This window comes from Gymnogyps californianus, chromosome 8, assembly GCF_018139145.2.
Source record: "Gymnogyps californianus isolate 813 chromosome 8, ASM1813914v2, whole genome shotgun sequence".
Taxonomy (NCBI): Eukaryota; Metazoa; Chordata; class Aves; order Accipitriformes; family Cathartidae; genus Gymnogyps; species Gymnogyps californianus.
In genome coordinates this window covers 12,317,565-12,461,743 of record NC_059478.1, presented here as the reverse complement: position 1 = coordinate 12,461,743, position 144,179 = coordinate 12,317,565, and the positions used below count along the sequence as shown (strand labels likewise).

At 38.3% G+C, this 144,179-nt stretch overlaps 6 protein-coding genes across 11 annotated transcripts; 3 read left to right on the top strand and 3 right to left on the bottom strand.

Moving 5' to 3' along the window:
* Positions 1–10,156: 10,156 nt before the first annotated feature.
* Positions 10,157–33,624, bottom strand: SLC25A24 (solute carrier family 25 member 24). The gene is made up of 10 exons (XM_050900616.1): positions 33,396–33,624; positions 22,355–22,481; positions 21,746–21,833; positions 21,141–21,252; positions 18,269–18,427; positions 17,772–17,924; positions 16,502–16,609; positions 14,644–14,811; positions 13,336–13,486; positions 10,157–12,652 (listed from the first exon to the last, which is right to left on the bottom strand). Exons 1-10 carry the CDS (start codon positions 33,579–33,581, stop codon positions 12,474–12,476), a joined length of 1,431 nt encoding a protein of 476 aa, XP_050756573.1. The 5' UTR covers positions 33,582–33,624; the 3' UTR covers positions 10,157–12,473.
* A 6,361-nt stretch (positions 33,625–39,985) lies between these two features.
* On the top strand, positions 39,986–86,876 carry EEIG2 (EEIG family member 2). Of its 5 annotated transcripts, XM_050900572.1 has the most exons (12): positions 39,986–40,016; positions 40,662–40,738; positions 57,316–57,436; positions 58,057–58,086; positions 58,416–58,532; positions 59,747–59,793; positions 63,811–63,917; positions 64,889–64,984; positions 65,550–65,736; positions 65,827–65,954; positions 66,353–66,422; positions 68,008–70,592. In XM_050900572.1, the coding sequence occupies exons 2-12, from the start codon at positions 40,722–40,724 to the stop codon at positions 68,048–68,050; spliced, it is 963 nt and encodes a 320-aa protein (XP_050756529.1). In that variant the 5' UTR covers positions 39,986–40,016; positions 40,662–40,721; the 3' UTR covers positions 68,051–70,592. The 5 variants fall into 5 exon arrangements, with proteins under 5 accessions (XP_050756529.1, XP_050756524.1, XP_050756528.1 ...); XM_050900567.1 differs by lacking the exons at positions 39,986–40,016; positions 40,662–40,738 and adding an exon at positions 41,891–42,077; XM_050900571.1 differs by lacking the exons at positions 39,986–40,016; positions 40,662–40,738; positions 68,008–70,592 and adding exons at positions 41,913–42,077; positions 86,674–86,876.
* HENMT1 (HEN methyltransferase 1) lies at positions 74,387–84,472 on the bottom strand. Its single transcript, XM_050900573.1, has 7 exons — positions 84,436–84,472; positions 82,892–83,143; positions 81,234–81,346; positions 80,565–80,699; positions 79,989–80,171; positions 78,154–78,331; positions 74,387–76,216 (listed from the first exon to the last, which is right to left on the bottom strand). The coding sequence occupies exons 2-7, from the start codon at positions 83,006–83,008 to the stop codon at positions 75,806–75,808; spliced, it is 1,137 nt and encodes a 378-aa protein (XP_050756530.1). The 5' UTR covers positions 83,009–83,143; positions 84,436–84,472; the 3' UTR covers positions 74,387–75,805.
* A 3,139-nt stretch (positions 86,877–90,015) lies between the features above and the next one.
* PRPF38B (pre-mRNA processing factor 38B) lies at positions 90,016–99,541 on the top strand. The gene is made up of 6 exons (XM_050901126.1): positions 90,016–90,339; positions 93,742–93,810; positions 94,107–94,258; positions 94,342–94,402; positions 96,977–97,200; positions 97,467–99,541. The coding sequence occupies exons 1-6, from the start codon at positions 90,055–90,057 to the stop codon at positions 98,317–98,319; spliced, it is 1,644 nt and encodes a 547-aa protein (XP_050757083.1). The 5' UTR covers positions 90,016–90,054; the 3' UTR covers positions 98,320–99,541.
* Positions 99,542–104,980: 5,439 nt separating this feature from the next.
* On the bottom strand, positions 104,981–117,316 carry FNDC7 (fibronectin type III domain containing 7). The gene is made up of 13 exons (XM_050901208.1): positions 117,254–117,316; positions 116,775–116,793; positions 115,449–115,706; positions 113,352–113,606; positions 112,362–112,622; positions 111,596–111,853; positions 109,898–110,152; positions 108,933–109,190; positions 108,255–108,509; positions 107,068–107,322; positions 106,213–106,473; positions 105,576–105,605; positions 104,981–105,044 (listed from the first exon to the last, which is right to left on the bottom strand). The coding sequence occupies exons 1-13, from the start codon at positions 117,314–117,316 to the stop codon at positions 105,004–105,006; spliced, it is 2,469 nt and encodes an 822-aa protein (XP_050757165.1). The 3' UTR covers positions 104,981–105,003.
* Positions 117,317–118,463: 1,147 nt separating this feature from the next.
* On the top strand, positions 118,464–143,868 carry STXBP3 (syntaxin binding protein 3). 2 transcript variants are annotated; one of them, XM_050900903.1, is made up of 19 exons: positions 118,464–118,506; positions 123,167–123,216; positions 123,975–124,056; positions 126,258–126,334; positions 126,975–127,053; positions 128,476–128,576; positions 130,571–130,725; positions 131,617–131,707; positions 132,675–132,799; positions 134,285–134,389; positions 134,913–134,970; positions 135,186–135,251; positions 135,756–135,836; positions 136,464–136,602; positions 137,211–137,317; positions 137,769–137,867; positions 138,758–138,843; positions 140,467–140,615; positions 142,770–143,868. In XM_050900903.1, exons 1-19 carry the CDS (start codon positions 118,464–118,466, stop codon positions 142,859–142,861), a joined length of 1,785 nt encoding a protein of 594 aa, XP_050756860.1. In that variant the 3' UTR covers positions 142,862–143,868. The 2 variants fall into 2 exon arrangements, with proteins under 2 accessions (XP_050756860.1, XP_050756861.1); XM_050900904.1 differs by lacking the exon at positions 118,464–118,506 and adding an exon at positions 118,675–118,713.
* The last annotated feature ends 311 nt before the right edge of the window (positions 143,869–144,179 follow it).

Genomic DNA, 144,179 nt, shown 5'->3' with positions numbered 1-144,179 from the left:
CTCGTTAGTACTGTCCTGAGGGAAACACTTTGTTCTAACTCTTCATTCTCCGTTTTTATCATTTGAGAAACTTCCCAGTAAACGTCATAGACTCCTGCTGTTTACTGATGAAATGAATTATCAAAGAAAGTATTTAAAGTGTGATCGAATGGAGGTTGTTCAAGCTCTTCTTCTTTACCTCACCACTACAGCGAGTAAAACCCTACAAATTAGAAACCAGGAACTCAATTATTGTGAACAGAAGTGGACAAAAAATTTTCCCTACTCTACATCCAGCTAAGCAAAACTAAAAGCAAAAAGTTCCCCCATTACAAATGTACGGTACAGTTGTGGGCATATAGCAAAGAAGGAGAAAGGGGTTTTGGCCAGACACTTATAAGGAGTGTGGCTGAATAATTAGATGTAAGGAGTACATCTGAATACTGAGAACCTTGTGATTTTTGGCTTGAAGTTCTCAAAAACTAGGAATTGCATTAATTAACACCTGAGGGAATATTCATGCATTTTTCATACGCAAAACCAATCTGCACGCAGAAGCCATCCAGACTTTCCCAAAGTGACTCAATCTGAGTAGACCTAGTCTGTAAAGAAAGCACTTTTCAGCCCAGGGACTTGTCCCCAGAGAGGGCACCCCATAGACACTGGGGAAAAGGAGTTTTAGTTGGCTCAGGTTAAGTTGCTTCATAAGGCCAGTGCCTACTGGAGGACAAATAAGGTGCTGAACACATTCCGCTTTAGTGCTTGAAATCTTTTCCAAAGGTCCCTAATAAGTTTTAAAACACAGTAAGTGAAGATTGCCTTTTTCACTAGAAAGGGAAAACATCTGACATGTTCTTAGGAAACAAGCTATTAGAAACTAACAGGAGATAAGCAGTCTAAAGACAAATATTGAAATGTCTGTATGTACACAGATACAAGAGAAAGGCTGCTTCAGTCTCTCAGCTTTGATATCTGCTGGCACATGTTCATTTTCTATCTCTTAAAATGAGCACTTTTTAAAGGAGATTGCCTATAGAACCATATAAAAAATAAGCATAGGATCTTATTCAAAATGCCTCAAATTTTTACATCTTTTCCTTATGTCTCCATTGCAGGTTTTAAGTTTTTCCACTAGGAGCTTAAGACCTTAAACTTTATTATTTATATTTAGGTACTGATACACAACTGCAAACTGAGGTTCAACAACATGAACTACAAGTTTAACCCTGAACACTGCAAATTTCCTCACTTTGTCAGTTTAAGACAATTTAATGAAATATTTATTACTGATTTAAGCTCTTGAAACCTCTTTGAAGCTGAACTACACTTATGTCTTAATTCTATAATCAGATGGTGATGCATCAAAACATGCAATCCCCAAAAATGGAAAAAAACCCACTCTCTGGCAGATCAATAGCTTTAAAAGTATAACTAACAAAAAGTAAAATCCCCTTACAAATTGTTTCTTTTATTTTGTACTGGATTGATCACTGTACAGGTACCATATGCACCGACCTCTGCTGTTAAGTACCAAATACAAACAGAACACTTCAATCCCATATAAGCAACCTCACATACGGCTCAAGAAACTGGGAGAGCAGGCAGCTGCCTAATGTAGCAGCCTGCAATGGGGGATAAACTGCTTTGAGAATACAGGTTAGTAACCCATGCTGGCTACTCATGCTGTAAGTCTTCGTGAACCCTCTAAGCAGGTTCTTGAACTTCAGCCTAGAGAAAAAGTCGTAACTGTGAGGAAGCAGCTCATGCTCTAGCCCTGGTCCCACCCTGGTCTCCTGCTGAGGCTCTGGGAAGCACTCCTGTGGATAGTTTGGAGCGTGGAGGAATGCTTTTCACGTGACGTCCTCTCCCTAAGGAAGCACTTGAATGGATTTCATAGAAGCAGCTGAAAGCCATCACGACACTTAAGAATTTCAAAATTCAAGCTTACTTGGAGAGGACGTGAGAGGTAACTTTCTCCCTTCTGGAAAGCAACTTCCAGACAGACCCACTGGGGTAAAGCTCTCACCTGCGTGAGCCCATGAGCACCACTGAAAGGCTTTTGTTGAGTTTTGCTCATTTGCTAAGTAAGGCCCATACTCAACAGTTGCATTATAAATCACTTGAGTGTTTATACTTCAAGTATTAATAAGATATACTTGAAAGTTAAACAAAAAGCCTGTAATTACAAGTTTCAAATAGTTGCACAGAGGAACAGCTTCTGGGGATAGAGATGCCTAGAGCATTGGCTTCTTACCATGCAGCTTTCATGGCAAACTCCAGCCCTAGTATCTTTACATGGAGCAAACCACATGAAAGTCAACTTCTAGCATCTGGGAAACTTCCAGAACTTTTGGGATCTTAGATGTCATTTGACTTATTTCTTATAGCACAATGGGAAATTAAAGGAGATGAACATACAGAATTACTAAAAAATAATTTACATAGGTTTGGGGTTTTTTAATATTAACACTTAACTAACAAGAATGAAATATCAAATTATTCACTGAAACTTTCTCATGAGAAGTTACTGTGGTCAGCCACGAACATCAGATTTCAGCCTGGAATGCTTATTTGAGCCTTTTCATTTGCCTACATACTTCATTTAGGCTCTAGCCTGTGTAGCTCAGGCATCCCAGGTGCTCAAACTCCAGCAGAAAACAGAAATAGAATCAAGATTCTGGTGATGAAAGATGCTGTCCTGCTGACTGCTAAAGGACAATTAAAAATCTTTTCTCTTTGTGGTTATTTCAGTCGTAAGTGACCTACAGCAGCAAAGGACTGTCTGTGATACACGTCGCAATAGATTTGATTTATTCTATTTTTAAATAGTGTCTCAAGCAATAGGAATCCCTCGGGGAGATTTCTGCACTGTCAGGAAAAAAACTTCTGACCTTCAGCCTCAGATTTCACTTGCTCACTTCGATCCCATCTTCCCCTCACTCACCTCCCCACCTCCACCTCCTGCCCACTTCCCAGCTTGGCGGGACAACCAACCCCTTGCACGCGCAGAGCGTAACGACTACAGGCTGCCGCAGCGGCTGTTGCGGAGCCAGACGTTTCGTGACTCAAAGCTTTTCTCCAAGTCATTTACGATTAGCATCCCCCCCGCAACTGTGTTTTAACCCTCTCCTTGAGGCCTTTGCGAGTTCCTCGCTTCCCTCGGTCAGCGGCAATCTGGTTCTGACCGCAGGACAAGGGCCACGGTGCTCCCAGCGCCGCCCGCCGGCGCAGGGCAGCCTGCCTCACGCAAGAGCACCTCCACCAGAGCGGCTCCATCCGCGCCCGCCCGTCGGGATGACGGCGGCGGGGGCGCCCCCTGCTGGGTGGCGCGGGAGCTGCCGGCCCGGCGCGCGCCTGCCCTGCCCAGCCCCGGGGAGAACAAAAACCACGCGAAAAACCGAGCAAAAGGCGGCCAGGGGCGGCTGCTGGCCGCGCTGCCGCCCCGCCTCAGCGCTGGCAGGCTCCTGCGCGGAAAGCCCCGTGTGAACAGGGAATACTACCATCTCTAATCCGCAGAGCGCAACAGGACCTCTCGATCCACGCATATTCTCCCAAGGGCAGAGAGCACTTTACAGTGAGAGGAGACACAAGTTCAAGTAACCAAAATATTTTAAAGAATTAGGCTCTGTAGTTTTGTGCTTCTCTTCCTTTAAAAGCAAAATTTACTACTGCAGCTCAGTGGGTTCTCAGCGTTCTCCGAGAGAGAGAGATGTGCATACTCTTGCAGTGTTAGAGATTCCTATAGAAGGGTGAGAAACACTGCTGCCAATTAAAAATAAACTAGGAGAAATGGCTAAAAACAATAATCAAGCAGGAAGCCAAATTTCTTTTCAGAGATTAAATACTATCTTTAAGACTAATACAAATTTATCCCAGCAGGCAACTTTGGCAATCAACTCTTTTTAGAAGATGATTGCTTTCCCGCTTCCATCAGGTTTCTCTTCACATTGTAGTATTACCTTAAGCACTGAACTAACAGAAAATCTCTGCAGATAAAGTTTGTGTTACTTTAACAAGTGCTGTTGTAGGCCGAGGTCTTAATTTTTAATCAGAATATTATTTGTATCATAGCACAACGCAGGCTACACAATGAACCATCACAGCATGATGGCAGTCCCAGAAAGCTTAACACCGACCCGACAAGAAAGTACAAGGACCAGAGATGCTGACAAAGGACGTACAAAAGATCAGTAGCAGAACCAAGATGAAAATCTCCATCTGCCAGACTCTCCTGTCTACAGGATCACACTGTTTCCTATCAAAATGTCAGACTGTGGAAACGATGAGTGCCATTAGATTACAGGCCAGCAAATGCCTCACAGCAAGGTACGGACATTAAGTACGAGTCTGCAGGAACAAGCGAGAATACTGAATAAATCTTCTCCTTTATCCCTTTTTTCTCCAGCACAGAGAAAGCACAGAAGACTGGAGAAGCAAACTAAAACCAGATACTCCTTAAGGGACTAGTGAGCAATATTCGATGTCTAAGCCAAAATAACTTCAAGGCGATGGCAGTGTCGTGACTGATTCAGAAGTGCTCCTACTCCAGCTCCAATTCCCTGTGGAGAAATGCAACACCCGCACCAGCATCTTTTTCTCTGCTGCACAGAAACCAATCTTCTGCCAAAGTCTGGCTGACTGGTAAAAGCAAAATTAAACATTTATGCGTCAGATGGATCAGATGTGTGCACTGTCACCCATTCATTAGAACAGACACTTTAATGAGGATGGGTTGCACTCAGAGGGCCCGTTATTGCTGCCATCCCAGAGGCAGAAGGCTTTGTGTGAGTAAGTCAAGGAGTTTTGGGGAACCCAGGAGTTTTCCACCCACATAGCACAACCTTTTCCTAACTCATAAAGAGTAACATCACCTTGTTCATAACAGAAGTAGCTAACTGTAGTGATGGATGAGTCAGAATTTTATATCCTTCCTCATCACCATCAAAATTTGCAATTATATCTCATTCTTTCTTCCCTAGTGAAACCTTTGCAAAATCTGTCCAGCTAGTGAGAAATAAGAAGCTACAGACTCGGGAAAGGAATTCTAAAACATAGCTCTTCCCTATATACTGCAGCCACCTTTGAGCTGACAGTAGAAACCTTTACATCCAAGATCCATCCAAAATGTGAATTGCTAGCTTTAGTATTTATGGGACAAAAGGTGACACTTTTCATATGCATCTATTTTCAGAAGGATGGCTTCAGAGATACTGCCAGGATTGAGACAGTAATCTGTACCACCGAGATTACTAATAAATCCTGTTTGCAAACTAAGTCCTATTAAACCATCCCTGCAGTAACCTGGCATCTGAACTTCTCCACCTTTAGTCAATTATTGCCAGGCCCAAACTATTTGAAAGGTTTGCTTAGTGTTTTTACACTGGAAGAAGCATGACAGAGACAGACACACACAGGCAGCCAGCTTCACACAGATGAAGCTATTTGGCCTGCAATTATCAGAGGAGGTCATAAAAGATGAGCTAAGAGTGCTGACTTCAAAATCCATAAAGCTATATGCTATGTTAACCTAGTAGGTGCCCAGCTAGAGCCATGCAAACATAAACAAATCCACAGTAAAAGAAGTATCAATGCAATGAATGGAACAGCTGGAAGAGGCAGAGGCTGTTGTATCTACACAGCAAGCCAGTTAAAGTTAAGGGATTTGTTTAAGTAGAGAAAGCAAAATGGCCCCACTACCAGCCTGCATCACACATAGTACTGAAGCCTGGGGAAGGCTGCAGGAACATGCCATCACAGAGACCCCTTGCTAGCGGTAACAGCAGTTCAATAGTTCCCATAGCAAAGTCTCAGTTAAACCCTGCTCAAGCATATCTCTACTTTCCCAAAATAACTGAAGTAAGATACTGAAAAGAACAAGGAAATAATCCAAGGATTGAACGTGGAAGTCAAGGTGCTAAGCACAAATGTATACAAAATTTGAGGTGTTCAGAGAAAGCCAGGCCTCTGCAAACCGGCCAGCTGCCACTGATGCTACATGCAAAACACTTCTTCCACGGAGTACCATGAACATACATGAAGGAGTCCAAAGGTGGAAATGAATGGGGCAGTGCTGGAGCTAGCTGGACTATGACCAGACTGGCTTAGCTTGGAAGCACATAGCCACTCTGTCCACAAAACTGATCAGTGGCTGCACCATGATGTAGTGGGGAAATCTGTAACATTTAGTGAGCAACCATGAGAAACATTCTACCTGCGCTCAGTTAGATGGTGTTTTAACATTGTGAAATGCAAACATGGCGCTCTCAGTGCAGACCTTGATACCAGCATAATCAGGAAATACTGAAATACAGAGTAGCATTTTTACTCCTCAAAAAGAATCAGGTCAGTTTCATACCAACTATTTTTTAGTAATATGCCGGTAAGAATGGTTAAAGAACCTCTATCCTCCATGCTAACATATCTTACTGAGAAACTAAAGGATGTTGACACACAAAAATCATTTTATGAAAGCAAAAAGAAAATAACATTATAGAGACTCGATCGTCTATTTCAAATGGTTTTCATTAAAAGTAAAAATAGCCATGTCAATTGATACACAGTATAGATTCTTTCAATACCTTACCCAAAGCAGAGATGATGATTCTTGCTTTTTGTAATTCACACCCTGAGTGCATTGCTCCCACACATTGTGTTAGGTCACACTGCCATAATCACCACTAAAAATATGGCTCAGATGGGTTTATCCTGCACTGTTATAAACTGTTTCTCCTTTACTGTAAGGATAACGCCAAGGAATGAACTAAAATGTTCAGTCTAGAAAAGCCATTCCCCCTTACAAATCAGTATTACAACATGACAGTAGATGGCACTGCTCGAATTCAATCTGAATTGTCACATTTCCTCCGAACACAGCCAAGACAGAGGTGCTGTTCAGGCTCACGAGGGAGAGACTGGGTCATGCACGACACAAGCTAGTAACAATTAAAAAAACATATGGCATTTGCTTTAGAGAGAGAGAGAGCGCTTCCATATCAGTGCTTTAGCAAGAGCTAAATTACAGGTCAAATACATTAGCAAAAGGCTTAGTTTAAGATGGCAGGAGTACCCATTCAAAAGTTCATCTACCATACTCCCACATTTCAACTTAATGTTTTTTGCCTACACCTACTTCAACGGGATGGATACTAGATATTCTGCTTTACATGAGCCTAGAGGGGACAAAAACATTCTGGATTTTAGTCTGAGTACTACTGACAGGTTATTTAAGAGAACCTATTGGCTACTTCTCCTCAATCTCATACTTTCAACTTGCAGAGGAAAGGTCTGCAGGGACAGCAGTTTCACTGCTTCAAGAGTAGTCAATTAAAAGGCCATTCTGGAAGCTGCTCCAGCTACTGCACAAAGGAGATGCACAAACTTGGTGCAGAGAAGAAGAGGTTTTATATGTATATAGATAGATAGGTATATGTGAATATGTATGTGTATACACACTATGAGTTTTTTATACACCTATATAGTACACACTAGACTCCTTTGTTAGCCCTTTAGCAAAACAGGCTCAAAGTCTAAGAGCTTAGGTGCACAATACTCATGCATTTAATTAGTTGCCAGAACACAAGTAATTTTTACCCTGAATTGCACAAATACTGACAAAAAAAGAAGTAATTTTTCTACACATCTTCAGACACCAGGAGGGCTTAGAAGAAAGACATAATTCACACAGCAAGACTGCCAATATTCCAAAATCACTCTTTGTGTTGAATCTCCAGTTGTCACCAATTATGTTCTCCACAACATACAGTTTAGATCAGTATCTTGTTTTAATGTAAGTGTTAAAAGCCATCCCCAAGATCACTCAGACATCAGAAGGGAAAGCATTTAAAAACCACACTTTCTCACACAGCAAATAGCCTGCACGTTAAGACATCCTTCATATTTTAGTAGTTCATGTGTAACAACGTCACATACTGCAACGTACTTCTTGCCATACCTTCTCTAACCTTCAAATATTAGAAGGGAATGAAAAAGATGCCAATACCTTCTGCTGCATACCAACAAGTCCAGCTAGCTCAGAGGTTTGAAACGAGACACTAAAGAACAGAAGTCATCTCAACCTGGGCCTCAGAAGGCTAATTTGGGCCTCAGGCAGGTCCACACCCAGCCTCACCTGGGTAGTGAAGCAGCACCCGGTGTTCTTCTGCAGAAAGGAAGGCTGCCAAGTGGGTTTCAGTACACGGTGTTCACCGTGGCATTTCCACTAGCAAATGTGCAAGACAGCTTGGGCCTGGGCTGGTACCATTGTGAGGAATGCCACTGCTGCAGCAGGCATATCCTGCCAGGAAGCCCACCACAGTCAAGAGGGGAAGATACACCTTGGCAGCCCTATTTTAAATTCCAAGCCATTTCTGCAGTGTTTTCTAGCGTTAATGCTACTGAATAGCCGTCATGCCCCACATACACCTTGAAGGGAAAACAAAGCTTTTCCTTTCCCTTCTGGGCCTCTTATGTATAGGCCTATGCATAGGAAGAATCGTTTGCTCAAGGAACACCCCAGAAAAGCTAAGAGTTGTTAGGGGTCAGTTTGGATGTGGATGCACAATTCCTGAACCTCATATCAACTTACCAATGACACTACATGATTTATATCCTCTTCATGCCTCACTTTCTTTAACTAAAGAGGCAGTAGCAAGTTGTATGGCAATATTTTTCATATGATCTACAGGCACCATCTTTGCATACATTTTGAAAAATATTGAACACCGAGCAAAAGACAAGATACAGAGGATATGTGAAAGATTTGTCTGGACTGTAGAATTTAGCAAGTTTCAGACCAAACTTTTTAAGACAAGGGACAAAAGTAGTCAGCAACCTACAAATCCATCACCACTAATTTAAGAATTCAGAATACATTATGGAAACACACTATTTCAACAGATTATGAAAATACATTGGTGGAATACACTAAAAACTAAAGGAACAAGCTTAAGAAATGGTTGAGATACTTGCTTAGCATTCTATTTCCCTTGGCCAACACACAACAAACTTCAAAATTATAGTAAAAATATTTTTATAAGGGAGAGAAGTATGCTGTCCTAAACAGACTGCCTGTCCATGTGTTTTTGCTGCCTCAGTGTTATTTTAACACAAGCTACATGTAGTTGCAAGCAGTTAGAAATAACGGTACTACATGCATTGCAGATCTGAGCTGTTTCAAAAGCCAAACATCATACATGCTGCCTATGTAATAAATAACTCCTATACATCAAAAAAGCATCTTATCAGGACCAGTCTGACAAAAAGACTGCAGAATTCAGTTTCCCAACAGGCTAACTCGAAAGCAATATTTTAAATACCTGTGCTACATTTTGTAGCAGTTTAGATTTTCTTTTTGGAGGGGATGGGGGGACCATCTAATTCAGACATCAAGAGCACACCTTACCACCACTTGATCACCATGAGAGAGATCATTCACAGCCCAGCCTTTCCAATTGCAGAGAATTTCCAGTTAAAAGCATCCTTACCTCGAGCAGAATTGAATGTCAGATTGTTCATTTAGGCAGGAATCACACACCGAGCATCTACCTCTTCCGTTATTTAAAAGGAAACTTCTAAATCTTATGTTACAAGAACTATATTTGCAGGAATGAAAGACAAGACAAGTCTTCCTAATTTGTTTACAATTATCTTTAACATTTGAAGGATTGGTGTGAAAAACTCATAAGGAGTTGTCAAAGCTGGCTACTGAGCATGCTTTTAGTAGGATAGCCATACTACACATGCAGAGTAAATTAAGTCAATTACCTTGAAAAGATTTTATATTGATCCTTTGACTAACAAGTAAGATTAACATCAAAGCAAGATAAATATTAAGAATACAAGCAAGTATGTTTGTCCTGATTATTACAAGTTCTGTCACGCAGCATACACAGAAGCAAATTGTGGTGTAATACTGTTCAATGAACAAGCAAAAATATTAAACATTATGTGATCTTCCAGTAAGTGATGAGATAACTAGAGTTTTAAACAGGATGACAATCGACTAATCTCAAACTAGGTTTTCAAGTATCAATGTAATAGCAAAGCGTAGGCTAGTATCAAACTTATTTTTAGATAAATTACCTTCATTTTTGACAGTGAGTATTATGCATATAGTGGAATAAAGAAGCGTCTTCTGTCTATCAGGCCATGAAAAACACATCAGCACACTCCAGCCAGATAAGGAAACAAACATTTATTAGAAACTGGTAGTTTCATAGAGCTAAAAAGGTCGACATACGTTTGAGACAAAGAATACACAATTGAACACAGTCATGATAAAGGCACATAATGAAAAATTAAATTTGAAAGACCTCATCTTTTCAACATTTGAAAACATCATTACCATAATTTTCAATACTCATAATGGCACTTGCACACCAGAAACAAAAGGGAGCAAGTCTAGAAGATAGACACTGCTAAAGTCATCTTCGCATCACACACACACAATAAATTTGCTCATTGGTCACAGTCAAACAAAATGATTGGGAACTGATCTCACAAATCCCACAAAGATACAAGAATGTTGGCAAAACCAAGAAACATTCAGATCAGAAAGCATTGTACGTATGGATGATTTGGATAGAATGACTTTTTGTTTTTTAAAAAAAGTGCAAAAGGTTCCCCTAAAGGGAAGGCCAAAAGACACAGCTAAAGCTGCCATTTTCTGAAATCTGATAAAACAACATTTTATAATACAAATTTTATGGAGTTGTTATATATTCATTTATGGAGAGTACACACCAGCCATGGAAGCACTGAACACAAATTTACATCTGATTGCTGTTTGAAAAATATGGTCCAAATAGTATGTGGAAGAAGGGAGGTTCAGGTAGTTAATTCATGTTTGCTGGCTTACTTATTTGTTTAAAAAAAAAATTAAAAAAAAGAAAAAAGGAGGAGGAAAAAAAGAGACCCTTAATGACCTTACAGGAACAAAGTTCTTCCTTCAGTAATCCAATTTCAGGAAGTGGTCTAAGAGCAGTTGCTTTTAGAAGGTCAACGTAAGTATAATCTCGTATTTACAAAGATTAAGACACCACACATTGCAGAAAGCAGAAAAAGCGTAACAAATGAGTTTGGCAATATTTGTTACACTACTTCAGCGTTCAGGCCTGAAGGCAACTGAAATGCGGCACCACCACTATCCCCCTCCCAAAAAGGAATTCACTTTGGAAGTACTTGTACATGGAAATACCTAGTTTCTGCACTGAGGAAGTACTGCTTTGTTTTTTGAGGAGGGGCTGTTTCTCAGCACACAAGTTCTGTGTGCGTGCTTTGCTTGCTTCATTAACATCAATCTGATGGGCACCTGAGATCAGCAGTCCCATTTGGTCACTTGGACAAAGTGTTTCAGTCTTTTACTATCTGAATTTCACACACACAGCCAGTGTGCACAGAAGACTGAGGGAAAGAGGATTTATCTCACATGACAAACCTGTCAAACCTTTACGTGATAATGCAATCCTCTATTGGCTAAAAGCACAGTTGACTGTAGCCCTCCAAGTAAGGGAAAGAATGGAGACTCCAAAATGAGAAGCATTTCTCTCCCCAAGGCAGCTATGATGAGCTCTGCTATTGGCTGTATTACAGTCACTATCACCTTAATACTGGATCCTCCACCCCATTTTTAAACGGTAACTTGCACTTGTATGGAATGGATCTAGTAACCAAGCTTTTTCTGTTCCTGTATATTACGATCCTTTAAAACGTGCAGCTGTAACCCAAAGCTTGTCATAGTTAATGGTGCTAACATTTACAAGTGGAATGAAAAGCAGGTCCATTGAAGCAAGTTATGAAAATCACTCATTGTATTACAAAAATACCATGTAAATCCTTTTGAGGTATTCTGATACCATGGAACAGCAGTTTCTCAGGCTCTTATTCTTTAAATTAAAAAAAAAAAAAGTTAGCCTGAAGATAAAGGTGATGGGCTACATTTTAATGTTACTCCATCCTTGTCTGTGTCTAAGATCCTGTTTCTTATGAACTTAACATTAAGTCTTCACAAATAACAATAGTAAGTGCTTACTTCTAGGCATGCAAAATGTTGCCTGTGAATTGCTTGAGTATAGGCAGCGTGACAAAACAAAAAGTCACTTCCATATATTCAGTATCAAGGCAGTATAAACTTCTCCTACCTTTGGTTTGATCCAAGCCAAATACACATTTAGAGAAGACAAATACAAAAAAAAAGCCAATGAGTAAAATATGCATGATTTCCTGAAAATATAAACATATTGCTGATTTAAAGATAGTTTCTTGATTTTTTTTTTTTTTTTTAAACTCTGTGACATTTTAAAGTGCAATATAGGTATCTATTTAGAAATGGTGAACTAGAATTTAAGAAAGTTTCTTCCCACTTCAGGGCAAAAGCAGAAGTTGCAGCATCTCTCCACAAAGATCTGTCTCTAATTGTGAGAGCAGATTACTTGAGACATCATTTTTGTTCTGGTGTTTCCAACAATATTAGAAGCATCTCACCTTTTTCCTTCATTTCATGCTATTCCCAAACTCTGCTTCATTTTTTCATATACAACATAGCTGATGCTGACAGCTGGAAGCACTTTCATAAAATTAGGGGCTATGCCCCTATAAAGTCCTCGGATTCCTTCTGTAGCAATAATTCTTTGAAAGAGACCAACCATGTTTAGCTGTGGAGCTCCTTCCACTGAGGCTAGAACAAAAAGATAGTATGTTATACAACAGTTCTAGTAATATTAAAATTCTTCAGCGAGTATTAAACACCTGGGTGGTGAGCCTACTATCACCTCTAGGGCCATTGATTAAAACTTGAGTCCTCACAGAGCGGAGATCTCTTTAATCCCAGACATTGGAGAGATATCCATGTGTCTAAATCCCACTGAAAAGCATTATCCACCTACATTCCTTTGGAAATCCAGGCTCCTATCCTTAAGTCTGTGCACAAATCTATCAAGCAAAAATCTCAGCTATGAAACTGTCTTTATGAAATGTCCTCCAAAGCAAACATTGCTGTCTACCGTCACAGGATGATGCAAGTCCTTTTCATTTTACCTCTAAAATTTAGGAAACATTCTAAATTTCAGCAAAGGGCTCCCAGACTATGACAGGAGCTCTATGCCTGGTAGTCTTGTATGGAATGTGGCTCTCAGGGCACACAGAGCACTAGTGTCTGAAATGTTACATTTGAATCGAGTATGATGAAGAACAGTGTTAGGGGTAATAGGGAGAAGGGACCAATGTTAAGAAGGATTTTCCAGGTAAGTCCTTGGTTTTCCAAGTTGGGTTTTTTTATTCCCATGTCTCTGCTACAGCTATCCCAAATGATACAATTTTGATGTGACCGCACAGAAACATTTTCAGTACAACAGGACTCACCTTGAGCCTGCATGCGTGTTCTGATAAGAGCAAGAGGGTAACTGGCTAACTGCCCACATGTGCTGGAAACAGTACCACATCCCAACAATACAAAAACACCTGGGTTAGCAGAGCTTGATGCATAGTGTTCTAGCCATGTACTCTTTAAGAGCTGCCAAGATATAAAATTAAATAGTAAGACAAGAGATCTGCATTCAAGAAAGTAAACAAATACATCTTTATTCCTAACAAATCTTATGGGCTCAATCCTGAAAAGCACCAATCTCACTACACCAGTCCTACATGCTTACTTTTAAAGTGCACAGGTAAACACCTTAGCACACGGGTAAGGACTTTAACCAGACTACAGTAGTCAGTGCCTAGAAGAGAAATCCTTAAAAGATCCAGCAGCAGGAACAGTGCCCATGTTCTAGACCTGTTAATACTCTGAGGGGAGGAGGAGGGAAACACAACTCAGCACCCCACGGGGTGCAACAAAAGCTCGCACAGCTGTGCACATCACCCCATGCAGAAACAAGGATGCAAACTGTAGAAGAGAACTTCCATACTGCTTTGAAAACGTTTGCTCAAGAAATTCTGCTGATTACTAACGCAGTGTCACAAAAAGATTTGTCTGGACTAGAAAAAAAATTAGTCTGTGCATCTGAGTTACTTAACACACTTTGAAGCAACACCTAGCATCTAAGGTAGATAAAACATTTTAATTGTTGCTGATGGGTGTAAGAGGTACCAGTTCCTCTTGAAAGGAAAGAGAGTGGTGTTTCAAACTCTTCAGAACAACTATATGTCAGCCGCAAAGAATTCTGGTGACATGCACAGACACACAAGGAATTCAGGTTACTATAATCCAATTATAAATCAGAGACAATGGCAAAAAAAAAAAACGTATTAAGTACCATAAATGCAGGATAGGTAACATAATATGAGTACTATATCAGGTTTTTAAGGCCCATATTTGCTATAGAACGGGTATGTTCCAGTCCGACAGGGTTAGTTAAGTATGCAAGCATGTTGTATTGCCAAGGTCTATATAATCCTGCCTTATGAGCAGATTTCTTGTTTGGTACTGTTGCATTTAAGGGCCCATCGGCACAGGCACTCCTCCAGGAGGGCCAAACAAAGAAAAAGTTAATGTCTAGTAAGATTAGTTTATGAGGAAATTCTCATTTGTCCATTTTAAATTGAAGGCAACCGTAATACTACAAGCATATTACAAAACTAACTAATGATACAGGTATTCTAAAGAATATTTACCCTTTTTGTAAATTAACTAATGAAAGCTACACGCATTCAGTGATCTAAACTCACCTCATAAACAGCAAGGTCAATGCCAGCATAAGGAATTATACCCAGAATATTAGGAATATAGCCTTTGTAGAAGGCCTTTACACCTTCTCTTTTTAAGATCTTCTTAGCACAGTCAAACATCCCAGAATATTGCCCTGTTTTACCCACAGCCAATCTGGTCTTTAAAACCTAAAGGGGAAAAAATAGTAGCTGTAATTACATACCTATTTATTAATGTATTTTATAAACACAGGAAAACACAGTATCTCTCTGCTTATTCAATTGTCTGGAACTGCTTTGCGTTTTGGCACTTCAAACCTCCTTTGTGATGACTACTGTTAAGGCTTTGTTAGCAGTAGGCTTCTTCAGGTTTTATCATTAGTGCAGAGTAGCACACATACCACCATACACTAACTTACAAATCATTAGCCTTTTTAAATTGCATTTTAGCTTTCTTTTCTTGATTAAAACAGGCAGATGTTTGATCAACTTGAAGACAACAGTGTGGGCAATATTTAATAGAAGCATTAGCTAAAGAACAAGTGAGAGCATTAACATACTAGCAGATCACACTTCTGATCTCGGAACAGCAAAGCATATTAAGAAAATAATCTTTCAAAAAGCATGACACTTTGAGAGGTAGTTAAGGGATATAAAAATTGCATCTCACTACTGAAACCCAGCATCTGATTAATAATGCAAATAAGTCTATACAGCATCTTAGGACAAAGAAATTAATAACAGTACCCAAAAGAAACCACAGAGGGAATTTCCTGAGCAAGAATTTGGCCTACTTTAAAGCCTCATAAGACTGCAGCTTCCTCAGGAGTTCCCTGGCACTTTGCTTTTCTCTTTTACTTAGAAACACCCTAAAAAACACTTCTAGGACAGTATTATATCTTTGTTAGGAAGATCAGAGCATCTTATTGTAAATAGTTCACCTGTCTCCATTGATCGGTGTAATCCAGATGATCTACATAACATTTCAGTTATTCTACAACTTAACCCATCTCTGTACTCAGGCTAGATGTGATTCAGCAGCTCTAACAGCAAGAATGCCATTTAAAAAGAGATCATTATCGCTGTCAGCAATGAAAACAGCTAAGTTCTATTCCTACTGACATCCCTCCCTATGAAAAAGGTATTTAGGTTACGTCTTCCATTACTTCCAAATCTTGATGTTGGTATTGGTTTAATCCCACACCCAACATATATTCCAGTTATTTGCACAACAAGATAAACTGTCTGGGGAACCAGCAGTAAAGGAAGTACATCCTACTTCTATCGAAAAAAAGCAGGATGTGAAATAGCTACCCTAGAGCAGTTAATACATTAACGCTAGTTAAATTGCAACATGTATAGTACCACATACAAATATGTCCTACAGAAGAAAGAGCGGTTAATCCACCCAGCCTCAACTGTAGCTGTTATATTCTCCCTCCACACTGATCTCCTAATCAGACCCAGCTCCCAATCATAATGCAACAGAACTTCATCAGTTCTGCTACAGACAAGACCACATCTTGCTTACATACAGTGGGAAAAAGATTTATGCCCAATTTAGAAAATACTTGAATATGTACTTAATTTTAAATACATTCTTGGATTTTTTTCACCCTGAACTAGGTTTTATCTAAACATTTAGGCAATATTATACAGCCAAATATATAGAAAAATGACTAGTATCAACTGGAACATAGTATATTCTAAAATGCCTAGGTACTGAAATTCTGAAAGAAAGTCCAAAGTAAAAATAAATTAGGATATAAGAATATAGAGGAATTCCTACAATATTTTCAAGAGCAAAGTGGGTTTTACTTTGGAAATGAACCAGCCATTTGGCAGAGTCTCCAATGGAAACAGATTCTCTGTTACTTACCTCCATGGGATAAATAGAAGTTTGTGCTGTTGCTCCAGCCAAAGAACCAGATACAAATCTTTCAATGGTGCCTAACTTTCCATCATCCTTAGTGAGTATCTTCTTATACTGTATAGTTAAAACACACAAAATAAACATCACATGCTTTTTAGGAGAGGCAAGAGTTACTACAAGAGTACAGTACAAAATGTCTTTTCAAGCTGTACTTACTTTTTCATGTATTTACAGTTACATTTACTAACCCAACAAATCTAGCACTGTACTCACTGCAACTCTGTGGACCAAGATTCTCAAGAATACAATAAATATTCCAGCCTGCAAGAATCCTTTACATTAAACACCTCAGCCACCCACAGTACTGTCAGGTATTCTACAAGCAGCCAACACAAGGGTACCCACATTATGGCCCCCAGATAACAAAGAGGAACCCGACTCCCTTGTAGATCCAGTTCCCCAATCAAAGAATGAAAGATCAACTAGCACGTTCACAGAGACGCTTAGAGAGCTGTACATACTGTTTCATTCAAGACAGATATACCATCATGCAAGAATGCGCCATCAGCTCCAGAAAGGCAGAGCAAGAGTAAGGAATAATGTGCTCAAGGTTACTCTATGGCATCAAAATCTGCCATTCAGTCTTGCAATATCCCAAAGCTTACTTGACTTTTTGTTGCTTTTATTTCATAGTTGTACAGAGATGTGCAATATGTTCGTTTAGTCTTACTTGAGGCGCTAGCAAGCCCCACAGAGGAAAAATAAAGATCATTTAACTACACTAGAATGGGAGTTCATTTTCCAAAGGAGGATTAGGCCTTAACATGATGCTTAAAGCTGATTCAGAGGTAAATATAACTCTGAAATCCAGGACGAGGGCATCTTACATAGCACCATGATATTTGACTTAAAAAGAATCCTGCATACGTTCAGCTAGCGTAATGTGCTAAGTTTTTGGTTGTCGCTTCGAAGCAACAAACTAGATATTAATGCAGTACTCCATATAAAGCTATGCAGACTGGAGGACAGTTTAAAACGTATGACAGATTTAGTTTCTTTACACGGCTTATAATACAATAGCAAAATCTGCCTAATACCAAGTATTCTATTAACAGAATAAGTAGACTTTTAAATCTGAAAGTCACTCTAAATTACTGTGACACAATCCCCAACCATGATCAGAACTCCTATATAATACAACAGTGCAAATAATGAACAGTGAGAGTGATACAGTATTTTATTTACCATTATTTTCATTCCTGATTTATCATCCTACCTGTTCATAAGCCCAGAACTTAATAGCTGTTTCAGGAGCTATTTTCACAACATTTACACCATTTCCCCTCCAGAGGGATCGGACACCACCTTCTTTCAACATTTGCTTAAAACCACTGGCTATATTCATTTTGTTTGATTTTGAACCATGAACCTAAAAAAAACCAAAGTCACATTAAAGTACACTGCTCTGATTAGACTGTAAAACTCATCACCTAAGTACTAAATTGCTTAAATGTATCAACTAGCAAAAACACATCCACTATTGAAAAAAAATCTTATTTTAGTAGCACAAGTACTACAATATTTTGTTTACATTTTTTGCCAATATGACTATGGAAAAGACAATTTTTATGAACATAAAACATGGAAATTGTCAAAACATAACCAGACCTCCAGAATTTAGATGCTGTATTTGGCCATCAGTTTTCTGTAACAGCTCTCTAAAATCTGAAGTGATACACTGGAAACTAAAAAGTTCTTGAACATTGCACCTACCTGCATCATCACTTTAAGGCGATCTAACGGTGCTGTACCTGTTCGAGAGACAGCACCAGCCACTCCTCCTGCCAACAGCTGTTTCCACCACTGTCCAGTCTTTTTCTCTTCCTCTGTGAACTCATCTGGAACAGTCAAACTATCTCCTATATCCAACACCTATTAGAATCCAAAGCAAAGACGTGCAAATAACTATCTCATTCCATCATCTCAATTTTATCAACAGTTCTAATTCCAAATTAACCTGCCACCTGAGAATATGTAAATAAAATGCTAGTTAAAAATAAAAAATATCTCTAATTTACATTCTATAATTAACTTGCTATGGATTGCTATTGCTATTCAATGAATAGCAACTTTTAATGACTTCTACACAGATATTGAGCAATAACACCACAGACACACCATTTCAAAGACTGCACCTTCATCGTTAAAAATTATGACAAATTTCCGCCTTGAGTATGGCCCAAACAAAGACATTCTGTCACGATCAGCAGACCTTTACAGTCAGCACTAAAGCTCAAATGCTTATATGTTGCAGCTAACCTTTCACCGGACAGCCTTCTGGAATTAGTTTGGTAATCTCCTAAGGATGCTAACAAGAGATTTCTCTCTCATGGTAATTTATTCACGCATATGTGGGACTTCCCGTTCCCCCCGCCCCCTCCCCAACATTTTAAAGTAGCATTTTTATAGCTGATATATCAGAATATTCTATTTCCAGTAACTGCTGTGTATTATCTTACAAAATGACAAGTTTGAAAGTTTGATTACTGCTTTATACATTTTCTTATCATCAGTTACACTGAAAGACACATTAATGACTTTTTTCAGCTATAAATGTTTGAAATTTCATTTAGAGGTGCATGTTTGTATTACCATTTAATTTGATTAAAGAAGAACATTACTATAGGCTTTAGCGATAAAGCCGTCCAAGATATAAGACTATGGAATCTCACATAGCACTTAAACATAGTCTCTGCTCTTCATGCAATTTATAACCATGATATATGAGAAAAAATACACTGTAAATAATGCAAAGCCAATATTATGCATAAATTAAACCTATAAAGAAGCAAGAATGTTTTAATAACTGATAAGTACTGACCAGAAAGCATGTTAACCAATAAACTTTTTTTAACTACTGTTGATTTTAACTGTAGACACTATGTCCCTAATTTATGCTGTGTTCCCTATCTGTTAAGTAGATTGAATACTGTCTTGGTCATTTGAAACACAAGAATTGCAGGATGAAGATTATTGGTATAGCCACTGGACAAACAGAATAAGCACCAACTATTCCAGATATTGAACACAGAACAGATTAATTGGAAAATCCTTTCATCTTTCTGACATTTGTGGTTTCCAAGTAAGGTGTCATCAGTTGCTCAACTACATGGAACCATCAAAAGATCAATCAGAACTCTCAAAATACAAATTCAATGTTCTTAGAGATATTATGCACATCTACCAGGGTTTAAACCTTGTGTCTACCGAGCCCTAAGCACAACTAAGAAAAAAAAAAAAAAACCAACTAAATTTGAGGGTGTTTATAACAGAAAGGCCACAGCTACCAACTCATAATAATTCTATGCCAATGCAGCTATCTGCTTGGAAGAGTCTGACAGCAGTTAAAATTTTACAGTGAAAACAGAATTGGAGGAGCTGTCAATGCCAGCCAGGCGTGTGAGGTCTTACATCTGCTCTTATCTGAAACACCAGCTGTGTTGCCGTATAGCTGGATTTTGCTTGCTGTGATAACTGGGTCATCAGCTGACTGCAACACTGGAAGATCACAAGAGACTTCTAAAATTGTTTCTTGGGCGTAATTAACGATGACATTCCATAACAACAACAACAACAAAAGATCTTATGTTTAATAATAGTAATACAAAGCATTTTATTAAAGCAAAGGGGTTTTTTCCACTAAGTAAGCTGGGACCAGGACTATTTGATCTCATAGCAGTGCTTCAAGTGTTTTCTTCAGCAAACAGGGAGCTAACCCCCTTTTGGCAAGCATTTCTGAATTGAGGTTGTACAGTGTGAAACACTCAAAGCTTTCAGATCTCATAAACTGTTTTTTATTATGGAAATGCTGACTAATCCCTGAAGATATAAATGGTCTCACTATATTCAAAGAAATCTGTCTTTACCTAACTTTATGGAGTACTCCAATAATCTACAGGAAGGATATTTAGCAAACAAGATTACTATTGGTTTACTTACCTTATTGTATGTTCTTAAAAGTCAATCACTGAGGTGGCAAGAGCTCCATTCAATAGTAACTTAAAAAATTTATCTGCACAGTGGAGAGCCTATTGCTGTATATTCTGTCATTTTTAAATGAAATTCTATAGCACAAAAGAGTGTGAGAACACGTGCACAGAAAATCACTAGTGACACCAGTGATTTTATGGTAATGATAATGTATATATATACACATATATATATAAAAATATAAATACTGAACTAATTTCAACATAAGAAACAGTTAAAATGTTTCTATAATTTGTTTCAACACATCAAAAGCACTGAACATAAGAAAGTACTGTAATGTGAAAAGAAAAAGATTTAATATTGTGGTGGTTATCCTTCTGTGGAATATCTCCAAAGGAAGAAAAGGATTCCTTCCTAAGAATTACTGATAATTATTGGCAAAGTTTAGATGAAGTTCTTTGCTCAGAAGAATCTCATGTGACACTATCCTGCTTGTAAATGGGAGAGCATGAAGTGAAAAGGAAAACCAAACAATCTTAAATACAGGTATGCTTGAAATATAACAACTGTGAAGCTGTTATACTCAATATTGCAAATTAACCCAGCAGAGATGAACTTAAGAGCTGCACTAAGTTAGAAGAAAAGTTGAACTTACAGTGGAATGTTTCCAATATCGAATTATTTCCTCAATGTCTGTAGCTGGGTTAAACATAAAATGATCTCTCCACTCATTCCAGTCTACTGTCATTGTCCCATCAGCATCAATACTGAAAAGAAATTGAACAAAACTATATGAGGAACTAGCAGCAGGGATGGGCTTTTGTTCCGTTTTGTTGCTTTTTTTGTTGCCCTTTTTTTTTTTTTTTTTAAATATTGGCCATCACATCAGTGACAACTAACTGTAAATACTATATGGAGACTTCAAGGCTGAATCTGCCATGGCCTTTCAATACTATGCTTTTCTTATTCAAGTGCATCTGGCATATTCTATTTAAAAACATAATATAACGCTTCATTCTATGAACAATATTTACAGGGAAATGAGATAACATTCTCCTCCCAGAACCAGATGCTCAAATAGTGACTAGACTTACTATCACCCAAGAACAGATTAAATATGCGAGAATTCCTATAAAGGCACCACTGAAGGTACCAACATCTTTCAAAGTCATAGTCCCATTTATCCTGTTCTCTGAATTATAAAAATATAATAACAATAAAAAGAAGCTTAAAATACTTTCAGAAACAACAATTCCTGACCTTTGCAGGATCTTTTCTGCCTGTTTTTCTGAAATGCTTATACCCAATATCTTGAGGGACTGGACAACTTCTGATGCTTCAATTTTTCCTTGATACATTAAAAGAAAGATGATACATATTTAAAGCATAGAGCTTAATACACTTAGCACCTTGGAGCTCACTAAGTTCCATTGTAACACCTACATAATAGCAAAGATAATTTATAATCCATTTAAACACAGATGATGAATTTTGATTGTCTACTACAAGGACTGAGCGAAGGTAAGTACCTTAAAATCATGCAACCAAATGAGATGCAAACATTCAGTGAGTTAAAAGCTATTTTATCTTTAATAGATACTTAGAAACTTCCTTATAGTTTCTCCATCTGGGGAACAAAGATCCCCAGATCAATGGACTGGAAGATAATAAAAAGAAAAAAAGAATATAATCATTTATTATTTCAATCTATAGTAAACTATAATTATGATTCTATCAAGGAAAAGAAGTAGGGGTTCCATATTCACAACTTTTTGTCTCCAGTTTAGACAAAGAATATAAATGAAGATAACCTTTAATGCACAGTTTCTTCAAACAACTTTTGAACAAATATAATAAGTCAAGGCATACCATCATTGTTTTTGTCCAGGCTCTTAAATGCGAGTTTCATCTTCTTCTCGTGATCTTTAAGATACTGCATAAATTCTTCAAAATCTAGCTGTCCATCCTGGTTAGTATCTCCAGCTTTAAAAATTTTCTGTTGAGAGAAAATTCAACATTTGACTTTTCCGAACTACAGCAGGTCACAAAGCAACAGCAGCATGGCACAGCCCTGGCTTTAAGAAAAGCATCATATTGGTCACTTTGGGAGTCAAATCAGGAAAACACCTAAGCGTACACTTCAGAGCTATATTTTGTTTCCAGAATTTAACACACACTCAGTATTTTCATAAAAAGAGAAAACACTCGGCAGCAAAGATAGATTTAAGAAAACATTATTTATTATTTACATCACTTTCCTATTCAAAGTACCAGCACTGGCAAGTCACACCTACAGGTATCAATTTGTGGAAGCGGAGGTGGGGGACAGGACAAAATCATGGAAGAGAGCAACTTCAAGCCTGTGACTTTCCTGGTTACACATGAAATTTGTCAATATGTCAGTAAAATTAAACAAATACAGTCTTAACTATCCTCTTTAATCCAGTGGTCTATTAACTATGAATTATAAAGATAAAAATAAAAAAAGCAATTAACTATTTAACTGCTGACCAAAAAAAAATACAAAGATCTTGCCTGACTAGCACTTCCACCCCCCAGGGTTTGAGAAGGCAGGGCTTTCTGCTTCATACTGAAGCTCTGACAAAAATTTAAAACAAACAAACAAACAAACAAACAAACAACAGACTTGTAACAAATAGAAGCACAGTTATCTTCCATTTTTGCATGTGCTTCCTAGTAACTGTCCTGCAGATAAGAAACATCTACATGGAAAATTAACTACGAGTTGAATGCATGGTATACAATTGCCAGCACTGCAGCAAACAAGTCTGAAATACAGCTTAGGCATACACTTCTCCATCAACAAAGGGCCAGAATACTTTACCAACTTTGTGTGTGAAAACATACTTTTTAAAAAAGGGAAATTACGGCAGCCCCCCCAAGCATCAGCCTGTAACTGCTGAGACTTGTCTTCAAAGGCAAAGCCCCAAGAAGAGCGAAGCCCAAGCCAACAAGCTCTGCAGGATTTATTAGCTTGGGCTTTATGCCACAGCAAGGGCTGCTCCACACATGGAGGGCTGCAGAGAGACCAGTGGGGCCAAGCAGAGGCAAGGCCCACAGCACATGGCCACAGGCGCTTTCCATCCAGTCTCGCACTTCCACAGCCTTTCCGTCTCCTCTGGCAGGATGTGGGCAGGGAAATCCACCCCAAAACCCTGCTCTAGAACACAAGATTTAAGGGGAAATTATGCCTTATCTCTTCGTTTGGGCATCAGTCCCTGTGGTTTTCCTCAACGTGTGAAATCCTATGGGGACGGAACTCCATACAAGACGGTCAGGAAACCAACCCACCAGCACAATCTCTTCATTAATTTACAGTAAGCTTCAGAGCACTTCAGGGTACACATAAAGCACATGCCAAAAATTCTTCCAAATATCTTCTATTTTGCAGACTGCCTTGCACAACTGTAGTTTCTGAATAAAGTAAGTCTCAACAAGATTTGCACAGCTGTTCTAATCTGCAAAATCTGTTTTTAATCATTTTGTTTACTCCACTATAATTAGTAGAAGTCCTCAAAAGACCGAAGTCCAACAAGTTCTAGTCTACAAAAACTAAACATAAAGGAAGCTGAAAACTCTGCTGTATTTGTTGCAAGTGTCTGAAAAAAATTGAAGATATCTGAATACATTTATGTTGCCTCCTTTGTCTTTCCTGTTCCTCTACTGAAAGAAATATACTTTAATGTTTAATCTCAAAAAACCAAAATTCGTAACATTATCATAGATTCCTCAATGGAAGGGAAGACGACAATGTGGCACTCCACAGTGAAATAAGAAGCAAATTATTTACCTCCCATAATACAGCAAGTTATGCACAATAAAATCAACTTAAGTTACTGCATACTCAGATAAAGGTGTTTGGTATCAGCTTAGAAAAATAGTGTTCTTAGTATACTCGTAAGTCCAGCTTGATTGTCATTTCTATTAATAACCTGTCAACAAAAATATACTCATCAATTCAGTTTCATGCCCTTGCCAATATGGTTAGGGCTGTTCAGAATCTCCCATTACAAAAAAAATAGTTTATATTTATTGAAGTTTATGGATGCATTCCCGAATCAAGGAATGATTAAGTATTAGGCCTAATTAAGAAAGGCTAATAGATTAATCATTCAAAAAACCCACAAAGAAATAAAAAAAACCAAACCAAAACCCACCATTAAAAATTACTCTAGCTAGAAAAGAGTCTCCCCCTCAAAGACACCGCAATCTCAACCAGTCTTGTATTCCACACATGGCACCTCATACCGCAGGATCCGAGTGTCCTGCTAGACTCACACAAGCTACTGAGAAGAGGTACTTTATACAGCAGTCATGCACACACTTTGAGTGAATTCTAATCAACACAAATTGTTACTATTCCCTACTGCTATCTGAACTACACAAACAAAAATGTAGAACAAGGAAAGCGTTGTTCTGGCTCACAGATATGACAAGACTTTAACTAAATTCCAATTACAAAATCTCCACTGCCGAGGATGCCAAAGAAAACGGAAATTCCTAGGAGGTTTAGAGAGCTGGCAATTAGCATGTGTGAAGGGGGGCACCTTTCATTTCATCTGCCAAATGAGCGGATTTTATATTGCAACAAATAGAAAAGGATAAGCACAAACATACTCTCCATTCTCTACTTTTCTTTTTACAGTTATTTTCCAGACTTCAAGCCAGTCTCAGCCTCTCTCAGGGCAGCAGAACAGAAGCAACAGGGGAAAAAAACATATGCTTTTCCTCAGCAGGCACATGCATTTTTCTCACATTACAAATCTAAAAGTTCGTACAAACAAAAGCCTCTTAGTGTCTATGAAATGTACTAATTATGTGGGTGTTAAAGCTTCAGATTAAAACCAGTAATACGCAAGTTTGTGGAACAAACAGCAACGCTGAAAGGAGCTTGCCTTCCATGTGAAGGGCAGAAACTCCCTCGTGGGGGGTTATGTACTCCTTGGGCATAGCCAGCAGGAAGACATGTACTTGATTCTGTGGAGTACTAACTCCCAGGTACAAACTGCCCATTCATGGCATCAAATAATAATGCAGGTTGGAAGGGACCTCTGGAGGCCATCAAGCACAACCCCAGCTCAAAGCATGTCTAATTAGATCTAATTAGATCAGGTTGCGCAGGACGACATCCGACTGAGTCTCGGACATCTCCAAGGATGGAGATTCCACAGCCTCCACAGGCAACCTGTTCCAACATTCAAACACCCTCACTTCAGTTCAACAAGGAATCCAATTCTACTGTTCTGCATTTAATATACTACCAGATTTTGAATAGTTACAACCACCTGTCATGGTGCCGCTTCCTGGTTCACCAACTTCTCTGATGGAGGAGAACTGGATGCATTTTAAAATAGGCATGCTAACAACAATAGAGCAGGAACCAAACTAGATGCCAGTCCTCACTTGGAAGTCCTGGGAAACAATGTTCAGTGTGCCTGCCACGTAAAACCTGCCACTTCTTGTTACAGACTTACTGTGGGATCACCTCACCTTTATGCAGGCCCAGCCCCAAGAGGAAAATGTTTATTTTTCAAGGCATGCCATTTCTTTTCTCATTGTCTAAAAACTTTAAGCCCAAGCAATAAAGATAGTTGACTAGATAAAATGAAATGGTGACCACATAAATAATTGCTAATTAGTGGTAGATACAGGAAGATGGTTATATGATCTTTCTTTTTAATGCTACGGGCCTTCACACATACTGACTACAATGCTCCCGTGCTGACCTATTTGGTCATGACACTGCTGCCTTTTTCTTTTCTCTTCTTTTTTTAAATTCTGCTACTTTTGTTCTTTTTCTGCTGTATATTTTGTTAATACAGCTGCTTTCAAAGTCCTGCACAGCGAGGCAACGCCAATGTGAAAGGCCACAAGTAGACTGAAATACTGAAGAATTTTATTTTTAAATTTCTGTATGATATAAAGCTTGTTGCAGTGTTGAATTCCTACTCCTCCAGAAGACCTCTGTATTTGGTGTGGAAACCTAAGCCAGCAGGTCTGTTGAAAAAAAAAAAAAAAAAAATCAGAAAAGTTACAGACAGGCTTTATATACACCTAAAAATCCTGACGCTCTTTCAGTGGCCTGATGAATTATTAGATTACTCTGTGCCAAAGTTATGAACTTTAACACATTCATAGCTACAATATAAAGACAGAGAATGCAAGACACTAGAAATCTTAATGCTTTTACATAAACTTTTCTTTTAAATTCACAGTTTAATTTTTATATTACTTAGTATCCTTATTTGTGTATTGTGTGTAAGCCTTCACATTCTGGTTACAAAACTGAATTGTGCGTGAAAGGTGGGGCTACTCAGTACAAATGATTACCAATCATCTATTCGTTAGCTTGTTATTTCAGCTAATGAATATAATGTAAAGAATATTTAAAAGGAAGTGATTCATCAAGAAGTTACTGGGTGTTTCTGGCTTCCTATCATGCTATCTACAAGACACAAGTAAAAAAAACAACACTTAAGGACACAAAATTGGTGCAATTAGCAAGTCATTGTTCTGTAATCTATGACTCGAGTTCCAAAGGGCACAGTTACAAATACTGTATAGAAAAAACACCAGCACAACAGTAAGAACAGTATCACAAATTTCACATTTTCTTTTAAAACCAGAGGTACTATATATAAAACCAATCACGATATTCCTTTCTCCTCTCTTCCCCTTTTTCTATTCTTTCCCCCTTCACCTCCAAAATAATTAGCACCAGTCATTCACATAGCTCTGCATTCTACAATTTTACGTTATTAGACTGTAATCTTATTGGAAGCCAAATTCAGCCACAGCTCAAGTATATGCAACTCTTCCCTCTTTACTGGATACGTACCCTACAATACTAAAAACTAATGTCCTTTTCCTATCTATATCTGCCAAGACTAAACAAATTTATGACACACAATGATAACCCAAAAATCAGTAGTAAAGATTATTAAAGTCAGTCTTGTCAAACCGCATCAGTTGGGAGATAAATCCAGCACCAACGGAAAGGGGCTGAGGATGTGTCCACACAGCATTATACCCCAACCAGTGAGTCCACATAACCCGCTAACGAACTAGACTGCCACTTAACCTCCAGAAATTCAACACAACACCGCATTTTGAGCAAAACAGTTATTTGCACTGCCTCCAAAGACCTCCCAACTTGTTCAAATGCTGCATTCATATTTATTCGCTTCCCTCCCAAAGGATACTACCAACATGTAAACAGTACCCAAGCAGGCTCTTTAAACCTGCCACCGACAGACATTAACCCTTGGCAGCAGCAGAGATGTTGCTACCAGCTGCACAGCTTCCCGTTCCTGTTCTTTGTCCTGAGCACCACTCTTCCCTGCAAGAGGAAACCACTAGCAGTGGTCTTCTCACTGGTCCATTTCAGGTAACAGAATCTCTACAAAATGAGCCTAAAAAGGAAGAGATGCAAGTCATGAGTATACTCTCCAATACGCCTTGCAGAAGCTGCTCCCTCAGGACCTGGATAAGCTCTCTCAACTCATAGCTATGAATTAGATTCCAAGAATCTGAAACATCATAAATGGGAGATGCAAACTATCCCTTGTACCTTCATTCATCATTCCTTGCAAGTTACACTGGTATTTTTGACTTTGAACGTACTCGGTAGACTGACTTTTTCCATTAAGTAAGACTACTCTGCTACAGAGGCATCCCCACCTTACAGTCATCTTAAAAGATTTACCAGTTTACCTTGTTTGTTTACGTGGGACACGCTGCTGTCTCAAGACAGGTATTTAGCAAAGCATTTCAACATGCAGTTAAGAGATCTTCCAGAGGTGGGGGTTCCCATATTTGGTGCCTGGAATTCTTGCACTTTGCAGCAACAAGAGGAAGAATTAATCATTCACTGTACCCTGTCACTGTTCAGGAAAAAAACTATCAAGTTAGTGTTAAAAAAATTCATTTTATCTCCTTGGACGTTTAAAGTGTTATGAAAACAAACTTATATTCATCTTGTTCTTTCATATGGAGACTTGGAGACTACAGCACACATCAGTTAAAAGCTTCTGAAGTTGTACACATTGAAATGAAATGACGACTTACGCATTTGCTTACAACTGAAGTCAGACATATTACTGAAGATGTTTATGGTATTTCACAATTAAGTCCCCACAATCAGACATAATCGTAACACCCATTATGACCTGAAAAGAAAAGTTTAAAGGAACTAAGTGCTTCCAGTTTTCTACAATCACATGATGTGACATCTGTTTTGGTAAAAAGTTAAGATGCCTGTCTACTCTAAATCTATAGTACCAGTTTTTTGGCATACTATTAACGTGAAAGAAAGCTTCATTTCATATCAAGAGTGACACACAGACATGAAAGTGCTGAAGCTTATAAGACTGTGAATCTGCATATCACATATGATAATAATTTCTAAGAGTAGATATTGTGTGATTGAAAACGCCCATGTTTCTTCTAAGAAGTTGCCGAAGTAACTAGTGCTTTTTGTATGTTTCTAGCCAAGGTACAACATAATGAAGAGGCTTCAGTTAACTTGGTCTACTAGCCTTCTAATTTTGCCATGTAAGGGAAGTTACCAAAATTAAGAAAAGTGCAAAAATCTTAATCAAACAGTGGAGAAATATTCAAGGACATATTTAGCTCGGTCACTAAACAAGTATGTGCTTTCTGGACTAAGAACAGCTATGATAAATTCAAGCTCTGAAGCACTATCTAGCTGTAGTTTTTAGAGGCCAGAGAAAAGCACAGAAGGAAACAATGCACACCTGACCCTGTTCTCACCCGTCCTCTTGCACTGAGACGCAGCACTGTAACACAGCACAGGGGCCTGCCTCACTTGACAGAATTCTGAATTTTCTTTGGTTTAAATGCAGCAACACACTTCAAGTGTTCTGAGTATTTTTAGACTTCGTTGGACTAAAATTTTCATAAACACAGTCAATTACTCTAAACAGACCATATTCTGATTGCTGAGAATTTAGTCTCATTGGGCCCTGTTTCCAGCACACAGAGGTGTCTCATCACACTGTTTCTTCATCTAAGAAGCCTTAATGTAGCCAAAGACTTCTGTCAAAACCTGACAGAGAGTCAGTCCAAATAAGATCATTATATTGTTTCCAGAATGTAGTTATTCATTTCAATAACATCTTTCTGCTCCTAGCTCCAGGACTCAATGTATAAACAGTACCTGAATTTGAATGCTTGGCTGTTCCTACCGCAAACCGAAGCTTGAAATATGGGGTTTGCTTCCTACAGGTTTACTGTAAGGATTGATTGCAACAGAAGGAAAGGGTGAACAAAAATAGTACTTCATATAACCACTTGCACCATTTATGGTACTCCTGCCTAAGAGACTCACGGCATTCTGAAGACACAGGATGAGATCATTTGAGATCTGATCCCAGCATCTATTTTGTGTCCCTACTAGCCAACTCCGCTAATCAAAGTGACCATACAATAGCTGTTAATGTTGCTTGTAGAGCACCATTTGATACTGTCACCACACTGAATTCCTTCTTCATAGGTGTTGACGTGTTATGTCAGGAATCTTTTGTAAAGCTTTGCAAAGTTACCCATTCCTGGCGGGTAATATACTACGATATAAAACAGGAGTCATCCTGGCAGCCTCTAAGCAGTACGCATTTCGGATTTTCCAGTGGTTTACTTTTGTCTGTCAGATACTGACAGGAGGCAGGTCAAGTAGAACACAAAATCAGGAGCTTCTGTCATGTTGTGCTATGATGCCTTGCTATGGGGAAAAAATGATTCTTCCTTAGAGGGACATGCAACCTATCTCCAAAGCTTACCACATGGTTTCGCATCAATTCTCGTATTACAGCGTTACTTCACCTAAAAGAGTGTCTCATCATATGTTAAACATTAATAAAACTGCCAAGACAATGGATGAAAGGTGAAATAAAAAAGAGCATGCCAGTAGTCTATTACTCAAATGGACAGCAGCTTTGTATTTTTTAAAGACATGCATATTCCTTCTAGAGACGAATTACATTTCAAGAGAAAAGAGGAAAGTAATACTAGTTGCACAAACACTAATGTATACCATGAAGATGACAACTTAGGATGAACCAACTGACTTTGCAGTGAAACACAGTAACACTCACATGGTCCCTTACCAGGAGTTACCCAGGAAGCAGCTACGCCCCCCAGAAGTATGGTGACCAATGCTCCCGTGTACATGGATTTCATCCCATGCAATGGAAGCCAGCCCTGCAAGAGTATTTTTGGAAATCTAACCCAGACCTGCATCTAGAACATAACAATAGTGCAAGGCCTGAGACCCCAATCCAGCCATGAGGCACTGAAACCTACTCTGCTTTAGGATATCCCAAGGTCTACCCACCCCATAGTGCCACTATGTTGGCAGGGCTGAGCAGTTCAGTAGCTAACACTTTGCTACATTGTGTAACATTTCCATATCTCATTTCCTTACTCTTTAGTTATTAGTAATTATAAGACTACTTCTGCCTCTCTAACACATCAAATATGATGATTCAATATCTGACTTCATTAATAAAATACCTTTTTACCAAGTAGTAAAAAGACATTTTACTGAAGTCAACATCACTTTAGAGCTTGAAGTGAAGTAAGTGGGAGAAGGCAGCTTTGAGCTGCAAGAAAGTGCAGGAAGCAGATTAGCTACGTAAATACAGGACAGAAGCTGGAGGCAAGTCTTACTGAGGGTCTCTTATTATAACAAGTCTAGTTATTAACAGTTATATATAACTAGTCTAGTTTCTAGTTCAAACGGTGCGCACCATTAAGCTTAAAATAGTGAGCATACAGAAGTTTCAGTGCACTCCAACAATTCTTCCACGCCTCTCAAACGTGCAACATGACTCATGGCTTATTTTGTTTACTCTGTTTCTTAAGCAACTAAGGCAGCCAGTTCCTGTTCTCCATTACATCCAGGTAAGTCTAGCTTATCACTATTGATTTCATGGGTTTCAATTCCAGTTTATCCTGCAGCAACTGATAAGAATTTGACAGATACTCAGATGTGCACTGTTAACGAAGGGCATCACACCGATCTTGAGAAAGAACTTGGAACTTCAATTCTAAGTTGCTCAAAACTTAAGAAGCATGCCACTTGTGTCTCAGGGCTTTCAGTGAATTATGTGGGAAGACCACCCTCGTTAAACACCACAAAATTAACTGGTTACCTGTCCCCTTGCTGTTCAATGTAAGTAAAAACCCCAAATTGTTACAGTCAAACTGGTACAACAGGTTTTCAGCAATGTGTATATAATGTGTGACTGAAGTTCGTAACTAGCATGCTCTTAATACTAGCATGGATAGTATTGGATCATGGATAAGCAAACAGGCCAAACTGTCCCTCCTTTATATACGAAAACCTGAGAAACAAAATGTACTTATTGTAAAGATGATTTTGACCAGAAGCAATATCGAAGTGAAAGTGTGCTTTCATCTATACTCTCACATAAGCATCATTCAACTCAGGAGGCCTGCTGGATACTTTTCCCTTAAGTATGAGAGAGAGAATTAAATATACCAAAAAGAGGTAAAATAGAGACCAAATAATGAGACAATGGGAAAGAACTGGCAGAGTGTCCCACGATTAGTATAAGGTCACTGAAATTGAATTATTGACTCACTATATCTCTTAACACTGCAGCCAAATTTCAGTTCACTTTCCTGAACCTCTTTCAGAAAGTATGCAACAGCTAGTACAGGCATGGCAGTGGAATGCCCTCTAACCATTCTTTATACTGAAACAAAGAACAGGACTGTTACGGTAATAGCTCCAGCACAGATCTCAGCTGTACCTGTTCAGCCTAACTGAACCTCTGTGTGCCTTTTTAGCGCAGACTTGCCTTACCACACAAATAATTATGCCTACAGAATTGCGCATTAAATGATTTTATATTCTGATCCCTGAGGATTACCGAAAACAACTAGGAAAGAGAAGTTTCTCTTCCAGGTACAGGTCAGATTTGCTAGTGTAACTCAGCATTCCACTGGAACGCCTGATGATTCAATTTTTACTGACTTGTGAGGTCACAAAATTGATAACAGGGGACAAAGGAATGTAATAGTCCAACCCGATCACTGCAGAATCCACAGCACAAAGAGAGTGTACTGTCTGTTTCGTAGTTTGATGGCTGCCGTTACAAGTGTGCATTTTTAAATAGAAGGGCCTTGGTATCGGACACAGCCCATGCCAAGAAGAATCATTTCCATGTCTGTGTGTTCATGGAGACCTAGATTCAATAACTAGTTCTGATATTGCAACCCACTGTTACACAGACTTACTTACCTGCTGCCCAAAGCAAACAATTTATTCTGACCCAGATTATGCAAAAGTGGAGGGACAGACAAAAGCTGTAAATTACCATCCTTTATCATGATGGAGGAGGAATACGCTATCAAATATCACACAACAAAGAGTCAAAGGAAGTCAAAAGTCGACACCTGATGAATAAACCCGGCCTTGCCAACTTGGCAACAGAACCGCCGACAGCCGTACTGTTAGTAGCGTTCGCACTCGGGATCCTTCATTTATAACCCTGCGGCGTGCCTGTACAATACAGCCCCTGGAGCGGGCACGGCGTCCCCGGGAAGCAACAGGGCAGGCCCGAGGCCGACTGCATCCAGGAGCGGCCCGAAGCCCCCGGATGCGGCTCCCGGGTCTGGAGCAGCCCTCGACGCACCGCCTCGGCGAGCCCCAGCCGGGCAGCGCCCCATCCCTCACGGGGAGGGCGGCGGGGTGGGGCGGCCAGGCCGCGCCTTACCCTCCTCACGGCCGCGGGGTGAAGGAGAGAGGCCGCTCGCTAGCGGCTGCTCCTCCAGGAGGCAGCGCCTGAGTGAAGCGGCTGAGGACCGGGGAAGGGCCTCCGCTGCGCCCCCGGCCCGCTCTTACCTCCTCCGCCTCTTTTCCCAGGGGGATGCCCATGGCCCGGAGGCCTGTCTGGAGCTCGGCGATATCCACCCTCCCATCTTCGTTGAGGTCCAGCTTCCTGAAGAGGTTGGCGTACCGGGAATCGCCATCCCTGTTCCCGTCACAGGCGGCCGCGGGCAGCGCGAGGCCTCGCAGGAACTGGAACATGGCGGGGCCGTACGGTACGGGCAGCGGGACGCTCGCCCCTCGGCTCCCGCGGGCTGGGCGCGGACGGGATGTACCGCCTGTCCTGGCTGCCAACGCTCGCAGCTGCCAGAGGAGGAGCCGGCCCGGCCCCGCCTCAGCGGCGAGGGGGAGGAGGGAGGGCGGGGAGCGCCCCGGGGCGCTCCCCGCCCTCCCTCCTCCCCCTCGCCGCTGAGGCGGGAAGAGGGCGGGTGGCAGCCGCAGCCCCTCAGGCTCGCCTCAGCTCTTCCTCCCGCACTTACACGGTTGCATCCGACTAAACGTTTCCAGTACAAGTAGAGTAGTACCAACTACGGTGCAAAAGACCTAATTTGGATACCTGGGCTCATTCTAGTCACCGAGGGTTGAGGTCTGAGTTGAAGCTGTATGAAGACCCCCTAGTCTAGGGGCAGTCTTTGAAAGAGCTTGGCCTGCTTGGCCTAACAGAACAAAGACTAGAAGAGGAAAGTTCTAGTTTTTTTCCTTCATAATTGCTTCATAAATAAATCAGTGGAGTAAATGCAAAAGGACACAGCTGGTATAAGAACAAATGGATAGAAAATGTCAGCAAGTAGGCTCTCCGTGAGAGAGCTGCAGTGAAAACAAGAGCCACTGAATTGAGTCTTGCTTTCCTGATGCATATTCAGTCAATTAACAACCATGGAAAGTGCATTTCAGCCTTATAGCAGGAACTTAGTAGCCTTGCTCAAAGAGTAATGAATAAAGCTAATGTGCTATATTGTCTGACCATAGACTAATTGGTGTTTGAAAAAGGGCTAGATACTACTATGACTTGCATATGTAAAGACTACCTGACTGTGTTATAGGTTCATTGAATCTCAGAATAAGTGGGGTGGGAAGGGACCTCAGGGAGTCTGTAGTCTAACCTCATGCTCAAAGCAAGCTCAGCCATGAACTAAGACCAGGTTACTCAGGTCTTCATTCAGTCTTGAAGACCTCCAAGAACAGAGACTGGACAGTCTCCCCAGGCAGCCTGCTCTACAGCCTGACTGTCCTCACAGGGAGGAATCTTTTCCCTTTTGATCCACTCTGAGCTATTCTCATTTCAATTTGTGCCTGGTGTCTCTTATCCTCCCACCATGCCCCACTACAAGGAGCCTGACCCTATTTTCTTTATAAACTCTCTGTAGGTACCAGGAAGGTGGAGGCCTTCTTTTAGGTCCCCACAAAGCTTTCTCTTCTCCTGGTTGAGCAAGCTCAGTTTCCTCAGCCTCTCCTCACAGAGCAAGTGCTCCAGCTCTCAAACATCTTGGTGTCCCTCTGCCGAACTCTCCAGTTTATCCATGTCTTTCAGGTATTGGGGAGCCCAGAACTGAACCAGAGTGTTTAAATACAGTCTAGCTTGTGCAGAGTAGAATGGGATAATCACTTCCCTCCATCTGCTGGCCATGCTCCTGTTAATACAGCCCAGGATGCTGCTGGCCCATGCTCAGCTTGCTCTCTGCCAAGACCCCCAGGTCCTTCTCAGCAGAGCTGCTCCCTGGCCTGTATCATTGCAAGGGGCTATTGCTTCCTACATGCGGCACTTCACGTTTGCCCTTGTTGAATTTCATAAGTTCCCTGTCACCCCATTCCTCTAGGCTCTCTGAATGGCAGCCCTGCACTTGAGCACACCAGGTGGTCCCCCACAGTTCGGGGTCATCCGGAAACTTTATAGAGTGTACTCTACTGCCTCCACCTAACTGATAAATATGTTAAACAAGACAGGTCCAAATATAAACATGTTACTTTGTTAGTACAGATAACTATGTATAGGAATAGGCAGAGTGTGAACATACTTTACTCCTTTCTGGAATAAGGAAAGTGACTGTTGCTGAGGTCACTGCATCCTAGCGATGTAATACTGCTAAGTAGTATGGCCTTTGATTCTGTTTTTCTACTCATACCATCATCCTTACATCTTTATCTAATAAAGTACAGTGAGTGCAACATTCTCTTTTATCACTAAGCAGAACATGCAAGTAAAAACTATCTGTACTAGTTATTGAATACAATACATAGAAATATGACGTAAGTGGGACTGAAACAGTTCTACCTTAAGCTCCCATTGCATATCACTAGGTTTCTAATATCCAGTATTGTCATTGTCTGAGGTCTTGAAGTACAGTTATTTTCTTATATGATGAATATCATACTAAATACTGTACTTGTATATTAACACCATGTATGAACTAGAACCACTCAGAAATTAACACCAAATACCTGAAGCATACACTTCAATTGACCTCAGGCAGTTTTACCCTATATTGTACGCTAATGTCATTTAGATGTTCAACATCAGCTAATCATTTCCACATGATCAATAAAGCTATATGCAAGCACTCACAGGAACCTGCAGGCATTGAGTGTTAATATTTTTCCCAGCAGCATAATGACAGACACCGCATTTTGGTAACCACTTCAGAGTGAATACATATATTATATATACACACACTTAAAATATTTTTTATCAATTAAATATAACTATTTATTTAGTGACAATACGTACTCGGTCCACAAACTCATATCTGCTATAATTTACTTGCAGTGTGGGTTGAAAGTAGTGTCTGATGGGGGATAATTGACTAAAGTAAGAAGTGGCATAAATAAAAGATCAAGACAAGAAGAGAACCTCAATGGAATACTGACATTTTTTCTAAAAACTCTGTAGTTGTCATTAACACATGTAAAAAGTTAGTGCCAATAGTCCAAAAATCAAGGTAAAAGAGGAAGAGATGCACTTGTTCTTCCTGAAGGAACAAGGAGGAAAAGCTAGTTTTGGCAGGTTTGGCTTTCATAAGTGCATCCTGCATAGTTATAATTTATATAGTGTGTCATACTGTTAGAAGTTGTGTAGTATGCCACAGAAAACAGGCAGATAGTAGGTCTTGGTGGTTAGACAATTCATATTTGCAAATAGATTCTGCTTTGACTTGTGCGCATGGCAGAAGGTTGGAAGTATGGGTTGTATTTCATGGGCCCAACTGTTCATCCATGATGTGACACAGCAGTGAAACTCATTTTTCATTGAGTGATTCCAAATTTGCACTGGTCTCCCTGAAAATGGTGTAAGCAGCACACAGCCGTGCAGAAGGTTTACACGCTTTGACTTTAGTATGGCTGCATGATAGTAGTAAGAAAAGTGGGTAAGAGTCTCAGATATTTTGCATATGTTGATAGATAAACTATTAGATACACCTGGGAGGAAGCCATTGCCCTTGTTGAAAGATACAGACACAAGTCAGGCCCAATTAACCTACCACAGTGACATCCAAGACAGTGACCAGGAACGCAATTCCAGAGCTCTGCCTTATTTACATCTCTAACAAGAAAATAAGTCTTTCCTATTATTTGGAAGCTAGCACTACCAAAACTGTAATTTCGTCTACAAGTAGTCTTATATGACAGGTTTGGGGGCTGTATCATTTATAGAGTCCTTGTTTATTAAAAAGGAGTTTTGAATAGTCCATCATCTTGCACTCCAATTTTTACCTTGCTTGAAGTAACAGCATAGCCGCAAAGGACATCTGAGTCAAGAAATATCTTTGCCCAAGATACGCATCTAAAGATTTTTTAAATTATGTAGTATTTATATTATTTGTATTGAATATTATAAGGCTTTCTGATATCAACACTGATTAGTATCAGAACATCAAAAACATATCAGAAAAATATATGCATTTAACTTACTAAAACAAGAGCTTTTAATTAGTATATATATCAATACATTTACAATAAATGTTTAAATTACATCAATACTATCCACTTAGAGGAAGCGCTATAAATACCACAAAACCTCAGAGGCTTGAAGCAGACTTGATATATTTTATTAATAGACTAAAAGATAACTCAGCCAAATTGCATGATTCAGTGTCTTGCTCTAGATAGCATAGCTCTTTCTGTGAGCAAGGAAACACTTCATAATAATCTTAAAATTATGAAAAGTCTACTGCATGAGCCAAAAGTCATTTCTGGCTTAAGTCCAGGGACTGCAGTGAAGTTGAGTAGTTTTTAAATGATGAAATCAAATCCAGTTCTGCTACAGTTAAGAAATTGTCTGTTACGTACATCCAGAAATTTTATGTCACCTGAAGGAGCAATCTTCAGGACACACACAGGAGGATATAATTAAACAACACAAAGGCAATAAATATTCAAAAGGCACCAAAGTTCAGTGTTTTTTCTTGTTTTAGGGTAAAATTAATACTTGCTCCACTATATAGATGTAATTAGCTCAGTTTGAAACTATTATTATAAAATAATTCTTCAAAACAAACATATTTTGGAATCTTACTATCATAAAATAACAAGCTACAGTAAATTCAGATTCTTTTATTATTTTTCATATTTTTCTTTACTGGTACTTGTCTTTTCTAGCACATGGCATTGGACTGGTTTAGCATGAAGAGGTATTATGTCTTAATTCAGAAAGATTGGTGCTGTAATACAGGTAAATATAGTTTACAAATTAAGAAATCATGATTTAATATCATCAGTGGAGGTTAAGCTGGGTATACTTCAGCTGTGTTCTGACTTTTCCTGTGAGACATCACCATTTTGGAGGACACAAAACACCTCATAGGACTGGGGCTGTTACCTGAGCTTTATTTACAGCACAGCTTTAAATAGCCATGCCACATGAAGGCAGTGATCCTTCAGAGGGTAATCAAAGAGACTGCTCATGTGGGTTTGTACTAAGCACGTACCAACATATTTGGACTGAGACTTCACCACATATTTCTTAAAGCAGCATGAGAAGCGTCATGATTATAGAGTTTACTTACCCACATTGCATTTAGCTCCCACTGAGCTCACTTGTCAGTTTAATTTAGTTTCAGACACCCAAATTAATCTCATTCATGACCAAGATAGAGTGCTTACAATTGACTGCTGCTGGAAGCACTGATCTGGGTACAGGTTGTATCCCAGACCTTATATCAGATCAAGAGCAGTGATCCATCTAAAGCCAAACCTAGGAAATGTTGCAATGTTTTTCTGATGCCACTACTCAGGAAAAAGAGCTACAGGTCAGAAATACAAGTGCCCAGCAGAGAAATGGTGCTGCAGAAAACAAACAGGCCAAGTGGATGAACACACGTCACATTAGTACCACCTCCAACAATGATATATACACTGCTGCTCTGGAGGATTTAAAAATCCCAGAGACCTGGGCTTGACCTGTCCATAAAGGAAGTTCCCTATGAACTCCTGCAGTTTTGTGACTGAAATCTTACCTTCTTTGGGAGAACAAACAGCTTTTGAATTATTTGTTTTATCCTGGTGTAACTGTGGTATTTTGAAAATCACTGATTTTTCTTGAATCTTTGAGTTTTTGTACCTGCTTGAGTAACATCCAACGTCTTTAAAGATTTATGAATTTCTCCTAAAATAAAACTCCAGTGCTTTAAACTTGCAGAAGCTTTACATCAATGACAACACAGGATTGTTACATTACCCACAGTGTTTATCCTTTTTTGAAAAACTCCTCTGCTATTTTGAGCATCTTTTGATTAAAGATTCTAAATATATTTAGAAATCTATACTTCTGACACTTTTGACTTTGACTCTTTCTGATCAAGAAGGTTTTACTCAATATAGAAGACTTTTTCAAGTCACCAGTTTCAGAATGTAAATATGGGCCCTGAATAGAGTTGGGCTTTTTCAGATAAGGTTTGCATTTGAATCAAACCTCCTGAAGTCATTGGGCAACCACCCCTTTCTTTGCTTTAGCAGTTACCAGGATAGCAGGGGACAGCAAGGGCCAGCTGTCTCCCCAAGAGCAGGAAGCTGAGCACAAGAAGACAGAGAGCAGGGCAGGGGTCTCACCAGCCAGGGCCTGTCCTACAGTACCTGAGCAAGGAGAGCAGGCATCTACAGCAGCAGAGCAGGTCCGAGGCTGTGCTGGGAACACAACTCAGCGTTCAGTCCACCAACAGCCACCACAATCAGGCACATCTACAATGAAAAAAACAGGTCTGAGATCAAGCTAGGAAGTCAGCCTGCAGGTCAGGGTCCACAACAAGGCGCAGGCAGGAGTACAACATAACAACTACCCAACAGACAGGCAGAGCTACAACAGGGCTCAAATAAGGACTGAGGGCTCAGAGCTGAGCTTAAATGGGCCCCCGGGCAGGGTGTGGGTGAGGACCCAGGTGAGGCTGGTCAGGGCTATTACAGCCTGCTGGTGCACTCAGCATATAAACTCTTACAACTGCTGGAGGAGTTTGGTTATACAGAAGATCTGCTTGTATGAGAGCCTATGTAAAGAGCATATACTAGTCTATAGGCTTTAATAATTTATGAAGGTTGCTGATCTATTTTTTTTCTGACTAAGTATAAATTAGTTCAGATTTTCTTTAAGGTGTTGTATAATAGCTGAACCAACTGTATTTATCAAACTTCTAACAGATAATTTGTCTGGTATGCAACCTTATTTTTCTTCCTAGCTCTTAATACACAGGACCTTCCAGCTAAATATGGTAATCTCTTCCATCAACCAGAAACATCTGTTTTTAACAAAACTCTGGAATTGGTTATTTAGCCTTGAAAGAAAGGAGCATTTTGGTATAACTTGATACCAACTAAATACTAACTTGTTCCCTTTAGGTGCTGAAAACCTTTTGCATTCCATTTCTTTTAACAGAGAGCTAATGAATGCAGTATGCAAAGAATTGCCTTGTATGATATATTGTAGGCTGTTGCGCTCTGTTAAAGAATGAAGACTTTCAGAATTATTTTAGAGCAGACTGAAGAAGTGTTCTGATGGGGGGAATTCCTTGGTCAAGGCCAAATGCCTAGACCTCTTCTCAAAGAGGTCTTCATATTAACTTTAGTTTTCAGAGCCAGTGATTACTTGACATTTGGGAGTTTTGGAGGGAAGTTTTTGTTAGGAACACAAAACTGATAATAGTCAGAACTACCCTTGTAGTTCTTGTTAGTGGAAAACTCTGTATATAAATACTTTTTATGTCCTGGATGTTGTAGGACAGGAAAAGCAAGAGTGTTTCTCTTCCAGGCACTCCTTTTTTATGCTTTTTACTCTTTACTACTTCTTTTTTTTTCTAGGATCATGCTACAGGATAGTGGTCGACATTTTGGTGTACTTAGCCACACACATCACTTGTGATGTCTGTATTCATCAGGTATGTATTCCATGAAAAATATTTTTTTACATATTTATCCTGAATGAGGGGCAGCAGTTACTGTCACAAGCTGCAATAAGGTTTCAGGGGCTCCGCATCACCCTACATGCATAATCTTACAAATTCTTTTTCTTATCATGTGAATAAATGCTCAGTTGTGGGAAGACACACTGTGTATTACAGTTTGCTTATGCAATGTTCTGTGAAGAGGAAGCTGATCTGCTGATGGAGGTTGCTTGGAGCTTGCTTTATGTTTAAGTCTCTTGGAATGTTTTTTTGAGACAAAGCTGTTCCCTGGAGAGCACATGCTGGTGTCACGCTATACAGTATACGTAAGTGTTGCATGTGTGCTGCTGTGATCATCTGTGCCGCAGGACTGTTCTTAAATGTAAACACAGATATGTACATTCCTCCTTCTCTACAAGACTATGAACATCTGTTGCTCGTATCAGAAGTGGAGCTAGTTGTAAATTACAGGCTGAGCTGCTGTAAAAGACCCTGATAAGGTTTGAATTGCAGTAGAAGGAACCTAAATTCCGAGTTGAAATTTCGACGTCTAAACGATGTTTTGTTTTGTTAATGTTCTTTAAAATATTAAGTAATACTAAAAAATTACACTTAACAGGTGTAATGTTAGCAAAACAGTAGCTTTCCACTCGCGGGGCGCGCCCCACCGCCCCAGCAGGGTCTCTGGGAGGCGGGAGAGCTGCCGGCGGTGGATTGTCCGAGCTGCGCTCCGCCGGGGCCGCGGCCACGGCCCTCCTCCGGACGGCCTCCGCTGCGCGGGACAGGGGCACGCCAAGTTCCCGTTACTGAACAGCCTTGCAACGGCACCGGCCAACTCCTTCGTGAAACGACACGCCGGCGCTTAAGCCTTTCACGGCCGCGGTCGGGGCTGGGCGCCGCCAGCGAATGGCTCCGCCGGCCGCGCCCCGCCGCCTGCCGTTGCCAGCAGCGGGCGGAGCGGAGGCGGGCGGGTTTGAAAGGGAGGCGCCGGCTGCCATGTAAGCGCTGGCCGGGAGGCGCCGCGGCCGCCAGGGGCTGAGCGGGGAGCGGCCAGCGCTCCGGCCCGGCCCGGCGGTGCCGCCCTCGCTCCGGGCATGGGAGCGGAGCGGGGCGGTCGGCGCGGAGGGGAGCTGCCGCGCGGCGCCGAGCGGGCGTGGGGGCGGCCCCCGGGGAGCCCCCGGCCCATGGCCTTCATCATGATGAAGAAGAAGAAGTTCAAGTTCCGCGTGGAGCTGGAGCTGGACGAGCTCTCCTCCGTGCCCTTCGTCAACGGCATCCTCTTCTGCAAGGTGCGGCTGCTGGACGGGGGCAGCTTCAGCGGGGAGTCCTCCCGGTAGGTGCCTCCGGGGCTCGCGAGCCCAGCGGCTGCCAGGGCGCCCGCTCCCGCGCAGGCAGCCCCGGCCGGGCCGCGGCCGCCCCTTTCCGACGGGCTCAGCTCGAGTCCGCGCCTCCGCAGAGCCGCGGTCCCCGCCGAGAGCCAGGGCGACCGGCCGCCTCTGCTGCCCCCTCCGCCCGCTCCTCGGGTCCCCTCGGCGGCGCCCCGCTCGGGGGCGAGGCCGGGCGGGGGGCTGGGGCTCAGCCGGCTCCCGCGGTGCCCCGGGCGGGGGTCGGGGGCCCGGGGAGGGAGCGGCCGCGCCGCTGCTCCCCGCGCCGGCCGCTGCCCCGGGGCTTCTGGCGGCTCCGGTCCCCAGGCGGGGCCAGCGCCGGCGGCTGCGGGCGTGCTGCTCGCTTTTCCCCTCGGAAGGGAAGCGGGCACGGACGTTCAAGGCTTCTGTGGCACGGCTTGCCACCGGGCAGGCTGGCTGTCTTCTCATCCCGTCCGCGTTACCAGCATCAAGGGCGACAGAACAGATGTGGGCGCACTTGTAGATTCCTCGTCTGCGTGGCTGCTCGCTGCTTGAAGTCGTAACACTTTAAAATAAATATTGAGGCTCTTAAACACTGAATAGCAGGGGAAATGAATCCATGAGTGGATGAGGGTTGTCCTAGAGAAACCGGTCGCTTGTGCCATAACGCCTCGAGCTATAAAGCCTGTTGATTGTATGGGTAACGGGAGGGGAAGAAATTTCTTGCCACCAAGTCTGAAGTCAGAGCTGTCCCCTGTGAATGTGAATTGTGCAACCTTAATGTTTTGTTCGGTTGGACACTGGCTCGCTGTGTTTCGTTCTGTGGATATGTACATGGAGAGTTAACATAAACAGTTTCATGGACAAGTCTTCCCTTATTTCCTGTACATATTCAGGTCATATGCATTACTGACTTTGTTCATGCTTAATTCTGCAGTGCAAGTGCAGCATAGACAGGTGTCTTTTTTCTTTTTCTTTTTTTTTTTAACTCTTCTTTTGTGCCTTAGCCATGGAGCCGTCATCTGCTGTGATGGTGGCTTCCTGATCTGCGTAGCGATGGGTAAACAGGGCAAGTGGGTTAATTTTTTCCAGGTACCAGGCAGAGGCAGAACCTTGTCAATAGGAAGGGTGTGCTGTGGCTTCAGGTCTGGGGAGGAGGAGACTACCCTCCCATTACACTTGTTCATGTTGTATGGGTTATTATATTACTTTAATGTTATTACGAAAAGGATTTACTGAAAAATGTCTCATAGAATTCTGGGAGAAGACAGAAATCAGTAACAAATCTATGAATATTCCGTTATTTTCTTATTAAAATACTGCTGTTACAGAGCTTGCTAAATTATCTGCTTTTGATTCTGTAAAGAGAATTAATCAAGGAGAATAAAGAGCATAAAAATGGAACTTTGGCCTAAACCTCCTTATTTAACCATTCCGTTATACTAGCATGTATAATTGAAGATTGATTTTTCGTCTGTATGGTTGGAGGGTCTTCAACTCATCAGTGTTCTGTTCTCATTTCATGTCTTTTTCTTCAACGTTTTTATTGTGAGCAATTTCTTAATGAGTAATAGATGATGATGATGATGATAATCATGATTTTAATAATCATTACTGTCCTAATGCAGCCCTTACTGCCTTGAAGTCATTTTCACAGGCTGACATACATCTTCTGGACGGTATCTCTATTTTAAAGGCGTTGATTTCAGCTGAGATGATGTTTTTGATACATTATTGTGATCTTAGCCGTTTTGGTCTTGCCTGTTTATGACGCTAAAATTAAAAGCTTGAAAGCATACATGCATATCTTTATGAATGTGAACAGTGTGTTAGAGTAAAATACGGATGCTAGGAGGTAGTATGTGTACATAGAAGTGTCAGTGGAAGTGTGATGATGTAAAAAATTGTGTTGAAGTATTGTGTTGGAGTCAAAGAAGCTTTGAAATTCTTCTGTTTTCTTTTTCTGGGGGTATGGCTTAAAAATAAGAACAGCAGTGAAACATACGCTGGTATATCAAAGTCCCTGTGAGTGTAACTGGTCCATTCCTGCTGGACTGAGAAGTATTGAGGGATGCTGGTAGGAAGGTAAAGAATTCTTCTGCAGTGATCCTTTGGTGCCAATTTAGGGAGTGCCTTTGCTCTTGGCTTAAGAATTAACAGACGGATTTTCACAGTGGTGATTCAGCAAAGGTCTGAATAAATAAGGAAGAAATTAAGTTAACATCAGAGTGGCAGTATTTCAAAACTTGTCAGTTGCAAACTTTTTTAATGGCCATCATCTTCTACTTGCATGCGTTTATTAGTTTCACTGAGCTGGCAGTCATATCCTTAAAGTAGTGATCTTTGTAGCATTACAAAAGAACTTTGAAGAACTCCATTGTGTTTCAGAAAGTAATATACAAACTCATTTCAAATATTGTATAATAAAGGGGGAAAACTGACCGTGTCTTCTTAATAGCTTTTATTTTTATTACTGACTGAGGTCTAGTAACCTATAATTTTTCGGGGAGAAGTTATTGAGAATGAAGTTCTCAAGTTGGTACTGATACAAACCAATACCCTGCTGCCTCTTGCCTTAAAAAAAAAAAAAAAAAAAGGCAGTCATATCAACAGGCTATAAACCAGCCTAACATTATTCTTACCATTTTCTCTCCAAAGCTTACTCATTGAGAAAGAAATGTCATAAAAACAGGCTGGCAGCATTGGAATAAAGGCCTATATGTAGTGAGTCGTAATGAAAACAGATTCAACTGGTCGTCTTTTCAGCCCTGCGTGGATCATGCTGTATCAATGATTAAAGCTCTGATCCTGCAAGCAATGCGATACCTACATCATCCCTCTGAACACTGAAGTGGGATGAAAAGACAGATAAAAGTTCAAGCTACTGAAAAATATTTTTTCACTGCTCAGATCTTTACTGAGAAAGAGATATGTAAGAAGTATGTTAGGAAGACACGGTCCATGTTATTGGAGACTTGTTGTCAGAGTCCAACTACTTTTCTGGCTGACACAGATGTGTGCCTCAAGTGTATAGAAATTCTGTGACCAGATAAAACCAGCTTGTATAGTGCAGTACATAGTGATCTGGTTTGTGTATAAATAGCAACCACATTAATCGTTTACACATCACTATGGTTTTTTGTGTTTGTATATAGTTTTTTAGAACTCCAATTTGAAAACTTCTATTTGAAACTTCCCTATGCATATTTGTGAATGTTTACTGTAGGAAAAGAAAATTCGGTATTATAACGGTAAATGTTTAATTACCTGACAAAATATTCAACTTTTTAAAGTAATCTGATACTGTCAAATAATGTTTTGATCAAAGGACATTGAACAGCCAAGTAGTAGCAGTGTTTAAAATGGGGGGGAATGTTTGATTGTGTGTGCAAGAACAGGACCCTGGAATTCTAGGGAGAATGAATGGGTTATAAGCTTTGACTCTACAACATGGAAAACCTTGAAAGGAGTTGTGGGAGGGGGGGAGGTTTGGTTTGGTTGTTTTAGTAAACTGCCAGTCAGCCATACAGTGTAATTCTTGCCCTCCCCTTTCTGAAATTGCTTTCTAATATGACTTCTGGATCTTTACAATAGTATTTTTAGATTTTATAACAAAGGGTGGATTTTCAGCAAATAGACTATGGATGTATGCAAAGTTTATGCTGACAAACCTCATTTTCATTTAGAAAACTTTCTAGCTTAAGCCTGGCTTTCTATGTGGAAAGGTGTCTTTCCACATTTCTCTCTTTCCCTGGGCCAATGATAATAGATACCTCTCTTTGAAATTGGATACATTAATACAGGATACTTGTGCAGATTCCAGGATACTATGTATCTATACACTGCCTGGTCATAAAATATTGTGCACATAATGTCTACTGCACCATGAAAGGACAGAAGATTATTCCAGGACAGAAATTACACCTATGAATATTTTGAACAGAAAAATACTATTTTAAGGTATAGACTTGCCTAAATACTACGCATATTTATTCAAGGCTAGTCTAATGCAGACATAAATATATTGAAAGTATAGGCTGTCTGCAACTGCCCTCATTTTAATGGGCTGAAGAAGTAATTGATGTGCCCCTAGAGTAGATAACTGCTCATAGGCTGAGTTGTTGCTCAACCAGCAGCAAAAGAACGAATGGGATATGAGGAAATCAAAGAAGTTTTGGAAAGTAAAGGAACTTACTATTTGAGGGTGTACTTTCAACACTGTACTGTGTAGATTTAGGCTAGAGTAGCTGCAAGCCTCGCAGTTACATTTTTAGCTTGATTTCCACCTGCACCCCACTCAAGGAAAGGACTTCTTGGTGTGGTCTTATGACTGCAGTGTTCAGTTTGGTCGTATTCCCCTGCCTCTGAGATCTGATTTCTGACACTTTAGATTGCTGATGTTTCTCTCTCCCTTCTTCTACAAAACAACATTCAAAACTAAGAAGCTGATTATGATTGGTACCTGTGTGACAGATAGAGATTAGGGGCGGCTGAGAACTATAACTTTTTCATCAAAACATTTTATTCTCCAACAGATTCAAGGGAAGGTTTTTTATGTACAGCACATTCTTGAGGCCTGAGAGGCAGTCTCAGAGATCTTGTGTTACTTGCATGAATATATTCTTATTCCTAATAGATACAGACTAGAGTATGTAATTGTCTTCTGTAGAAATTGATTTCTTATCTTCCAGATAATAAGTACTTCTTACTTCTAGTGATGCTTGGCTACCTCCTTCTCGACTGCCTAAAACTACATCTGGTTTTTGTGACACCAGCAAGTACATTTTCTGCCTCACTGGGCTCTTCAAATTGCTTTTTAACCATTGTTTTCCCTGTTGCTGCTATGGCATTTGAAAAGGAAAATTTCTCCTGATAGTAACACAGCTTAACCAGCTTTCTGTTTTTAAACAAAAGTACTTGTTAGAAAAACATACCTGTCATGTGGAATTGCTGTCCCTATCACGCTAATCTTCCTGCACCATGTATGAGTCCTGTTGATGGTCTTCAGAGTTGGTAATGGATAATGCTACTTCTAATGGCTTTTTCAGCTGTAAACGGATTTGCAGTTGGATAAACTGAAACAAAATAAGTTTTCAAGTGCTGTGAGGCAAATTAGCAGTGGGATAAAAATCCTGGCTTGCAATTTTGTAGCTGCTCTTTTCAGATTCCCGAATGTCCACTTAGTGTTTTCTCAGTTGTGAAAGAGACTGTTGGCTGAGCAGCTTCCAGGCCCTGTCCTTCTCTGTAGAGAGGAAGAGGTAAGAATGGGAGGTTCTCTACACAAATTATAACTACATTTTGATAAATGTAGTTTCTTTGTACCTCTTCAGCCTTTCATTAATACTTACAATAAAACGCGTTTAGTCAACAGATTTAGAGAATGTGCTTGAGAAAGGTAACATGATGTACAAGGATTGGCATGGATATTCTGGACAGGGCTGAAGGGGAAGAAACTAAGGCTAAAATATTAATGGGAGAGTTCACGTATAAAGGTGGAAGAGTAACTGTGGAAATAAGAGGGATGAAGAAATCAAATCTCTGAAATAGATTGGAGGAAAATCAATGAATTAATCAAAGGAGTAAAGAAAATAAAATTACATCTGAAGAGGGTCATCTTTGGGCTACAGTACGAGATAAGAAAATGTTTGTACAGACTGCATTTTGCATGGGATGTAACTGGGTATTGCACATAGGAAAAGGGCTCCTTCTTGTGAGACTTTTGTTACTGTAACTGTAAGTACTGGTAAGAGATACAGCAACAGCTAGCTCTTCAGGAAAATCTTCCTGAAAAGAGATGCATGACAGGCATCTGTTAAAGAGGAGGGGGTGGGGGGAAAAGCTTTTATGCTTAATGTGTCTGGCTTGTGCAGGAGAATAGGCACTTTGGTTTAAAAGAGCTGGTGATGTTGTTGAGGTTTTTTTTTCCCCCCTGACCCCAGCACAGGGCATGGAGCACAGTATTTTGCTGTCATAAACTTGCCATTTGCAAGCACCATAGCACCTGATTGCCTTCATATTTTAGGGACTACTTCTGTTCATGGAATACTTCAGGGTGGAGGGGAGTGCTAGAGATCATGTAGTCCAACTTCCTGCTCAAAGCAAGACTAACTTCAGTTAGATCAGGAAGCTCAGAGCTTTGTGCTGTCAAAATCTGTACGATTTCTGCTGTTAGAAAATCTGTAAGAATGGGGATTCCAATCTTTGTAGACAACCTGCCCCTCTGCTTCACCACTTTTATTGTGAACATTTTTTTCCCTTATTTTGTTGGAATTTCTCTTGTTATTGCCTCTTTTCCTTTCTCTGCTCCCCACTAAGAAATGTCTGGCTCAATCTTTTAACTCAATAGAGATGGCTGAAGATAGCAATTAGATCTTCCTTCACCTCTTCTTCAGACTGTAAAAATCCCACGTTCCCACCTTCTTCTGTATCAGGTGCCTCATACCCCTCATCCCTGACTCCAGACCCTCCTCTCACACACCCTGGACTTGCTTCAGCTTATCAGTGTCTTACTTCTACTGAGAGGGCCCCAAAAACGGATGCAGTGCTGCAGATACAGCCTCACAAATGTTTAATAGAGGGGAACAATCACTTCCTTTGAACTGCTGGCTACAGTCTTGCTAATGCAGTTTGCCCTTCACAGTGCTAATTCCCTTTTAGGTCTCTGCATTTGCCTGTAACCAGCAGTTTTTGATATGTAAATGTATTGTATATGTATTCCAAAGCAGCTCTATTTCCATGTGACGATCAGTTTATACATATTTTTATAAGAAATACTTGACATGAAATGTTGCTAGTTAAAGATTTAACCTGTTTATTATGAGTAAAAACATGTGGAGTAGAAAATGATTGCTCTGTTAAAGTTTTGCATGTACTAACAGCAAATTAACTGGGGAGTTGTGCACTGTAAACAAGGGGAGCTCTTCCTGCAGAGCCAGCCGTTTGCTGGTTTGCTTACTGCTGAAATTTGTGAAACATTGAAGCTCTGTTTGTAAATGACTGGTTTTGTTCAGGTTTTTTGCAATGCTTAGGAAAAAATGTATCTTACATGCCTCAGGCATGGAGGAAACACAGACTATTAAAGGAAAAGTAAACTGTATTTCTTCCTGAATATAAGAAATAAATTGAAGCTTTGCATAAATTTATTACTACAGCGTATACTTTGGAGATCACGCTCTGAGCTCTAACTTCAAGAGATGCATCTTTCTATATGACGACTAAATTTAGCATTCTGGTTATCAAATAACTTAAAGTATAGCTTGGTATTTGAAAAGTTATACTGAGCTAAATGTTCTTTAAAGATGATAAGGTTGGAATTGGTACATGCATGGGCAGCATGTATGTTACATTTAAAGTTATGTGTATTAGATGCATAGAATACATTTGAATAAAATTGGTTCTGGCGTTGATGCTAGATCACTTTTTATTTACTTTAAAGTACCTGAGTTAATTTCATATTTGTCTATTTGTATTTGTTTTTACTTCCATTGTCAACTTAGAAATAGTGATTTTAGTTTAATTTGAAAGTGAAGGATCTCTTTGTTGGGTGATCTTGTTTATATTTTTGTTTGTGTGTACAGTAGAGATATTAAAAGACATGAGTAAACCATATTGTTTGACACTTCAGCTGCGTGGATCTAAACCAAAGAAGACGACTACATTTCTGTGTAGTAAGAGTAATTTTCTTCTGAGGTTCTTAATGCTTTACAAATGCCAAGCGACTTGGCAGATCCTGGGAGACTGAAAAGCACAGTATTTTGCTTGAAAGTGGGCCGATAAGACAGCCACTCAATTGCTCTGGGAGCCTGTTGCACGGGTACCTTTATCTTTCCCTCAACTGTGAGACTGCACAAATTTTAAATGGACGTAGATTTTGGGTAAGAGGGGTGAAAGATGGTATTCTTCTCTTGCATGCCAAACCATTATGTGTTCCCTAGTATAAATGAGAACTCTATATCCAACAATACCTTCCTAATGCTAAAGATAGCCTAGGAAAGGTCAAATCTTACTGTAGAGTACCTGAAGCACTGAGGGCACTGAAAGTGTGGCTGATAAACAGTTAGATTATAGGCTAATGCCTTAATTCCTGTCTCTGTAAGGTGGGGTCATGACATTGGCATTCTGTGTTAGGTGCTCTGGCATTCTGCAGAAGAAAGATGTTTGGTTTCATATATTTATATATATATAAAAGATATATATATGAATGGGATATTGTTCCCATTTTAAAAGACTATTTCCTACATTAAAAATAACTCTGTGTTACTCCAATCTACTAAATACTGTATTTGTATCAGAAGGACAGAGCTAACTCTATTAAGTTTATTCAGCCAAGGGTTGATCAAAGGAAGCTGTTAGGTTAGGTGATAAAAGTTCATATGCACACTTACAAACGAGCACAGGAAACAAAGGCAGGGGAGGGTGGAGGAGCTAAAATAATACCCTGCCCCAGCTATTCCCCGGCCTGTCACAGGAGCCATCAGCCCATCAAGGGCCCATCTACACAAGCCCAGGGACACAGAGGCAGGTGGGGAACTGAAATTATGGACTTGGACAAGGGGACACCCGGTCCAGGCCCCTCCCAGGGCTGTCCCAGGAGAGCCTCAGCCCCATTGTCCAGGCAGGAAACCCGTTATGTTGAGCTAACACTAAAGCACCTTTTGGACTGAGGGGAGTTGCTGCATAGTGCTATGAGACACATTATGGGATGCAGGGGAACAGGCTTATTATGGGATGTTTAGGGGAGGAACTAAAGGTGGAGGAAGGGATGAATTTAGGTGATTTGGGAAGGAACAAGTGCAGGGAAAACAGAGAGGTAAGGGGATAAAAGGGCCAGTTAGGTATAAATAGTTTGCTGGTTGGTACATTTGTCTGGCCATACCCTGTTTCTAATCAGTGCAGTCTATTGTATCTTTATATTAAACTACGTTCTAACTCTTTCCTGGGTGAAGGGCTCTCTGTTCAGCGTGTATGGGGGGGTCTGAGCGCCAGCAACTGGAGTCAAGACTGTGCGTCAGAGGGCCCGGGTGTCTGTGGTGCCAGCAACAGGAGAGACTTGAGTGAGTGGACTTAAGTGCCAGCCACAGGAGTGAGACTGTGGGTCACAGGGGCCTGTGTGTCCGTTGTGCCAGCAACTGGAGTGAGTGAGAGTCTTGGTGCCAGCAACTGGCCTGGGATTGTGGGCCAGAGCACCCCTGTGCCTGGGTGCCAGCAACTGGAGAGACCAGATGAGTGAAGCCAAGTGCCAGCCACTGGGGTGCGACCAGGAGTCAGAGACCTGTGTGCCTGTGGTGCCAGCACCTGGACCGAGTGCAGGTGTGTGAGTGTGTAAATGCTATCAGGGATCAAGCCTGTCGAGTAGGTGGTGTAGCCTGGGAGCCATATAGATATATGGGTCTTGCTAGCAGACCTCTGTCCTGTTCAGCCAGAGAGCGGAGTGGGACGAGGCTGTTGGTGCTGGCTGTCTCTGCAAGTGCTCTGTGTGTCTGTGATCTGTGTGGCCGGATGCGTATGTGTAGTGTGTGGGGGTGCTTACCAGGAATACGTCTTCAACCTTGATACTGGTTGGACCTGAGGAGTGGAGCTGCAGCAGCCTCACTTCTCTCGGGCTGTCTCATCAACATGGTTTATTTTCCCCTAAAAGAAGCACGCAAAACTTAGGCAATATTGGAAAAGTTGCACTCGCTCAGAGATAACTCTTCTAAAGGCATTTTATTCACTGTACTTCGGACTCTAAGAACCTGGCCTCAACAATTCTTAGATTTCCAAAGCAACCCTCCCATCAAACTACCAGCTTTAAAAAATAATAATTATAACAATAATATTCTCATTTACCTCATGGAGTGAAAAAGCTATTTTTTCAAGGTATTTATACTGAGTAGGTAACTCATGTTCTGCCCAGAAGCTGTAAGATGTCTAAGCAAACACCTCTTTCCTTAACATAAAGAAGTGTACTGACCCAATTGATTCCAAAAGTATTTCTAGAAGTAGTTTCATGTGAAAGTAGTCTGATATAAAGACTGAATGGCATCTTAAAACTGAAAACAAATGCTCCCAACTTTTTGTTTCTTCGGTGACCAATGATTCTAAAATCATTGCACTAGAAAAACAATCCTTTTAACATAATCATCCCCATATGGCTAAATGTTATAATTGGCTGTCTAGAAAAATTCAGATAAAAGCTTGAATAAACGATTTTCTACGTAACGGAACACAGTATTTTGGTAAATGTCCACAAGGAGTTTTGGATTCTTTATTTCTAAGCCTCTCCTGCTAAAGCTTTTCCATTTGGCAAGAAGGGATTTTTCCCATGACACTTAAGGCCCTTAAAAGTGATTTATTTTTGCATTTGTAGCTATTTGCTGAAACAAGCCGTTATTCATATCCTTTATCCATGTGGAAATGAACAATCTGCTGGTCATAAACACCTTCAAAAAAAAAAAAAAAAGCCCATCAACAAATTAGGATGATGAGTTGACTGGATTAGGATTTGTTGTTTCTTTTGTGTTGGTTTTCTTGTTGATTTTTCTCTTCGGTGGATCAGAAGAGAAAAACCAAGACTTTTATTCATAATTCTAAATGGCAATTGTGTATAGTACATAAAATACATACAGAAAAAGACTTGTCTACAGCTGAAATCTTGCATTTGAAATTTAGTCAATGTGAAATTGTCCCTCTAAAGAAAAAAAACAATTGGTGACTTAAACTATACTTTGGAATCAATTTATCTTAAACTATCTGTCCATTCAATTTATTCTTGGTTAGGTCTTACTGACAGCATTTGTTAAGTTACACCAAAGCACTACAACTTAGTATGTATTTGAATGCATCTTAGTAACTAAGATATATTTTGATTCATAAAACAACTGTTTTTGCTTTGCATGTGGTAAAGTGACTGTGAGGCTCATAGGAAACTGACTCATAACGGAAAGCTTTCTCCAGCATGCCCTGTAGCATAGGCACAGTTGCCAAGAAGTTATCTGGGTTCATTTCCATAGTAACAAATCAATATAACTGTTTATTTTCTAAAGGCCTTGCACTTGAACTAAGAATCTTATAAACTTAGATATTACTCTCTAAAGTTAAATGTTCTGATTATTTGACCTTTTTTCCAGCACGAGGGGAATAACTTGCTGGTGCTTTTCTTTACACAAAAATTACCTTCATTAAAATATGTCAAATTTTTCTTTATATAATGGAATTAGAAGAACTGTTCAGGGGGGGAGTTGGTTGGGGTTTTTTTGCAGATCATGTACAAATGTTTCAAATATCTTGTTTTTTAAAACAATGTGCCAGTGAAAGAAACTAATGATACTTTTTTCATGTCCTTATGAGGAGGAAGGGGTATTCCCAGTTTTACTTGGTTTTATTTTTACAAGAATTAGAGCATCAGTATCTATAACTGAGGCCTTTTTACTGTAACTTTTACTTTCTTGTTTGTAACAGAACTTAAAAACCTGATCATCCTATTTAATGTTTATTAAATTATTTGCCTGAATAAATCCTGACCCGTGATATGAGTGGATTGAGTCTTCAAGAAGCATAGTGGTTTTGTGCTATCTTCCTTACTTGAACAATGATATACATATAGTAGTATTGGTATGTTGAAGTAAATTCAAAATCCTTAAAGGTTTTAAGGACACTTACATTTGTCAAGCAGATGTTACTTACCTTTATCTTGTATTTACAAGCAAAAATACATTTAATATTCACTAAATTATCTTTTACTATAATGTTAGTGATGTCTGGATTACTATATAACTGTAAAATGTAAACCTGCTTTGACTGTAGTTTGCTGTAGAGGTAGAAAGCTGTTCTGAGAAGCAGAAACATAACCTGAACCATAATACTGAGCTGTACAAAGATTTTGGCACATTACTTTGACCTTATGAGTTTACAGAAACATTTTTTGTAGGAAAAAGTATTATTACTTAATAACTGGAAAAGTTACATATGTAAAAACACTACAAGAACTTAGCAAAATGATGAATAGGAGGAGAATTGCTTCTGTTATTGGTAGTCCCAATGGTATCCTGGGTGATAAGGGAAGGGTGGTAAGGGTGATGACAACCGTCCTACCTGTATGATGACCAGATGCTATGAGAAGGGATTTTCTGACCTTTATGGATGACAAGTGAACACTTGCAGTCTTGTAGCATTGTTTTATAGCCTTATAATGAATAGCAGAAAATCTACATTGCTTCTAGTTTCCAAAAGGACACTCGAGGCTGGAATTGTTTTGCAGTATTATTGGATGCATAGTAATGTGCAAATGCAGGCTCCCTGTGGATTCATGGCCATAGCTGATACGCCTTGATCTGAAACTAGAGATAGAATGCAGGAGGAGGTTAAGTCAACGAATTGTTAAGAATTCTTGCTTTTTGAAACTTAATGAAGGTTTGTATAATTGCATGCATTTTAGTATTGATTAGATATTTCTGGTAAGATTTAATTTCAGTAATTCTTTAAAGTCCAGTAAAACAGACAGACAGCTACAATAATCACTTTGTTTAGGCCACAGCATTTTTAATTATCGTCTTAATGTAGAGGTTTTTTAATTATAGTGATGTGTTAAAACTGAGATTCTTACTCTGTGCTGAAACTAGGTATAAAATCTGATTCTGGGATTTTTTGTGTCTATGCGTTTGGGTTTTTTTTGGGAGGAATACTACCAGTGTGCGAAAATGTGATGGTTTTAGTGAAAGAAAATCTTGACCAACCATATCACTTAGTTAATCTGCATTCAAGTTCACCTTCCTGCTCAGTCTTTTTAGTCTAACAAGCTCCCAAAAGTTAGGGTAAGCTACCAGCAGGGTTGAGGCCGTGAGCAAGTCTATTGTCTTTCAGTATCAATGGAGGCCTGTTGCTCCTGATGCTTACAAGAGGACATTAGTAGTGTTTCATAAGTTTCTAGCATTCTCAATCTATCCTGACAGAACTATTGACAGAAGGATCAGAGTACTACCGTGAATTTAATGACTTAAGATAGTGACATAAATATCCCTTCTCTATCTGAAGCAAAAATTTGTAGCTAGACAGCTCATGAAAAAAGTTTTTCTCCTTTTTCCTGCTTGTGGTAAAACTGTTTTTGATGTGGTGGTGTTTTTAAGAGAGAAGAGGGCCTTTTATTTTTTCGTTTTTAGGATAAGCTAAAAATGTTACTTAGAAAAAAAAGAACTTAAAGAAAATAAATCCTGGAGATTTCATTTCTAAGTTACTTTGAGTAAGGCTGGACCACTGTCATCTGCAGAAAAACAGTGTTCTCAGAAGTTGCGTTATCTTTAAGCACAGTATATGAAACCTGCAAATATGCAGACCCCAGATACCCATGCACTTGGATAGCAGTGTTCTGCTTAACAGTGGGCGTCTAGTTGACTATTTTCTTTACCTGAGAGTTGAGCAACTATCACATAAATGCTACAATAGTTATTCCTAGGCCTTCTAAGTGTAACAAATGTTAGCAGTTATCAAATATCCCTTTAAGGTTGTATTTTACTTGATGACTTCTTGCCTGAGCCTGTTTCCGGTTGAGGATGTAACTATTTGTAATTTGCCTTTTTTGAATTTTGGTTCTATTTTGGATTTAAATAACTCATATACTCTCAGTTTGGGATTTTTTTTTCCAAAGCACAGGAAAGTTTACAATGTAAAACATAACAGATAAAAGGTAGATCATGGTGTACAGAGCCTGTTCCTTTTAGGTCACATGCTTGAATATGACTCAGTGTTGTATCATCAGAATCCGTTAGTCTGTTGTGGTCATTAAACTGACTCATTTTAGGCAGGCTAGTTTATTCCTACCTTAGGAAGTCACGGTGCAGTGAGTGCTGTAGCTGACAGTCTCACCAGCACAGCAAATAGGAGCTTTTGCATGAGCCTTGCGATTCATCATTTCTCCATAGGTGTGATAAACTCTGACTCCAGCTTATGTGAACTGTAGAATTCTACCTCTGTTAAAGATGTCAAACTGGATCTTCAATAATAAGCTGCTGTAAGAATTTAATATAAAACATAGGAATGTGTGTATTAGAAAAATGGAAGAGAAAAAAAAGGACAAATATTGCTTTAATATGTGAAGACTGTACTTGAACCATTAGAGTGGTAGAAGAAATTATCACAGTTTCTCCACAGTTCCAAGTTCTGAGTTTAGAAACGTGGGACTAGAAAAGAACTTTTGATCATTGAGGCAGCTCCCTCAGAATCACAGTTCTTATGTCCCCTGTTACTGACAAACTGGCCAACCTTGTCTTTAATTACAGTAAGATTTTTTTGCTCCTACTTCTCTTATTTGAAGGCTGTTCTAGAAACTTGCTCTGTGGTTTGAGACTTTGTAATTTTCAGTTTTAAATGGGTGTTTGATTATGCCATATTTTGGTCCTAACCACTTTTCATTTGACTTAAAGTTATTTAGTCTCTAAAGTGTTTGAATCACTAGTGTATTTTTATTATATGTATTTTTTTCTTATATGATATAGGAGTTTTCTAGTTGTCCTCCCTGTACCTGTTCATTTTGGAGTCTGTTCTTGCTCAACTAGAGCTACTCAAACAGAATAATGTGTTCTGTTTGAGCCTTATATAATAACATCGATACAGCTGAAAGCATCCTACATTTTGCCTTTTTTTCAGCCGCATCATATTGTCAGGTTGCAATCCTCCTGCAATGAACAAATCCATTCAGATATTAGTTGTCTTATTTTGCTCTCAAATGGCAAGCTCCCAGTATGTAGCTGAAATTGTTTGCCTCAAGTGCATTACTTTGTATCTGGTTATTGTACATCATCTCTTTTGTACTTTTCCAGGCCTCAAATTTATCTAGTTCTGCTTGTATGATGCTCCCTTTCTCTGTATTGAAAAACTGCTTGTCAAAGACGGTATCTTGAGCACATTCCAAAGCTCAGCAGTTTGGAAGACAGTGCCTAGGAGCTAATGTTCAGGAAGACTTCACTCTCTTGAGGCAAACTGGAGAAATCACGGTCTCATTCATTTGCAAAAACACATGACTGTTGAATTTTTCTGTAGGTCTAATATTGTATTCAAGGTTTGAAACAGTTATGAGTCTTGCTACACAAAGAGAAGAATGAAGGATGATTATTCAGGCCTTGGATCAGATTTTGCATGAAGTGACCACTCTACAAACAGTGGAACCAGTGTTAGTTCTTGAGCTGTCCTATTGCATTTTATGGTCCTGAATGTATATGCAACTGATACTAAGCATATGTTCTCTATTTGCAGGGAGGTAGTACAGGCAAACTGTGTCCGCTGGAAGAAAAAGTTCTTATTTATGTGTAAAATCAGTGCCAGTGCCACAACAGGGATTCTGGATACTTGCATTTGCAGGGTGTCTGTACGGAAAGTAAGTAGCTCTTCTTCCCTCCTCTCCTCTCTCCCTGCTCTTTCTTCACTTGTTTTGGTTTAATTTTTCAATGTCTGATAAACTTCATAAAGCAAATTTTACCTGCAACCATGTCAGGTATTCTTCTAGTCAAAATTTCGTAGTAATCTTATTAATTACCTTAGTTTGACTAATTCATGGGTTTTTTACGTTCTTATTGAAAAGAACACTTATTCCAGCAGGATGGCAAAGGAATCACTCACCAGTCTTTATCAAGTTAGCCCTTGATAGATACTTCTAGCAAGCGGCAGTAAACTTAGAAGCCTTGAACTGTGCTAAGTACCAGAATTTTGTATGCAGCACTTCCCACCTTTGGGGCTAGACTTTGCAAGAGCCAAATGCTGCTCGGCATCAGGCACTCACCCTTCCCCCTCTCCGCGAGATGACAGTCTCCTGCTGGCCTGCACCGAAGACATTATTAACACTAAGTTCTAAATGACAACAGTACAGCCTAGTTAATGTGTGTTGAGCTATTTTAAAACGAAGATTAGTATTTGCTTTTCTAAAAAACCAAAACAAACAACCCCCCCAGTCAGTATCTTTAATGGCTTAATGGCTTGTCTTTTTTTCTTTTTTTCTAGGAATTAAAAGGAGGAAAGGCATATGCAAAGGTAAATTGAGATGTATCTAATTTTACCCACAAATTAGCTTTTCTTTCTTGTCATTTTGTGCCCTTTTAAATGTGTTTACTTTTAAAAATAAACTTTCCTTATTCTTTTTCCTGTTGAGGCTTTAATTTTTAACTGAAAATAGAGCTATGCAGAATTTGACACTCAAAGTTTGTTTTCTGCTTTTTACCTTGGCCCACTCCCTTTAGTGGGCATCCTCTTATTCGTATTTGAGAGAAACTGCTGTTGAGTGGCACTCAATACTGTGCATGTAGCAAGTACCTTCATTTAGTAATATGCTTACTACTAACTTTGTCATTTTCTTTTAACAGCTGGGATTTGCAGATCTAAATCTAGCAGAGTTTGCTGGATCGGGAAATACCACTCGTCGCTGTTTACTGGAAGGTTATGATACCAAAAATACAAGACAGGATAACTCCATTCTCAAAGTACTTTGTTTCCTTTATCATACTTAAACTAATAAAGCAGAGAACAAGTGGTATTATTAAGCACTTAATGAAAGTTAAAACGTATTTGCTGAACCTTTCTAGAAGGAAAACTACTTAAAGTAAAAACATCAGCATTGTTTAGAGACAATCATTAAAATCCATGCAGTCAAAAATAGGATTTGTCCTACTCTTTGAAATGGAGGTGGGCAGCTGTAAAAGAAAAGCTTTCAAAAGGTATTCCTCTTCTAACAGGAATTGAAAAAGGGAATAGGGAAGCATGATGAAAAAGTTACATATAAATGTAGCAATTATATCTTTAAGACTGGGCAACTTCTTGTGCAGCTTTTCTAAGAGTGAATCTCTTGGCTTATTTATGTATAAGCCAGCTTCAATACCTCCATGACTCCTGGAACTTTCCCTTTTCTATTTGATAGTCATCAATGTAACAATTGGTGAGCACTGTTGGAAGAAACCCACACTGCCATTCTCTCCCATTAGTCCAGGGAGTTTAAAAAATTGAATAAGCTGCATTAACCTGAAAATAATTACATACAGAATGTTACAAGTAAATTTTTTAAAAATTTCTTTTCCTACCAAGACACTAGGATTAATTTCTCATACTATGAAGTATACCGTTTAAGCATGCACTTTCTGATTTCTTTAAGACAGTCATAGACTTTTTCCAGAAAACTTTTAATTGATGGCTTTGACCGAGCTAACAAGCCTTCTCAATGCATTGTTGTCCTGTGGCATTATTTACCTTTTGTGGTTTTAGTTTATCTCTGATGTTAGCACAACCAGTTCTCATATGCTAGCAGTTTGCTAAACACTCTCATCAAAGAACATACTTCAGCACCCACTGTTTTAAACAATATTCTGTTTGCTCATTAATCTTTCAGATTTCCTGTCTCTCTATTTTTTCCTTGAAGCCATCTTAACTATTAATGATTCTAAGATTCTTCTTGATCTATGTATCTTTTGCAGAATCTTGTATGTGCAACTGTTACTTTAAATGCTATTTTGTGTTTTTTTGCATGTGTACAAAGAAAAAAGATGTTTTTTGCATAAGTGTGTTTATTTGCGTATGTGATTATGCCATTTTATTTTACTTAAATGTAAGATTTGTGGCAAATATAACTTAGTGACATGACCACGTATCACAGACCAATTCCATTTTTTTTTCTTACAGTGGGTTTTGTTTTCTTAATGTGTAGGTTTTGATCAACATGCAGCTGATGTCTGGAGACCCGTGCTTTAAAACGTAAGTTTATAAAATATCTGTGTGGGACAGTGTTTTGGTCATACATTCCATGTTCAGAATTACACTTCTAATTTGCGTTTATAAATCTCTCCAATCTGGTAACAATATTAAAAAAAAAAAAGGCACGAACAAATGGGATGGTAGCTGAATAATGGCTAACATGGTAAAAATACCAGTAGAGGTACCATAGTTCTCCTTACTGTTAAAATACTTAGTATATTTTCAAGCAAAGAATAGTAGCCTGTACATCTGTAATTAAAAAAAAAAAAAAAAAAAATCAAAGAAACACTTAAGGGAAACTGTTCCTGCAGCAAGCTTATACAAATATACTTGGTATGTGGTGATCTGACTAATACTTGTGTTTGGAAAATGTGCTGTTACACCTTTTATTCACAAGGCTCAGATGATTTTAAAAGATTTATTTTCAAAAAAACCCAGAAGTGTGATATGACTTAGTACAAGAGAAAGCACTTACAGATATTTAGTTAGCAAAGACTTTATGCAACTTAGTAAAAGATGCAAGAGGTAACATCCGAGGGGGGAGGTAGCTAGGAAAATACACTGCTATATATTCAGGATCCTTTGGCCTCATTGTCCTTAATCTGTAGTTAAGGAAATGTAATAGTTTTGCTAGAGCACGTTAGCTTCCATAACTAACCACAGAACAGAAAAATCACGCATGCTAGGGAAAAACCTAGTCATAAGTAAGATGAAATTATTGCCTTCTTTCTAGACTAGTAAGCCATTTCGTTACGAGGCACCCAAGCTTAGCGGATAACTAAACTGAAACAGTGCAATTGGCAAGCTTCCTGTTTCCAGAGAACACCACTGTCTTGCTAACCATGACTTAATTATCCTGATCAGTAGGAAGTGAAGAACTCTCACATGTCATTTGTATTATAAGAGATATTTTATAATAACCTGAGAGCCATTCATTTTAAGGATAGGCTTAGAGATATGTATAGAATCTGCTTCCATGAATGCAGTGTGGAAAATTTCTCAATACTTGCCAAGATTCTTAATGCCACTGCTTTTCTGTAATTCAGAATGTTGGTAGACTGGGTTGTTCAAAGTGTATGTGCTTTTCAGTTTAATTTCAATCTTTTCTAATTCTACATGACAGTAGATGGCAATTTGGTCTGGATCAGGTTTAAACCAACTTAGTTGTATTTTACTTGTCACAAGATATTTGGTGGAGGAGTTGATTAAATAATTCCTTCAAAATAAATTTGATCCCTTAAGTTCTAGTTTAACTCAAACTTTTCTTCAGTTCACTGACCACATTGTTATACTGAAATGAGGAGGAGATGGAATCAAAATGAGAGGACGTATTTTCCTTCCACAACATGTGATTAAGCTATGGGGCTCCTTGCTACTATGCGTTGTGAATACTAAAAGCTCAAGAAAGAATTAAGACAAATTCCTGAATGAAAAATTATTAAGGGCTATTAAGTATAAAACATCACATGAGGCTCAAGCAATACCTAACTTACAGACGAGGAGATGCTGGAAGAATATTCAGGAGATACATTACTATGTGTGCCATATTCTCTCAGCATCTGTTGTTTGCTGCTGACACAAACAGGATGCAAGGCTAGACAGACCTTTGGTCTGAGACAACATGATTGTTCTCATGTTAGTCCTTTCAAAAACAATCTAAGGCAGAGTTCCAACTTGAAAAGAAAAAATGAGCTTGAGGAAAACAATCTGGAAAAAATTGCTAGCTTCACCCTTGTTATGTCAATCTCAACTTTTTGTGTAGGTTCTCAACTTCCATTTATACTTTCAGACCTTATGTTGGATCAAAGATATCTTCCATTGTAAAGATATAGTGCTTACTTGCAAACTGCTACACTAAACCACTTTTACTTCAGTACGGATTAGGTTTTTTATTCAAAATACTCTCATAAAGCAAATTTAAACTCATCTTTTATCAGATTAATGTAGGCAATCAAAGTCCCTCTGAATAATCCAATGAAGAGGGATAATAATCTCATACAGGCTTAATCTGTAGCAGTAAACATATACTGAAGTCTTCCTTAAGTAAAAAAGATTGTGTTTAAAGTGAAATGAGGCTGCAGCTCCAAGAAAAGCAGCACTGATCTCCTAACTCAGTCTGAGGCACAAGTATGAAGTAACTCATTATTTGTAGGTTTTAGCTGGCTTGAGGTAGGTTCTGGTGTAATTAGGACAATTGAGAACTGTTTTCTGTAGCAACTAGAGACTGTGCATTACTGCTGTGGCTGTATCCTTACCATTGTTTCTGAGGAGATCTGAGAACGTTGCCTGCACCAGTCTAGCTCAGATGATTCACCACAGGAACTCTTCAATGTCCCCTTGCACCACTAAAGGCCCTTTCTCCTCTCTTCTCCTAACCTTCAATAAGAATAGAACACTGTAAAATCTCATCTTGTGCTTACTGAATAAATGGTAAGAGGATATTATCTGAATTTGTTTGATTGGGCAAAGCTTTTCTGTATCCCTACTTATTTAGCATCTCTTGATTTACTTTTGAGTCAGACCTATTAACAAATACATCACTGGTACTGATAAACAATTTCTCAAAGGCAACTAACTAATCATTAGTCTTGTATCCTAATAAAACAATGTAGTTCTGTTCTTTACTGGCTGGTACCGAAGGAGTTGAAATTAGTACCTAAATCATTTTCTGGCTCCCTAAGAAAAAATCTCTAACTGAAATTATTCAGACTTGGCATTTTCTTCCAAACTGATGATATAACCATTTCCTGGAACATAAACTTTCAACACAAACAAAACAAAAAATTTATCTAATCCAGATGTCCTTCGTAGAAGGAAAAATAAACCTTAAAACAATTTCACAATCTGGAATCAGCTACATATTTTATGAAGAAGCCTAGAAGGCTTGATGTTTGATCTGGGGTGACATCCCTGAAAGCATTCAGTTCTTGCTTTCAAAAGTATGTTAGGCAGTTAAGTCACACAAGCATTGTATTTCTGGAAGTGCTTTTTCTCGTTTTCTTTCTCTCTTTACTTTCAAATGTAACATAAGAGGGGATATGTTACTGTACAAAAAGACAGTGACTAATTTATTGACTATGTCAAATCTAAAAATGTCAACAAATACCCATTTGTATGCAGACCAACAGTCCGTTCCCAAAGTAAAAAATAACAAAACATTAAAAAACCTGTAGGTAACATCTTGAAATGTATTTTAGTTGTATTTGCTTGCAAGAGAAGATTACTTTCACTTTGTCATTTTCTAATTAGTTTCTTTTGCACTAGCAAAACACAAACTTAGAAGTTTATTCATTTTAATAAAATATCCCTTTGGGTCTTAGTATAATCTGAAACAAGCATTTAAGCTTTATTAAAAGCTTTTTAAATATTGAACCAAATTTAAATTATGTCATACATGATGCTTTTTTTATTTTGCAGGAGGTAGAATTTAGAGGGGAATACATGGAGATAGTAACATAGGCCCCTTTGTTAGGAGTGGGAGGTTTATCAGCCCAGAATCTCCTCATGTACTGTAACAGAGATGAAACAAAGCCAGGAGTACATCACAGCACACTAGCCAAGCAGGCCAACTGTCATTGTGCGGGTGGTTTTTTTAACTTACCATCTTGTCATGTATTCCATGAAGTACTGAATTATATATTTTCTTAGCACATAAATTATCCTGTGATTCATACACTTAAAAAAAAAAAATCAAGAACTTCAAAATAAACACATATCATTCCACCAATCATCAAAAAAGGAAAAGCCTTTCCAAGGATCCCCAGAAGCCTGAAGGACTGAAGGCTAAGCAGATGGATTCTGTAAAATGTCCTTAACCTCAATAGCAAAAGCTTTTTTTTTTCTTTTTCTTTTTAACAAGGGGCTAGGCAGCATGTTTTCAGAAAAAAAGTTACAACCCTATTAACTTGAAGCACAGTATGAATTATGCCAATTTACTTGAAAAGAAAAATCTGTGCTGATCAATTTGGCGGGATTATGGCAAAAGTACAGCAAATCTTAACCACCTTTTTCTTACAGGCCTCCTTCCACAGCAATGTCTATAGCAATTGCTGGAGAATCAGAATCCTTGCATGAAGACAGGAAAGGTGGAGAAAACTTAAAAGTAGCACATCTGGGCATAGCAGGTATAAAATAATGCTCTTAATTTCTCAATTCTTTTATAACTGGCTTCAGAGCTTCAAGGAGATGTATGAAATACTTCAAATCTTAAAGGGATGCTGACAGTTGGCCCACAAAGGGACCTTCTTTGGTTATTTGTTGAGACACACTCTCCTAGATAACATCAGTGGAATCTATCTTTTTTACTTTTGTAACAGTTTATTTAATGGAAAGAACGAACGGAAATTGGATTGATAGCCTGCCTTCTTTTTAACATTTAAAACCTTTCATTTTCTGTGTGACGCATTTCTTGATTTGCTTTGGATTTGTATTTTGACCGAGCATTTAATTTGGCCCTTGATTTTCAACTTATGAATCATAGGGATATGCATAACTGAGTAAATTTTGAGTGGTAAAAGTTCTAAGTATTGTTTAAAATTGAAGTAGTTACTCTGAAATTTAGACTACTAGAAAAAAAACACTATTAAAACACTTTATTACCGGTTGAAATTTGGAGTTTTTTTCGTGGGTTCTGGGGTATTTTGGGGGTTTTTTTACAAGCTTCAGGCTCTTACATAGCTTATTAGTTTCCATCCTCAACACAGCTTAAGTTGTCTTTACCACAGTTACTTTTTCAGCTAGAAAACACCTAGCACGCCATTCTACTATGGTACTATGGAAAGCATGGTAATCTTTTTAATGACAACAGTGTAGACAAATCTGGAACTACCTTTCATACAAATCTTTCTAACCCAAGGGTACTCTCTGTTTTACTCAGACAGAAACGTATTATGATTTTTATTTTTTTTTTAGGAATGCATATTTGTTAACATACACAGTATTTTTGCCGCACTTGAATCTTCCAAGGGTTTGTAGAAAACCAGTGTCAAGTCCCTAATCCCTCTGGGAAATCTGACATTTGAGTCTAATCAAGATTACAGGCAAAGTAATAACAAAGCTGGCTTTAGCAACAGTATCTGACTTGCACATGTTGCAGATGTCTCATCAAAGAGTGCGTCAGTCCCAGATGAACTTGGTGCATGTGGACATTCCAGAACATCCAGCTATGCAAGTCAGCAGTCAAAACTGTCAGGTAGCTGTTAACAATTTTGTTATGAATTGTTGGGTTTTACTTACTTTCTCAGTTTTAGACTGTAGAAAATAAGTATAATTTATATGTTCAAAAAAAATGGTTTGAAGTTGAAAGCTTTTTCCTATGAGTTTCAGGTGTGGGGAGAGTAACATTTTTTTCCTCTTAAAAGCACAATGATTTTTCTGTTCAGATGTGAGACAGCTTTTTCCCTCAGCTCCCTCCAATTAACATATCTGAATGAGATTTTTACCTCTTCCATGTGTAAAAACAAATAAATTACAAATGGAGAACTAGCTCTAAAAGCTGAAGGGGAAGTAATGACACCAAGTCATTATATTTGTTAGGAAGCAAGAGTTATTTAGAACAAAAAGAAAACAGCATGTGCTAGAATACAAAACCTGAAGTGAATTGCCTAGTTGGTGTATGCACACACATTCATCAGGCTTTTGAAGTCTCTTTAGAAGAAGACAAAACACAAATTCTGCTTTCAGGATGGTAAAATATAAGTAATGACCTTGGCTGTCAAGAACATACCTAACCTAGCTCTCCTGCACTTTCCCAACAGGATATAGCACATGTCACTCTAGATCATCCAGTCTGTCTGAACTCTGCCACAGGAGAAACACCTCGGTGGGTAGTACCTCAACAGGAATTGGAAGTATTCTAGAGCCATGTGAAGAGACTGAGCCAAAAGTAACTGAAGCTAATATTGATACAGCTGTTAAAGATGCACCATCAGAAAAACTCTGCAGGTACACTTAACTTGGAAGCCTTATCTAGCAGAAGTAAAACATAGTTTACTATATCACTTCTAAGAGCTCTAAATATATTTCTTTTTGCAGACATCCTGTAAAGCAAGACTCTGTGGAGTCACAGCTGAAGAGGGTCGATGCTACCAGAGTTGATGCTGATGATATAGTTGAAAAAATACTCCAGAGTCAAGACTTCAGTTTAGACTCAAGTGCAGAAGGTACGGAGATAAATAAGGAAGCTTAGGGAAAATTGATGCACATTACAGGCCTTAGGAAAATCCACTCTCTTCATAGTCCCTGTTGCTTGTAATCATAAGGACTATGCCTATGGATCACTACATTTTCTGCTTCATCCTGTCTCCCAGAAGTTGAAGACCCTTGCATGACTCAGGTAACTTTCCCAGAGAAGTACTTTAAGCCTGAAAAGAAAACAGTAGGGGCAAATCTACGACGAAGCTAGTTCCTCCAACCTATACCATGTGAAGTTTGTTCTTCATTACTTAAAATATTTGCATCTGAAAGTATCAGTTACAAAACTAGTAGATTTAAAATTACTTAGTTTTAGCTAGGGCAACATTAAAGGAAGCTAACATATGTTAACTCCCTTGCTTTTTAGAAGAAGGTTTAAGATTATTTGTGGGCCCTGGTGGAAGCACTTCTTTTGGAAGCCATCATCTACCTAACAGGTATGTAGCCTGAACAACTAATCTATAGGTAATACTAAACAAAAATCTTATACAGCAATTATTCTGTATATACATTCTTGATCTTTGTATTTTTCTATTCTGTATCATTTCAAAGCACCAAAAGAACTAGATTGTCGGGTTTTAAAACAAAACACACAGGTTAGTTCCAAAATAGAACTGATGTGTCAGCCATAAGAACTATAACTTTCAGAGGTTCTGAAGAGTCTCAGTTCCAAAGTTTTCAGATATGAACAATGTTTCAGCATGGACACAGGAAACAGGCACCAGTTTGAAATCTTAGCTCTATAGACGTAATATGTTACTCTGGAGCTGGAAGAAAGTCTTAAGTGTTTTACACATCTACCTTTACAGTATCAAACTTTTATGTCTTCCTGATAACAAGCCTAATTTTCTTCACTTTAGTTTTGCTTACAACTCCTTCTGTTTCCATACGCTACACTATTCCTGTTTCAATGGCTTGTTCATCTTTCAACTATTTGTAGCCCTAAACTCTCTCCTTTGATAATCTGCTTCAGATTATCTTCTTGTAGTTGTTTTAGAACCAGAGATATTCTTTTCTTCTCTAAACCCTCTTCAAATCCTCTGATGTATGACTTGACCTGAATGTATTAGTCTTCTCAGATGAGAAAACATTAAAAACAGGTAAGAATGTGCTCTAATACCATGATTCTGCAGTCCAGTGTAACTCTTAAGATTTTTCTTTACCTCAAGAAATTAGCAGAGCATCAGTATTTCAGCTATTTCAGCAAGTAGTTCTGGAATTAGGTATAAAGGCAGCCTATAATGCGTTGAAAGTTATAAAAGAAATGCATTTTACACAAGCAAGCAATACTGACAGTTAAAAGATAATTCAATGGCTTATTTGCAGACTGGGCACACTAATTTCTATCTAGGATAACGTGTATGGTTACAGAGCACACTACAGTAGTAAATACAGATCTGTCCTAATTCAGTTGTCAGAACAGTCCAGGCAGAATATTATACTAAGGCAGAGCTTGCTCTATTAATTTTTTACATAGTACTGCAATTTGCCATGTAAAACAACCCACTATGCTCCGTCGCATGGGGGGTGAGACAGTTTTGTTTGCAATTCAGTGTGAACAAAAGACTGGAAGACGTTTTTCTTCTATCTTAATGTAAGAAGACTATCACTGGTTTTTTTAGATACATTTATCTGTTTATGTATAAATGTATATAAAAGGTATTAGCTGTATATGATATAGCTGGGGTGGGAGGGGTACCCAAAAGGTAATGTTTAAGGAACTATAGAGAAGTCCAACAGTAACTTCTGTTTCAGTAACTTTTATCATTCTTCATTTTGACTGTAGTATAACAAAAAATGCTTTAATGCATTAAACTGTAGGTTACTCAGTGGTATGGTAATTACACATGTTTTCTACCCTTCAGGTTTAGCTGTTCTGGTACTAGCTGTTTGGTTGGGGTTTTGGGGGGGGTTGGTTGGTTGGGGTTTTTTTTAAACAGTAAACTTGCAGATCTGTGATACTTGGTCTCTAGTTTCCAATTAAATTGAAATTGAACTAACTTCTTTCAAACATTCTTTCAGAGTAGGATCTGGAGCATATGAGCAGGTGGTGATAAAACGCTAGACTAGAGTGACAAACGAGGAAAACTTGGAGCTCTGGCATTGATACTTCTATTTTTGTTTGCTCTGTTGCAAGAGTTGTGAAAGCCAAAATGAACTCATTGTGATCTTTTTTTGAAAAGTAATGGAATGCCTCTTGCTCATAGAGCTTCATCTTCTGTGGTATGAAGGCAATGTTTAGCTATGTACGCCTTGTGTGAGCACTTGGACTGTTTTTGTAAGCTCTACCTGGTGTTAGCGGAATTACTTGCTTTTTAAGTTGTGTGAAACATTTTTGGAAGCATGAAGTGAGTCCCATTTCAGTATTTTATACAGGAGATCACTCGTGGTGATGTACTTTGTTCATAACTTCTTTTCTAAAGAAGCTTCTGAAAGTTGGTCTTGAATGAACCTGAAGAAATTAATTACTCAACTTGATCCTACCTGCTATTTTAGTCTTACAGAAGCTAATTACTTCTATCAAGTCAAAACTATTATCAAGTCAATATTATTATCAAGTCAAAATTAAGGCCTCCACAAAATAGCCCAGCTATGTTTTAACATAACCAAAACCTTCTCTTAAGAGTACTGAGCGTAACTTCATTGTAAGGTTCAACAGTAGAGGTGAACTTCACATGCATTTCAAAAAAAAAAAACAAACCTAAACAGATCTAAACCAGCCAGTAATCAGTTGTGTTAACTGTAAATGAAGTCTAGAGGCTTATATGAATCAAATGTGACATCTGTTTTCGTGCAAGTGACAAAAGAAGTGGGATTCCACATCAAAATACTAAGGCACAGTAATGTATTATCAAGAAAGCTGTCTTGATTGTTAAATCTGGAGTTCAAAAGCTGCTTCCACAGAAACTCGCTTCAATAATGCAGGAACCTTGAGATTCAATGGGATGGTACTGTTTACAAACATAGTCAGTAGTTTACTACCACTTAGAACTTTTTATTGTAGCTTAATCCTTCACAGTTAGTTAGTGCTTTGCTTGTGTTTTGAATGTGCCTTGTGGGATTGGGGAGGTACAGGGAGATTAAACTATTTACTAAGCTACTTCAGCTTTAAAACTAGGTAAACAAACATCTATACTATTATCAATATAACTTATTAAGAGAAGCACTTTATTGTAGACTTACTCTGCACTCTGAAAAAGTCTTACTGTGCAACAAATTTGTTGAACACTTCTTCCATCACTATCTGTCCACTGTTACATTAAGGTCAATGTACTGTATTTAAATTTGCACAAATAGTGATTTGCCTGACAGGCAAGAAAGATGAAAGAACTCTTAAAATTTGCATTGAGAATTATGAAAGAATCCATTTTTAAAGGGATGTGTTAGGTAGACACAGTTCTAATTCAGGCTTGGCTCTGCTGTATTTAATTGTAAACTGCAAATGACCTTAATTTTGTAATGATTAGTTGTATTGTTTATCAGTAAGGCTTGGATTAAATAAAAATACAAATAGCGTAGCCATTTTTGAAAGCTCAGAATGCTTCAAATTCTGCTCAGAGTGATCTTTGACACCCTTTTATTGAAGTGTAAGTAGGCCATATTTAATAGGTTAAATTAGGAAAAGCAGGCTTTGTTTTCCATAAATCCATAGTAGAATTATTAAACTAATTTTTATTTTGTTTTTTAAGGAAATTTCAGATTTTAAAGCTTGATTACTCTTATTGAATATGATGAATATGAGCTATTTCTCAGTTATGGTACTTAAATACTTTTATTTCCTACTGTTAATCTCTTTGAAGTGTTTTAACTGGTAAAAGAATTAATACAAAGATTGTATTTTAGCTGCTGTTAATAGAAGTGCGGTATTATCCATTTCTGTCCTTCACAAGAATTTTAAACAGAAACTACGTAACTGCTAGTATACAGCTATCTCTCAGAACATGATCGTTTCCTTTCCTGTTATATAACTAATTTGTACCCAAAAAATCCTACTGCAAGCCAAAAGATGCATGAAATTTGAATAAATTAGTTGCTTTCAGTGCTCTTTAACACTGCTACACTTGTTGACAGATCTATTAAAACCAGTAGTAGTTAGATGGTAGCTTACTTAAGTTTACTAGGAAAAATAGGCATAGTTTGAGGAAAACAGACCTTTAAAAAACATTGTACAGCTACTTATATAATTCTTAAGGGAATTTCCATAGCCCAGATTTGTATTCTATGTTAAAAGACACAGCTAACTGCTGTAGGTTAGATATTTTGTTCACTAGAAACCAATTGTTTTTTCGCTTGAGCAGATCTTTTAAATAGGAGGGAAGTTTACATGGAAATCAAGCTTTTAATAAACTGTATCCTAGTAATTTATTGTTCTGACTTTGAGTTAGAACTCTTTATGAAGTGGTTCTCTAATTGTGCATATTTTAAGTGGAACATAACCTTCATATTTAGATGTATTTTCTTTTTTGTAAACTATGTTATAAGAATACTGGAGACTCTCATGGTAAACTGTTCAGGATGCATTGGTGGTTTGGTTTTGGGGTTTTTTTTTTAACTGTATTTAAATGGAAGTCTCAGACATTCAATAAACTCATGTCTTCAGCTTGGAATCTGTTTCTAAACAATTATGTCTTTTTTTTTTAATGCAAAATTTACAAACTTAACTGGAAGTTTGTGTCCATTCCAGTTTCTCTACTGCTTTTCAAACTTTACCTCTGCAGCTGTTTAATACAACTTCGTCTCCAGTCCACAAAGTATTTAATGGCACCGTTACTAGTACCTAGTTATTTGTCTGTCTCCTGGAAAGGAAAAGTAATGTGTCAGTCTTACGCAAATGAAAAATCCATTTTAAAGTGTGAGGCATACTGGTAGGTTAATGATTAAGCAGACTCCACAACTAGCAGTATTTGGGGAAAGTGAGGGCACTGTGTATAGTCCCTCCTCACCCTGCAAATGACAAAACTAATCTTCCCCCGTTGAGTGTAAAGACTTACTATGACTTAAACTTTTCATACAGTTTGTATAACTTTGTAAATTACCTTCTTATTTTTCTAATAAAACTACTTGTGGTATGTATTTCTTTTCTCATCAATGCATTCAAAATAACCAAGCTTTTTCGTACTGCAGTAAGCATCTGTTCTTACATTAAAAAAACCTAGATTGGTGAAAATTGCAGCTAATTATAGTACAAACTATTAGGCACTCAGATCAGTTCACTCATCAATTAACTGTATAGTAAGGATTAAGAGAAATGACTGTACCATGTATAACCACCTCCTGTCTCAGCTGTCTTTCACTTCAAAAAGGAAGACAATTTTTCAAAAATTTCAGCAGAATATCCTAGAATTTCTTTTGTGGGTTGTTGTCTCTCTTCCGGTTTTATGAATCAAGTTTCCTTATAGAATAAAAGGCAAATCTCATCAGCAAACAAATCCTCTAGTTAAGCACCTTACAGTAGAGAGTTCTCTCAGAAATATGAAATATACACGTATATACATAAAACATTCATAGATGCTAGTCACCTTACTGAATACCAGCAGCTGCAAATATAATCACTAGATTTTTTTTTTTTAAATGCTTTGCTTTTTCTACTTCTGTGTTTTCACACTATTTTAGTGACGCATATGTTGTAAGGAAAACGTGTCATTTAGACATGGTTCTTTTTTAATCTGGAAGGAAAACATCTCATGAATGAAAATAAAGCTATGCACCACTGTTGCATACACATATGTAATATACCAAGGCAAAACCATTATTGAGGTATGGGAAAATATTTTCCTTTACTACTACAGAAAAAAAAAAAAGCAGAGATATGAAATACCAGAACTGCAAATGCTGTGATTGAACACTCAGGTGCGTTTTGTGGATGTTCTGACATGGGAAAACAACAACATAGAGACAAAGATTAGCATGGGAAAAATTACTTTCTATAATTGTTGAGGCAAAATAAGTAGTTCCGCCTTCTCCCCACCCAACTACTCATTCTTGCCTGCTCTCCTCTTCCAACCTGTTGCACCACAAGTTTCTGTGACAGATTAGTTGATTCAGTTCCCTGTATGGCCTCACAGTGGGATCTGCCAACAAGAAGGGGAACAGTAAACTATCTTCATACATTTGTTAACATTTCTGTGGGACAGGTTATTTTCATTTTGTCGCTTCCTTCTTAAAAACTAGAAATTATTAAGTAACTGGTTTTTTTTTCTTTTTTTATGTGAAGAGAAACCTGTAAGCACACACTAGCAAAGCTTTGCCCAAGTTCAGAGTTGTATACACTGCCCTTCTGATCACAACTAAAATTGTTCATAAACTTGTAAAGGCAGCACTAGTTTTTTGGGGTTTTTTTAAATTGCCTTCTCTTATGATCTACTAATGTTTCCCCAGTATCCTCATTTGAGTATATGCTAATGTCAAGTGCATTTTATTTTGGGGATGTTCTCAGTGAACTGCTTGCACACAGGACTGCATTAAAATGTGTTTGTTTTGTGAATGAGGAAGAAAGTGCACAGGACTTCTGCGTAAGAATTTTTCTGTCATTTCAGAAGCCCCTTCTTATATTTCTTCTACTCAGTTTAAATAGAAAAACAAAAAAGTCCCAACAACTAACCATCATGAGTTACACATAACCCAGCTGTAACTGAATGACCTAAACCTCATTTATCAAAATAACGATAAGCATGGAATAGAGCCTAATACCATGGAAACCCATGTGAGACAGGACTGAAACACATCAGAAGTTTATTAGCTGTGAGATCTATTTGCTTGAGAAATCTCTAGGGAGACACACAATTAACTCCTCCAGCTCTCACAATTAGGCAGTTGTTTTTTATTTATTAAAATAAGGGGATATTTTTAGAATTTGTTTATACCACTTTCTCATTTTATTATTATTAATTTAAAACACTGATCAGAAACATTCTGTTCAGCTATTCTGACCATAATCTATCCCTACTAACTTGCTCAATAGCTATCAAGTTATTCCCCGTATATTCAGGATATTGCACTGTTGTTCTGGTTTTGTGGTGGGTTTTTTTGTTGTTGTTGTTTGGGGTTTTTTTTATTGTTTTTTAATCTACTTTATTTGGATTTTACAGTTTTGAACAACCTAAGGTTGATCTGTTTTGAGATGGGTGTGCCATCTCCTGGTCAGTGATATTGCCACATGCAGTCTAAAACATTTCATCTTCATAAACTTCCTTTCAGCATCCTGATTTGAGACATCAGAATTGACCTTTATCAGTTTCAAACTGCAAGTTTAAGTGGGACACAATAAATACTGTGTTTATTCATAAATATGCATAATAGTTTAATCAAAAGACCAACCTGATAATGAAGAGCTATGCACAGTGAATCCTGTGAAAGGGTTTAACTGCTCCTGAAAAGACAGCTACTTCAGTACTTTAAAGAAAATCTTAATTAAAATTAATTTAAGCCAGCGGAAACCTGGAAAGCTGAAACACAAAATAGTGTAGCTTGTTTTAGTAAAAGCTAGCAGTCTCAATTAAAATGTATATACTCTAAATAGCACTTCTGTATATGATACATAATAGCTTCTTCAGTTTCAGTACACATACGTATACTAAGGAACACTGTGAACGCAGAGCCAAACATCTGTAGGTTGACTGCAGATTTTCCCCAGGCAAGGCATAAGCAAGAATGTAAGAATTTGTATTTCCCCTAGCTATCATTAAAAACTAAACCCTGTTACAAAGAAGGGGGAGAGGATCCATGAACCCCTTAAAAATTGGATTACTGTTTAGGCCCCTTCACATCAGTCCACCAAATATTCACATAAACCATTTTCCAAAAGTAGGTACAAAGCCTTAAGGGTATAATGTTTTGAAGAAAAACAAGCATGTATTCATATACATTGCTGTCTGTTCACAAGACATTCCTGTAATTAGATGTTACCTGAATACAAAATTCAAGGCAAATCTCATTCCAAATCTGACAGGTCCTCCTCTTTCCTTTTCCTCGTTTTACAGTGATCATGCTATAAAGTACACTAAAGATACAATGTTTCAAGAAGAAACAACACAGGAAGAAGTTCTGTGGTCCAACAATCTTCTAACTATAGTAAACCATATAGTGAACTGCAGAGATATTTTCTCATAACAAACTAATGCTACTCTCAAACAGCTATGCTTATTAGTGTCCAAAGAATATTTACCAATTCTGAATTTTACATATATTTTAACACACCAACTGTGGCAAGTTCATATCACAATGTCAAAAAAAGTGAAACCATTCTAAATATCGTATTAAAGATTAATTGTAATTAAATTAATTCTAAATATTCTGTTAAATTAATTTTTAATAATCCATGTTTATTTGTTGTAGGAGAAAAATCTCCCACAAAAGACAATGCTTATTAAGTAAGCATTTTTTTAATCATTCAGTATGACAGAGCACTGCAGATCATTCTTCTTTCCCTGAAACTCAACCTGTTAGAGATTCTGTACCATTTCTCAATTCAGAGAATTACAGCTGCCTTTTCCCTTTATGTCTGATCTTTCACCTTAATCATCTGAAGTGAATTCCAAAAATTTAGAAGGTAGAATGCACTCATCTTCTTTAAGAAACAGTCAGGCCTTACACAGAATTTTTTATTTTCATAAAGTTGTGTAACTTTCATGTTTCACAAACATGAAGTCAGTTCTGGTAATACTAGCTCATTCAAAGCTGCCAATGACATTGTGAAACATACACGGAATGAGGCCTTTTAATTAACTATCTCTTTACTCCTAAGAAATACTCAGTTGAGATATTAAAATTATTGATTAAAAATATTTGGGTATACATAGAAACTTAAAAAGAACTGCAGTGTGTTGCTTCATTAATCCTTTATGAACAAGCCAATCTTGTGCATCCTTCAAAATTTCTGTCTTCATAAGTCCATCGTCTAACATTTGCTTACTGTGCATTTACACATACAATTCAGCTCTACTTGGCCAAGCCAGTAAGCTCCACTATCTATAACACCTCTGCTTTTCATTTCTGCTGAATGTGTTGTCAAGACTTTATGGACAACAGCTGCACATGAAAACACAGAAGTTTTTTTTTTCAGGTACACCGGGGCCAGGTTAGCATTCACAATGACAGATTTTTTTATTTTTTCAAAAACAGAAGAGTCAAAGATACCAGTTTCAAATTACTTAAATTCAGCTTCTGGAAAGTAACAGGATGCACGTTATTTCCCAAGCAGTAGTTATCAAGAAACTGGATAAAACAATAGGGCTAAATCTACCTTTTTTCCCCACCTTACATCCAACATCATGGCACTCTTCCCGAGTATTGAATTTACTGAGCTATAAATGTTTGTAGCATATTCCAATTTATCTGGAACACTATTTGGTTTTCACGAAGGCTGAGTAGGTGCTCATCTTGAAAAAGGCTCTATAAATTTTATTCTATTAAGAAAAAACTTGCCCTAAACCTATGTCTGACTCATATTATTCAGCACAACAACACAGTTCTGTCTTATCATCAACTATCCTTGGAGCTAACAAAAGATTACCAAAAATAATCTAGTCATGATAGCTACAATATGGTAACAGAAAACAAACAGAAATACTTAACATTTTTCTTCACAGAAATTAATTCTTTTCTTTTAGCCCCTGATACTTTACTTCAAAACCCTACGAATTACTGCGATCTTTGTCAGAAGCGCTCATCTTCACTAAATGAGAGAGGTGATGATGGATAAATACTGGAAGGTTTAGAAAAGATTTTGTGGTTCTAGTTAGCATACAGAACACACCGTTTGACAGCTACTAAAAAAATACTTTCATTACTTTAACTGAACTTTGTATGAGAAATCTGTGATCTAATTCTCTTCGTTTTCATGTTCGGTATTGAACATCACAGCAGAACCATCACTGCTCAGTGTGACCTTGCCAGCAATAAGCTTGCATAACTTCTCAAATGTACCACAAAGTCGATTCACTTTGGGAAAAGAAAAGATTGTTGTAAGAGGTATATAAACCACATTTCCATTGATAAATGGTTCCATGCTTTTTTCAACAACCAGTTTTCTGAGATCGTCTGAAAAACAGTTCATTGAAGGCTGGAATTTGGATTTTCTCTCCGTAGGATCATCATTATACTCCTCATGTTCTGACATTAAACGGTCCAGCAGACTTTGCTTAATGATTTGTGCTGTGAAAATAACTTCACTGACCACCACATTCTGCAGGTACTTCTCATCTTTAAGACTTGGATACACTGCTTTGAAGACCTTTACAACATACAAGAACACAAAAAATGTTTATCATTATTATAGGCTCAGATTTTGTTTGTCAAAAAGAGCTTCTAAAAATGTGAACATAATTTTTTATTCAATCCTGGTTTGCTTATTACTTTAAACATTTTCAGATAACAGAAAAACTAGACAATATGACCTGATTTTATGTATTACAACTACAATGGCAATTAGATAAGTTAACGGAACTTCAAAAAAAATCAGGCTTATCTCTGCAAGCTATACTTGCAGATCAGGCAAGGTGAAGCCCTGCAATTCTTTAATTCCTTTTAATCACTCTCTTACTTTCCACATTACTCATAATGAGGCTCTGGTGACAGTTCCACAGCTACTTAGATTCTAAACTTCTTCTGAACTGTCATCTGGAAACCACGACTGCAGCTATGTCTTTCATTTTGTTTTCAGAGTAAAACATTAAATATGCTCTCACAGATGCAGAGAATGCTAAAAAATAAAATGTGAAATCAAAATCTGTGAACCTGTAGTATGTTCTACACTGAGATATACTCCAAGGCAATTACGGAAAGTAGGCAGGCCATCTCATTCCCACTAGTTTACTAGGAAGTGCTTTATACCAACACACTACCACTGAAGTTCCACGGTCTATAACTACTTCTTCTTACTTTCTGATTACATCTTGAAATGTTGATTTATTCCCATAAATTAGTTACATAATAAAATAAAAGTTAGTTTGATAGTCCAGGTTTGATAAGTAGCACATGAGATATAACACTCTTGTTTAAACTCAAAGGATACTGATGTCAAAACTCCCTCCATAATGACCCTGTAACAGAAGATAATGAGAGCAATTTCTAGTACATGTCAGTCACCTAGACATATTTCCAAGTCTGCTGGGTATTAAAGAGCACTTCATGATTCTATTAAGGGCAGTAGATGGCAGGTGAAAATTCAAATGTATAGAATGTCTTTATAGCTTGGAAACTACAAAACACATTCCCATAACATCACTTTACATTTCACTTCAGGTCACAAGTCACTTGAAGATACAGATGCATCTTTAAAAAAAGAAGTGAAATATTAGAATATGTTCACTGAAACAAATAATTTAAGGCCTCATAAGACTGACACCCCCCCCAATATACTTCTCTTTTTGCATTATTACTTCATGTTATCTCTGAAAAAAAAAAAAAAAGTCCTTTGATTTATACCACACAGCACTTACATGCATTAGGCTTTGTCGGTGTGACACACTGCAACACAGAGTAGAGTACTTTACAAAAAACATATTTGATGTTATCTAAAGTGAAAGCCATTTAGTGCTAAAAAACCAAAAAGGGTTGCTGTGCACCACTGGAGAACGGGGTACTTGGCAAGATCCCATGCCTCTGCAAAAACCAGAACTGGCTACCTGAAAACACCGAGATTAGGGTGTAACATCAAATGCTACTGAGTAAGGCAAACCACACAAAACAGGTCCTGCCAATCCAATTTCTGGGAAATGCCTTCCTTCTGGTAATATATTTGACAAGACTCTGCAGTTCTTCAAAACATACACTCTGTTTGAAATGCTTTTTTATGCTTTTTATTTTTTACGTATCTGAAAAATGTGTCAGTGCCAACAATCACATGATGAAAAAATGAATGAGGAACAACTGTAAAAATAGTGTCTCAGTATATCTGGTGGAAAGGAGAATTCTCATTCTAAGGATAACAGTACGCTAAAATAATAATGATTATCCATATTGCTATTTAGCAAATAACCTAAAAGTTAAAGGCCTTTACACAATTAGAAACAGAAATCATGGACTCAGATTCTTTTGATCTGATGGTGTGTGTTAATCAGAGCTAAGACTGGATAGCAATAGTAGACCACAGTAAGAACACTTTCACAGGCAGGTCATAGAAAATTTTACTCTTTATTCATACTCCTAAACGAAGAAAATAATACTTACCGTTTTGTAAACTGCTTCAGTGGGTTTCTCAGACTGAGCAGATTCACTGGTTTGAGGATATTTTCTAATAAACACACCTATTTGGGTACAAAACCCAACATTCTCCATTCCTGTTGGTGGGTGCCCCACACCAGTAAATTCCACTGAGTAATCATAGCATCTGGCAGTCTCTAGAGCCCTAAGAAAGAGAAATTATTCCGATCATACTAAACATTCGTCTTTTAATGGGATAAAGATGCATTCTCCAACAGAAGCAAGACCCTGAGCCTGTGAATGCCTGAGCATAATTTCTCTAATAATACTCACATGCCTGAAGATAAGCACTGTCAAAACTTGCTGAATCAGAGCTGTAATCATATGCCTACCATAGTCTGAATCATTTAGTATAATTTAGGCAGCCAAACATTACTGTTATTTCTAAAATATCTGCATAGAATATGCATGTTCACAGTTGCTTACTCACTGTCTTAAATGCACTGAAAATGAGCTAAAACCTACCAATTTTAGAGAACAAAATTATTTGAGAACCCATTAAAAACATACACACCCCAAAACCACAAGAGACGAGTTAATAGGAAAAAAAAAAAGTCACGTTTGTTGTGAATGTATAGAGTAAAGTCTACCTAATCAAGGTTACAACAATGTGCCTGACATCTAAATGAAAACCAATCTTGTAGTACTGTACATCAGCCAGTGTGAAAAAAGTGATGAGGCAGGGAACTAAAATGGCACTACCTACCTGCATCATTCTCCATGAAAAAGTAGTAAGCTAAATTCATATCTCATGTATTTTAGAGAATATTGCAATATTTATATTTCACAACACAAACGTAAAACTTTCTCAAATTTGCAGCTCAAAAAATATCACTCCTTCAGTGATATCAATATTTTTAATTCACATATATCAAAAAGCAAAATGTAAATTTACTTTAAGTCATATAAATGGTCTCTAAGGTATTAATCCTTTAGCTAATAATGCAGGCAGGTTTTAGTATCATTATTTAGGGAAAAATATATGCTTCAAGCTTTGTAAAACTATATACTCAAAAATCACTGCATACTTTAACGTCTATGGCAGAAACAACCTAATTTAAGGGGCAAATTTTCCAAGATACAATTTCCGACCAAGAGTTGGCTATTGAAGTATGACATCCTTTACTGTACCATATATTTTCTTCCACAACCGCCTGACAGTTGAATGTTATCACAGGATATATATCCTATTCCCTCTTCATTTTGTTTTTATTACATCTACTGATATTAAGAGTAAGATACATCTCATGCAATCCTCTGTCACGTACATACGTTTTGCATAAAATCTTTCACTGTGCCATGATCCACTAGACTATCCTTAACTTCATTCAACATGCTCTGCTAGCGTGATTATTTGATAAATCTGCTTGCATACTCTTACAGAGGGGTCTGGACTAATTGAGTGCTTTGATTACACATCATACATAGTGAGCACATTTCTTAGATTTTTATGAAGCATTTCTATAGCAGGGTATTATTATGTGAAAAGGTTAATTAATACCTTACACTTCAAATGCATTAATTGTAATAAAGATATATAAAAAGGAAAGTAAAAGTTTTAAATGTTTTTGCAGAGCATTTACAGCAAAAGCAAGCCAACTTAACAACCATCACAAAATGCAAAACCCACAGAGTGTGCTTAACTATTCATAACAGCAAAGAAATCTTCCACCAAATCAGTAGGTGTGAAACTCCACTGACACCAAACCACATACACAAACCGTTCTGAAAATGTATAGCTATTCCTTTCTCACATTACTGAGCACTCAAAGCTGCCTGCATACGATGTTCAGTAAACTTACCAGCTTTGAAATTGCACTCGATTCCATTCAAATTTGTGGTCTGGATGCCTGAATAATGTCACTCCTGGAAGCAAAGGGTTAAATTCAGAATTTGGAGTAGTGATCACAACTATGCCTGGAGCCATGAAACCAAACACCACTTCAGGAAACTTCTTTAATTCTGATTCTTCCAGGTGCTCTATTCTGTAAAGAGTAAGTTTATGTACGTCTAAAAACACCCCACTATATTTTAATCTTCTTAACAACCAGTCAAAAAAAACCCAAACGCGTATCTGTACCTTGTAATTTTAAGCTTAGCTCTGCAATATTAGCACTGGCACTGTGGCTGAGTGGCAGCTTAGAGGGTTTTGTGAGAAAATTTCCTCTTGCATTTTGTACTTTTTCATCAATATCCTTTTTCCACCATAATCTAGCACCACTTGAATTTCTTAGTATGGTTAATTTAAGTTAGAGGTTAAACACAAGTTAGAAGATGCCACATTCTACTTGAAAGGTGTGATCAAGTCTGTTTAGAGCATGGACAAAATTCCAGACTGAACCCTAATGAACTTAGAAAAACGTTGGCCTAATACTCACAGTTCAATACATGTTACCAAGTCAAAACCAAGCATGCAAGGATCTTTATGGGCGACTGAACCATGATGCAAGGTAACAGTTAGGCATCTTTCAGCTGGTTGCAAATAATCAACAGGAAGAGGAGACAACCTATGCCTACAAAAGTATTAAAAACACCATGTGATAGAAAGGACTTTAGGACAAGATAAATTGTGCATTTAACTGAACTAGCTAACACCCTACATAGATACCTTGTAAATCTCAAAAAGGTTAACTATTTTACAGGGATTAAAAAAAGAATTTCTAATACAAACACTTTTTATGACTATCTACAATAGGACAGAAAGAGCAGAAGAGTTAATCCAGCAGTTGTCCTTCATGTTTACAAAAATTACTAATACAATGTATTAGTACCTTTACAAACAGTGTATTGCTCAGATGTACACACCTTCAGGGCCATTCCACGACTTGGACCTTTGCTACATTAGGGCATGTTATGGGCATCTACAGCGCAGTAATTCCCAGACACAGGTGCAATGTAACTAATTAACAACAATGGATAGTTCTTCATTCACCAAGCTGGTATTTCTGCATTTACACTCATTTTGAAATTCTTTACAAAGAATGATGTAATGTGCCACTAGGTCAAGCCAAATACAAACCTTAAATTAACACAATGCAAGAGCTTACATTTTCTCTTTCATTACACTTGCACAGATATCTAGCCCAGCTAACACTTCAATGCAACTGCAGAATTTCAGCATCCAGAGAAGCGTGCAGTCAGCACATCCTAAATCTGCCACCTGTAAATTAGATATTAAATAATGTGTAAATGCTGCATATTTCCAAGTAATTTCAGAGACTTTCATAAAATAAAAATTCCATATTTATGTCAAAATAACTTTTTAATAATAAAATAACGTGTTTCACAATCATAACTAAAATTCACAGTTGCAAGCAGGATAGACATGGATTTGAAAACTCTTTTAAAAAAATTTGTATGAAGATCCTACAAGATGTTTTAAAGGGATTAACCTTTTGTTATTACAGCTATAAACAAGTACATGTAGAACATCCCACCGACTCTGGAGAATGTCCTCCATATGAAGGCATATTCCCTCAAATAACAGTAAGGTATGATTTTAAGTATTAAAGCTGTAGCAATTTTCACATTCAACACTGCTTTTCACTGGACTGCTCTCCATCCAAAACACTGAGAACAGGCTTACCAGCAGCCAGGTTAGCAGCAAAGGATCTGCATAGAACAAGTTTACAGGCTCAATCTAAAGTTTAAGTGGGGAAGGCTGGAGATATTCAGACCACAAAGTCAAATACATAATAGGTATTCTTTCCTGTAAGCTTAAGAGGTAGTTGAGTACACAAACCAAACCCCACTGTTCTTTCTCAGGCTAAGTCAAGGTTGAAGTACACTGCTCAGTTCTCAGTGTGAAAATCCTGAATTGTTTCTCTTCAGCTTACCTCTACCCTGTGGGTAAACAGAAAGTTTACCCTCTCCTCCTTCCCTCCCATTTTACATCCTAAATCAGAAAATTCAAAACTTTAAATACAGATGCAACACTCCTGAATACGTTCTATTTAAAAGCAGATTACAGTGCCATGACCTCACAGGCTGGATTAGATTTTTATTAGATACTAGAAGTATGATTATGTGAGCACACTGCAGGTGCATTTCTCATCATTTTCTTGCACGCTCCCTAAGACATTACTTTTTGCATTTTGGGAGGAGGTGCTGGGGGGGAGGACATACTAGAAAAGAGCAAACACTACACAACATTACTTAAATTATTTAACTTTTCAAAATGAGTATCAAAACAAGAGCCCTGGTATATTGGGGAGGGGGGAAGTGAGGAGGAAAAAGGAGGGGGTGGCAAGACCTTAAGAAAGTGGAGGAGAGTTAGCCTCACATAATCCCACACTCCTAATGTCACTTCTCATCTGAGAACATCCATGGGAATGATGAGGTAAACCCAATACTGCATACAGAACTAACAGCTCTAGAAAGCAAAACCCAACTATGATGAAAGCAGCTTGAACCAAAATCCTCAGCATTAAATTAAAACCAGAATGCCACCTACTTTCCAAAACAGGCTAAGGCATTCTTTTTGTTTAGATTTTCCCCTCTTCACATCAATTAATTACACGCACCCCTGAAAAACAAAGCCTGATCATCAAGTGTCTGCTAAGGCAATTCAGTTTTAACAATAGCTCCTCTGCTACTGTTGTTTGGTAATTAGGTCAGCAAGTTATCTACACATTTCCTGTCTTCCTGAGATACCCAATGTTAACTTTTTTTCAAATTGTAATGTAAAAAGACAAAACATACCAACCTTCTTAGGTTTGTATTTCCCCACTAAATCTTTAATGAACTGGTAGCGTTGTTTGTACAAAGGAGGTGTAAATTTAATAACTCCTGTAAACTGTTCTTCTTGAAAGTTCCTATCCATAATATTTTGCTAATGCTAAAATAAAAAAGTTAACTCGTATTTTCTGAAGTACTTTGTAACGTATCAAATTACAGAGTTTGCTGTTTTCAGTGGTGTTCAATTCACAATTCAACAGGAGTAGACCTGATCCCAGTTCTATTCAGAGAATGACAAAAACATAGGAATTAGCAAAATTATGCACTAGCTGCTCCCTCCACATGTAATGATGTAAATAACCTTTTAATAAACAATTAAAATCATACACAATCATAAAAAAGCAAGTTTCATAATTTGTCACTCTCCATACAGCACACCTACATAGTGTTTACACAACTGCAACGTTTTTAATCTTCCTTAGCTTTTCTGGCAAGAGCAGAAAAATAAATAATTTCTCGCTCAGGTGCCTGCTTTCTTGTCTCTCACCTATCATTTATCTTACAATTCAGATGATTTTATATCTAGATTTGCGTATGTATGCCTCAATACAATTTCTACAATGTAACAACCAGCAGGAAATATCTGAATAATTACTATCTTCTGCAAGAGAAAATGTTCTCCTAGGCCTTAGCTTTAGATTTACCATGAGCTAAACCTTGTTATTAGCGCCTGCATTTCGTAAGCAAACTAACATAATTCAACATGGCATTAGACTCATAACCATTAGTGCATTTCCAACTCTCCCACCTTTTACTAAAAACTACATTTTAGCACACATAAATATTTAGCAAGAAATATCCCCACTAAACCTAAAAACGAGGCCGTAATGAATGATGAACGAAGTCCACGGGAATCACGTAAGTGAAGGAATGTGGTCCTGTGGACACGCGGCTTTCTAGAGCCGTCCTGTCAGGCAGCAGCTGCAGCCCAGGGCTCACTAGCAGGTCTAATGGGCACCAGGTCCTGCACAACCAAAGCAGCTGGGCCGAGCATGCTGGCAACTTGACCGCCCCATAATGTCTTTTATACATAAGTATAAATATAATTTTTTTTTTTATATATATGTACAAAACCAGGAAATAGGCTCAGTGTTCAGGCCAGTCATCCGCCTCCTCAGGCGTAAAGCGAGCCTTTCGGACTCCCCCCACCAGTAACCGGCTGAGGAGCCGGCCCCCAGGCACCCACCTACAGATCCCCACACGCTCCTGGCCCCCAGGCTCCGCGCCAGGCAGCCCGCGGCTGCCTCAGCCGTCGCCTCCCCGGCCAGAGCCGCCTCAGCCCCGCAGCGCCAGCCCAGCCCCGGCCCTCTGCCAGCACCAGGTCTCTCCCAGGCGCTGGTCCTCGCTCTCCGCAGGGCCCGCGAGGGGTACGGCGGAGAGGCGCTAGCCGCCCCCAGCTCCTCGACAGCCATTTCCTCACGCCCCAGCTGGTCGCCCGCCCCAGCCACCCTCCTGCCCTTTCCCACGGGCTCTCCCGCGCTTCTTCCTCCATCTTCTCTCCCTAACGCTGACCTCCCGCCTCGCGCAAGCAACCGCCTCCCCTGGCGCGCAGCGCCGCGAGCGCCCGCCGCGGCGGGAAGGGCGCGCGGCGCCGCCTCAGGCGGGAGCTGTGAGCGGCCGGCCCGGCTCCGCGCCCTTCCGCGGGGAGCCGCGCAGCGCGGGGCAGGCCTTCGCCCGGGCGCCTGAGGAAGAGGGGCCGCCTTTCGCTCTCCTCTCCGCCAGGCCTGTACGCGTGCGTGCGGATTTCTGAGTCGAAATCTGCCCCTTCGAGCGGAAAGCCTCGACGCTTCGGCGTCGTCGGAAGCGCCGGAAAACTGCCACGCTGCAGCAGCAGGCGGCCTCCCGGCGGCTGCACAGCAAAATGTTTATTTACATCTTTTAATGTAGGGGGATGTCCTCTAATCCTGTTTAATGCAAGACCATAGATTAGCATCACATGAGCATCCAGAGATCCACCTGTTGTATTTATCTCTGCCTGTGCCAGCCTCCCTCTGTGTAATTAAAAGGTGATTGGCAGGGGGGGAGCGTCCCTATTTTTTACACTGAAAACCAAAAATCCCACTGCTCCTTGTGCTACTTCTTTTAGGTTCTGTGTGACGCGGTATAGCTCTTGTGTCTGCAGACGTGTTTATTGTTCTCCATAGGGGAAACTTCCCCTATTGCACTGGTCGTGACATGCAGTGAAGGAGCTCTGCCAGGGTGGGTGAGGTAGAGACTACAAAAAAAGAAAATCGATGTCTTTTGCAGGATTTAATTAAGTATTTTCCACATTGGGGCAAGATTTATCTTTCAAAGAGCAGGCAGCTGTTTGGATGCACAGTGAAAGTACAAAGGAAAACATGGCTCCAAATTTCCTGTTACTTTTTCTGTTCACAAGTATGTAAAAGCGTTTTGCTAATCACAGGGTGGGGCTGCTATACAAAAAGGGTAGTGTATATTGTATGCCTCGGACCTAAAAGAAGGAAGGATGATTCTGGTAGCAGTGAGTGTGGAGAAGATTTGTTAACTAAATTAGACCACAATTCAATGCGTTTTGTTTTAGTTTTCAGAAAAAGCTAGAAATTTATATGCTGATATCTGCCTGTGATGGCTTAAACTTGAGTCTTGGCTAACATTTTAAGTTTTGCAGGATGTGGCCTAGACAGAGCATACGTAGCTAACAGCAGGTTAGCTATGTTGTTTACTCAATAGCTAGGAAATATATGTAAGTGTGCTTGCAAACTGGCAATCCAGACATTTTTTTCAGATACTTTAAGTTATTGGAATGGTTCCATTCTGTTCTGTTTGAGCTTCTTTGTTTTTCAGGTTTTGGAATACAATAACAATTAGCTTTTCTTTATATTCATTTTGGTTTATGAGTAGTAGCAATGGGGAGCTGTCTGTACAATTTTACAATCGTTTTTCTTCTAACAGTGAAGCGCTAACAACAGCGTATGCAAGTAAGGCAGCCTGAGAGTTGCTATTTCACTCAGTTTGGATTGCAAACAGGCTTTAAGTAAGTGTTGTAATATTACTGATCTTTACTTATATAGGAAATTTATTTTAAAGTATGTATAACATCTGGTCAATTATTTTTGTAGGATTTTTTCCCCGACAAGATTTTAAGACCTGCATAACCCAATTTGGCCATATACAGAAACTATGTTTGTAGAGGGAATAATTCCCATTAAATCCCTTTGACTGGTCTAGTACATTGATTTTTACTTTTTAATTAGGTTTTTGCTTTTCAGAAAAGAAAATACATTGTAATTGAAATAAGGGTATGAATACCTTGTGCAAGAAAAAAAAAGATAGGTTGGAGGCTCTTTGTTTTATAACTCAGTTGCTCTTTTTGGCTATTGAGTCATTGTTTAACCTCGAGCTATCATTTAGTACCTATGTCTCAATTAGCCAATCTATAAACTGTGCATAGTATTTTTTTACCTCAGAGAGATATTGTAAAGTTTATTAATAGAAGTCTTTCACTTCCTGGCTTAAAATGCTATAGATTCTGGTATCCTGTAAAATTCTACTCATAATTCAGTATGACAGTCTTAATAACAAAGTATAGGGAAGAACAGTAGTAAAGTTACAGTAGACAGTAAAAGTAAATTCATAATACATTGTGAATTCACACAATTTCCTAATAGTTTGTGACTTCACCCCAAAATGTACCACTGTAAGTAAAAGCTTCAGAATTATCAGGTGTTTAATTCTTCATTATCAAACAATATAATCACAGAATTATCTTTTTTGATTGCTCCATATTAGGTGGTGAAATTGGATGGAGATCCAATCTTTTGAAGAATGGCAACATGAAAAAGATGGAGAGTGCCATTAGCAGTTTTAAGCTGGACAATCTGCTTTGACTCCAGAGTGTCTGATCTTCTTCTTGCTAGAAAAAAGTTTTGAAAAATTCTTCTGATTATTCCCCATGATGTCAAATAAATTTTTTTTATTATTCTCTCACTGAAAAAAAAAAAATTCCTTTGATTTAGTCTGTCTAAAGTTTTTGGGGTGTTTTTCCTTATGCAGTGGTACATCTACTTAACAGTCTCAAGGAATCATAGAATAATTTTATGTTGGAAGGGACCTTTAAAGGTTATCTAGTGCACCTCCCGCTCAAAGGAGGTCCAAGTCGATAATGTTCCTCAGAAACTTCAGTTAAAAGCTATATTTCACATTACAATCTGTAATTTCAAACTGAATATTCAAGTTGTATTCAGTTCAATACGCCCAGAAATTAAGGAGGTTATATTTAGAGAAGCCTGTTACTTCTGTACCATACAGAGAGCAACAAATTATATGACTATACTGGAATGAAAGCATCTCACAGTAGGAAGTCATGAATCAAGCAATCCTAAACTGCTGAAACTTATTTTATGCTTCAGTAATTGGGATGAGAAAGACAACTGTGTGCAATTCCTGTAGTTCCGCTTTAAAGTTGTAATGCATATAATTAAATGTGATAGCCAAAGAAATCTAATGCAGCACTACTGCCAGAAGACACCAGTCCACACGGATATTTGACAGGAAAATACATGCAGCAATACTACTTAATCTATAATTCAAGAGCTAACAACAATTCCTCTCAAACCAGATGCAGAGGATGTTTAGTGACTAAGTACTAGTATCTTTCTCCTCAGCTTTGACTAACAGATTAGGCCTGTTTGAGAAAATTCAGAATTAATTTGTGTGAATGAGAAGTGAGGCTAGGTTTGTACATACAGATTGCCATACTCTTACTTTTTTGTAATTACATATAGTTCCTTGCAGTTTGCAAGTGAAAATCACCTCCTCGTTGATTTTTTTTTTTTTTTTTTTTTTTTTTTTTTTTTTTTTTTTTGCTTTGGCTCTATTCTGTATAAAGACCAGCTGGGATGCCCGAGGGAAGAAAATCTCATTTGGAGCAAATGGATTTAGAGGTTGCAGCTACATCATAGGTTTCAGCATCACCACCAAAGAGGGACTGCGTAAGAAGTACAAAAATGTTATCTTATACAGAGGAAAAACACCGAGGTTTGGAACATATTGACTAAATATTCCAACAGGAAAAGATAAATGCATGAAAACACAATTTGGGTAATATAAATTAAAACAGAAGTACAGGCTGTCTTGAAGTAATTATACAAGACAAATTAAGGAAGTGCTCAAAGAGTCAAGGGTACCCTAAACAACAACAACAACAAAAACACCCAGCTTCAAAGAAAAGTTACTACTCTAGCTAGCTGTCTCCAGAACAAGATTACTTCACTGCTATAAGGACACTTTCTTAGAATTAATTTTGTGGTTAGTTCTTTAATTTCATATGAGGTTGTTAAATGGACATTTACTGCATGAAGATGGTAGAGTTCTGTTATAAGTAATGAAGGTTTTGTGAACCTCTTTGGACATCAGCCGAGATGGGAAGAGGAGGCCAAAAGGAGGCTGGTGAAGTTATTCCTAGAAAAGGGGAGCGAAGAGCCTAGATAGCAGAAGAGGCAGTTTAGAGAAACTGTTAACTGTCAGGGCCCCGATAAGAATGCTTTTCTGCTATAGTACAAGCTCTAAGGTACGTTAAAGGGCCAGAATAACAAAGATGAATTACTGTTTCTCAGGTTTTCGATGTATAATGAAGAGTGAAGATATTCTAATGTTACTTCCAGCAGTATTTATCTCCCTGTTTTTAAATTAAAAATCTAAATTAGTTTTAAATAGCACACATGTACAGATGCTATTTCCATGGATGCTTTCGTAACAACTTCTCTCTGCACCTGCTTCCTGACGTGCTGAGCAATGTGGAGCCCTTCTCTGTGTGTACAACTGAATGTATTTTGTCCCACTGTGCCCAGTTTGCAGTCATTTTGGTGGACTTTCAGTTATTTTTTTTGCACAGTCATTTGATGTTTAGACTCTCTTGGCAAGTCTTCTAAATCGTACATTCAGTCTCCCTTTTGTACTTCAGGTTAAAGCTTGACACCAAAGTACGTAACTAGGTTTTTCTGCTTTTGCAAAAAAGCATGTAATTTAAAACCTGTTGGAAACCTTTGAATAATGAGTTAAATGTAACCTGAAAATTCAAGTTCAATTCATCTATCAGATGTATTTCAGGCAAAACTGGAAGATTTTCTCTTTTCTCTGCTTCCTGCTAGCATTTAAATGTAGACAGTTACTTTCTTACAGCCAGCTGTTTGTTTTCAAATGCATTAACCTCCTTCTGATTGTTCCAAGTCTGTATGCAGTATTACTGATTTCAGAAAGAGGTGCTCAGCTTGAACTTAGCAGCAGGGAATAGTTATTGTTTTCTTGGCATATGACAAGATTCTCAGAAGCTGCTCAGCAATTGCCAGGTCCCGGCCGGAGGAGCGGGCCTCATAGCCAGCGTTAGTTTCAAGTGAAGAGGCTGTGACGTATGCTGGCCGTGCAGCCACCAATACACGCTTCTTCACCCGAGATTCCTGCACGCTGAACAACTCCGTCGTTATTTCTTAGTTTCTCCGCTAACGTGGAGGCAGAAGCAGGCGGCCGGTGCTCACTCCCCTGCTCCTGCTGTGCCCCGGCCTCATTACCGACGACAAGGGTGACCGACGGCACCGATTTCCAAGTTTGCTAAGTTGCTGGCTTAGCATCTCGTGTTACGGTGGCAGCAGCTGTGCCCCGGCACACCGCAGGGTCCCCTCGCTTTCCCCGGCCGGGATCTCCCCGCCGGGAGGGCCCGCGGCCTGGCCGTCAGGCGCCGCCCGTCTCGGGGCAGCCCCGCGGCTGAGGTGGACAACACGACTGCCGGCAGCTCAGAATCGAGAAGGGCAAGCTAGCGGCGGGGCAGCTCTCGCCTCCCCGGCTGTGTGAGGCGGCCGGCTGAGAGGAAGAGGAGGAGGAGGAGAAGGAGGAAGCATGCGGCCGCGCCGCGGGAAGGGGCCGAGCCCCCGGGGGAGGGGGCGCCTCAGCCTCTTCCCCTTCTCTCCCGCCCCCGCCGTGCGCCGCCGCGCTCCCCCGCGAGGATTGGTCGGCTCGGCCCCGGAAGGCGAAGCCGTCACTTCCGCGGAGTCCGCCATCTTGTCAGCAGTTGGCGGAGGCAGCGCCCGGCCCGGCAGCCCGCGCTCTGGTGTGGCGCGGCCGCTCGTCCGCCTTGCAGGCCGCGTGCTGCCGCCCCGCTCCGGGCCCTGAGCCGCCATGGCCAACAACAGCCCCGCTGTCGGCGCCGGGAACTGCCAGGGGCAGCAGGCGGCCCAGCACCAACCTGGCGCCGTCCCGCCGGCCCAGCAGCAGCTGCAGAGCGGAGCCCCCAAGCCGGCGGCCTCAGGCAAACAGGGCAACGTGCTGCCGCTGTGGGGGAATGAGAAGACCATGAACCTGAACCCCATGATCCTCACCAACATCCTCTCGTCACCCTACTTCAAGGTGCAGCTCTATGAGCTCAAGACTTACCATGAAGTGGTGGACGAGATCTACTTCAAGGTGAGCCTGCGGGCCGCGCCCTGGGCACCGCGGACTCCTCGGGGCTGTGCTGGCGCCTGGCCCGAGCCTCCCTGTGGCAGGGGTTTTTGAAGGGGGAAGGCTTTGATTGCGGCCTGTGGATTCTCGCTCTTGCCTTCCTGCCCCTTATCTTGCGGTAAGGGATGGGAGCAGATCTCTTTTTTATTGCTTAATTGGGGGAATCCGAGCTGCTGCCTTCTCTCTCTTACAAAAGAAGTGTGTTTTGTGTCGGATTTGGAATTACGGAGTTGCAAGTTAGTTTTGAAGTGGGCAGTGTGAGCCAGGGCAGTGGGGATGAAATGGCCGTCTAAGGACAGCGCTCTCAGTTGGCGAGAGTGGGGAGGGGACCCGATCTGCATGCCACTTCTAGAGACAAGCACTCCCCGCAGCCTAGGAGTTGCCGACAACGCCATATAACTGCGCAAAAGGTATGGTGGTGACTGTAGGTGGTTTCAACGGGAGTTTGCATGTGGCCTTCTTCCTCGGTTAGAGGTTAGGATCCCCCGCTCCAAACCCAATCAAGAACTAGTTCATTTTAGTGCTTCTCTTGGCGTTAGGTAGGATGTGCTGGGGAGATAACTGAACTGTATCAGTGCACCCATGTCTCAGTTCTTGTTTTGTTAGCAGGATTGAATCAGTTTTGCAGCGAGGCTTCCATCAAGCCAGTCTCCCAGGTAGAGGTATGCATAATTAATGCTCATCAACACAGCCACATTCTTTGTTCTGATAATGAGAGCAAAACTTAGATAATTCAGGCTGCTGTCTTCAGTCAGCTGTACTGTGGTGGTTATTGAGATATTTTTCTCAGGTGAATTGATTCTACTTCATAATGTTACTGTGTCAGTTAGTAGGTTTCAGTATACTTTGAAATAAAAAAAAAAAGGTAGCCTTTTTGTCTCACTTAACCAGGGCAAGTCAAGTTACTTAGGACACTATGATCATGAAAAACAACTCCACAGAAGTATTTTGAGATTTTTGGCATTGTTTGCACTTATGAAGACAGTGCTACTGTTTTTCCTCTTAATGACAGCACTTCTCTGCTTGCACTCTGTCATTTGGAGTGGACTACTTAATTCTCCTAATACTTAGAGTAACATAGATTGCAGACAAAGGGTTTTTTTCGGTTAATTTACCACTTGCTGCATATGAGATAGAACTAATTCATTCTGACGATCAGAATGGAAAGCAGCAAAGTTTATTTTTGCAACTGATGACAAGAGCTGAAAAATTTATAAAAGAAACATATTTTCAGAAAATTTGAGAGCTTAGTGTATTTTACATGGACCCTTTCAGATGTAGTAAAAAAATATTTGATGTGATTCATCTTCTAAGTATTGGTAGAGCTCGCCTGCGGTAGGTCGAGTAGTTCATTTGCTTGTCTCAGTGTTTCATTCCGTAAGTGGCTTAAATTGGGGAAGAATTTTGACATACCATTAAATATCCGCTTATTAATCCAATGTAAATAAAGTTTGTTTACTGAACTTGATGGTTATTCTGACTCAAAACTGCATGCTAAATAAAGAGAAAACTCAGCCCCTTACTTACTCATGAGTAATAGATGCAAGGGAGAACATAACCTGATGGTTAAGGTACTTCATTGATACTCAGAAGATTTGAATTCTGTTCATGTTTTAAGATTCCTGAAAAATGGCTTGCCCTTTTTTTTTTTTTTTTTTTTTTTAATGAGTGCAATATCCACCATAGCAGGTGTATTTTCGACTGTATTTGGCTTTGGGAACCAAACTAGGTGGCTCATTTAAAAAATTTAAGAATGCTGCGTGCTGGATTCTCAGGAAAGATGATCTTAAGTCACACAGGCAGCTAGCGATAGGGACCGTCTTTGAAGATATGGATTCTGTCTTGATATTTTAATTAATTCACTAGTAGTTTTGGTCTCCTGTTTCAGTTCTGTATCTGCAAAGTGTATGACTTCCTCTTTCTTTATCCCTCATCTTAGCACCATGTGCATGTCGTCAACTTCATTTAATCTGTATATTTCCAACAAGTTAAGCATATGCAGCAGTCTTTGTAGGATCAAAACTTTAAATATTCTTTTTTGAAATGAGTATTGTTTTCAGGGCTTTGGTTTTTTTTTATTGATACCTGTCAAAACCAGCATGTTTATATTGATTGTGGCCAATAAATGTAACTGTAATTAAAAAAATTGAAGACTACCATTGTGATAGTGTCATACTCGATCCTTTGACTAAAGAATACTTTTTGTTTCCTGTGAGAGGCAAAACCGTAAATAATTGGAAGGATGTGCAGTATTATTTATGTAGTATTTGTGAACTTCTCATATGATGCTAATAATACAGGAAGTCATAGTGGATTTTGAATTCTACGGTATTGGCATCTCTCATCTTTCCTATTTGGATAAGACAGCAACTGTAAAAAAAACAGTTCAGCAACTTAAGCTGTTAGTATGTCTCTGATTTCATGTGATTGTGTACCTAATTAGTTTTGTTTCATGTATTGTTAAAGAATTTTAATTTGTGAACTATGGTACAACCTGGCCACAAAGTCTTATCCCCAATCCATTGTAACACCATTGTATCTTTTTTGTCTTGCCTTTTTTTTTAAGTTGACGTGTTTAGGAAATATACTTGTTTATTGAGCCAGACGTTACTTCTCTGAATTTCACAATTTCAAATGTAGCTTCGGCAGTTTTATGGTTCTTAACTTGTTTATGACTTATTGTCCAATTTAAGGAATGGTGTTGGTTAACTATGTTCATGCACTCAATGCATTTCAAAAGATTTGAATTAGGCAAGCTTTACTCATTAGTACTTAGGAACCATTTTATCTAAGAACATCACTGCAGTCTGCAAGAAAAGACACTGGCTTTTTAGATTAAAATACTACACTTTATAGACATCTTTCTTTTGTGCTAATTGTAGGTGATACTCAAAAGAAATCCCTAGCTAAGCTCACTGCATAAATGAGATTTATGAATACGAGACTGTAGATTTTGACTTCTGTAGCTGTCATCAGCAGGTATCACTAAACTTGTTAAGAGACAGTTTAAATAAAGGTAATTGTTTAGTCAGCATGGAAAATAGTAGTGATGGGGTTTAGTCATAAAGTATTTGAAAGTACGTGGAGTCTAGAATAAGCATGGATGCTTGCTTTGGTGGTGTTTTTTTTAAACTTCATGATTTTGGCTATAATTTCTTAATGTGGTAATTAAAAAAGCCAAATGCTTTGCTTTAATGACAAAGCAGACTTGATCTTGAATTTGGTAGGAGAAGACAAGCTATTTTAAGATTGATTTAGGATATCCATTGTGTAAATTAGGTTTGTATAGGCAGCTAAACATGATGGAGGTTGTAATTGTAATTTTCTTTCTTTCTTTCTTTCCTCCCCCCCGCCCTACTCTTTCAGGTTACACACGTTGAACCATGGGAAAAGGGGAGCAGAAAAACAGCAGGCCAGACAGGGATGTGTGGAGGGGTAAGTAGAAGTACGTGCCTTCTTAAATTTTTCTGTCTGGTAAATAAATTTCCCAAGCATAGCTAAAACTTGCTTGTATGTTGGCTCAGTCCCTAGATGTAAAAGTATTTATTACAAAGAGTTGATATATTCTCCTTGTTTCTGAAGCTGTGGATGCAAGTAGCATTACTTTTTCCACATAGCTCTGTTTGTAGATTTAGATTTTATCCTGTGTTAGTTCTCATATTCTTTTGTGGATTTGGGATAATGTCTTTGTGACTTCCTGCATTGTCACCTAACTTTTTTTCTTTTGAAAGGTGCGTGGTGTTGGAACTGGAGGAATTGTGTCTACTGCCTTTTGTCTGCTTTACAAATTATTTACACTGAAACTCACTCGTAAGCAAGTGATGGGCCTTATAACTCATACAGACTCTCCATATATTAGGGCTCTTGGATTTATGTATATTAGGTAAGTATCAATATAATCAACTAATGACTAATTTAATATACAGAAAGCTGTATTAAAATTTTACATTCTTTTTGTACTTAAAGGTACACACAGCCACCTACAGATCTATGGGACTGGTTTGAATCCTTTCTTGATGATGAAGAGGTATGTCGGCGAGGGTAATAATTTGTTTTCTTTTGTTTCTTTTCATGTTACTACTTTAGGTTTAAACACTGATTGATAAGGTTTTCTGTAGTTTGAATATTGCAATGTTATGTTCTTGTAATTTCATTAATTAGTGCAGGAAGCAGGTCTGAGCTGGGACTTGGGTCATTTTTCTTAGATTTCAAAGATTTAACAGAATTTTCCATTAGGTAGCATGTTACTGTGTCAAATATTACAAAGCCATGTGAAACAGGTTTATTAAATCAGCATGCAGACAGCAGGCTGTGTGAGTGCGGCTTCTGTGCGGTTTTTAGAAAAAGAATTATGTTTAAGCAAGGTATAGTAAGTCCTGAGTGCTAAATTTGTATTTTGCATTTATTACTGGGACAGGGGGAATTGGTGCTTACATAGAAGAGTGGGAAGTATATAGTAGAAACCGACATTCACCTTGAAAAATATTACCAAAAATCTCTGTGGTTATTATTCATGTCCTGGAATAACTAAACCCAGGATTTCTTCAGAGGAGAAACAAACAGCCTAATCACTACATAAGGTGGCATTGTTTCTAGTAACCTTAACGTCTTTGCTAACGGGGCAAAAAAAGAAGCATGAGTTGCTAACTGAAGAAGTTCCGTGAAGAGGCTGCATTATTATGCAGTCAGATAGGAGAATACCTTTGGTACCATAGTCCTGATTTACTGTCTGGAGGAACGGAGTAGGAGCTGGTGGGTGAGGTTTCTCGGTCTATGAAGTTGAATATACAGTTTGCTACATACTGTTGCAATTTGTATTTATTGAGCAGGTTTTAAATTACATCCTAGATTTAAGAATGGAACAGGAAGGATCACTTGCCCTCTTCAGTGTGACAGTAGGCATCTACTTCAAGAAATTTCAAATGTTGTAGTTGCAAACAATGTCCGAATACTTGTATTAGAAATAGTGTTAATTATACCTGTATCTGACTGCAATGCAGTGTATTTATTTTAAACAGCTTCTTTCATACTAAGTATCAAAAACACTGTGCAAAGGAAACAGCTGTTATTTCAGGTAAACCTGTGTTACTGTATGTTTGTAACAAAAATCAAAACCAATTTAAATCTTGATTGCATTGCTGTGATACCCTCCTTCTCCCCCAGGTGGTGCTAGTTAATATGAACTCTTCTCTGCAATGTTGCATTGTAATTTATGAGGAGGATTGGGGTGGCTTCATTTTCAGGGTCCCACAAACAACTTGATTCCCAGGACAATAAAGCAATCACAAGTGCAATTCATTGTGCAGGTCTTAACTGGTTCATTACTCAAAGCAGCTTTTTTAGTTTATACATTTCAGTTCTTGCAGATATTGGTTATCAGCATATATTTGTCTGTTGTTGTTTAAAATCTCCCAATATACTTTTGGCATTGGTGTTTCTTTCCCAGCTGCTTTCAGTAACTTTGTGTTATGTAGGAAAAAGTGCTTGGGGCTGCTTGTCTTAAGTTTCTTACCAATCCTGGTCAAGCTCAATAGGATGAAGCAAATTTATATATATGGAATTATTTAAACCTACAGGATTTTTTTTTTCCTCCAGTTCTTAAATATGTGGAAGCAGTTCATCTTTTGTCATGCTGCTGTGAAAAACTTCCCAGGATACAGAGTTACTTTTCAAAATGCTTCTTATGTTTATTTTGTTTAACTGTACGTACTCTCCAGGTGCTACGTTTAACTCCTTTTTTTCTTCTTTAGATCTCTGCAGCGATTATATTTGGAAAAACTGTATATCTGAACACTTAAATGTGTGTGAGTGCAAGCAGTTTTACATTTAGATTTTCTCTTCCTGTTTAGATAACAAATCTCACTTTCCTTGTGTGCTTGCACTATAGGTTTGGGACTGACAATAGCTGACTAACATGTCCTGAGCTGTGAGAGGGCATAGCAAGAAGGCCTTCATGCGGTAATGACCCTTTTCAGAGACAATGGTCATCATGGATTATGCGTTTCCAATTATTTGTTCATTTATTTATTTTTTTACATATTTCTAAATTAGAAACCTCACTGCTTCATGGCAGTTGGTTTGCTATTGCTTCCAATTCTGTTAGGATGCCATTTTGTACTAGAGGTTTTTCTATGATCATTTTTAGATAGGCAATGATGTAGTTCATAAATGATTTAGGCCACAGGGTTGGGTATGATGGTACGCAGTTGTACATCCACAAAATGGAGTATTAAATGTAGTTTGAGAGGACTTCTCAACTTTGTGGCATTTAAATAAAATACAAGATCATACCATATAACCAGACTGTGTAAGGGGATTTCGTGTTAATCTCTTCATCGACAGTCCCTTACCATCCAGATGGCTGCAGGATTAGTGTGTGCCTGCATGCATATATATTAAGTCCCATTCCCTATCTGTAACGTCCTGCTAAATCCAAAGGGTGCAGAGTTTGAATTTTTCTAAGGAAATGTATTAGAATATGAGACAAGTAAACTTTCATAATCATGAGACTTCAAGAGGGCAGTAATGTAGCAGCATTTTTTTTTTAAATCAGTAAAGAATATTTTTGACCATTAGGATATTTTTTGCTTGTATTTTGTAGGACCTGGATGTGAAGGCAGGTGGGGGTTGTGTTATGACCATCGGGGAGATGCTTCGTTCCTTCCTCACTAAGCTTGAATGGTTTTCCACGTTGTTTCCAAGAATTCCTGTGCCAGTCCAGAAAACCATTGACCAGCAAATTAAAAGCAGACCTAGAAAAATCAAGAAAGATGGCAAGGAGGGAATGGAAGAAATAGACCGGCATGCAGAACGTAGACGTTCAAGGTCATATACACGTTATTTTGAAAATGAATGTTGAAAGTTCAATATTGAACTACTTACTACGAGAAACGTGTCGTCTTTTCACTGAGATAGGTTTTAAGGCAACAGGCAAAACAGTTTATGGATGCTAATGGATTAAAATAATCAGATAGTATTTGGTATTTAAGATTAAATATAGACTGTGTACGTAAAGTATAAATTGGAAAGTAAAGAGGGACCCTTAGCTTTAAAAGGCTGTGTTTCATATTGAATATCTTTTATTTTAAAAGGTCTCCAAGACGATCCATCAGTCCCAGGAGGTCTCCCAGAAGATCCAGAAGCAGAAGTCATCATCGGGAAGGCCACGGATCATCTAGTTTTGATAGAGAACTAGAAAGAGAAAGAGAACGGCAGAGATTAGAACGTGAAGCTAAGGAGAGAGAAAAAGAAAGGCGGAGATCTCGAAGTACTGATCGCGCACTGGAACGGAGGCGAAGCAGAAGCAGGGACAGATACAGAAGCCGTAGTCGAAGTCGTGACAGGAAAGGAGATAGAAGAGACAGGGATAGGGAGCGAGAGAAAGAAAATGAACGGAGCCGGAAAAAAGAGAGAGATTATGATAAGGAAAGAGGTAGTGAGAGGGAAAAAGATCGATCTAGAGAAAGATCAAAAGAAAGGAAAAGTAAGGGTGATATAGAAGAGAGAAGACACAAGGATGACAAGGATGACAAGAAACACCGGGATGACAAGAGGGATTCCAAAAAAGAGAGAAAACATAGTAGAAGTCGAAGCCGGGAAAGAAGGCATAGGAGTAGGAGCCGAAGTAAGAACACAGGTAAGCGCAGCAGAAGCAGGAGCAAAGAGAAGTCAAGTAAACATAAAAATGAAAGTAAAGAGAAATCAAATAAACGAAGTAGAAGCAGAAGCAGAGGAAGAACAGATAGTGTTGAGAAGTCCAGAAAACGAGACCAGAGTCCCAGCAAAGAAAAATCTAGAAAGCGTAGCAGAAGCAAAGAACGTTCCCACAAACATGATCACAGTGATAGCAAGGACCATTCAGACAAACACGATCGTCGAAGGAGCCAAAGTACGGAGCGAGAGAGCCAAGAAAAGCAACATAAAAACAAAGATGAGACTGTGTGAACTCTTTCAGAAGTGGATCACATTGAATCCTATAAATGTTTGATTAAATCCTGCTTATTTTTTCTTAAAAGTTGAGATTGTGCAGTAGTTGATGAGCACTCTTCTCCAACCTCTCTCTAGGCTGCAGATTGTCATTTCCTATTTTGGGTAGGGAAGTGCCTTTGTAAACCCATTCAATGCATTGACGGTTTCAAACCATTTGTTTAGTTTAATTCGTAATGCAGAGATTGTTCTTGCATTTTTATTGTTCAGATGTTTCTGAAATGTACAGTCTGTACATATGTCCTGAAAATGTTTTAATTCCTTTGGCATGGTTGCCATGTTGGTTAAATTTGTATGAGGCAATAAACTGCCACTAATTCTACTTGCATTTTGTAGACGTGGAATCATGGTTTGTATCCTGAAGTTAGCATGGCTGTGCTTTACATAATAGTATGGCTTTTAGGGATGGATCTGGAATGTGTATTATAGCTGAGATATTTATGAGCATACAATGTACATTGAGGGCTGCAGATTTAGAACTAACGTTTATGTCCACTGTACCTGCTGTTTTTTCAAAAGCTTTTAAAATGTATTATGTTGTTGATCACCACTGGTGTTAAATTGAGAGTGGACTTTCAAGGAGATAGTGGTTTTGATGCAAAGATTTAGATTATGTTGGGGCTTGTTTAGTAATTCTTTAGAAAGGCTACCTCAAGCGGACACTGTAAAGGTTGACGGATGAGTACCGTAGCCATCTACGCGTTTTATTTGTTTGAAAAAAAAATCCATATAAGCCTCTTTTCTTTTTTTTTTTAAACACATTTATCCATTTGTGGTCTTTTAATGTTTTTAATCAGCAGCTGCACTCTCATTTATCATAATCCTGGGCTAATAAAGGCATTTAAGATGGGAAGAGGGAGGTAGGAAGAAGAAAATTATTACAAAGGATTTCAGTTTCAAGCTTCCAAAGCATTTTTATAAGTGTAAACATTTAAAATAAGAATTACTTGATAGTGTCCTTTTTTAAGTCATATTTTCTACAAATAGTAAGGATTGCAGTTTGTGCTGAACATTTCATCTGGCAGATTTTTTTTTTTAAACAGGTTGTTAGAAGCAAAAACCAAAATGCATTATAGAAAAAAATCATTTGAAGTCCAAGTCTATTGATAGATTATTCTGATGACTTGTATACTAAGTGAGGAGAACCATCTGGAATAAACTCTCAATTAATTCCTTTGTATTGGGTGTCAGCTTTTCCCTGCATGTTCATTGCCAGTTGAAGAGTGTTTGGGTTCCTTGACGTTTCATTTTCAGACTAAGTGACACTTTGCATGAATAAGGATTTTATGTAATAAGTACCTTAAAAGGAAGATGTAGCTAACAAAGAAATGCAGCAGCCCAAAAATAGGAAGAACATTGTGTGACTCATTCATGATCATGAAGTGACCTGAAGGTAGAAATAAATTTTGTGCCTTTTTTGCTTCTGTGTGATGCAAGTCATCTAGGCATGATATTTAAATATTAGGATTTTTTTTTTAAACCTCTAGGAGAAAACAAACTGCTTCAATTTCTAACAACACACTTCATTCCATAGTATTCAAAGAAGCAAAAATAACAAACTCAGTTTTTTCTTCCTCCCTGCTCTTATTTATTGTTTTCTGAATTGTTAGTCTTTCCTTTGTCACTGTGATCCTTAGTATTCGGACATCTGTTAATACTGAGGTTGTTCAGGTATTGTCTGCGTACATTTTTGTTACCCGATTTTAAATTGGAGCTTGAAACAAAGTTTAAGCTTCAACAAGTTCATTCCATTGCAGTGTAAAACTAAAATACTGAGCTCTCATTTAATATGGGAGGAGAAAAACTGTATTGGCCATTTAAGAGAGACCCTGGCTAGTAGATTTAGAACTGTCTTTGCAGTCTGCCAGCAGACTGCATGGATTCTGTCAAAACAATGAGGACAACTTTAATTTACCTTATTTGCCACTAGAAGGCTTCTTTTGGCCTTGTTAGTTTTTAACCTTCAGCCTATGAGTTTCTGAAACAAGTATATTCTTGGGCAGAGAGGCTGCAAGGCCAGTGTTCTGTCAGGGAAAAATGGATTACTGATTTCCAATTGTTCCTTCTGGGCTCCTCCTCCACTGCCATTGTTGGGAAATACGGTGAAAGAATGGTTTATTTGCAGGCAAAATCCAGGTATTTGAGAAACAATCTTTGACCTGAAAGTGGAGAGGACCACCTTATTACAATGAAGATAGTGAAGATTTTGATACAGCTTGTGCAAAGACTAGCCCGTGCCATTATCTCTAACAAGTGCAGTAATTTGAGGACTTTGCTTTTATTTTTCAAGAAATAGTCCTTTCTGACTTTTGGATTTAATTTGATCCACATCATGTACTTGAGCTAGCAGTGTAACGAATAGCACAATATTCATGACTGACCAAGACCCATGAAAACGATTTAAACCAAGACACCTGTCTTAAGTTATCATTGGGATTTAGTATCTTGCAGCTCTTGGGTTTGGATCCAGGGACTCTAATTCCTTTTTGTCTTTCTTATGCCATTTTATTTCATGTGATCTTCCTTGAAACCAGAAGGAACAGATCCACAGAACTACAAAGCAGCTCTGATCAGAAACAGTGAGGTCAGTGGAGTCTCCAGTGCTGACTGGTCTGATGCAGTTGCTAGCAGTGCAGTTGCAGTGGGCGTTTGGCTCAGGGTCATTAGAAGAAAATTTCTGCCAATTTTAATTGGAGATATTGTGAGAGTTTTCCCAGGAGGCATGGTTGCAGAGCTTCTGTCTGACAGAGTCTGTGCAGTTACTCTTCAGTTCTTGGAGTAAAAGCGTGACAAACCAGGCACTATGAACCTGAAGTTTCCACAGTATGCCACGTGTCCGTAGTTACCTAGCTTGGATAGTCATTCCTCTTGAAGCCTAATTTGTCTTTGAGATTTCCTGTGGCTCCAATGATAAGTACTTATCTGGACCAATAATACTAATTTGAGAAATACACCTCTACTTTGTTTTTACTTTTTTTTCTTTTGAAGATACTACTCAATTAATTGAACAGTATTTCAGATCTTAGGAAGTAGCAAACCAGCATTCTTTTATTTTAAGGCAGGGTCAAGGCTTTGGTCCCAGAGATTGACATCTACCTGCTGCCACATAACTATGCAGGTAATTAGTGTCAGTACAAAAGGACTTGCATGTATCTGACTTTTAAACATAACAGGAGTGGTATTTTGATTATTTGTATTGAAAAAGGTAACTTGAATGGCAGAGCAATTTATCCGATTACGTTGGGGCGTACTTAGTACACCATGCATACCCATGTTTTTTATACTTTCATTTATATGTTGATGAAGAAACGTGAATGAGCTCATACTTCTAGTATTTACAGCTGAATATTACTGTACTGACTCAAAGTATACAAATAGCCAGGATCTCTTAAGGGGAACCTGAAAGAATTAGATGAAAGCCATTTACTGGCTTTGGTAGATGTTTGAGCCCTTTCTGCGCTGCTATGAAGTACACATAACTTCACCTATAGAAGACGTCCACCAGCTGTTAAGCAGGGTAAAACAGCATTTAAATGCCACTCTTGAGGTTTGCAATGTAGTTGCCATTGTAGGTCTTTTTTTTTTTTTCTCTTTTTTCTTTTTTTTTTAATTCTCTTCCCCAACAATAGTTGGATGTGGGAGAACACTTCTTAAATCTCAGCAATTTTGGCTCAAATCTGAAACCAACTGAAGGATGGATTTTTGCCAGTTTCTGTACTGGACTGAAAGCAGCCTAAGTAAGTTGTGAGCTATTACTTCTGTGTCAAATACAATTACAAATAATTTGTATGTGGAACAATACGTACAGATTTTTTTGCAAGTGTTCATCTTTGTATAATTGCAATTAATACATCTTTTAAATTATTCAATTGAAATTTTTTAAGTAAGCATTAATGAAGGCATCTATCATGAAATAACCTAGGTGTTTTTAATCACCTAATTTGTTAGTATAAGCCATTTCACAAATATTGTTCTGAAAGCATTCATTTTACTTAGCATACCAATATGCTGCCTATCTCTGGGTCTTCAACAGGACTTGATTCTCAAGTTTTTCTTCTTTTAAGAGGTTTGTGGGGTTGGGTTGCTTGGGTTTTGTTTTTTTTTGTTATTTTGGGGTTTATTTGGGTTTTTTTGGTTGGTTGCTTTTTTGCTTCATGGAGACCAGAGCTTCATAGTAGTAGATGGTATAGAAACTAAGTCTATGAAAACACTACATCCAATTGTCCTTTCCTGTGATCTTAAAACAAGTCAGCGTGACCCAAAAAAAGCATTTGCCTCAATCTGGAGAGAACCTGAAACTAACCCCCACTAAAGTTTTTTAATCATCTCTGTGAGTGCCACTGATGCTTCACATATCAGCAGTGTTACTTATTATTAGACAATGTCTAATGTCTGAGTAACAATGCCTGCAACATATACACGGCAACAGTAGGAGGTGTGGATCTGGCTCAGTTTGGTTGTGTTGCTTTTCCTCCCTGTTTTGGTAAATTGTCTACATCTTCTAACTGCTTTTTTTGAGCTGAATCAGTGTGGTTTTTCTTGGAATCTTGACCCCTCTTCAGCTTTTTGCTTTGTCTTTTTTTTTTTTTTTTTAAACAGACATGCAAATAGTATGTTCTGTTAGAATTACACTTCTCATTTTCAATCATGAAAATGAGAGGAGCTGATGAAAATAGTCCTACAGCATTGTCAAGGTTGTAGTGTGTAATTTTGAGATGTCAATGTCTATATGCCAGGAAGAATGGAGAAAAAATACACCAACAGTTTATAATTGCTTAAAATACATTAGAGTTACTGTTAGAGCACAGAAATATCAGAATTGTTTATATGAAAATAAGAAAGCTGTGGCTTCAATTTGATTCCAAAAGAAACTGATTGCTTTAGACCTCTGAAAATCCAGTTAATAGCCACCTGGTTAAACACTTAGGCTTTGGTGACGGTGTTTGACAATGATGACTGCAAAGGAAAAATATTTAAATAAAACCCTCAAGGAAGAAAGTTGTGAACAATACTTATTTTTACATTCTTAATTTTTTTTTTCCAAATTAAATGAGAAATAAACCCAACTTTTAATTAAGTAATCCAGGGCAATTTTAACTAATGTTTCCTAAAGAAAGACTTGTTTGACAGTGAATAAATGCAGATGATGTTCTAAGAAGCAACATGTAATTCTTGGGCCATCTACAATCAATTTACTGAAGAGTGAGAGTCCCATGAGATTATTTTGTGCAAGTGATCGGAAGTAGTGACTGAGATACCCAGTACAACCATGTTCTGTGAAGAAAGGAAACTTTCAGAATGCATGGTGTCTATTTTTATAAGCTGAAAATAGTGTTAAAAACCCTGTTGCCTTTGGTAACCTTTATACATAAGCTTCTGAAGACTGTTGTTGTAAGATATCTTTGAGTAATTGTTTTACTTTCTATGTGTATGTAGAACCCCTAAACTTGAACTTTGCTTTCTATGTTGGCTGAAAAAGTAACCACTGTGGAGTATGAGAAAAGGTTCTGCCTTTTCTGAAAAATGGGAAATTAAAATTTTGGTAATAACTGTCAGTTCTTCATTAGCCACAAAGCAAAACAAGTCAGCTGATGTGAAGAGGACATTATGTTTACCCTCATGAGTCACCTCTCAAAATTGTAAAGGAAGAAACTTTTTTTGAAATTTAAATTAAAATGAAATAGCCTTAGAATACTTGATTAAGCCTCAAGCTACTTTTAATTGAGTGCACCTAAACTGCTGCTTTTTTTTTAAGGAGTTAAATTTCACTCTCTTATTCTTTATTTCAGCCTTTACTATTTCATTGATACATTAGGTCTAGAACACACCTGCTGATTAATAACTGTCTTGGAAGAGCTTTTAAAACTGATTGCTTTACAGGGAAAATTACAGTTCAAGATTACGGAGATCTCTATCAGTGTCCATCTGCATTTTAAAAATTATCTCATCAGTTGGGGCTCAAATTTGATGTCCTGGATTAGATCTCAGATATGGCTAGCTGTTCAGCTTCCCTCCTCCCAGTCCTCAAGCGGCTGTGACTGTTGCCGTTAAGCACAGATGTCATCCTTCCAGCTTCAGGGAAAGAAAGACTGAGAAGAGCATTTAGGGAGAATGGTGTTATCAACAACCTTAACATCCAGGATAGCTGTAGGAGAACAGCAGCAAAGAGGAGATGATCAACCTTGAGGGGGAAAAAAAAGTCAGCAGTGACTTCTTGCCATCCTTTTGAGACAAGGGCAGTAAATAGTCCAGAACACCAGCACTTTTGTTGGAGAATGAGCAATTTTAGCTAGCAGACAGAGAAAGCAAATGAGTGTTGAAGAGTATCTTGATCTGTTTGGATGTTGAGGGCTTTTCTGAGGAACTATAGGATAGTACTAGAAAAGGCTTAATGAAGTGAAAGAGGGTTTTATTTTAAGTGGAGGAGAGGACAAATCAGTATTGATAGTAGGAGTAGACAACATAAGGTTTCTGAGGTAAATATGGATTTTAACAAACCGGTTATATTTAGGATATACAGGACTGGTGAAGCTTATCCCTCCAGTCCCAAAGATTTAAGCAGCAGGAAAAGTTTGATTAATACATCCTAATCTGAATTACGAATCTTATAACTTACCTCCTTATGTGAACCAGAATTTTCATCTAGATATGTTGTTCTGCATTGCTCTTTCCTCTATAAATCACTATAACAGAATTCAGAAATTAAGACAATTTCAGTTATGGAAAAGCAACTCTCTTGAGCAATGTCTATTTCAGTGGCTGCTTTTGAAGTTGTTTCTAGCAGCTTACATAGGCAAATAAAGCACAAGACTAGCCTGTTGAAACCCCAGAAGAAATAAGGTAGAACAGGTTGAGGTAAGCCACACTTTTTTTTACTGTTTTTTAAATAAAAATCGGAACTGTGACCTAGTTTAATTTGTAATGGGATACGGTGAGGCTATAAAAGATAAGCCTGCCTTTTATTATGTGCTATCAGATAAACAGTAAATGTTGTGGCAGTGTAGAATGCATGATGGTATACAGGCCACAATATAGGTAAGATATTTTTTTTATACATTATAAGATGGGGGGGGTGAGACAAACCTGCATAACACTAACACAAGCCTTGACTATCAAATATATAATATATTATTTGCATCTTATTTGGACTTACATGATGCTAACATGTTTTACAAACATCATGGATTTGGAGTGAATGTACTGTGTGCTCTTACCCATTCCAACAGAGCTTCCAGAACAGGTTACTGAAATGACATGAAACAGTAGTATAAAAGTTAGGTGTCAGGCTGTAAGCTGGAAAACATTAGTAGTCTAGAATGTAGTCCATGCTATACAACGGTGCAATCCCATCAGATAGCAGTAGTTTTATAATGGATTAAATTTATGCCCTTGGAAAGGAATCCCAAGGAAATTACTACCCCTTTAAACAATTTTTACTTAAAAAATGTGCTTAGGAGTGGTTCATAGATGTTCTTGTTTTGTTTCTTTATTCAAAACCAGTAATTCTATAAAACAAATTAGAAAACAAAACAAAAATCCTCATTTATTTGCTTCTGTATTCTAACCACTACTAGCCTCCCAACTGAAAATTAACTTCTCTGTATTCACCAGGTTATGGGTGATCCAGTTAAGAGGCACTTGTGTAGATAAGTATGCCCAGTCCCAAAATGCTCCTGTGAAGTTCCTGTCACAGATATTGCAAGATAGCACCCATAAAGTTTACTCTGGAGTCAACACTAGAATAGAAAAGTTCTATTCCATGCCACCTTTACTTGCATAACTTTGGATTACATTTTAACTGTCTAGCATGCGTGGACAAAAATATATCATTCAAAGCAATTTAAGTTTTACCTGAATATATTTTTTTAGGACAAAATGTAAGCTTCGTCCCCTTATCAGTAACTGGAGATACTACCACTGTGTAGACATCCCCACAAGGTATCGCAGTGATATCGCAGTGACTTAGACCTGAGCTAGGGGTACAGGTGAAATTGCCTTTTGAGCCATGTAAATCAGTATTGTAGTTTATAGTTTCACCAGAAGCTCGCCAGTATACCCGGATGCTGTTATTGCCGAGTCTATATAGCTTCACCCTAGAAGGGCAGCAAGCGCCTAATAAAATAAGAAACATTAATAAGCAAATTTTGTGAACCCACAATACATTATAAATTCCTAGAGTCCATTTTAAACCAGGTGATATTACTATCACACTAGATACCAGCACTTCAATAAGAAATTATTATTTCGCAGAAAGCCAAAATAATTCTTGAACTGAACAAGGGAAGAAAATGTTCTGTCAGACTCATATTATGGAGCTGGAATTCAGCCATTGTTTTACATGTTGAAATATTGTTGCTCTCTCCTGACTATGGAGGCACCAGGGCTACCCTAGAGTGCCCAGAATCCTTTTGTGGTCTCTAAAATTTAATTACGACATAGCATAATTTAAATTAAAAAATTGGCTTTGGAGCAATGTTATCAATGTTATCAGGTGGCTTCTTTATATAGCCACCTGATGGCCGTTACAAGAACAGAGTTTAAATGATATGTGAAAATAATCCAAAGTCCATTTATTTAAAAGAAGGAACTGCAAGTGTATTAACTTGTATTGAATTTCAGCTGCACTATTTGTATGAGAGGAACACTATACAAAGTAAGTTATATATTGAGTCTTTTTCTTCCCAATTGCATTTACAATTTACATACTGGAAGAATATCCTTGATATATGCAACTGGATGTCAAACCCGTTTCACTGATTGCTTTCAGAGATACTGTATAGTTGGTGCCGCATGTGATGCATCCCAGGAGACAGTAGTTTTGAAGAGTGTGACACTTTGCCTGTCCTTTTGGAGACTCCAATGTTGTTACGTATGTTTGTGCACCCATCCCAACAGACCAGCTGATATTTGTTACAGACTGTGTCACTGGAGTTAGTATCAGGTCATTAGGGCAACAAGGAGCTTAAAAAGAACAAAAAATAGAGAAGTCAATTCTGTTTTGTACTTGGAAAATGAAAGGTGTTTTGGGGGGTTGCAACTAGAATAGTACATGATCAAGAGCAAAGGAATGAAGACGTGCATACTTTTCAGGCAAACATTAGCATGCTGAAAAATACTTGACTATACTGGCAAGCTTCTAATAAACAGAATGTCAATATAAGATCAATTTGTCTATAACAGTGAGTTATAACCCTGGAATTATTATAAGATGATTGTTCACCAAGATACTAAAAATAAGTAAAATTTGTCTTCAGAATATCAGGGTACGTCTGTAGTTTAATTAAGCAGGGTCCATCTCTACCCCTCAAGTCATATAGCTCAGTCCAGCTCTACCTCTGTTTAATATCTCTTCCTCTACAATGTAAAATGACTGTAGCCAAACTGCCTGTTAAAATAGATCCCGGTGTACATTAATCTCTGAACTGTGCCTGGGGATTGTCTGGGTAAGTGGTACAGGACAAAACTCTGCTAGCAAATTAATAGCAGGAATGGTGGGTAGGATGTGCTTTAATCTGTTCTTCACGCTGGTTATTTGTTGGCATGGGCATTACCTCATTGCCTCTCCCAGTAATGTTAAAAGTCAAAATGCTGACAAGGAAGTTATGCATTACATTAGTGGATTATGTTATTATATTTTAGTTAGCTGTGCCAGATGATAATTGGTTGCACTAAGACTTCTCAGTATGAGGCAAGTGCCAAGAGATCCTTCCTTCTCACGCACACAAAGATGCATACACGTTTAAGCAGAGGACATCCAGCATCCAGCAACAGATAGTATAATATGCACACATTGTAATAAAAAAAAAAAAAAAGCCCAAAACATATAGAGAGACATAAAACTATTTTAATATTATGCTGCTAAATATTTTCCACTATATACAATTCCCACATACCTGTCTCTAAAGGGACACTATAGCTTGGTAAGCTCTGTCCTGCTGGTGATCTTGCTATAGCACTAACAGAGAAAGCAGATCCACAGGGAAGATTAAATAGGGTACAGGAATTTCCAGAGCTTGTGCAATGCCAAAGTCCAGCCTTTCCTCTGGCAGTGACAATATATGTAGCTTCTTCATTGTTAGATTGCCAGTGCACGCTGATTACAGAAAGAGCCTCCTTTGAGATATTTTTAATTTCAGGACTGCAGGGAGCTGCAATATTTCATATTGACAGTATTTAAACAGATTGTTTACAGATTAAGTTACACATGAAAATTAAATTCCAGTTAGAACTGACAAACTACTTTGGAAAAGTATGTGATCCTTAAGTGTTTACTCCTGGTGAGAATTTAGAACTTGTGACAGAACTGACAACATAAGGATTTTGCATACAAAACCAGAGATGAATTGTAAATCTGATTTTCAAAAACTTGGAGCTATCAGAAGCTTTCAATCCAAATCTGGTTTTAGGTCCCTGCTTACAGCATATTTTTAAAGACTTCCAGTATTTTTTTTTTTTTTATTTTTACCAGTTACAGTAACTTAGCACTCCAGCGATGCTTTTCATCCATGAATCACTGCAGTGTCTAACCAATTATTTCTTCTGCTAAAGGAAAATAAGAATGACCGCAATACCTGTTGCCACGTTCTGAGATGCACACGACGTGTCGCTGCCCCCGGCCTCGCTGAAAGAATGAACCGTGATGTTATACTGGGTGTCGCACCGCAGAGCCGACAAGGTGCAGGCCGTGGCGGTGTCGTTGCAGAGCACCGCGCCGCCCCCGCCCGCAGCTCTCGTTGCGTACATTTCAGCACCTCGGACAGGAGCCCAGGTGACCCGCACGGTCTCGCTCGACACGAACACGGCCCTGAAGCCGCTGGGGCAACAAGGTGCTGGGAACAGACAAGGCAGAGAGGGAGACTGCAGCGTGGACTGAAAACGGGCACGAAACCGAAGAGCCTTGTTTCCCTGATCTATGCGCTTCATGTCTTCAGTCGCCAAAGGTGACCGATACTGTGCAAACAGTCTCATTAATCCCAACTGACTTCTTGAATTAATTCAGTCACCCTCCTTCCAAATCAATAGAGGGCATTCTAATGTACAGGTAAGACATAGGAATTATGTATATCCTTGATTTCAAATTTCAAAGCATCTAGAGGTTAAATAACTCTAACAATGTTCTTCACAATTTCCCATTGAACTCATTATTTTTTAATTTTCCAAATACGAAAACTCTCTATGAGGAAGCTTAAGACTTTGGTACACTCTTCCTAAGGCAATAGGAAAAAAAACGAAACAGGACTAGAATTCAAATGCCATGCCAGGACTGTGTGTTATTCATATGTCCTTGCCTGATGATTGTGAATCGTTAAACTATTTTCAAGTTTGTGAGCATGTTGTTGCACTCAACTACACAAGTTAAATTCAACTGCAATGTGAAGTGGTTTTTTTTCTCTGCCAACCTTTGTGTGTTTTGCCCAAAATTTGAATAAAAATACAAGTTTAAGTCATTATCTTCCAATAAAAATGTCCAATCAGCTCTATCATAAACACAGTTAAAGGATCCAAAATGAATTTGCAAGAATACATTACCACTTACCAGTAGTGTAATTGAATACATCACCTAAAGGACTCTGCCCTGCCTTGTTATATGCAAAGACACTAATGAAATAAGTGAAGCCACAGTCCGACTGGAAATGGCATTGAGTATATGATGTGTTGCAGTGCACTTCCAAACCATCATCACTCTTCACAAAAACCACGTAATAATGACCAAAATTGACGCTAGACCATGATACCAACAAGTGGCCAGGTTCATCCTCTTCAATTGATATATTTACTGGTGCACAAGGAACTGAAAAAAACATTTAAAAAAAGAAAGAAAAAAAGAATTGTAATCAGCATATTTTTATTGAAGTTATACTTTTGGGGAATAAAGGAAAATCAGGAATATATAGAATTATTCTACTCAGCTTGAACAGTTGCTCTGTCTTGTTCAAGAAAACAGCAACTTATCTGCCTCTACAGAGGGTGCTACTTACATTTAGATGAAAAGTATGATTTTTACAGAACAAAATAGATGCTACCTTCATGTTTTACAGAAGAGAGATCTGCTTAAGGAGCGCCTGTGAACAAAAACAGTGGCACCAGGCAGTATGTCAAAAGGAACTGGCACAGTCTGTGCTCACAAATAGTAGCTTTGGATGACAATCAGAATACTAGCTTGAATAGCAGTTGGCATCCACAAGCCTTTATGTGAAAACCCTTTATATATTGGTGTGAAACGCACTGGCTGTGCCTGAATAGAGCTGTCCTTTGCTCAGGTTTCCTTTCTGGTGGCATCCCAAAATGTCACATTAAACTGCAAACTCCATGGCTTTTGCTTAAATAACATTTACTTTCTTTCTAGTTCAAAAAGTTTAGCTTGCTGCTATGAGAATGAATATACATGATCTAGCTGAAGCAATGTTGGCTGAGAAGGTTACAGCCCACAGCTTAGAAGTTGTCCCTTGCTTAAGGCTCTCTCATCCCATTAGATCCACATCTGAGTTGCTCACATGGATGATTTCCAACTCATATCAATGAGAAGTCAAAATGAGGCAGGTTACATCAAATAATTAAGTAAATCATGTTGTATCTTTAAGGTAGCACATAATAACAAAAATGGTTTTGGTTTTGCTTACGTGGGCAGTTCATCTAACAGGTCAGGAAGCAATAACCTCTGACATGGCAGTGGTGCTAAGTAGCTGAAATGAGCAACGTTTTGTCCTGACAAAGCTGCTACCTGAGAATGGTCTGTGGTGGTATCTTAATTTAGTCTAGTGGTGCTACTTTAGCTGAATGTGGTTTTGTTGACCTCCTTTCTAACTAACAACTAGATTTAGCCTAGAACAGCTCTCAGCCTAGGGCCAGTCCTTAATGCTATTTCCTCACAGATTTCTCCCAATCTATTTGTGACAGACCTGATGCAGTAGGACAGATCTGTTATTCCTTACATTTGTTTTACACTCAGAAAATTGACTTTAGAACAGGTACTTCTGGTAAGAGGAAAATGCAGGCTTAGTGGTTCACCCAACAATATATACACCATTGCAAGTTTTTCTCACAGAAATATGAAGAAAGTTTAGGCTATTATCCCCGAAATACAAAGGTATATGGCACAGTTCATGCATGAAGTTCAGAAGCAGAAATAACTATTGGAGAACCACTTGTGAATTGTAATGGGCTAATTTACATTTGAAATTAAAGAAATATATGTTAAAATGCCATAAGCTATATAAGGATCAATGACACATACTAGTTTTTAAGCTTACTGCATCAGTAGGTTTACTGGATCCAGCATCATTGTATGCTGTGACAGAAACATAATATTCAGAGCCGCACTGGAGTGATGGCACCATGCAGGAGGCAGAAGATGTGTTACACTTCAGTTTCAAGAGTCCACTGGAGGCTGTCACACTGTAAGCTAGAGCTCCTTCTGTTGGTATCCAAGAAACAATAGCTCTTAAAGCACCACTATTAAAAGCTACTTGAACATCCGCTGGTGCCTTAGGACCTACGGTACATCAGTGTGGAACACATAAGTACAACTTAGCATATGGCCTACAGACATGATCTTTTTCATAACTTGCAAACTACATACAATTTTTGTGGTGCAGACCTTACCCTCATTCATATTAAAGTGACAATTTTTTAAATAAATAGTTCTAGCTGTACACTGTCACAAAGCTTTCTGTTGAAACTCCTTGCCTTATTCGAATATTTGCTTCTCACAGTTAGAAAAATCCTCAAATCAGTCTAAGCTTGTGTAATTCTTACCCAGGCCTGTCCTAGGTGCAACTTTAGTGGTCGTTAATGGTATCTTTGCCTCAGTAATATTCATTAAACATAGCCATGTCATCTGAGCTTTCATGAACTTTGAGATGGGGTAAAAATTATATTATCTGAAAATCTACCCAATGTATCTTTGAAAAACATAACACAATCACACATACACATAAATACTTCCTGGTATATCTTTTTTTTTTAATGATTACTTGGTTGCAGAAAAGAAAATTTCTTACTTGTTCTTTGGTTATACGTGAAATCATCTCCAGGTATCCCATTGACATTCCAGGCATATGCCTTGATAGTATAGAGAGTTCCTGGATCTAGATTTGCAAATATCAAGGAGGTATTGGTGGTGTTCTCCTTCAGCATTCTGCCCAAACCATCTGATCTCATGATGGACACAAAGAATCCAGCTGCCATATGCACAGCTTTCCAGCTTACTGCAATGGAGTCACAACTTGGAGAACTAACAGACAGAACTGGAGCAGCCAGGACTGTTGAGAAACAACACCAATTAAGCTTTTGGTTTTTCAGTAATACTGTTTGAAAAGGCCAAATTTGAAATCAATACACAGAAACAACAATCACCAAACTCCGAGAGACAAATTCAGCGACAATAAAAACAGAAAAATAAATTAATGTAAGGCTGACAGAATAAATATGGACACTGATTTGGTGCATCCATTATGATATTACAGGTTTTGTAAAGTGAATGTAACTCATACACAAACTATGAAAGGTTGAGTGTGTAGAAGAATGAAAATCGTCGAGGGGATACTGCATTTCCTGTCCTCTAAGTTTTACGTTGTCTTATTATTTTATAATTGTAGTTGTTTCTTCATTTCTTCCATTCCCTCAAGTTATGTCTTTTGTTAAAATAAAATTCTATTTTCTTAAAATAAAATACATCTATTTATACAAATTCTAGTAAAACTTCCTATTAAACACTTAACTTACAGTACTGTCATAAAGTAAACCATTAATTCAGACTCTTGTCCTGGTCATTAAGTCAGATGGCTGAATTCTAGTCCTCAAAAACTGAAAGGAGAATGTGAACAATACAATTTAAAATACAAGATTATAATAATTCAGTACTGGTACATGCCTGGGCTACACTGTTTGTTTTCTGTTCAAATAAAAAAAAAAAAGGATGCTTGTATGAATGCTTTATATTATAACAACATTACAGAATTTGAAATAAGAATAAGAATTTGAGAGTCCACCTGTTTTTGCTTTTCTGAAAGGTGAAGGCTGGCTTTTTCCTCCTGAATTTATAGATCTGACAGTGATTCTGTACAAGGTGGCAGGTTTCAGTCCCATCACTGTGCCTGGAGAATTTATAACTACAGTTTCAATGAAGGAATCTCCATCTTGTGCAGCCAGCAGATAACTGGTAGCCCCAGGTACCGCTCTCCATTCCACTGTGATACTGTTGCTAAGTTTTGAATAAGCTCGATCAATAACAGGTATGTCTGGAGCTAAAACGGAAATCATGATAGACATACTGAAGTTGGGGAACTCAGTCCTGTGAAATGCTAAGTGCTGAACGTTTCACAAAGACAAAGTGTAGGACAAATGGCCTACACTTTCTAGGAATGTTTAAAATTTAAGTGAAATGAAGTTTAAATGAACATTAACAAAATACACAGAGTCTTGAGATATTCTAGACCAACTTCCGTCTTTCAATAAGAATATTCTAGTACCCTTGAAATCACTGTTGAAAATGACTATTATTTAACCTAGGTTGTGCTGAGAGGTCTCTTTTTTGTCTTTCTCTATAGCCAATTAACTATACTGGATGTTTATAGAAAGTAATATACAAAGCAATATATACAAAGAAGAAGTGGATGTTTATACAAAGCAGTCTGAAATAATAGGATGCTGAATCATAGGCATTTCTATATCAGAGCAACATACAATAACTTAGTTTGGAAGGGACCATGGGAAGTCATCTTATCCAACCCCCTGCTCAGAGCAGATATACTTCAATATACAAAAACATGACACATCAAATATTGCAATTAAATGCTTTCTATTATGCTATGCTGCAGGCCATTCCGAAAGAGCTCTTGTGTACTGCAGTCACAAAAGTAACTACAGAGGGTGTATTTCTTAACCACAAGTAATTTATGTTCAGTAATCAGGATTTTCAGACTAGAATCAGCATATGTAAAGCAAGTCCATATACTGCAAGGCTGCAAAAAACTCACTAGAAGAGAAAAAAAGATAAAATGAAGGTGTATGCCACCTAAAATTAAGAAAAGGAATGAAAAAGTATTTGGGATGAAAGTATGTGCCTTGAGGCAAACTTATAGCAAGGCAGCTAATTTGGGATTTCAGAGACCCCAGCAAGTATTATACACGGTTATACAACTCCTGAGCATTATGTCTGCTCTCTTAGTCCCAAGCATTTTCTTATTCAGCTATAGTCAGACACCCTCTTTTGCCCCATTTGTAAAAATGGTAACATATATTCTATATGACCATGCCTATGGAACGTTTGCAGGTGTCTTTCGCGATCTTTGAGCAAGCTATTGCACTATGATTTCTTTTTCCTTTTAAAATATTGTCTTTAGTAACAATTCATAAAAAATTCTGTGCAGGAAATCCTTATGCAAGTCTAAGGGAGTTGCTTGCCTAACAGTCAAGTAGAGAATATATAGCACATGATTTACATCAGAAATAAATTACAGAACATTAATCATTAATACCTGTTCTCCCATAACTAAGCCAGCAATAGAGTTTTTTTTATACTTACCAGGATAAACACTGCTACTTTTTTACTTCCAATTTTTATTGTAATAATTACTTTTATAAGAAACAAATTCTACTGGAAAAATAATGGCTATTTCTAAAAATTATCAGTTAAATTATTTTAAAAACAGAATTTCAACAGAGTATCTTTTCAATTACATTTCAGTGATGAGATAAAAAAGCGCTTCTCTTTATGTAGATTCTTCTTCAGTATCCATCAATGACTTATATGCTACAAGTCCTTTTGTGAATGAAACAAAAATATTGTATATCAGCATCAGTACTGAAAAATGTATATGGCTTCACATCTGCATTTGTAATGAAAGGGTAGGTGATTCAGAAAGCAGCAGTCTGAGCAAGCTGTGCGTGGCAGGTCAGGGAAACATATATATTAAAAAAAAGCAGAGGGAAAAAGGAGCTAATCATGCTAATATTGAACTCAGTAGGAGAACCAGCAAAAGGCTTCAACAGGAATGGCAGCTATTCCCTACCAGTACAATGAAATATCAAGGATAAAATCCCAGTCCTACAGAGGTCAACTACTTCACAAAGTTTCTCTTACTAACCTGTTGACTGCATAATCTGTGTTTCTGCAAGAATAATTCCATTCTTGTCAATGGCTTCTGCTTGTATAGCATAAATAGTATTGGGAATTAATGACGTTAGAGTGCCTTTAAGTGTCACATCACTAAAATGAGCCAGTAATGAATGGCCTACAGTATTCACAGCTGCAGCTGTGACTCTGTAAGAAGACGCTCCTGAAAACTTGGGCCATCCGAGATAAATGCTTCGTGATGTCACATCGTATATAGACATGGAGAAACCTAAAGGAAAAAAAAAAAAATTACCAAAAAAACATTTCTGTCATTCCTGAATTTAGTCAAGTCTTGACAAGAAGATTGTTCAGTGCCTTATCAAGCATCTACGTGACCTAATTTTCAGATGATAGGCATTCCACTGAATTTGGAGTGCTATTTCCCTTGTTCACTTTTGTAATCCATTAATTACTGTAATAACTGCTGCTTACTCACATAATATCATGTTGTGATGATGGCTGTTTTTCTTAAACCCCCCCATATGCTGTAGTCTAATTATTTTTAAAAATACTGGGTATAATCTGTATGCGAATATACAACCACTGTCAACAGTATTCCACACAATAGGATCAAATGCTTGTTTTGCAAATCATGAAAAGAATATGCTACACTAAGTGTCCAGATACTGCAACAACATGTCTGCAATGATTAAGCATTTAAGACTCTTGACAGTGCAGTATATGCAGGAGCGTGTACTATCACCACAGAATGAATGAATTCTGAGAGCATTTCTTGTAATCTTGCATGCCTCATATTTTAAACTAGTCAGTATTCACATTAAGGAAATAGGAGCTGTAGGCACAAAATACGTGATTGAAGAAAGTATAAAATGTTGTAAAACATTGGAAATACTTGTGCTTAGGAGATCATGGTTCTTCTGGTGTGTTTTTTCCATTTTTGGGGGTTTTTTTATTTTTTATTAAAAGATACAACAGTTAATTGGGTGCAAATATGGGACAGTTTGAATCCTATTTGTAGCACAGTTATGTAGGTAATGAACAGCACAATTTGTCCAGCTGAGTGTTCTCCCTGGTTCACACTAGTGTCAAGGCATAAGTGGTCTGTCAGAATCTTTGTGCGAGTGTCTGACAGAATTGGGACTCCTAAAAATGAGGTTTAAAATTTATAAAGATATCAACATAGATTTTTTAAAGCTGAATCAAACTTGTAAACAATTTTTATTTATAAAGCTGCTAGAACTTACAGAATGTTTCATTAGAAATCACACATGTGTGTTCTCTTCAGACCCATTCAAAAATAATCAGGCAAAACCAAAATACCATTTTGAAGATTTACCTGTGTTAGCTGAAAAGATCTGAAAAGGAAGATGTAAAAAAATTAGAAATACAAAGTGAAATATTTTATTTGGAAAATTAAAAACCTAATAATGTTAGTAACAACAACAACAACTTAAAATACTACAGTTTTTAAACCATTTTACTGATATGATGTATTTGCTCAGATCCTTTAAGCATGGAAAGTTTATGCAACCAATGAGATTTGGTACAGGTATGCAGATTGTATTACTTCCTCATTTTCTTCTCTGAATCTGCCTATTGATCCAGTTTTCAGTTGTTGACAGACTTCGAAGGACCTTGGGTCCTAATACATTAATTTATTTTTCAATCACTTGTAAACACTGCAAAAATGTAATAGTAACAAAACATGAATGTAGAAGTGGGTGTCAGATAGTCTCTACCCTAACTTTTAGTTTACTTTTACAGAGTACAGTATCATTCTTGAAAATAGTTTTAAAGCAAATGAGTTGCACTCACCATTTCTAGGCAGTTGAAAAGCAGTCCAATAAATATTAATGATTTACTTTTTGCACTGCACATCTTGTCAGAACTTTGTTCCAGCCTTCAGATGGGGATGAGCTCAGGCCGATCCTTGCTGTGACCAGTAATACTCCGCAGCAGTGCCGTCACCGTAAGTTTACTCCCTGGGACAAGAGGAGGTCGCGTTAGGTTAGGCCCTCCTCCCTGCTGGACTACAGCCTGCCAGCGGTTACCAAAACCGTGGTGAAATGAGTCCAACATAGCATTGAACTTTTAGGCAGGCAGGTGGTGGGTTTTTTTCCCTTCTGTTACTGGATGCAGCTTCTTTATATAAGATTCTTATTGCTTATACAAGATTGATAAAATAATTAAGCCCAATGTATATTCGAAATTTGCTGTTCAGCTTATTATCTATTGCCACTTTTGCCTACTTACAAGGATCTTTTTTTCTGTCAGGAATGATGCCCTCGTTGTACTCCCCTTTGAATGGAACACCGCCATACCGACTGGGAACCACTCTTCCTCATGCTTCGCGTTGTGGAAAGAGAATTTTTCCTCTAATTTCTTCGTATTCGTACCAGCTGCTGGTTCCCCTTTGACAACACGCTTTCACGTCTTCAAACTATAACTTCTGACAGACGATTTTAGGCGTCAAGAAACGGTATCTATGAACCGATAGTGTTTTCTTCGGTGGCTTACACGAACGTAACAGGGAACCTGGGGACCGTTTTTATGAGGGAGCCACGATGGCGAGGAGAGTTTTACACCCCGAGGGGACCCGGGACCACGGCAGGTTTCGCGGAGGCCCCCCCGGCTGCTCCCCACACCGCACAAGGAGCTCACCTCGGGGCTCGGGAGGCGGCTCCCGGCGTCCCGGGCTCACCTTCTGACAAGCAACAGGACGCTCCTTCCTCAGGGGACGAGCCCTGGTAACCGGGCGCTTCCCCAGCGGGAATTTCAGACCCCATCATCGCAGAGAAACGGGGCACGGCTCCGGAGCGGCTGGCACGGCTCCGGAGCGGCTGGCACGGCTCCGGAGCGGCTGGCACGGCCGGCGGGAGCCCGCTCCGCCCCGCCCCGCGAGCAGTCAGCGCACTCCGCCACCGCCCGGCTCCGCCTGCCGCCTCTGAAGAGGGCGCGGCGGGGCCGGGCGGGGGAACGGAAGGGAGTGGCGCGGCGGTGGTGCGAGGTGGGGCTTGCAAGCAAGATGGCGCCAGCGGTGCGGGGGCTGAAGAGCCTGGTGTGGCAGAGTGAGTGTGGGGTTCCGCTCCGCGCCCCCTTCCCCCTGCCCCCCGGGGCTGGGAGTGGCCTGGGGCCGCTCGGTGGGCGGCGGCGCGGGCCGGCCGGCCGGGAGTGTTCGCCGCTGCCGCGCCGCCTCCTCGTAGCCCGGCGTGTTGGGGTCGGGGGTCCCCTGGCCGCCGAGGGTGAGGCCGGGGCGTCTCCTGGCGCGGCCGGAGGTGCGTTAGGAGCCGCGCTGCGTGTCGGAGCTGAGGCGGGCGGCCGGGCCTGCCGCGGGCGCCGGGCGGCTCTGTGGGGAGCCCGGTGTGCGGCAGAGGCGGGAGGTGGTTGCTTTTCCTTGGCTGTTTCAGCTAGTGACTCGTCGCGGTGGCGGGAGGCGTCCGCCCCGGCTTGCGGCGGTGCCGCGGGTGCCTGGAGTAATGGCACCTGGATGGAAACGTTTTTGCCTTATTCCGAGGTAAGGGTGAACTATACAGGGTATAGCCAGCCATGCCAGCTCTTGAAGAGGTTAAACTGAAGTCAGCTCTTCAAGGACTTCCCTGTTGCTTCCGAAATGGCAGTTTTGGAGAGCGCTCCCGGCTTCAGAAGGGGCTCTCTGGTTGTCTGTCACGAAGTGGCACTGCCTGCTTTATGTTGGGCTTCACAATTTTCAGAAGAAAAAGCTGAAGGTGTCCCCAGGTACTCTCATAAATGAACTGCAGGTTTTTATCTCCATGTTTAGGAACAGGTTCTGCTGGTGTTTGTTAGAGAAAATGAAGTTGTAACTGCTCCATGTCTTACTGGAGTAGAAGGGCTAATAGTATTTCAGGTAGTGTGAGACCTCTGGGGTAAGGCATTAGCAGCCACCTCACACCAGACTTAATTGTACTGAGGTTGTGACTCCATGAGCAGCTCAGCCAGCCTAGTGACTGTCTGTGACTGGAATGGGAAGGTCCCGCTGCCTTCTGCTCTGCGTTTTCCTCCTCTGCTTCTTCCTGCAAGCTCCAGTGTGCTTACTTGTGTTACTGGAAGAGAAAATAGAAAAAAGGGAGAAAGAGGAAAGCAGACGGTTTCTGTGATGTTCAGTCCTCGATTGCTGACATCTGTACCCTGCTCGCATGAGTTAGATCCCTTTGTTTAAAACTTGACCTTTAGAAATCCCCACTTATGCTGTTTTGCTTGTCCTGTCTTGCTCTGTTAAGTCATTTGTGCCTTTGACTGTAAAGTGATTGATTTGTCCTGAGGTGTTTTATAGAAGACTTGGACCTTAAAAGGAGGGAACTTGATCAAAGCACTAGTGCGTCATCAGGGCGTATAAGGACTTTTGAAAAGGGCATCGCCAGTGCGGACAAGACCATGAGGAAGAAAGATTAGAGTGATGGTGAAGCAGTGTGAATAATAAAACATTTATATTGCAGACTTTGTAAAAAGGAATCTTCTGAAAAGAATGCTTTGTTAGATAACTAGTTACTCTTGTCTTTCCAAGACTACAACAACAATGAAGACTGGTGAACTAAGTTTTAGACATTGTCTGGCACTTCGTTTATGGATAATTCAAGGCCATAAACTGCTGCTTTCTAATGTTTCAGCAAATGTGTTTTTTTTTTTTTTAAGGCTGATTTGTCTGAAAATAATGTGTCAGTGATGCTAATGCTTCATGTAGCAGCTTGTGTCGATGTGTATCTTATTCCTGGCAAAGAAGTTGTACCTATGTTGTGTGTACAAAGAGTGTTGTACCTGTGCTCTGGTATGGTGCTGTTAAAAACCTTTCAATTGTGCTAACCCTTTCTGTAAGGTGCAATTTTAGACTGAATCTAAGCAGAAGTGTGTGAAAAGATTACTTCATCGAAGTTTGTTGTCAGTTAAGTTCGCAGTTACGGGGGCAGGGGAAGCTACCTGTATTTAGGAGGCAGTAGTTCCTGTGGATAAAACTATAAAATGAACTATATGCTGCATCTCTGTGTGTGTATCTGTAAATAAGGTTATTTCCACAAGGAAATCTGTCTTTAATTTTTTTTACAACTTTAAAATGTGTTTTAGACTTGTATAATAAGATTCTAGCTTAGCCATAGATATCTGTATTCATTTTTTAAATGATTCAGCATTTCTGCAACTTTATTTTCCAGAACACTTGCTTACAGTGAAAGCTGTTTTAGTCCTTTCTTCAGGAAGTGTGTTATAAATGGGTCATTAACTTTGCCAAGGATGTGGTTTGGTTTTTTTTCTGTTTGTTTTATTTCCACACAGGGATTGAGCAGTCTGCTGTTCTGTCAGGGTTGTGTATAGTTCTTATCTGGATTGGGAAGTAAAAGTAGAAGAAAAATGCCTTAAACTAATTGAATGTATTCAGAGAAGACAAAATCAGTGAAAGTAGTTAAGATGCATGGTTGGTGTGGAATTTGTGAGAAGGAAATGAACGCTTAGACAAAAATGGAGCACTGTTCATACCTGGGTATGATTGTTTTTGGTGCATTCAGAATGCTTACTGGAGACAAATGAGATGATTTTGAGAGCCTGTAAACCAGCGTAGGTCAGTTATTTGGGTAAAGCAGCTGCAGACTGAGGACAAAACAAATAGCAGCTGGAATGTTGCAGGGGCAGGTACACTGTATCTGGTACACAGATAGCTTGGAATAAAATATCTTTTCATGATGGGAGAAAGCTGACTTCTATTTTTAATTACAGAAATGAAGTTCAAGACACAACTGGATTATGCATTTGTATGTTCTGGTTTATTTTATAGGCAAGTAAGTTAAAGTATTGTAGAAAAAATACATTTGAGATTTTGGACCAGGCTTTCAGGCACTCAGTTTATTAAAAAGAACTCTGTCTAATGCTAAGGACTAATTCCTTGGTAAGAGTGTTCTCGGAAAATATGAAGGTTAATGAAATTTTCATGAGGCTAAAGATTTGTTCTTACACCTTGTGTACAGACCTAGAAAAATGTAAGTAACAAATAAGTCACAGTATAAAAGTGACAGGAAGAAATGTGCCTGTATTATGTCCTGGATTCAGGTATTACCAACAAATACATCTTGGTAGCAGCTATGGAGTGATGAGCGTTCTGCAATTTTATAGAGAGTATATCCAAAGAAGTTATAGGAGTCTCTACACCAGGCTAAGCAGACCTAGAACTTGTTGAAAACTGTGGATTGTGTATAACAGGAAGGATGTTGAGTTGGAAGCAGCCAAGAGTGCAAGTTGGACGAATGATAATGGATTTCGGGAGTTGTATAAGCAGGAAAAGGTTCAGGAGAACTGAGCTTGAGTTCTACTGTTTAGCAGCGTGAACAAAGCACTCTTGAAACGTGCTTTAAATAACTTTTAAACCAGTGTTTTTGTCAGTTTGTTAGATGAGGCAGAGTGTAAGGTTTTTAAGTTGCTATGAAGAATGTCAATGCTGCAAAAAGTAACTTGCACATGTTGGAAAGCTAAAGCATGAAGTACTCATCTTTCAAAACAGACTTGTGTTAATGTGAAAGAGTCTGTGTAGGACATCTTTGTAAAATATAACCATGCTATGCAGTGTTAGGTGAAACTGAAATGAAATGAAGGCTGCACGAGCAGGTAGGCTGCTCAGCTGGAAGAAACTGCTGAATTCCGAGGCACTAGAAGTTGAGGGGAGAGATGGTGTATCTTGTGATAGTGTCATGCCAAAGGGACTTGGACATAAGTGAATATATGAATATTTATAAACGCTGAAGAAATAGGTGTATTTTTTGTTGTATGTGTACCTACTATTCTGAAGCTTCTTATGGTTCTTTCACTTGGCAGTAATCACAAAATGTGTGCTGAATTTGCTCATTTGTATTTTAGGCTTCTGTTTCTATTACTTTCATTTTTTCATTTGGGGAAAAAGGTCCACCTATTTTGATAGAGAGCAGTAGTCATCAGCTTAATCTGAAATTCTCTTCTCTGGGAAAAAAGAACAGAACAATCAGACCTCTTTATTCCTGTGCTTATAAACATCAGGTTTTAAACAGTTCCCAAAATCTTCTGACTTTTAATTAATACATACCACTGCTGTGACATCAAATCTGCATTAGCCTGATGACACCACTCCTGAAAGTTGCAAATCAGTTCTGATGATCTTTAAAAGCTGTGGGTCATAACTAGATGCTGACTCCTATTGCTGAATTCTGTACAAGCTTTTTAGTTGACATATCTCCCAAAGTGGTCATAGCAGGAAAAGATAATGGATACCTTATTTAAGATAACTTTCAATTCCTGAAAGAACTGGTATTTTCTTAGGCTTATTCTGGAATTCTAGAGAAAGAACAAGGACATCTGAAGTTAGCATATATTTTAAAATAGGTCTATTTGTGAATGTGTTGGTCCAGCTGCCTTCTATTAGAGTAGCTTAAATTTTTTGCATGTGCACAATCTGTTTAGTGGAGGAGTTCACTAAAAAATAGAAAAAAAGTCAAGTATTTACAGGCCTGTGATCATTCAGACTGATTTTTATGGAGCTGTTTATTATTAGCAAAAATGAAAAATTTAGCTACATCTTTCTGAAACAGGCAGGGACAGTTTGTGGTCAAGAATTCTGTAGAGGTATTTCAGTGGTGTGGTGTTTTTATTTTATTCTTATTTAGGTCTCTAAACATATGAGTCAAAATGGGTGAATTTTTTTTTTAGTAACAATTTGATTCCTCTAACTGGTAAACTGTCTATCTCTGTTTCTTCTTACAGAGCTAAAATCATCGGTATTTGATGACTGCAGGAAAGAGGAAGAATGGAAGGTACGGTTTTGTTATAGTTTTTGTAAGATTGTTAGAATCACTTGAACAAGTAATCTGTATCACTGAGTATACAACAAATAAGTATCATTTAATGGCTGGCACTTTCACTTAAAATTGTTTTCTATCCAAGTAATGGATTTTAGTTCTGTTAACTCAGATCTCTCTATAATACATAATGAAAAATCTAAGGGCTAATATAGGAAGAACTGGTTAGTTGTTGAAGAAATGGTTAGTTGTCTCGATTCTTTTTTAGGTTTTGAAAAAACTGGAAACTGTTTCTGTTTATCTTCACTTTTCTTTTGAAAGACTTGTACTTAATTTCAAAAACTATACTGCTGTGCAGTACATGTGGAGCAGCAATCAGCAGTATGATACCTGTTAAGAGCTGCTTAAGCTGTAAAACAGTTTTAGAATAAGTACAGATATATTTAAGCAGGCCATGGGGTAAATTAGCAGGAATTCAAAAGACTTGTGTCAAAGTGAAAGTTTTAAAATACTTTCTAGTAGCAGTAGTGGGGGCAAGCTACTTACTTAAGATGGAGCTCATCTTTTGAAATCCTGTATGTAGGGAACTGCCTTCTGATACTATTTGATATTAATTTCCCACTGCAAAGTTGCTATGTGCAGGTCATGAAAAGATACAGAGTAATGAAATAGATTTCAGCTTCAAATTTCCATGGCAAGTTGTTAAGGAAATAACGTGGGTTTACTATAGCTGATTAATTTATCTAAATACTTGTGTTTTTTAATATATTTAGATAATTCTTTTAGATGATTACACTACTAAATTACTGTCACTGTGCTGCAAAATGACTGATCTACTGGCAGAGGGTATCACAGGTAAGCATAATTCTTTTTAATATACAGATGGCAATATCCTGATAAGAAAAAGGGAAAGAATAAAATTGATGGTAGCCTTGCAAGAAACTGTCTTAATTTGGTTGATGAAGGCAAGTAGCTATGGGATATTAGACTAGCAGACGTTCTGGCTTGTACAGTAATTAGCCAATTGTGGATTTTTTTTAATGAAAAATCAAATGTTTCTCTGCCTAGAAGCTAAAACCCTTTTTAAAAATCTTTTTGCTAAAGATCACTTTTTTGTGTTTGTTGTTGGTTTTGTGCTTTTTTTAAAATTTATTTTTGTTTGTTTGGGTTTGTTTCTTTGTTTTGTGTTTTTTGGGGGCGGGTGGGTGGGTGTTTGTTTGCTAATGTCCAGGATGGGGTAAATGAGAGTCATCTGTCACAGAGTGATTTTAAGGATATTATCTGTCAGTTGAAGTTAAGGGAAAACAAAGCTCAGTAAAGAGTTAAGCTAATGTTAGTAAAACATACAAGAATAGGCAAGTTACTCTCTGCATTTTTTCCAAGTGTGTTCTGTAAATCAGTAATATCTGCTGCTTTGAATTCATTTATGCTTATGAACAGTAGAGTTAGGATACAAGGGCAGAGAAACTTAAGTACTGAAGACAAAATGAGAACAGGAGACAAACTGATGAGAGGGGTTTGCAAGCAAATGGATGTGATAGAGGCAAGAATTTAAATTTGAGTTCTATGTTGTGCAGATATATATTAGCCTCTTCTCAAAACAAGAGAGCTTTCTGTAATTAAAAAAAAAAAACCAACAAAAACTTGAAACTAAATTATATCAATGATTACTTTAACTAGAATAAACCCATAAGCAACATTAACAGTAATTAGATTGTCACTTTTCCAAACCATTTGGGAGTAGTTTCTAGTGGAGTGGAGTTTCTCATCTGCTGGAATGTCTTTCCTGTTCCTTGATGTTGGCCACTGTCAAAAGTGAGTAACAGATGGATTGTGATAGACCTCAGTTATGCAGTATGCCCATTTAGACAAGACTCTGTTTTTCTACGTGTATTTTAAAAAAGTATTTTCTCTCTAGTAAATTTTATGGGCTTTTCTTCCCTATAACTTAAAGGATGTTCTTCCTATCAGAAGACACTTTTCAAAGTTGCTTTTTATGATTGACCTTTCTGTAATGTTTATTAGTGTATCATCCTGCTGAACTTTTTTCCTGCCTGTTTTTGAAACTGAAATGAATACCAAAAATGTAAAGGAACTAGTTCTTAGTTCGCTTTAAGTTTAGATTTTTATAAACTCTTTTGTAAGAGAGCATTATTTAGATTTATTTTTCCACAAGTAGCAAGACTCTTCTTGTTCCAACTATTCCGTATAACATGATTCTTCTGGAAGTATAATAGCAAAGCTGTATACATTTCACTTTTTGGAGTGTATTTTTAATCATAAGAAGTATTGCGTATCCTTTGTGAGAAACTTTCAGTAAGCATGTATCCTGTTCATCAATAAGAAACCTTTTATTTTTAGTGAGTACACTACTGAAAAGAACCCATCTTTCCACATCCAGATGTCTTACATTACTTATCTTCCTTGTTCCTCCCCCTCAAAATTACTGAGCAACATGAATCTCTCTGCATTCTCAAGCTAGTGTACTGCAACACTATATAGTAATGACTTTATTAAACAGAGAAAACCAAGAGTTGAGTGAAGCTGATTTGCTGAAAATGTCTTAATTTGCGTCTGCAATTATATTGAAACAGAGTAAGTGCACAGGAAATAGGCAAACAAAGGACAGAAGAGGCTCTAGTCCAAAATGATGCCCTGCAGAGTTTCATTCTCCCTCTCCTTCAATGTGCTGGAAAAAGAACAATCTTGCCGAGGCAGTTCTCTTGCAAGATAGCACATACTGGGCCCCATAGTTTGAGCATGTTTATATTGCAATACTTTTCTGTGTGAGGGCACAGAAAAAATTTAGTCCTACAAATTTAGTTGACACTAGACTGAGGGTTGAAGAAGTCTTGTGGTAACTAGCTGTATTTAAAATAATAAATAAAAAAATCAAGGCTCTCTTGGCAGAAGATGGGTCCTTGCCACTAATTTTGTGGACAACTTGATTGGTGTTATTTTATTTTTATCACCTCTATACTAAATTATGTATGGTGGTTTCCTTATAGATGCATAAAGCTCTTAATTATAAAAATGTAATATTTCTTACTTTATAGTGGTGGAGAACGTATATAAAAACCGTGAGCCTGTCCCACACATGAAAGCAATATATTTCATAACTCCCACCAAAAAGGTTAGTATTTTAAAGAAAGTGTAGCAAGATCTTTCAGACTGAAAAAGCAATCTTATTTTAAAATATTTATTTACTGTGTACAACTATGCAGTACTTAACTTCTGCATTTTGTGTGATGCTCCTTTGCTTAATTTTCCATAATGAAAACACAATGCAATGTCACCATAGAGTATGTTGCAAGTCTGTACCTTTTCATCAATGGAGGCACTGTTTCATTGCTTAGATATTAGTAACCTCACTGAAAGAGACGTTGTATCAAATAATGATGCAATACATTGAACAATAGAATTCAACGTAATGGCTCTAATAAGAGATTACTGTTACTTCCTAACAATTCTTGAGAGAATAAATCTCAGCACTGTTATAGGTGGAAAATGATGCAAGTATCTTCCTTTATGTGCTTCCTAAATTGATCTTGGTGCATGACTGACCTTCTGTAATTGTTTATTATTCTTGGTCTGGAATTAAAAGTCTTCTGCTTAAGTGTTTTCTTTTCTTATATGTTGATTTGCAGTATTCCTAAGCGGGACTGGGTAATTAACAGAGCAGGAGGAGAGGAGGGAGAAGCATTATCTGGTATGGGAGGAAAGGCAAAACACTGTAATGATTTTTTTTTTCTTATTTTTCCTACCCCCATAAGTCTGTAGATGGACTTATTGATGACTTCATCACTAAATCATCCAGCAGATACAAAGCAGCATATGTGTATTTCACTGACTGTAAGTAAGCTTTTGTGTTGTAGTTTGATAACTTTATGTAGGTAAATAAGTAAGCTTCTCAACTTTCTTTCCTATAGTTTAGTACATGAAAATTTTGGGTCCTGTTTCTTGAGAGATTTGAGACTCAAGTCATTAACCATATTTGGGTTGCCAGGACGTGGTCACCATGCCATGTGGCAATAGTAATTTCTTTCACAATTACCAAACAATGTTGATCATTCCTCACCTCAGCTTTTAATTTAGTTAATCTAGGGTTGGGTTTGTTTTTTTTTTTTTTTTAAAGTATTCCAGTCTTCTCCTATGTTGGAGAGTGTGGAGGAAGACAATTCAAGTAAAACTGTGTATCTCATATAAACAAAATAGTACTCAAAAATATAAATGCATGAGAATTTGCTGCAAGAACAATGTCTTGTAATGGGTTATTTTGAGTAGTTCCTTCAGACTTGTGAGCCAGCTTTTTCCCATCAGCTGAAAGAAGGTGCATACTTAGCCCTTGCATGCGTGATACAAATTGCAAAGCAGAGACAATTAGTGCAAATGGGGTTAATGTGACTGCGTGTTCCTCTGCAGTCAGTCAGCGTGACTAAAATGGTGTGTAAAGAAGGGAAAACAAAAAAACCAAGTGTGCTGCTGAAGGCAGAGACTGAGTTGTGGCTGTCTCTGTGGATGTCTGTGGATGGTGCGTATCTGCTACTGTATGTTCTCAAAGCAGTTATCAAATTACTATCAAAAACTCTTGGCTTCTTGTTTCATTTTATGCGGATGCAGCTATTCTTGTTCTGGAAAAATACTGCTATCATGCTGTATGTTCCTTTGTTGCAAGTGTGCAAGCTTTTAGTTTGAATGCTTGCCAAAACTTTTCATGTTGAGAGGCGTTAGAGAAATAGCTCTGTCACTTCCAAATCTGTGTAGTATTAGTGTCCTCCAAATATTCCTTAAATTCAATTTCTAGACTGGGATCCAATGTAGCCTGTAAGCATAGTGGAACACATTTGAGATCTATAATTAAATTGCATATTTCTCTGTGTTTTGCTGTCTGATGTACACATTATTTCTCCCTTTAACCTTTTTGTAGCTTGGGAAATGTTTTCTCTCTCCTATAAGAAGAAATAGCAGAAACTCTTGCTGTGATAAATTCAATATTCTTTACTGCTGCAGACTGCTAATGAGTGTTCTACAACTTCGCTTGCCAAAAGCTAGTAAAAAATGACCAGTGATGCTTCTTGAAAAAATCTCAAACACAAAATATTGATTATACATTCTCTTTCACTTTAGGAAGATTTGGCAACTTTTTTGTATGTTACTGTTAATTGATTCTTAATTTAGAATTGTCTCTCTGTTCTGAATACTGTAAGCTTATAAGTGAGTTAACAGCTGGAATACACGCAAATGATTTATACTTAGAATCTATTTTTTTCCTAGTTTGTCCTGATAACCTCTTCAATAAAATTAAATCTTCCTGTGCAAAATCAATAAGGAGATGCAAGGAGATCAACATTTCCTTCTTCCCATATGAGTCTCAGGTAAGTTTCATTCTTTATCTCAACAGCAGAAAATAGTCTGGAGGACTATATTCAAGTGTTGTTGACCTGCTAGAAAACAATTAAATAGAATGTAGTTTTCTTGTTAGTGACAAACTGCATGTGAGACACATTGCCGTTTTGGCATATTTCCAGTGCTTGCCTATATTTTTCGGATAAAAAAATGCTCTTATACTCAAAGGTTTATTGTTTGCACTTGACCTCTTTGCAAGACTTGGAGTCAGTTGCAGTAGAGAGGTTAGAGAAGGAATCTATTCCTTAAGAGAAGGAAAGTATTCTGGCTTGTCTTTAGTAAGCAGTAAAGTTTGTTGCTGCTTATACTGAGGTGTTCTTTTGACAGACTAAGTAGGTTAGTGTGTAGGAATAGGAATAAGTAGAACTAACTACTTGGTGAAAATCAGAAAAGGAGAGCAAATGGATGAAGAGAACTGAAGGGGAGGGGAACAAAACCAAAGCCTCACAAAAGAGAAACAAAAACCGTAACAACTTGGCAAACTTTATTGAGAGGAAAACATGGAAATCCATGTTTTCTCAAGTAAAAATTTGAGACCACCAGTAGAAGCCAATGAGTGGTTTCCATGTGAAACCACACAGTGGGTATTGTGTTAAGAAATAATTTTTTGCTCATGCACTTCATCAGATACAGAAGGCTGAAATGCACTCTGATACTCACTAATACAGTGAAGCCCCCAAACCCTGTCCACTATTGGGAGTTGTAGAACTAACCATGGAAGTTTCCCACAAGTCTTTCCTGTATTCCTCAAACCTTATGGACATATCAAGGGTCAGAACTCTTATGTATACCAAGTGGCAGGTGAATATAGGAGAGGTTGCTGCTATCCATGTCTTACTGTGATACAGTTTCCTAGTGTGAAGACATGCTCCTTCTTATAATAAAGGGTTTTTACTTAGATTGCGAAGCCATCAGAGAATAATTAGTGTGGTGGTTTGTTTGTTTGTTCTCCAGTGGTGTTGATGTTCCCAAGCTTTGTTTCAAATTGTTTGTGGGAGTTCTGCTAAAGCTGCTCTTAAGAAAAAGTTTTGTAGCTTCCTCTACCAAATAAGGCATACAAAAATTTTGTTGTCGTGGTTCTCTGGAGGACTTACCATGAAAGCAGAAATTGGGACTACTTTTCTAAAGTTGAAAATAAGCAGCACTTAGTCTCTTGGTTTTAGTTTAGTTTTGTGTTCTCAGTATTTTGGGTTGTGAGAACATTTTGAATCCTTAGCAAAGGAACACAGAATGTTAACTGGTTTTCCTAATTTAAAATCCCTGGGCCTGCTTTCTGGGGTGATATGAGTAAATAATCAGACTGAGCTCTGGGCAAAGTCCAAGTGATTGCTTGAATGAAACAAACGTCTTTATCTGGATGGATGTTATTCTTTGGCTCTGTAGTTACAGAGTCCATCTGAAGCTGGAGAAAATCAATTTACTGACAATGGGATTATTTCCATGTTTGCATTCCATTTACTAAACTGTTGAAAAAGTTTTTCTTCTGTGTAGTACTAAACATCTTTAATCAAGGTTTAATGCATTTAAAGAATTTCAGTTCTTGGAGGTGAAGTCTTTATATAATAAACACATACAATATGTAAAAGTCTATTTTAAACAAATTTAACTTGATACCTGCTATGACCATTCTGATATTGCATTGTATGGCTCTGTACAAGACACGGGATGGTATTTAGTTTGCCTGTCTTGGGTCCCTCCATCTGTACAGACAGTAAGCAATTTGAAAAAGAAAGTCATTTACATAGCGGAGGAGAGTAATAGAGGAAAAGAGTGTGAGAACAAGAAGCAGATGAGCTCAACAGGACAGAGAAAGAGGACTGAAGTGTGGGTTTGTTTTTTTAAGTATATTATGTATGACTTTTTATTACAGCGTGTAGTTTTAAAGTATTAGCAATTCTTTTACCAGATATTTTAGCAATATACAGTTTAAGCCATTTTTTTTTCTTGGTTGTGCTTTTCATAGGTATTTACTCTCAATATCCCAGATGCATTCTACCGCTGTTACAGTCCAACTCTGGAAAAGACAAAGGATAAAGATGCTGTAATGCAAGTAATGGCTGAACAAATTGTTACCTTATGTGCCACGCTAGATGAGAATCCAGGAGTACGATATAAAAGGTGGGGTAAAAAGTATTGTATAGCGTAGTTGCTTTCACTTCTAGGACTTCCCACGTTGTTTGGTAATAGCTTGAGGCTGCAGCATAGTTGCTTTTATTGTGGATTAATTGTTTTTAATCCACAAATCTGAAATGTGGAATGATAGGAATTTGTGAAGTGTAGGCAGAGCAGTGAATTACTTCTTTGTGTATTCATATAACAGTACTTACTATATGCTGTTTTGTTATGAACTGCTTGTTTCATGTTTGGTTAGTAGGATGACACTCTAATATGCTGCATTCTAATACACCGCATGCATAATCCTGTAACAGAACTGCTCCTGTTGGTAGTTTTGCAGCTCCACGTGGCATCAAGGAATTCATAAATTGCTGAGGCAGATGGGATCAGGATTTCTTTGTAGTAGAGATATTGAGGAGAATACCTCTTTTGAGCTTTGATAGAGAGTACAGAGTAGTATCTTTGAAGTCAAAGTAGGCATCCGAAATTATGCTCAAGAATTGCATTCTGTGGTGTAACGTGAAGTGGTGCCTTATTCTCTGCAAAGGTAACAAAGAAATAATTGCTTGATTGTTTTTTCTCTTTCTCTTTTTCTTTTTCTTTTTTCTTTCTTGTTTCCTGCCTCTGAGTAAGACTTTTAGGTGCTGGGCCATATGCCAGCTAATGTCAGTCTTTTGGCTGAAGCTGTTTCTACTGTGTGAAATACCTGAAGCATTCAAAGAGTGGAATCATAATGTAAGAGTGAAAATATATTGGAAATACTTAGAATGGAGTTCAGAAACTGCTTGTGAAACCAGAAGATCAATCTAGGGAGTTCTTTCTGTTTTAAAGGTAGCATTTTAATGTTTTGATGAAGAAATTGAAGTTACTTTTGCATGCTTCCTTTTTTCCCAGCGGACCATCTGATAAAGCCAGCAAACTTGCACAGCTTGTTGAAAAAAATCTTGAAAACTACTACAAAACTGATGAGAAAAGCCAAATAAAGGTAGACAGAGAACTAAAATGTTTGCTTCTTTTTTTGTAAGTCTGAGGAAAAAAAATAATCTTTGGAATATGTTTTGACAATAGGTTCTACAAAACCAGATTTTATTTATTAATAAAGACAACTAGTTGCCATTTAGTTGTTTTTGTGTATGAAAGCAACTTAGAGGTAGTAACTGATACAGTAAATCTGTATGTAAGCAAATGTAATTTGTGTGATCAAACTAATTGTACTTGAAAAATTGGCCCTATGATAATGTAGGGGATGATACAAACCTGAAAAAAAAGTGGATAACTCTTGTTTTAACATCACCTTCCATAGGGCTATGTGAAGAAAGGACTTCACTACAGAATTTAAATGTCTCCCATTAAGGGATTTATTGTCCACAAAGATACAGCTTTTCACATAAATGATGTTTTTGATCTGTCACTACAGATCAGGGCAGATTAGGGCAGCTGCCTAAACACAGAAATATGGGGTAAACCATTCGGACTTGGTGACATTTCACTCTGCTACAGAAATAAATGTACCTGATCCTACTGCCACTTTACTAAACCCGAAAATGAAACCTTCAGTTGAATGTTTGGAGATGATTTTTTTGTGTATTGCACCACAGTATAAATAATCTGCTCTGAAATACAAACAATACACTTATTTGTGAAAAGTCAGTGGGAGGCCTTTTTTTGTGGTTTTTTTTTTCTTTACATTTTTTGTTCATTAGGTGAGGTTACTGAATGGATTGCAATGGGCTAAGAGCATTGCCTTAAAATTAGTATTTAAAACCACTGTGTTCTGGTTATCATTTAAACGTTTATTTCTATTTATGTTGATAAGCACTTGGACCATACTTTTTAGGTTCTTTCAGTTATTTTTCCAAAAATGTCTGCAGTGCTGTAACTTTAAATAGATTTAACATGCATTAACTTTGTACTATATGTCTTAACTTTATGTTTATTTGATGGCTTTCTAGGCTAAAACCCACTCCCAACTAATAATAATTGATCGTGGCTTTGACCCAGTATCAACTGTACTTCATGAACTCACCTTCCAGGCGATGGCATATGATCTGCTACCAATTGAAAATGATACTTACAAGCAAGTACTTTTTAAAAAAAAAAATCTAAACACTTTATTCTTGATTATAAAAATCTATGGAATTGTTTAGCTGAATTGCACCATAGCAATATTAACTGCTTATATTACCTAAGGGTTGCTTCACTCATTATTAGTCTTTCCTCCTGAATCTGTAACTTCCTCTTTTTGTTAGCGTCCTCATTTAATTGAGATTAGATAGGATCTAATTGGCATTTTTGCTAAGTTTTGAGTGTAACAAATAGCATTTTTTTAAAAACAACTTTGTACTAGACTTGAAGCAAAACATTGGTAGTGCATGTTCAGATTCTCTACCTTTTCTTTCATATTCTCAACCTTCTTGGCCTAACAAGGCAAAGACCACCAGTAATCGAATACTGAGAAAAAGCTTAGTTTATTTCTCAGGAACACTTACTTTTTATAGCTCCAGTCATTTAATTTGTGTAGTTGTTAAAGTTTACATGTTTCTATCCTAAATGCCCATTTAGGTAAGCCATGTCCAGTTTATAAGCATTATTTTATCACTATTTGGAATAGTGTGACATTGTTTTGCATAAGGTACATACTTTGCTGTTGGATTGTTCTGACATGGAAGATTTTGGTACGACTTTGCTTTCTGATGACCCACTACAGCAAATGAGACCTAATTGCCTCATTGTTTAGTTAAGCAAACAGGAATGCGTATCTTCTGTCAGAAACACTGAGTGAATGTTTTCATAGAAAACGTAGAATTCTATGAATCTGAAATTTGCTGGGTATGAAAATGTAGCAGAGTATGTTCTCTAGGTAGCCATGATCTGACTTTCATGATTAATCTTGTAATTTTTTTATGTTTTTTCTGCTTTCTGGCCGTATACGCTGTGTGAGTTTCTATAAATGTGAAAATGTTATGTAGTATGATTGCTGTCTTGCTTATAGGTTTATTTCTGTTTGTAGAAAAGTAATAGCTGGTCTGTAGTGCTGTGAATCATGTTTCTTGTAAATGTGAAGTAATTCATCCTACTGAGTCTATTTTGTTGGTGATTCGGACTTCATTTTCCTTCACAGTTACAAAACATCTTATAGTAGATATAGAAAGCTGCACTTTGCAATCTCAATGTGTATTACTTTGCACACAATTTGCATTTGAAGCCAAAGGGAGGTTGACATTGGAAGCTGAAGAGAAATTGAGGTGCATGTAAATGTATGATTGAAACTCTAGTTACTGTTGGTTTAAAAGAATGTCCAGAAGTTATTGTCCCAAAAAATCATTCTAAAATTCATCTGCTTCTTCTGTGTTCAAAGATGTAATCTGTAAAATCCTTCTGTAAATTATATTGTGTGGGGCAATAGCTTGGCTTATAACTTAAAACCTGTGTACGTTACTGCTATTACCATGTATGTTGCTTAAACCATAACAAGTAATACTCTAATGAGTTATGAGAATGAAGGGGGGGGGCGGGGGGAACGACCCCAAACCAAACAACTGTCTGAATTTTCTCTTGGAAGATACAAAACAGAAGGACCTGCTGGGAAGGAACGGGAGGCAATTCTGGAGGAAGATGATGAGCTCTGGGTGAAGATTCGGCACAAGCATATTGCAGATGTGATAGAGTATGTGAATAAATAACAAAAACGCAAGCTATAAAAGTGTCTTTGAGAAGGAATGTATTTGAGCTGTTAAGTAGGGATACAGGCAGTAGTGAAGATGGTTTGCAATATAGACTGCATCCTGTTAAATAATCGATGCCAGGAAGAAAACATACTTTCAAAAATACAGTATGTACAGAGGTATGCAATTTTACTAATTTTAATTACAGTTCTTGAGGAAAATGGAAATAAAATTATTTCCTGGCAAGTATCTTCAAATCTTTTAAATCTGAAGGGATTATTTTGCATAAAGTACTAGCAAGTTATTGCATCAAATGACATTATGGAGATATCGTAAACAGAATATTTAACTTCAGTTTCCTTTGTCAAAAACCACTCTCTTCTCTGAAGGAGACCTGTATTTGAAGCTTTTACTTGCAGAAGTTCTTGTTGCACAGTTCTTCTAAGATTTTACGTAAAGATTTTAAGAAAAGATTTAAGAACTGTGGTGCTGTTGCATTTGATTACTTCCTTTGTTTTTTTTCAGGGAAATACCAAAACTTTTGAAAGAAGCTTCATCAAAAAGAAAAGCAACAGAAGGAAAAGTAAGTTGTTTAAATTAAAGTATTGTTGTTTTTCCTGGTAACTTAATTATTTTCAGCTGGTCAGATCTATATAATTCATGGACCTATTACAGAAATTGAGGCTTATCTCAATGGCAGTTTTTGGGGTGGGGGGGAAGCAAGGCTGCAACAGGAAGGGAAATAAGGATGTCAAATTTTGGGGGAAAAAATTTTCAACTTGTATCATTTCTTCACAGTTATCAATATCTGCTCTGACCCAGTTAATGAAAAAGATGCCGCACTATCGTAAAGAGATTAGTAGGGTAAGGCGCCTTTTGTAACTACAACTTCACAATAAATCATTTTGTACACTATAATTTTCTGTGTTGTTGAAGTCTAGTTTTATTCTGTCATTTTCCTGTTAAGTGTGCTGTATAACTTTTCTCCAAATTAATATGTTCACCTACTGTAAAATTTTGAGAAGAAAACTTGTTTCCAGGTGTTTCATTTTAGCATGTAAAAAAAAAAACAAACCAACTCCCCAAAAAACCAACCAACCAAACCTTAAATGATTTGTGTGCTTTGAGGATTGAAGTTTAGTGTTTTAAAAGGTATTATGGGGGTCAATCTCTAAGTGAAGGGTAAAACACAGGAAATGTGTGATGCCTGTCGTGGTTTAACCACAACAGTGGTACTGAAGGATAGTTGAAGGATTGACTCTTGTAACCAGTAAAAATGATTGCTTGATGTGTTTAAAAAAAAAAAAAAGGGGGGGGGGTGTGGCAAGTTATGGCAGCTTGTGATTTTTATTTTTTTTGGTCTTCTAGCAAGTTGTTCATCTTAACTTAGCAGAAGATTGCATGAGCAAGTTCAAATCTAACATAGAAAGGCTCTGTAAAACTGAACAGGTATGTTTAAAAAAAACCACAAACCAAACAACAACTTACTGCAAATGTACCTTTTTTTGTTTTCAGGAATAGATGCTTGTTTTTAACTGACAAAAGTGGTGTCTCTCTTTTGCGATCACTTTTTGAGGTAGTAGTATTAAAGCTAAGTGAGATATATAAGGCTCTTACGCTGCTGATAAAAGAGGTGCTTTTAGAATTTTGTTTTTTTGTCTTTGAATCTGGCTGATTTGTACAAGGATCATCTTTGTGTTTTCTTTGTTCAAAACTCCTATGAAGTTGCCTTACTACGTTCTACAGAAGGAAGCCCTTTTAAAATGTCTGGGAAAAGCACCTGTTAGGGTGAGGCATTACATTGTACTACTAGTCTCAAGTTAAAAACTATAATTTACACTTATATGAATTCTAGATATCAAAGTTTTGAAATGTTTAAGAGTGTCTTGTAGTGTTGTTATAATGCTGTAACTATTGAAATAGTTATGTCAAGACTTCTCATACTGAGTTTAAATTGATGCAGCTTGATTGTTTCATGAAATCTATGGTTTCACAAAAATGCATTTCAAAACACACAAAACAATGCTTTTTTTAATGACTACTCACTAAAACCATGTTTGTTTGTTTTTAATTTAGGACTTGGCTCTTGGAACTGATGCAGAAGGTCAAAAAGTAAAAGACTCTATGAGAGTCCTCCTTCCAGTTCTGCTCAACAAAAGTCATGAGAGCTATGACAAAATTAGAGCTATTCTCCTGTATATCTTTAGCACAAATGGTATGATAAGCTGCCCTATTTTTTTTTTTTTTTTTTTTTTCCTCAGTGGTATGGACTTCAACTCAAGTTTTGGGATAGTCCAGTGTTTTTAGTTAGCATCTGTATTGAAGTTGATGGCTGAGTTTGAAAGAAATACCATCCATCCTCTGTAGCTTCTTCTCTCAAATTAGTAGCAAAGATACTATTGATAAGGAGTTAAGAGAGTCAATACAAGTGCAGATCCATACAGTGTTTTACCGTTATTCCTGTGCTTGATGTGTGCAACAGTTTAAATTTTCTCCTTTTTGCATAGTATCGAAGGTGTTAAAGGCAGAGCTCCATGTCCGTTGCAACCTGAAAATCAAGTCAGTGGGGAAGAATTTGTAGTAGAGGAGGAGGAAATTGGCAGTATGTTGGTCTGAGGAATCTATAACAATATTGAGTTCTGGTCTCAAAAATGGACCATTAAACAAAAAATTATCTAAAATAGATTATTATGTTAAACTTAGAGTAGGTTGGCCAAACAAAAAAAAATCCTGGACTAAGTAACAGCCCAGAATGTGTGAGACAAAATTGGTCTTACTCACAGTCACATGGTAACTAAGTTGTATGTTTTCCTTATATTGAAGGAACTACCCAGGAGAACTTGGACAAGCTGATCCAGAACGTACAAATAGAAAGTGATAGTGATATGATAAGAAATTGGAAATACCTTGATGTTCCTGTTATCTCTTCAGTAAGAATGTATTTATTTATTTATGTAATTTCCTACCACCCAAGCACTTGTCTACAGCTCTTTCAGCAACTCTTAGCAGTATTATCCAGGTCATTTTTTTGGAAGCAGGCAATTACTAGGAATTCTTGTTTTTATGGTGTGTCTAAGTGGTAAATCCTTTGAACAATTCACGTGAATAATTTTCAAAGTAAGATACCTATACTGTTCCCTCTAAAATCATCAGATGGTGACGAGCTAGTTGGTTTTGGAAAGTGCCAACTTACTCAGTTCCTTGTCTCTGAAATTGGTATTTCTAGTGTATCCTGAATTCTGCAGGTGTTAATTGTTGTCCGTTGTTGTTGTTATTTCTTTAAAATTTCCTACTGATCCCCGCTCTCCCTGCTACTAACTGGGAATAAGTTTCAAAGATCCAAATACACTGTATAATACAGCATTTTGAAAATCTTTTCAGTCTGCTCCTCAGCAGCATAAACACCGAAGAAGGGACCGTTCTTCAGAAGAAACTTTTCAACTTTCTAGGTGGACGCCTATTATCAAAGATGTTATGGAGGTAAATTTGACCTAGTTAATTCATGGCTGCAGTGCAGAAATTTACTCAAGTGAGCAGTTACAGCCTGTCTTTTGAAATTCCATAGTATCTTGAGTTACTTCTGTTAAATATGTCTGTTGAGCAAAGTGATCGCTTCTAGTCTGTCTGTAATATAGAACATTAGACTGCTGTGTGTTAGCAATACTCCTTATTGGAGGTCGTTTTAAAGGTGAAGCAAATGAAAGTGAAAGCAAAAAGTCTTTTTGAACAGCTTGTCCTGTGATTGGCAGTGTTTAGTGTAATTTAAAGATCTGGATTTTTTTTTTTTCCCCTCCAGTGGGTCTTTAAACTGCAGTTAATCTAAACTGTAGATCGGTAGAGGCTGGAAAATGTTACTTGCCAGAACTGTAGTTGCTTTGTTCTTAAACCTCTTACTAAGCATCAGTTAGTGACTGTTGTCAGACAGAATAGTGAGTTCACTGGACCTTTAGTCTGAGCCAGTGCTGTCATTCATAGATTCTTGGTGACTTTCACATGTTCATTTGTGTCTTCAGGGGACACTAACTTCTCTCATATACTGCTATAGAGAAATTAAATATCTTAGGGTCATTACAGATGAAAAGCTGCTTGTGAAATCTGAACGGTTAAGTCAATCTATGTTTATAAAGAAAGCATATGTACTCCCAATTCCTTGTGATGTACAAAAGCCTTCTAAGAATTTTTAGCATTACGTGGTCTGGCATTTTGTTACATAGGAGTGTTGTTCGTGAAATGCTGCTTGCGATTGGTTGTTCTAAGAAATTGCGTGTGCTGGCATTAAATTCCAGTTAGACATCCTTACTGGAAGTTGAAACTTGGTGGGTTTTGGGTCTACATGGCTGTTTAAAGTGGGTCTTTGTTTTGCCCTTCAGGATGCTATAGAAAACAAACTAGATTCAAAAGACTGGCCTTATTGTTCCCAGTGTCCTCCTACCTGGAATGGTTCAGGAGCAGTAAGGTAAATTGTTTAATTTCCTGGAACATAATTTACCCATTTCTCAGTATTTCTGTCATGTGCATTCTAAAGTGTTATAAAAGTGCACTTACTAAGTGGTGGAATAATGTATATAAGGTAATGTTAATGTATAAATCCTGTCTTTTTATTTCATCTAAAACGTACTGAACTTGGTTGTTAGTTTAATAACTCTACTTAGCTGTATATAGCTTTTTATTTGGAGTATCTCCCTTTTGCTTCAAAGTTAGAAATAACATTTCCATATTCCCAGAATGAGAAGTTTAAACCATTGAGCTTTTTAGTGTGAAGTGGTTTGAGGAATGGATTATCAGTATACTGTGACCTAGGGAAAAAGACTGTTTTCATTTCTTCTGAAAGTTATTTCTGCTGTGGTAGTGGTGGTGTCATTCTTGAAGTTAATGACTTCAGTAAGGTAAATGCAACTTCTGTAGGCTCTCTCATTAGGGAATATGGGCTGTTAGACATTTGACCCCTGTTGTCAGGGGATGGTTTAGAGAAGTCCAGAAAAGTTGGAGGTCTTGAAATGAATTCTTTGCTAATGAATGTGAAATGGTGTTCCATGTACTTGCATATTTACTGAGTAGCACTGAGAGGTGATTTTGGAATTTTTTTTAGCTCACTAACTTGTACCGTCCCTTCTTTCCCTTTGTAATCTCACTAGCTCTTGAACCTCATGACCAATACCTGTCAATTGGACACCTTTATCACTTTTGGTAGTGTTATTTAAATAGTGAGACAGCTGAATAGCGATAAGAGTGTTTCTCTCGCAGGAATGCTCTTTGTGCTAATCAGATTCTGGAATTCATAGGGAGGGAAACATTATACATATCCTAAATGTGGAGGACACACTTGAATTGGAATTTGTACCTTACTAGATAAAAGACAAAAGGTACAGATACACAACCTTAGGAAAATAGTTTTGTTACTTACACTGCTAACCAAACTGTTGGTGTGTTCTTATGTTCCTGGATATGCACTATGATGATCAATGCAAGGAAACACTAGGGCGAGTCCTTGTACGTTGTAACTGGATCTCTGTCTTATAGCCTGGTGAAATCTGGGAATCTTTTAGGCACCCTAGCAAAGAGAGATCAGGACTGCAGATGATTTAATCTGAATCTGCAATTACCATGTGTGTGTTAGAAAGTATATTTTAAGAGCTTTATTTTTTTGTTCCTAGCTATCTGAGTCTTATTTGATAACAACCAAATATTTTTTTAGAGATTCTGTTCACATTTGGAGACTGAAAAACTTAAGACTCTAGCTTTTTTCAAACGCACCTCTCATGAAAAATGCCACTGGAATTGCTAGCATTCAGGATTAAGCTGCTCAGTAGAAGTCCTTTGTGTGTAAGCTGTGTTTGCAGCAATGTTTTTGCTTTGTATTTATTTTCCCTCTTGTGGTAACTGAATAGTTTCTGAGTAATGTGATAACTTGTTTTCATTAAAATTCTTTTAATTATCAATTTGCCTAAATTCTTTTGCTGAAATTATAATCAAACCATGAACTGCATGACAGAAATTCTTACTGCTTGTTAAGTGTATAATTATTACCAAAATTAATCAGTAAAGCTATATAAATGTCATCTTATGAAATCTCTTACAGTGCGCGCCAGAAACCTAAAGCTAGTTATCAAGATGAGCGAAAAAGTAGTGCAAGACTGATTATATTTGTGATTGGAGGAATTACGTATTCTGAGATGCGCAGTGCTTATGAAGTTTCTCAAGCCTACAAGTCCTGTGAAGTTGTTATTGGTAAGCTTGTCTTGGGAAAAGGGTGGTAGGTAGGGGTTTACTACATGTGTTTCTGGAAAACATAAGGATCTTTTTTCTTACATTCCCTAAGTTGGTTCAGTAAACTAATACTATAGCCAGTGTATTTCTTAAAACTGTGAACTTAGAAGTATCTTTTCAGTTTATCTAGATTGCTTGATGTTTGGGGTTTTTTTGCAACAAGATATTAAGGACAATAAATACAATTATGCTCTACAGAAGAATAATCATGAATTATGTCAGAGAAATATATTATTGAAGTAGCCTGATGTATAGCAAAAAGGACTTAGACCTGTATTTCCTTGCATTACAGTTCCCTCACAAACTTTTGCATCTGCCTGTGCTTTACCTTCAGCTAGACTTACTGCTCTCATTGCTTTTGGAAGTAGTAGGAAAGCTGGCAGACTAGTGCAAAATTACTCACTTTGGGAGGAAGGGAAGATAAGTATTTAAAAAAAAAAAAAACCAACAAACCCAAAGCCCCAAACAAAACAAACCAACCCAAAAAAACTTTCAGTGTAGCTCAGTTGACTTTACAACATGTTCTAGTTCTTGTCATGGTTTCTTCAGAGACTTTACACAAACCACATCATGATTTGTAGCTTTTGGCCTGAAAACTGAAGTAATCTCCCTAATCTTCTTAAGATTCAGCAGTAAATGCATGCATTACCAGCTGGGGTAGTAATCTCTTGGTTAATACTTCAGAGGCAGCAAATGCTTGTTCCATCAGCCACTGTGCTTCAAATAACCATCTCCTGTAATGCTGTTTAAATTCAGGTGCTAAAACACTTGCATATATGATGTATCAAAACAGAGCTCCTAGATATAGGACCTTACCAGACACCTGTATCCATCTGCAGTGGCAGCTGGTGTCCAGGTGCAGGGTCCTCTAAAGCATTCTGAATTGCTTGAGATGCCCATGTCTGGCAATTAAATTTAGTCTTGAGTTTCAAAAAGGATTAAATCTATCTACCATAATTTTAAATAAATAAATACTCTTCCCTAAAGCAATGACAACCTTGATTCTGACATCTAGAGTGTGTTACCTCAAAATAGTTTGTGTTTGTGTGTGGTTGGTTTTTTTTTTTTGGTTTATTTTTTGTTTGCTGGTTTCACTGGTGGTGGTTGAGGTAGGTTTAATGCTGGTCCTAGTTTTGAGTTGCAATGGAAAGACCAGGCCAACAGGAATGTAGTTTAACAAGACTGTTTCTTCATCTGAGACTTGTTTACAAAACCATGTTTTGTGTAGGTCACTCTTTCACTGTAATATCTGGCACTAACCACAGCACCATCTTCCCTTTTGTTTAGAGATGATTCTTGTAGTTTTGTTTGTAATCCTGATTTCTGAGGGAGGGTGATAACTGCCAAATTTCCATGTGGCTTACTGCAAGATGAAAATCTTCCTGTATTGCTGCTTCAGAACTTGAGGAATATTAGCCCATTCAGAATGACACTACTAAAACTAAAGGTTCAAGACAGCCCTAATCTTAAACAGTTGAGAGTTCCCTTTATAACTGTAGGGTGACCCTTCATGGCAGAAGTTATAATCCCTCTCTGTGAGAACAAGAGATGTAGTCGTGCACTCCTGAAGAATAATAAGGATTTTCTTTGCTGCTCCAGCCTTGGAATTTGTTGCAAATTTTTCAAGGAAATGTTAGTCAGTAAAAGCCAATTTTCTGTAACTGATATTTCTGTGGAAAACTACTGTTTGTGATAGTCTTTAATCCAGATGGTTTCTTGATTGTAGGATAGAGCCTGTCATTAACTCGCCTTTTCACAGAATGGGCAGATTTCTTGCAGGCTGGGACAATTGCATACAGCTAAAGTGGCCCAGGTTCGAGCTTATGTTTCAAACTAGGCAGAGCAGGGACTTGAAACTTGTATCCAAAGTAAGAGTCCTAATCTGGATGTCTCGGTGTGTGGAAGAGGGATGCTGCCTACCTAACGGTGACACTTACATTTATATGATGACACTTTACGATAACACATGAAAACACTTTGAACTGTTGTACTTTTCAGTTTTCCAGGTACAGTAAAAAACACTGGCATGTAACTGATTTTTTTTTTTTTAAAGAGGGAATGTCTGAAAGTCAGAATTTCAGACTGATACAGTTAATACTTATGTTCTTTTGTCAGGTTCTACTCATATTTTGACACCGAAAAGACTACTGGATGAAGTGAAGAGCCTTAGTAAACCGAAGGATGTGGTCTGCATTAAGGATGAATAGAAATGGTGATGTTTATGATGCATTAGTAAAAGACAAATAGTATGTACATATTCTGATGGCATTGACTTTTCTAAATACTGTACCAGGACACTACATGGTTCCGACTCATGGATTGTCATTTTATAATTTAAATTTGCTGCTTTTTGGGGGGAGTAGAAGGCAGAGAGAGTTAAAAATCAACACGTGTGTTTCTTAGGTTGTATTTAGTATAGACAGTGTTACACTGTAAGTGCTTTTTCAAAAGGGCATGTTCGTTCCTAACAAATTATGCTAAAATTCATTGTCGTCATAAACTGGAATTGTCTTTGAGAACTGTGAAACCTTTCTATAATATAGTTTATTTCTAAAAATGACTGAATTAAAAAGGGCCTAGGTTCTTAGGTAGACGCTTCAGAAGAAAATTTGTAAATATGAGTTTATGGTAAAAATATTTCACACAAGTGCAGTGTCTTAAACTTTAATATTTCCTGTAAAATAACTCACTGAAAATGCTTTAAATATATATAACTGTGAAAAATCAAGAGGTTTTTTTAGATGGTGGTGGGTAAGGTAAAAAGTTAATCATGGAAGTACTAAGCAGTTCTAATTTCAATAAATAACTTTGGAGATATGCTGCAACTGTGCACTGAAGTACACTTTAAGTATATACAGGGATTATTACTAAAGCTTTTCAAAAAAACTTACAAACTTCCTTATGATTGTGTCTACATAGTCCATCTGTTTTAGAAGTTGAATTGCCTGATATAGAATTTCCGAAATTTTAAGCATAAATTCTCTTTTTGAGGGACTGGGGGCAGGGGAAAAGGAGAGGAAAAGAAAGGAAGCAGTTGAATCTTTCAGATGGCTTGGTAATTTAAAAAAGAAAAGCAAAAAGCAAACTGAACACCAAAACCTGATGCATTCAAGAGAATTTACTGTTTTCTTCTACTTTCTACATACTAAGCAAGAAATACATAAATTTATGTTGAAAGGGATCAAATAAATTCTAAATTGTATTAATTCTGTAATACTGGTAATGTTTAGATTTGTCTTAGAAAATTACTTAACTAATTAAAATTACTAACCTTTTTAAGGGATGTTGTATTGGTGTGCCTTGAAATGTTAGTTTGTTGTACGTAGAATCTGAAAGAAATGTCATCGTGAAAAAGAATAGATTACTCATGGTTTTTTATTTACATTCTTCCCAACTGTAAGGGTATTCATTTTTTGTTTTGCAGAAAGGTGGTTTTGTTTCTTTTCCCTTAATTTTGCCCTCAGGTGAACTAGTAGGTTAAGAGAACGTTTTTGCTAGGTAAGTTCATTCAAAGTTAATTAGAAG

Bases quoted from the DNA above. Each gene is read 5' to 3' on its own strand.
- SLC25A24 (XM_050900616.1), bottom strand. From the start codon at position 33,581: ATGTTCCAGTTCCTGCGAGGCCTCGCGCTGCCCGCGGCCGCCTGTGAC. The intron at 21,834-22,354 runs GTATGCCTTGAC...TAATGTATCAAG, and splicing joins CCTGGACAAAAACAATGATG to GAAAAATTGAAGCATCAGAA. The intron at 12,653-13,335 runs GTGAGTCCTGTT...TTTTTGTTCTAG, and splicing joins AACACGCATGCAGGCTCAAG to CCTCAGTGGAAGGAGCTCCA.
- EEIG2 (XM_050900567.1), top strand. From the start codon at position 41,929: ATGGCCTTCATCATGATGAAGAAGAAGAAGTTCAAGTTCCGCGTGGAG. The intron at 65,955-66,352 runs GTACGGAGATAA...CTTGCTTTTTAG, and splicing joins TTTAGACTCAAGTGCAGAAG to AAGAAGGTTTAAGATTATTT. The intron at 66,423-68,007 runs GTATGTAGCCTG...ACATTCTTTCAG, and splicing joins AGCCATCATCTACCTAACAG to AGTAGGATCTGGAGCATATG.
- HENMT1 (XM_050900573.1), bottom strand. From the start codon at position 83,008: ATGGATAGGAACTTTCAAGAAGAACAGTTTACAGGAGTTATTAAATTT. The intron at 81,347-82,891 runs GTTGGTATGTTT...TCTAATTTACAG, and splicing joins GGAAATACAAACCTAAGAAG to GTGGCAGATTTAGGATGTGC. The intron at 76,217-78,153 runs GTAAGTATTATT...TATGTTGTAAAG, and splicing joins CTGAAGCAGTTTACAAAACG to GTCTTCAAAGCAGTGTATCC.
- PRPF38B (XM_050901126.1), top strand. From the start codon at position 90,055: ATGGCCAACAACAGCCCCGCTGTCGGCGCCGGGAACTGCCAGGGGCAG. The intron at 90,340-93,741 runs GTGAGCCTGCGG...CTACTCTTTCAG, and splicing joins TGGACGAGATCTACTTCAAG to GTTACACACGTTGAACCATG. The intron at 94,259-94,341 runs GTAAGTATCAAT...TTGTACTTAAAG, and splicing joins CTTGGATTTATGTATATTAG to GTACACACAGCCACCTACAG.
- FNDC7 (XM_050901208.1), bottom strand. From the start codon at position 117,316: ATGTGCAGTGCAAAAAGTAAATCATTAATATTTATTGGACTGCTTTTC. The intron at 108,510-108,932 runs GTATTGCGGTCA...GAAATATTGCAG, and splicing joins ATCTCAGAACGTGGCAACAG to CTCCCTGCAGTCCTGAAATT. The intron at 105,606-106,212 runs GTAAAACTTAAA...ATGTCATTTCAG, and splicing joins TCCTAAAAAAATATATTCAG to TAACCTGTTCTGGAAGCTCT.
- STXBP3 (XM_050900903.1), top strand. From the start codon at position 118,464: ATGGCGCCAGCGGTGCGGGGGCTGAAGAGCCTGGTGTGGCAGA. The intron at 124,057-126,257 runs GTAAGCATAATT...CTTACTTTATAG, and splicing joins ACTGGCAGAGGGTATCACAG to TGGTGGAGAACGTATATAAA. The intron at 135,837-136,463 runs GTATGTTTAAAA...TTTTTAATTTAG, and splicing joins GGCTCTGTAAAACTGAACAG to GACTTGGCTCTTGGAACTGA.